At 47.8% G+C, this 130,110-nt stretch overlaps 1 protein-coding gene and 1 long non-coding RNA gene across 8 annotated transcripts; one reads left to right on the top strand and one right to left on the bottom strand.

Annotated features, from left to right (window-relative positions):
• Positions 1-44,076: 44,076 nt before the first annotated feature.
• PXYLP1 (2-phosphoxylose phosphatase 1) lies at positions 44,077-113,472 on the top strand. 7 transcript variants are annotated; one of them, XM_081235596.1, is made up of 10 exons: positions 44,077-44,150; positions 44,626-44,771; positions 45,370-45,614; positions 63,218-63,343; positions 77,870-78,041; positions 80,807-80,938; positions 96,742-96,900; positions 98,260-98,386; positions 106,228-106,367; positions 111,101-113,472. In XM_081235596.1, the coding sequence occupies exons 6-10, from the start codon at positions 80,860-80,862 to the stop codon at positions 112,036-112,038; spliced, it is 1,443 nt and encodes a 480-aa protein (XP_081091722.1). In that variant the 5' UTR covers positions 44,077-44,150; positions 44,626-44,771; positions 45,370-45,614; positions 63,218-63,343; positions 77,870-78,041; positions 80,807-80,859; the 3' UTR covers positions 112,039-113,472. The 7 variants fall into 7 exon arrangements, with proteins under 7 accessions (XP_081091722.1, XP_081091721.1, XP_081091723.1 ...); XM_081235595.1 differs by lacking the exon at positions 77,870-78,041; XM_081235597.1 differs by lacking the exons at positions 45,370-45,614; positions 63,218-63,343; positions 77,870-78,041.
• LOC308618145 lies at positions 109,029-122,316 on the bottom strand. The gene is made up of 3 exons (XR_014015970.1): positions 122,273-122,316; positions 118,752-118,834; positions 109,029-109,567 (listed from the first exon to the last, which is right to left on the bottom strand). It is a non-coding gene; the product is annotated as an uncharacterized lncRNA (long non-coding RNA).
• Positions 122,317-130,110: the final 7,794 nt, after the last annotated feature.

The following is a 130,110-nucleotide window of genomic DNA, read 5'->3' as shown; positions in this document are numbered from 1 at the left end:
GAATTGGCAAGTGGACAAAGCAGTGTTGAGACACCTCCCAGCTTACCTCTCTGAACGTTGTTTACTTCCCCTCTCACTCGCCGTCCTTCCCCACCCGGACCCCCAGTCTCTGGATGCCCAGGGCACCTCTATTCAGGGAAGCTGAGTCTGACAGATTCACCCCAGGGAATGAGTGTATCCTTTATTATTATTGTTTTAAGTAGTGTTGCATTTTAGAAGAGTGTGGTGAGGGCAGTACTTAGTCCAAAGGTGCTAATGGGGGAATTGGAGGCCTTGTGACACCCACGGGGGTGATGTCCACTGGCTGGGGAGCCTTCCTGGGGGACTGAGGGTCTCCAGGCAACCGTCCATTCAGGATGCAGCCTGGCTGCCACAAAGCTTTATTTGAGCGAATTATTTTTTCACTTGAGGAGACTTGTACGACTTTGTTTCTGTTTCACGTGTGTGTGTGTGTGTGTGTGATGTGCTGTTTATTTATCAGCTTGGGGCCATGGGGGCAGCTCTGTAACTGGAAGGGTGGATGTGAGGCATCTTGTCCACCCGCCCCAGCCTGTCCCCCGCCCCCCCGGGAACAATGCTGCCGCCGCCGCTGCCACCACCAGGCATCTCTCGCGTTTCCAACACTCTCTGCCCAGACTGATTTTTAACTGGAAATTGTCACAGCAGCGGGACACCAGAGCCCTAGACGGCACTGCCCCCTGCCACTTTAATGTGAATTCGACGAATGAAGAGCGTTTCTAATAAAGTTTGTCATTCAGTCCTTCAGTTTATTCAGTGCTCTTTGGGAAGGGACTGGGAGGGTGTCTCCTATCAACCTGGCTGCCAAACCTTCAGGAAGCAGGACTGTGCATCCCTCTCCAGGCACTTCCCGTCTCTTCTGTCTGGTTGTCCCCATGTAATCCCAGACTCTAGTCATTTTACAAAGGCCTGCCCCGGCGGAGAGAATGGGCCTGGGGCCTGGGGCCTGGAGCCATATAATGCTAGCTTCCATGGTGGAAAAACAGGCCAGATTATTGATGCCAGGGCCGTGATGTGCACAGGGTGGCTCTGTAGGGGGCAGAGGGTCAAGCAGGGTAAACCCTAAGGGCCAACAAAGTGACCCAGAGGTGGGGCTGGATGCGACTTTGGAAGTGCATGGTGTCACCAAGAAGCAGTGCAAGTTGCTGAAGGGTGAGTGTGTGAGGTCAGGAGCCAGTTCAGGCTGGGGTCTAGGTCAGGACTAGTGCAGTATCCACTCAGTAGTACAGGCCACCGACACACACTGTGCCAACCTCTGAGGACCCAGAGCTCAGGCAGATCTATCCCATCCCCAGCGGAGACGTTTATAGCACAGCCTAATAAAGTGAGAGGGAGCTCACGAAGGGGTTGGGCAGGATAGGGCCTGAAGGGAGGGCTTCCTGGAGGAAGAAGCACTCTTCACACCCGCTTTTTAAGGGAAGACAACCTTGGTGAGAACAGACCAAAAGAACCAGACATGCTGCACCTGCCCCCAGGGGGCTGTGTCCTCCACCACTCTGACCTCTGACCTGGGCTCCGCCTCAGGCAGGTTTGGGCTGTAGAAGGGAAGCTTCCCGCATAGGCGGGGGCTCAGGCTTCAGGGTCAGGAGGCCTGGGTTTGAGTCCCAGCTTTATCTATGCTATGACCTTGGATAAGTCACCTCCTCCTCCACACAGTGTAGGGGACCAGGTGGCCAGTGGATGAGGACCCTCCCTCTCCCAGCTCATAGGGTCCCAGGCTCAGCACCAGCTTTCCAGCTTGGCTGCATCTGCCTTGCTTGTGCAGTTGCCTCCCCCCAGCAGTGCCCTCCTGGTCCTCACTCCACCCTCCTCCAGGAAGCCCTCCCTAACCACCCACCAAACTCTGCCCGTTCTGAGAGCCAGCTCCACGCCTCCTGGGCTGATGGCACCTCTCCTGGCACCCAGGACCGTCACCCAGACACTTGGAATGGAGCCCCTCTCTGCCCTGTGGCCTCCTCTGCTCAGTAGGCTGTGAGCCTTGGGACAGTAGGACCTGTGCCCATTCTCCCCACACAGCCCTGGGGCCAGACACATGGACTCAGTGAAGGCCTGGCGGCTGCAGGGAATGAGAAGATGCCCCCTTTATAGCTGGGATGCCCATGAAACCTGCAAGGAAAATCCTGGGGGCAGAGAGGAATTCCTGCTGGATCCTCCGGGGCACCACATCTCTGACTCCCTGGCCGTTCCACGGGTATTGTTGGGCATTTGCATGCGCCCAGCGCCGCCTGGGGACAAGAGGGAGGTGTGGCCCTGCCCTTCTGGAGCTCATGTTCTGAGGGGGAGATGATGATGCAGAAGAAAAGCAACTGTGAGATGACGTCACAGGGAAGAGATGAGCTGGGCCGGCGGCTAAGAGCAGGAAGCGGAGGGACCCCATGACTGAGGGTGATCAAGGAAGGCCTCTGGGGAGATACGGAGTTCTGAAAAAACAAGAGGGAGCGAAACACATGAGAGGCAGTGGTGGGGGGCTCTCTCAGTAGGAGGAACTTCCGGCTGTCCCATCCTGCTCAAAGCGGGGAGTTCTGTGCCCCGATGAGCTGAGCTGAGGTCAGAAGCCCTGCGCTGCACTCTGCCCAGGCTCCCGTTCAGTTTGCCTGTGTACGTGCAACGTACGTCCAGGGTTCCTTGTGTATCAGTACCCTCACACACACACACACACACACTGATGGCCTTTCCCTGGCAGACATCCTGGACCCCTCATGACCCTCCAGGGCCAGTGCCCATCATCACCCAGCCCCAGACCCTCCCATCCCCGGCATGTTCTCTGAGGTTCCTGACAGCGGCACCAGCTGAAACAGTCCTGCTAATCACTTTTTAATGGTCTGCAGAAGAGCATATGGTGAGCTCGGTTCCCCACAGATCTGAGCCCTGCTGAGTCCCCCCGTTCACACTTTATCCCAATGTCACAATCCCACCTTCTGGATCAAAGCCATCCCTCTTCCCCTGGCTTTCTCCCCATCACGCATGCCATGCCGCTGGCTACTTTAGGGGGCTGTCTTTCACCAAGAAACAGATTTCATCACCTCACGATGTTACAGCCAAAAGGGCAGCAGGTGGCAAGTAGCACAGTTACGTGGCGACTGATCCATGCCAGGACAGCTGTGCCCGCTCCCCGGGACCTGGCTGCAACAGAAGGCACATTTGTGCCTCGGCAAACAGACAGGAGATTCTGTGGCATTGCTCTTCAGGTCCTTGACAAGGAGTGGAAATCTCCACTTTTAATCCAAAACACGAGGAGTTGGTCTGCTGTTCCCTCTAGTTCTGAGGGCCTGGGTCCCATCCCAGTCTGCAGATGTGTTTTGTTGTCCTACTTAGAGTGTGTGTGTGTGTGTGTGTGTGTGTTTTAATAAAATTGAGCTCAACTCAGAAAAGTCAAGTAATTGAACAGAAAATCCAGATTTCTGACTCCTCTTGAAAATTAGGGAGGTGTGGTAAGACCAAGCACACATTCCTTGATGGTGATGCTGGCAGAGGCTGAGCAGTGGCAGCCCCTTGAGAAGGGGCCTCTGTTCTGTGACCCACCCTTGGGTCCACCCCTCTCAAGTCACATCAGGCGTTAACTATCTGGGCGTTAACTGTTTCCCTCCTGGCGTTAACTGTCTGGGTCTGGATCAAGACTTCTGCATTTGCCTCTCTGGACTATTACCAGGACATACATCAGCTGGTAAACACACACATGCACACACACACACACACACACATGCATACCCCAACCAAAGGAGGCTTCAGGAGGGGAGTCTGCTAATTCCGGACTTGACTTTGAAATATCTCACATGCTCAGCCACTGACGTCCAAGGAGCTCCTAGACACCCAGGATCTCTGCCCAGACACCAAAGATGCCCTGTGGTTAGACGGTGACCTCGAGAACGAAGACAAGAATTCTTGGGTTCTCCTGTTAAAGAGCTGGATGATATGATTAGACAAGCCTGGCTGCACCTTAGAATCCCTTTGAGGAACTTTGTAAAACGTCCCAGGGCCCAGGTCCTTCCCCAGACCAATTAAATCAAGACCTCTGGAGGTTGGGGTCCCTGCTTGGATAGTTTTTAAAGCTCTCCAGGTCAGTCCAATGTGCAGCCAGGGTTGAGCTCCCCTAGATAAGGTGTGAATTACGCCATCTCAGTGAAGACATGGTTGATGTTAGAATGTACAGCCGTCCCTCGGTATTCACGAGGGATCGGTTCCAGGATGCCCCAGGGATATCAAAATCCTCAGATGCTCAAGTTCCTTATAGTATAAAATGGCATAGTGTGGTTGGCCCTCGGTATCCACAGGTTCCACATCCGCGGATTCAAGCAACTGCAGATCGATCTGGCTGGCTGAATCGGAGGATGTGGAGGTAGGAATACGAACGGCCAACTGTATATCATAGACTAGAGAAAGCTGCTCCAGCCCACCCAGAATTCTCAAAGAGGAGAAGATTTTGAATGGTGCTTGTCACCAATGTGATTAAGTCCAAAGGCAGGGAGTCCTTCCCAATCCTCTTCCTTCCTTTAGTGATGTTGACCTGGTTGCTCTCCAGAACCGGGGAGGAAGGACCAGCCACTTCTGCCCTGATGCTGCACAATTCATGATAGATTGATTCTAGCCCCACCCAGTCCTGTCCTGTGGGGCTGGAGGTGTGTGGAGAATTTCTCAGAGAGCATTGCCATGATCCATCAGAATAACTGTAGAATAAAAGGTATGGGACAGACTGAAGATGATACATTTGGCCCATAAAAATGATGCCCCCTCCACTTTCTTGATGGGTTTTGGGAGTAAATAAGCCAGTGACAAGCCAACTCTGGCATGGCGACCGTGTCCTTACCTGCTTTGTCTATGCAACAAATACGACTCTTTTCCTGAGGAGCCCTGGCATTGGTTGAGTGCCCAGCCCACCAGCCTGGGTGGGAGAATCAGGGTGAGTGCTGTTTCTTCCAACTGGCACAGAGGCCTCAGTTATACTGGCCCCGTGCCTGGAGATTTTTCCATCCAGCAGAGATAATATGCTAATGATTTGCTGCACAGGGTTGGCATTTGAAGGAAAAAGTTGCCATTCAGTCATCACTTTGAGTCAACAACTGGCTGTGTGCCAGGCTTTGTGCCAGCCCCAAGGGGTGTCTTGCTCATGCCGCCAGGGGCACCCCACACCCCAGCAGAGGGACTGACATGCAAACTGGTGGGTGCAAAGACCAGCGCCTGCTGACGGTGTGAGCAAGGGGCCCAGAGGAGAGAAGGCCCAGCAGAAGCAATGTGTGGAGGTGGGAAAGGGCTCAGAGCGTGGTAGGGAATGCCCAGGTGATGGAAGACGAGCTGTGTGGAGGCAGGGTGCAGTGATGCAGAATGAGGGCTTGGAAGTCACACTCAGGGATAAGGGCTTGGAAGGGGTCGGGGTTCCAGGACACGGCCAGCACAGTCAAAAGGGAGGCTGAGGAGAGTTAAAGGGCTGCATATACAGGTGTGGGCAGGGCTCGGGGAATCCAACCTTTGAGAGTGAAGCACCCTGCATCAGTGGAAGGGGAAAGTTGTTACGTCACTAGGTTCAGAGGGCTAAAAGAGGGGAACAGTAACTGGAAAAAGGGGACCTGCAGCTGTAAGAGAACTATGGCCTTAGATGGAGGGACACAGCCTGTGCCAACCACGGTCTGGCAAGGAGGGAGCCGGGGCATCAATACTCTGACCCATCTCTTGTCCTTCCTCCCATCTCCATCCATGCCTCCCCATTGGTTGAAACCCCAGGGAGCACAGCAGGCAAGGGAACCTGATTGGTGTTGTCCTTAGAAGTCCTACAGAGCAGGGCAGAGAAGGAAGAATGTGGATCTATGGGTGTCAAGAGAACAGTCCATAGACTTTATGCTAGAGATCTGTGAAATTCTTTTTTCAAACACAGTTGCAAAGATCCAAAACTTTAGTGAAATAGATAAAAGCCAATGTGTTCCAGATGTGTGTGTTGGGGGTGCTTTTGAAGCCCACCCCTCTGCCTCTCCCACTTGAACATCAGATGACAAACAGCTGAAGCATCTCCAAGGAGCCTTAGGCTACCATCAAAATGATATCCTTCTGAGTAACAAGAAGCAGCAGGTGCAGGGCCTGGACTAGATTTCTTAAATGCTGTTGCAGGAATCACAGCAGGCTTGAGGCAGGAATGATGAGGGTTAGTTTGTGTCTTTGTACAGCCTCTCTGGAGGGTCTGTGGAAGGGGACTTAGCACGCAGGTGAAAGTAGAGGTGGGGAAATCGAGGGCAAGGCTGTTGGTCCCAGGGACCCTTGGGAGTAGGGGCTGGGGAACAGAGAGCCAGTGCAGAAGGCCCACATCCTTGGGGCTTGATGACTGGGCGCCTGCAGCAGTTAGGGAGGGGTAGATGGGAGGACACTCGCCATCCATTCATTCACTCATCCATTCGTTCATTCATTCAACAGCTGTGTATCGAGGCCTGCCATGTGCCAGGCACTGTGGGTGGTGCTAAGGATACTATAGTGAAGAAAACAAACAAAACTCTCCACCCTCATGGAATTTATCTTCTAGTAGGAAAAGTACACAACCAAGTAAGCTGGTAAATATAGAGTACGCTGGATTTTGCCAAACAGGGAAAAGACGTAGGGAGCAGATGGGGAAGTTGCTACAGTGGTGGGCTTGCAAAAGTTTAACAACCATCTCTCTGGGGAAAAATTAAAAACCCTGATTTGTAGTGTTTGCTGTTTTCCATAGTGTAGATACTCCCACCACGGCTGATTTCAAGCTCCAACGTGATGGCACTAAATACAGAGTTGGGAAAAGATGATCAGTGGCCAATCCTTTGTAGTATTTCCACCATATATATACAATAAATGTAAATTACCCAAAGGACAAAGATGATAGCAATATAATTAAAAGTGATGCGTTCAGGGTATTTATTACCTTTTCAAAATATGACTTACTTAATTGCAAGTTTATATAATTTATTTTTAATAATTGTTGTAATCAATAGCCAGCTTTCAAAATTCCTGAAATTTTAACCATCAGCTGTTGCAAACCACTGTGAGCCAGCTCCAGGATGCCACCAGACTGCTGGGATTGGAATTACCCCAGTGCCATTCTGATCCACCAAGTGTGAGCACATTTTGACTGGCCTAAGATTAAAATGGTCTTTTTCCTGAAATGCCCCTTGCAGAGTGATGAGGTTAGAGTAGACAGGAGTGAGGAAACCACGCCTGGATGAAGCCCTTCCAGCAATGACCCAGAGTCTGACCCAGGCACAATCAGAAGTTTATGCCACTCCTGAGCACCCACGATGCACGTAACATTTCCAGGCACTACTCAAAATAGAAATGCAAGATCTTAAAGAAAATGCAAAGCAAATCCAGGGGTATATAAAAAGGTTCATCATGATCAAAGTCAGTTTGTTTCATGAGTTGATTTAAAAATCAAAAAGTGATGCAATTCATCATAGTGACCAAGTAAAAACATTATCATCTCAGATGTGGTAAAAGCATTTGCTAAAATGCAACACTTGTTTATGATTTTTAAAAAAAACTTTCAGAAAACTAGGAAGAGGGGAACATTCTTAATCTAGTAAAGGAAATCTACAAAACACCTGTAGCTAATATCACATTTAATGATAAATTATTGAATGCTTTCCTCTTAGCTGACAAACAAGAAAGATTGCCCACTCTCACTATTTCTATGCAACATTATATTGGAAATCTAGGCAGTTCAATAAGACAAAAACAAGAACTTACAAGGTACTAAAAATTGAAAGAGAAGAAATGAAACCAACATTATTTGCAGATGACATCATTGTATACATAGAAATGAATCTACAGAAGATTTGAGAATTAATAAAAGAATTTAGAAAGGTCACTGGATGCAAGGTCAATTTTTAAAAATTGTATGTCTACATACTAGCAACAATTAGAAAATGAAGTATAAAACAGTGCCATTTATAGTAACAAAAATAAGAAAATCTAATAAAGGATGTGCAGGACCTCTACACTGAAAATTACAAAACATTGTCAAGAGACACTGAAGAAGGTCTAAATAAATGGAGAGATATACCATGTCCATTGAAAGGGTCAATATTGTTAAGATGTCAATTCTCCCCCAAATATCTATAACAATAAAATTTTTCTGAGTTGTGTTGTGGAAATTGACAAGTTGATTCTAAATTCACTTGGAAACATAAAGGACTTAAAGGACTTAAACATAAAGGACTTAAAATAATTATAAACAATCTAAAAAAAGAAAAGCAAAGTAGGAGAACTTATTATTACCAGATACTGAGACTTACTCTAAAGATATAATAATTAAGATAGTTTGATTTGCATATGGATAAACAAATAGACGAATGAATAGACTAGACTAGACTAGACTAATAGAATAGAATAGACCACACTTAACATCGTCGATGAATTGTGTTACTGGAATTCAGTGGGAGAAAGATCGTCTTTTCAACGAGTATTGCTGTGTCAATTGTATATCCATGTGGAAAAATACAAATCTTCCCCTATCTCATGTTACAGACAAAAATTAAATGGAAAATGATTATAGACCTAAACACGAAATGTAAAACAACAACAACAAAAAAATCTTCTAGAAGAAAACATAGGAAAAAATCTTCATGTCCTTGGGGTAAGCAAGGCTTCTTTAGCAGCGCACACAATGCAGCAACCATAAAGAAAAAGCTAAATATATTGAACTTCATTAAAATTAATAACTTCTTCATCAAAAGACACATTAGAAAGTGAAAAGGCAAGGGCATAGTCTGGGGGAAGATGGTTGCCATACACATAACTGACCAGGGTGTGCATTACTATTCTTAACAGACCCAAACTGGAAACAACCCAAATATCCATCAACAGGGGAATAGATAAATACATTGGAGCAATATTCATACAATGGAATAGTACATAATAATTTTATTTTGAAGAGGAATGAACTACTGCTACACACAGTATGGATGAATCTCATGACAATGTTGACCATAACAAGCTAGACATAAGAGAATACATAACTCCATTTAGGTGAGTTCAAGAACAGACAAAACCGAGCTCTGATTGTAGAAGTCAGAAGAGTGTTACTTTGGAGGGGGCAGGGGGTGTGTTATTGATCTTGGGAATATACATGAGGAAGCTTGCTGGGGTCCTAGAAAAGTTCCACATTTGTATCCAGGTGATGGCTACATGAATACATACGTATGTAAAAACCCAGCAAGCTATGTGCTAAGGATTCATGTACTTCTTTTATGAATAACATACCTAAATGCAAAAAAAAAAGGGAAGAAGCTGTAGCCCTAATATTTCTGTTTTCAAAGTTATTTTCTTCCCACTAGAAATACTTTGGATTCAATGCAGTATTTCCCTTGGCAGCAACTAGTAGAGCTATTGCATCTGAGAAGGGAGATGGTTCCACAGCAGAAAAAAAAAAAGAGAGAAAAAGAAAAAAGAAAAGGGGGCTGAGAGATTTGAAGGTTTTGAAGAACAAAGAACCTCATTGTCTTTTGAAATCATCTCCAGGGAGCTGATGTCTCAGAAGAACTCACAGGAGCACAACATCTGTTTGGTTATTTCCCATATCAAGTAGCCTCCTGTAAAGCAAGTGTGGATGCCCTTAGAAGCCTCACTGACCACAGGGAATATGTTCTAGAATTTCACATTTCCATCTAAAAATGCACACTCCTTTCCTGGATAATGGTCACATTACACAACAGCTCCTGGGATTTTCACATAGAGTCTAATAGGATATCACTGCCTGCTAGTTACAGAAAAGGCAACTTTTTTTTTCTTTTTTTTGTAAACAGAGAAGATAAATCTTTTATTTTTTAATTTTCTTAAGAAAAATCCTGGGCTTCCCTGGTGGCGCAGTGGTTAAGAATCCGCCTGCCAATGCAGGGGACACGGGTTCGAGCCCTGGTCCGGGAAGATCCCACATGCCGCGGAGCAACTAAGCCCGTGTGCCACAGCTACAGAGCCTGTGCTCTAGAGCCCGCGAGCCACAACTACTGAGCCCGCATGCCTAGAGCCCATGCTCCGCAACAAGAGATGAGCCTCAATGAGAAGCCCGCACACTGCAACGAAGAGTAACCCCTGCTCGACGCAACTAAAGAAAGCCTGCACGCAGCAACGAAGACCCAATGCAGCCATAAATAAATAAATACATAAATAAATTTATTTTTTAAAAAAAGAAAAGAAAAATCTCTTGGCAGGTTAATCAATGTGATCAATATTCCTCCCCAACCCCTCCAAGATTTTCAGATGAAGTTGCCAGCACTCGTTCTGAATTACTAGAAATATGAAACAGAGACTGAAAATAATCCTCTTCTTGTAGGAACACAAACAAATATTTCCAGATGAAATAGCATGATGTTGGGGGCTGCAGGCACAGGGAGTGGGTGGGGACATATAGATGAAACAGGATAGGTGATGAGTTGAAAATTTTTGAAGCTGAGTAATGGGAACATAAGAGTTTATTATACTGTTCATTCTATTCATTGTTTAAAATTGTCCATAATAATAAAAAGAATGGATTCTCTGCAGGTGAACTGATTTGGAAGGATGGACATTTACATCTGATCACATGAGTTAATAATCAGGGAGATTCTGATTGTTGAAATCAACTTGCCATTTCTCATCAACATTTGAAAATGAAAATAAAATCCCCTCATTTGATCTCCAGGTCACTAATCATTTCCTATCAACAGTGTCTTCTTCACTGACTGGAGTCTAAACTTGGAGTTTAATAGCTTGTTATTTTCATTTTCTGATCACTAATGAACATATTTGATTTTTATGTGCTCTTTTTTTAAAAATCTAGGTTCTTTCATTTAGGATAATTATTTTATGAAACATCCATATCTTTATGTGCTGCCATAGTTCATTCCTTTTTACTGTTGGGTAGCATTCCATTGGATAGATACACCACTATTTGTTTATCCATTCACCACTGATGGAATTTGAGTCGCTTCTAGATTGGGGTTATTACAAATAAAGCTGCTATGAGTATTCATGTATGGACATGTGCTTTCTTTTCTCTTGGGTAAATACCTACGAGTAGAATGCTGGATCATATGGTAGGTGTATGTTTAACTTTTTAAGAAATTGCCATATTGTTTCCAAAGTTGTGTCATTTTACTTTCCCAGTATGTAAGAGTTCTAGTTCCTTCACATCCTTGCCAACATTTGATAGGATCAGCTTTTTTATAAGTTTAGGTGTGAAGTGGTATTTCACTGGGGTTTTAATTTCCAGATCCTAATGACTAATGCTGTTAAGTATATTTTCATATGCTTATTTACCACCGATATATCTTCTTTGCTAAAATATCTGTTAAATCTTTTGTCCATTTTTAAGTGGCTTGTTTGTTTTATATTATTAAATTTTGAGGGTTCTTTACATATTCTGCATCTGATATCCTTTTTCGGATGTACGCTTTATTTTCTCCCAGTGTGTAGCTTGTCTTTTCATTCTCTTAGCAGGGTCCTTTAAGAGCAGGTATCTTTAATTTCAGTGAAGTCCAAATCATTCATTTGTTCTGTTATAGACTGTGCTTTTGGTGTCTTATTAAAGAAATCTTTGCTTTACCCAAGCTCACAAAGATTTTCTCCTATGTTTTCTTCTAGAAGTTTTATAGTTTTAGGTTTTACTTTGAGATTTTGATCCACTTTGAGTTAATTTTTTTGTTTTCTGTAAGACATTGATGAAAGTCATGCTATTGCATAGAGATATCCAAATGTCCCAGCACCGTTTATTGAAAAGACTAGCATTTCTCCATCTAATTGCTTTTGCACGTTTGTAAAAACTCAGTTGTCTATATAAGTGTGGACTTGTTCTGGACTCTTTATTCTGTTCTATTGATCTATTTGTCTGTCTTGATGCCAATAATACACAGTCTTGACTACTGCAGCTTTATAATAAGTCACGAAATCAGTTAGCATTAGTCATCCAACTTTGTCCTTTATGAAATTTATTTTGGCTATTCTCAGGCTTCTGTACTTCCACATACCTCTTAGAATCAGCTTGTCAATTTCTCTCCAAAAGAAAATTTGCTTGGATTTCAATAGGGATTGCATTGAATCTATAGATCAATTTGGGAAGAATTGATATCAACAATATTGAGTCTTCCAATTTGTGAAAAACATATATTTCTCTATTTACTTAGGTCTTCTTTAATTTCTCTCAAAAGTGATTAGTAGTTTTAGTGGATAAGTCTTGCACAAATTTTGTGAGATTCACCTGTAAGTATTATTTGTTGTTGCTGTTGTACATTGTAAAAAATATTTCCTACTTTGGACCATTAGTTGCTAGTATATAGAAATACAGTTGATTTGTGTGTGTGTGTGTTCTTGTATCCTGCAATATTGCTACACTCATTTATTAGTTCCAGTGACTTTTTTGTAGATTTCATCAGATTTTTTACATAAGAGATCATGCTGCCTGCAAATAAGGATGGCTCTTCTTTATTAGCAGTCTGAATGTCTTTTATTTCTTTTCCTTGCCTTATTTTCATTGGCTAGACCCATCAGTACAATGTTGAAGGGAAGTAGTGAGAGCAGACATTCTTGTTTGGTTCCTGATCTTAAGTAGTCAGTCTTTCTCCTTTAACTAAGATGTTAGCTCTAGGTTTTTCATAAACGTGGTTCAACAATTTGAATTTCCTTTAGAAGAACTGCTATTTGCTGTGAGTTTTTATCTGGAGTGGCTGTTGGATTTTGTCAAGTGTTTTTCTCCATATTTGAGATGATTGTAGGGTTTTTCTTTTTTAGTTCATTAATATGATAAATTGTATTGATCAGCTGACACATGTTAAACCAACCCTGCTCCTGGAATAAACTCACCAGTGATGTATAATCCCTTTTTACACATTGTTGGATTTGATTAGCTAACATTTTGTTTTGAATTTTTGCATCAATTTAGTGATGGATATAGTCTGTGGTTTTCTTTTCTTGTAATGTCTTTTGTCTGGTTTTGGTGTCAGAGTAATACTGACCTCATAGAATGAGTTGGAAAGGATTCCCTCCGTTTCAATTTTCTAGAAAAGTTTGTGTAGAAATGATATTATTTCTTCCTTAAATTTTTCGTAGAATTCATCAGTGAAGTCATCTGTGCCTGGATTTTTCTACATGGATAAAAAAGCAAGACCCAACTTTATACTGCCTAAAAGAAATACTTTTTTTTAAAAATGGGAGTTCATGTCCCATCTGTTCTGTGTTCCCTTTTTATTCCTTTTCTGCCTTCTTTTGGATGAACTGAGTATTTTTTATGCTTATTTTATTGCCTTTGTTGACTTATAGCTATAGCTCTTTGTTTTGTTATGTTAGTAGTTTGCTTTAAGGTTTATACCTCTTTAACTTATCATGTTATACTTTCAAGAGATGTTTTATTCACTACTCATATTGTATAAGAACCTTACAATCTATGCTTTCATTTCACCCATCCTAGCCTTCTTGATTTTGTTGTCATATATTTTACTTATATATATATTATAACCCCCAAAAGCCATTGTGGTTTTTGTTGTTTAGACAATTATCTTTTCAGTGAGATTTAAAAAGGAAGAAAAAATCTTACAGGCTTACCCTTTTAGTTACCATTTCCAGTTTTCTTCATAAATGTACATACATATCTGCATATTTGAATTAGGATTGTAGATTTTCATACTGACCATCTGTTAGCAAATACAACTTCTATCTTCCTTCCTTTCCATTGTTTGATACTTTGCAAGCTTTGAACATCTTGACGGTTTTTCCATCTGTGGTGTGTCATATATCTCTCTGATTGTTATAAGATCATCATCATTCAACTATGCTTTGGAATGTTCCAGAAAGACAGCCCATTCTCCCCTCTGTATGAAGAAGAATGTGCCATGAGCCTGCTGGTAAAATAAGTAAATGGAGTTTAACAATTTATTGCAAATGAATTGAAATCTGAACAGAGGTTTAAGGGATCATGGATGCCAGGGAAACTTCTCTTTCCTGAGGAGAGGCCATTCCGTGATTTCTGCAGGTCAGAATAAAGTCATAAGCCTGAAGAAATTTGCAGAGATATTTGGAACCTAGTTCCTGATGAGATGGAAGTATGAACACAGGATATTTTCCCCTCAGTGCTTTGCTCATAGTAGACAACAAATATCCACTCATTTCTTTAATAGGTAGAGGAATAAAAAATTATTATTGGTCCTCACACACTTGAGTTAATGTGTTCTCCCTCCCAGATTTCATCACTTTAAGCCTTATTGGTTGTTAGGAGATTGTAGACTTTGTCCCCAAGAGAGGGATGCCGTGGACAACTGTTATTCTTTCTGGCTGTCTATCCCCTTTGAGCTGAGCTTGAGGAGACCCCACTGTATGGGTTAGGCCAGCTGGACTAGGGGAGCTCTCTTTCCCAGCTTCCCTTGCAGCACGAGACCAGCCTGAACCCCACTCTGCCAGTCAGATGCCCCATGCCAGCCTGTGATGCTGAAGCTCATGATGTGAAGAAACGGGTCCCCATGGGATCCACTCAGCAAGGGTGGTAGCAGTGTGGGTTTCAGTGCCAGCAGGACCCTGCAGTGCCTGTTCCTACTTCCCCGTGTGATCCGAGCATTATTCCTGACCTGAAGCCACTTTCTCTGGTTTTCTGGCTCATCCGGTAATTCTGAGAGCTATTTAATGTTCTCTAAACTTTGCTACATGGACCAGCAGGACAGGCATCACCTGAGAAAGCATTAGAAATGCAGACTCTCAGACCCCACCCCAGACCTACTGAATCAAAATGTGCATTTTAACAAGATCCCCAGTGGCCTGAATTCTCAACTCCTCCACGGAAGGTTTCCATGATTTGTGATTAAGAATCTGCTGATGAGGGTACACGTCACTGGTGCCCCAGTGTCTTCATCCATATATTGAGAAGGTTGGACTTGATGACTACTGAGGCTTCTTCCCACCCTGACCTTCTGGGTTCTTTGAATTTTAAAAGCCCCTCCTTAAGGGGTTCACTCCTCCAGTTTCAGCCCTGCCAATCCATTTCTACCTAAATCTCATCTTGTTACTTTCCTTTACCTATAAGATTAAGTACAGCTATTTATCACGACATGTAGACAGTGTAACAAGACACCCTGATTTGCCCTGTACAGTTGTGGTTTATCCCTGTTATTTCTATTTGCTCCCAATGTGTCTCATTTGGATCTAAGGCTAGGCAAAAAGTTCTTAGACCTGACACCAAAAGCATGATCCATAAAAGGGAAAAATGATAAATTGGATTTAAGTAAAATTTAAAACTTTTGCTCCATGAAAGACTCGGTAAGGAAGATAGAAAGACAAGCTACAGGGTGAGAGAAATATTTGCAAACCACATATTCAGCAAGACTGGTAGTATTTAGAATATATAAAGAACACTCAAACTCAAAAATTAAAAGAAAAAACCACAATGCAGTTAGAAAATGGGCAAAAGACATGAACAGACACTTTACTGATATATAAATGGCAAATAAACACATGAAAATGTGTTCAGCATCATTAGCCATTAGGAAGTACAAATTGAAACCAAAATAAAATATCACTGAGCACCTATCAGAATGGATATAATAAAAATTAGGGGGCTTCCCTGGTGGCACAGTGGTTGAGCGTCCGCCTGCCAATGCAGGGGACACAGGTTCGTGCCCCGGTCCGGGAGGATCCCACGTGCCGCGGAGCGGCTGGGCCCATGAGCCATGGCCACTGAGCCTGCACGTCCGGAGGCTGTGCTCCGCAGCGGGAGAGGCCACAACAGTGAGAGGCCTGCGTACCGCAAAAAAAAAAACAAAAAATTAAAAACTGGAAACAATCCAAATGTCCTTCAACAGGTGAGTGGTTAAACAATCTGTGTCACATCCACACCATGGAATACTACTCAGCAATAAAAAGGGATGAACTATTGATACGTGTGACCACCTGGATGAATCTCCAGAGAATGATGCTGAGTGAGAAAAACTATTCCAAAGGTTACATACTGTATGATTTCATTTATATAGCACTCTTGAAATGACAAAATTATAGAAATAGAAAAATGGTTACCAGGGGTTAAAGAGAGAGTAGGTGGGAGAGAACTGGGTGTTGCTAAAAGGCGCAGCTGCAGAGATCCTGGTGGTGAGGTTCTGTATCTTCACGGTATCAATGCCAATCTCCTGTCTGTGACATTGTGCTATAGTTTTGCAAAACATTACCATTGGGGGAAACGGGGTAAAGGGTACTCAGGACCTCTCTGTATTATTTCTTACAACTGCATGTGAATCTATAATTATCTCAAAACAAAATGTTTAATTTTTTTAAAGTGTCCCAATTTAAAGAATAATATATGGTCATTATAATTATAGGGAACCACCATGATCTGACATTTGTTTATGTCTCCAACTCCTGTCCTGAAACTTCCAACTTGCACTTCCTGCCACACAGAACTGCCTGTGTTCTCCGCCCTCCCCCACCGACTCTACTGCTTCTCACCTCCCCCTGCAGCTGAGGCCCCTGTGCTTCTGGTGGAATCATAGATGCCTTTCAGACCCTGATTTCATAAAGACACCTCCTCCATCACTCAAAGGTTAGAATGATTACCTTAGGGCTGGCCTGAGGCATGTGCGTGTCTCACACAAGCTATAAATAAATGTGGCGTCCCTTCGATAGTTTAACAACGTTTGTTCCATGTGTATTAGGTGGATGCACTCTGGGTATTTTTAATTTCCCCTCCAGTGTGCTGTGTGCTTCCACAGAAGTGGGACCACAGTACATTCTGTCAGGTGCGGACGTCTGAGTTACTGGTACCTTGTTTTCAATGTATTCACTGATATCTTTGTCGTGGATGTAGAATGATAGCTCAATGGTTTGCTACCCCACACACTCTGGCCTGCCCGTCCCTATGGCTTCGCTGGCTGTGGTGGTTTTGGGAAGGTCAGGAGAGTCCTTTCATCAGACACAGTTGCCCCAGTAACACACCTGCCTGAGTCAGGTGTGACTTCCTCCTAGCTTTCTTGAACCCGTCTCTATTTGCCACCTGTGCTGTCTCTCAAAGTGACAGGTTGCCTTTGGGGAACAGGATGTCCTGCTCTTTTTTTATATATATATATAAATTTATTTTATTTATTTATTTTTGGCTGTGTTGGGTCTTTGTTGCTGCGTTCAGGCTTTCTCTAGTTGCAGCGAGCGGGGGCTACGCTTCGTTGCGGTGCACAGGCTTCTCATTGCAGTGGCTTCTCTTGCTGTGGAGCACGGGCTCTAGGCTCGCGGGCTTCAGTAGTTGTGGCTCGCGGACTCTAGAGCACAGGCTCTGTAGTTGTGGCGCACGGGCTTAGTTGCTCCGCGGCATGTGGGATTTTGCCGGACCAGGGCTCGAACCCGTGTCCCCTGAATTGGCAGGAGGATTCTTAACTACTGCACCACCAGGGAAGTCCCCTGCTCTGTTTTAAAGTTCCCCTGAATGTCTAGATTTTGTCATAAGACCCAAGTCCTATTCTTCATCTTCTCCGCGATTCAACACACTGTGAGTCTTTAAAGATGAAGAGGCATTTTGGGCGGTCTCAGTTTCTTAAAAACCATTCTCTGCTCTGTGTTCCAGCTTCTTGACGCTATTTTCTTTTTCTTTTTTTTTTTTTGCGGTACGCAGGCCTCTCACTGTTGTGGCCTCTCCCGTTGCGGAGCACAGGCTCCAGATGCGCAGGCTCAGCGGCCATGGCTCACGGGCCCGGCCGCTCCACAGCATGTGGGATCTTCCTGGACCGGGGCACGAACCCATGTCCCCTGCATCGGCAGGCGGACTCTCAACCACTGCGCCACCAGGGAAGCCTCTTGACGCTATTTTCACTTGCTGTAGAAAAGACGCTTCTCCCTGTGTCTGTGCTGGACACACAGGATTTCAGTACAAGGCTCACCTTTCAGGCGTCTCTCCTGTCTGATTTCAAAACTTTATTCACTCCAACCACTGAAATAGGTTTGCATTTGCTCCACAACACTCAAAGGCAACAAAGCCCACGTGACAGTCGGCCCTTGGTATCCACGGATCCGAAGATTCAACCAACCACGGATAGCAAACATTCAGATTAAAAAAAAAAAATCCAGAAAGTTCCAAAAAGCAACACTTGAATTTGCCACATGCTGGCAACTATTTACATAGCATTTACATCGTATTGGGTAGTGTAAGTAATCTAGAGATGGTTTCAAGTACACAGGAGGATGTGCAGTAGGGTATATGCAAATGCTACACCATTTTATATAAGGGACTTGAGCATCCCCAGATCTTGGTATCTGCAGAGGGCCCTGGAAATAATCCCCCCACTCACCTCAGATACTGAGGGACAACTGTGATTTCTTTTCTCTTAATTCAAGTTCAATCTGGCTCTCAGCCCCGACTTAGCAGGACAGTGAGATAGATGCCCAACATAACTCATGATTGGGGATACCCTCTCTTCCCCAGGGTCACCCAAGAAGCCAGTGGGATTCGCACAGTCCTGAAAACTTGAGCAAATATCTCTGGTCTTCAGGTCATCACAACCACCACTGAGATTCTCAATGCCCATGTGGTCCATTTAAAATGGGTGGTGTCACCTCCTCCTGCCTAGCTTGGGCACAGCATTTGTTCACTGCTGGTCCCCGATGTCACACACCCTAGGGTCCCGTCCCCAGCATCTGTGCCTTCCCTCAGAGGACCTGCCATGAAAGTGAAGCGTCATCCTCACCTTGCATGCACTCACCGCCGCCAGCTTCCCCTTCACCCCCTAACGTCACACCCCGGGCTCCAGCCTCTACTTGTCCCCCTCAGAGAGAGCCGAGCTTAACCCCCTCCACGTGGCACTGTCTTCTGGGTGCCGGGTCACTGGAGGTGTTCCACTCGTCACCCCAGAACTCACCTTTCTGGGGAAGCCAACGGCATCTTCCTACAAAGCCCCTGACACTCTGCCTGAGGACTTCTCCAGCTGCAGAAGTGTGCAGGGCCCAGGGTGCAGGCCAGAAGTGCCCAGATGCCAACGCCCTGGGAGCCACTTCAACCAATGACGAATAGCACTTGGGGGATAAGTCCACCAGCCCCTGGCCCCTGGGGCGGACAAAGCAGAGCTGTGTTTCCCGCGATCTCCCAGGCGGCCAGTGAGGGACAGGGGTGGCAAGTGGTTTCCTTCCTGCTCCCGTTTCACTCCCTTACCTGTGACTCCAGGGATCGTTTCCCATATTGTCCCAAATCCTTGTCTTGGGGTCTGCTTCTGGGGACCCTGACCTAAGGCTCCTGACAGTTTCTGTTCTGGGCTCTGAAACCCCAAATCAGCAACATCTCCAGAGGTAAAGAAGTCCAGACCCGCTCTGCCTTTATCTGTTCAGAGACGCGAGAGAAGAGAGGAAAATTACCTTCTCCGCGTTTGGAGAGTCACCTGCTGCAAAAAGGATATAAGCAATGAACAACCATTACATTTTCCTGCCATAGAACAATTACTTACTGAACATCTAGTTCACGTCCAGCCTGATCCATGGCCATCCGTGGGGGGATAAAGAAAAAAAATGAGAGGGAAGGGGTATATATATGTACGTATAGTTGATTCATTTTGTTGTATAGCAGAAGCTAACACAACGTTGTAAAGCAATTATACTCTAATAAAATGTTTTTTTAATTTTAAAAAAGAAGAAAAATGAGGGGCTTCCCTGGTGGCGCAGTGGTTGAGAGTCCGCCTGCCGATGCAGGGGACATGGGTTCGTGCCCCGGTCCGGGAAGATCCCACATGCCGCAGAGTGGCTAGGCCCGTGAGCCATGGCCGCTGAGCCTGTGCGTCTGGAGCCTGTGCTCCGCAACGGGAGAGGCCACAGCAGTGAGAGGCCCACGTACCACAAAAAAAAAAAAAGAGAGAGAAGAAAAATGAGAAGGCATGGATGACCCAGACATCAGGAGAAGAACATTAACATCTGAGGGTGGGAATGAACACTTGGGGAGCACCTTGTGTGTTACACTCACCGCCCCTGGTATTTATTAGATAAATTGAGGCTCGGAGGAATGCAGTGACTTACTCAAGCTGAAGGTCACCCTGTCCCACCTTGATGTGACCAGACATTGGCCAGCAGAGTCTACTGCCCTGATATGGGGGCTCCGGGCCACAAGGAGGGGACATTGGCCAGAGCAGGTCCCACATTTGACATGACTGAGGCCAGCTTCTCTGACTTGGCTGAACGTTTTAAAATCATGGACTCCAGGCCCACCTAACCCTTCTAGATAAATGATAAAATGACCACTCGCGAAACAGGTCAACAATAGTGCAGGAAACACCTGATTCATTGCCCACCTAAGCGACCCAGGGGCTATAGGGGTCACACATAACAGAATTGGTGGACACTTCTCTGTAGCCAAGTCAGCAAGGGTCACAGCCACTGCAATTGGGGACCCAGAGTCCTCTCGGGGCCACTGTTGATGGCTGTCCACTTATTGTGGACTCCACACCCGTAACTTGTATAAGAGCCTGACGGGGCTGAAAGTCTCTGCTGAGACAAAGCGCAGGCTGTGTTTGGTCGAGCAACTTCTCAAAGACACAGTCTGTGTGGAGTGCGCCTTCCCTGGCTTTCCTCTTCTAAAGACCAAGAGTTTGCAAATACTACAATGAGAACTATGCATTAAAATTTTATACACTAATATATATTTTACTGAACTTTTTAATAACCCATGGAGAAATGGTTTTAAATAATTCAATATGGTGTTGGCCCCGAGCTGAACTATGTTACAAGTAACCATGTATAAAATATGACATTCATATTGCATACCTTCATAGAATAGATGTTTGTCTTGATGATAAGCCATTTGAATTCAAGTAGTATGGGAGTCAACGGTTGTCATGGCTGGGTCTTGTTAAGGTTTTACACAAGACGTCAACAGCAACAGCGACATAAAGCCACGTGTTCACCTCTTGCTGTTTATAAACGAACCAAGTGGAGAGTGAATAGCTTATTCATCAATAAAAGTTTTAAATGCCATTTATGAAGCAGTTGAATGACTGAGGAAATGTGTCGCCAGTGATGTATGTTCATTCTCAGAGCCAGCTTTAGGATTTTATACCAAGTCCAGCATGAGGATGGAGGGTACCCTCCCCGCCCAGCAAGAAGGCCATTGTCAGAAAAAGGTGCCCCTGACATATAGTAGGTGCTCAGTAAATTCCTATCAGATGCACCTTTAAACTGCTGCTTTAGGAAGAAGAATTTAAGAATCTGAGTGGTTTCCAAACCTGGTTACATATCAAAACCACCTGGACATTGCGTTACAAATACAGATTTCTAAGCCCCACCCAGACACAGAGTCAGAATCTCCAGATTTGCAGTCCAGGAATCCCACCTCAAGTCCAGGGTAAATTTGCCTTTCGTTAAATTTGTACAAGATTTTTAGGCAGAAGATCTTAGAGTTGGAAGCAACCCTGGAGATGACCTAATCCAACCCTTAAAATCACAGCAAGTTTGTGGGAAAGCTGGGACCCAAATCCAGTCTTCTGGCTCCCATGCCAAAGCTCTGAAATTCTTTCCAGTAAGACTGGGCCGCTAAACTGGGGCATGTGTCCACTGGTTGAATTAGTCAGAACTCTGTTGGTTACAAGTGAAAGAAACCTAATGCAAACCAGTTTAACCCAAAAATTAAGTGGCTTTAGGTATAGCTAGATCCAGAGATTTACATGACCCATTGGGACTTTGCCTCTTTCCATGTTTCAGCTCTGTTATCCTTTGGATTGATTCATTCCCAGGCAGCTTTTTCTACTAGGCAGCCCCAAAACTTCCAGGCTATCTCGCAGCAGTTTAGCCATCCTAGCAGGAATAAGCCTTCTCATCTCAGTAGTAGCAGCTGAAGTCCTAAGGCTGATGCTTATTGGTTCAACTTGGGCCACGTGTTCACCCCCGAGCAAACACTGGGCTCAGGAATGTAACCTGATTTAGGGGTCCAACCCCAGGGACAGAGGGCAGAGTGTGACTGTGGACAGAGAGTGGAGAGGGATGGTTCTCCCAAAGGGAAACTGAGCCATCAGTACCAGAAAGGGACGGAGACAGGGCAGTATAAACAACAGCTGTCTCCACTCCAAGACTGTGCTGGCAGGATGTGAAGTCACAGGGAAACGCGGGCACCTTTCTGCAGCTTCTATTTTACTCCTGGAAAGAAGTTTAACACACAACATTACGTTAAAACAAGCCCAGAAGTTGAGTGCAAAAGCCTCATGAATTTTTAAGATGAAACAGATAATTTTCAAAGAGCCCTCGAGCTTGTAGCAGGCAGTACAGGCTCACCCCAGACTCCCAGGGGCCCCAGCAGGAGCTCAGTGGATCCACCCACTGGTGGAGTCTGGGAGGCCTGAACCACAGAGTATGGCCCTGAAACGTGGCTTTGAATTATTCATTATTTGTTCTCGTGATAAATGTGATATCTCCCCACCCTGGTTATAAGTCCCTCATGGCAGGGCCTGTCCCTTATCCCTCCTTGGGGAGCAGATCTTCCTTTGGGTAAAAGAATTTCAGAGACTACTCCCACCTCTAGCCTCAGATACTTTGCCTAGACTGAGTCCCACTGGAGGGCCGAAATAGGGTGCCCTGTGCCCAAGCTGAAGAGAAGTAGAGACAGAAGGTGTAGCCCCGGCCCCATCAGGCAGGCTGTGCAATGCAGCTGTGCAGTGCGGCTCCTGGCTTCCCTTGCCCTTACTTTGACAGTTGAGCTGGAGGACATGAGTGGGAGGCCACCCACTCATCCCACCAGGCCCTGTTCCTGGAGACGGGGCTGTCAGAGATGAGTACCACAGTGTCTTTGTTCCCAAGGTGCGCCGCCGCCACCCCCGCTAAAACCAGTCTGAGCAGAAAGCTGGGCAGTTTCTTAAGCATCAGGATCACCATGGACGGTTGTTCAGGTTGAGCACTGCACAAAGGGCCCAAATGAAAGGCGAGTGGGACTGAAGTCCAGGCAGCGCTCCTTTTGCTTTACTGTAAACCCTGGCTCAGGGCTGTGTCTGCCTGGAGGAAGAGGCACAAAACCACACTGTGGGCTAGTGGCAACACTCAGGGGACGGTTTTCCCAAGACCTGAGTGAGAGCTGAGGAGAAAGCTGGGCAGCAGAGCAGTGGGGGTCTGAGGTGCTAGCCCAACACACAGTCTCCAAACCCAGCAGCAGGGAGAGGGGAGAGCAATTTCCTGCCAGTGAAAAGATCAGAAGCCTTCGTCAGAAGCCAGAAAGAGCCTGGAAGCCAAGAGACAGGAAGTCAGAGGAGGCTGGCAGTGGGGGAGGGGCTTGGGGCAATCCGTCCGGGACGGGCAGGGAAACTGCCCATTGGCTCTCAGACCCACCCCCGGCCCTCTCACGCCCTGCTCTGTGCTGCGGAGACTGCCTTCCCCAGACCCTCCTGCCCTCTAGCTGCTGGGCAGTGCCCTGCGCGAACCCCAGCCCTGGCCCTGTGCCCCTCCCTCCACCAGCCTGACTGCTTCCGAACTCAATCCTGGGGGCACCTCAAGGAGGACAGCCTTTCCTCTGGCTCATAGCAGATCCCACATCTCTCCCCTGGTCCCCGCAGTCCCCCGCGGGTCTCTGTAGTAACAGTCACGCCCCCCGCGTGGTTGGAAATTGAATATGGGCGGATCCATCAGTCCCCCCGACCCCGCCCATCCCCGGGCTCTGAACTCTCAGAGGGCAGGGTGTCATCGCCCATCTCTACATCCCCGGCATCTGGCACTGGCCTGGAAGATTGTTTATAAAGGGATTTGCATACCTTCTCACTGAATAATCAAATTCCGTCCCCTCACCACCACCCCACCCTCCAGCCAGCTGCCTACTCCAAAGAGGAGGCTAAGTGACTGGCCCAAAGTCACCCTCTTCAAAAGTGGTTCTTGAACCCAAGTCCCCTCCCACTTTGTCCCTAGCTCCTCCCCGCTCCTGGACAGCCTCCCCTGCTTTTCTTTTTTAAAATAAACACAAAGCCTCCCAGGATGGGTAACAGAGTTGCTGACCTCTGTCTTGAGACCTCAGAGTTTTTTGGAGCCAGATTGCCTGGCTTCAAATCCCAGTTCTGCTCTTTGCTGTGTGACCGTAAGCAAATGGCTTGATCTCTCCAAACTTTAGCTTCTTCATCTGGAAAATGGATTCAGCAGTCTGTACTTTGTAAAATTGTGTGAAAGTTAAATAAGACAAGACATGCAAAGTCTTAGCACACAGCCTGGATCATAGGAAGGATTTTTTTTTTTAATGTCAACTAGTAGTATTGGATAAATTGATTTGTCAGATGGTGTAATCTACTCACTGCCTCTCAGACTTTAAAGCACATGTGAATTCCTGGTGGCGCAGTGGTTGAGAGTCCGCCTGCTGATGCAGGAGACGTGGGTTCGTGCCCTGGTCCGGGAAGATCCCACATGCCACGGAGTGGCTGGGCCCATGAGTCGTGGCTGCTGAGCCTGCGTGTCCGGAGCCTGTGCTCCGCAACGGGAGAGGCCACAACAGTGAGAGGCCCACGTACCACACAAAAAAAAAAAAAAAAGAAAAGAAAAAAGTGCCCCAAGGGCACTTCCCCCCTCTCTTCTTGGAAGTGCCCTTGGGGAGGCTGGGATGTGAAGAGAAACCATACACAACACTCCAGAGCCTACTTTTAAGTTTTCTTAAAATGCACCTTCCGAAGCAGGAGGTCTGAAGTGGTGCCCCAAGACTCTGCATTTCCAATAAGCTTCCGGGGGATGCCCGTGCTGCTAGTTCAAGAACCACGCTTTGAGTAGCAAGGATCCGGGTCAGTTAGGAGCAGGACCTTGAGAGTCGGGGGTTGATGGAGAGGAGTGGTGCATTCTTATGGAATCAAGGGCCCTGTGAGAGGTGGGAGGAATCTGGGGGTCCAGGCGGGGTCTGGGGTGGGCAGAAAGCGGAGTGGTAGGAGGGACAGGAGGGTACCCTGAAGACCGGTATTCTCAGCTCTTCAGATTGGGGCAGAGGGGGAGGAGGGGAATGAGAAGGACAGGCCCCCCTTCCTGGGACCCGCCCTCCCACCTGTGCATGTGTCTGGCAGCCAACACTGCCTCCATCTGTCCTCGGGGAGGAATGCAGAATGGCCCAGGGGCTGGGGGCAGCTGATCCAGCAGGCAAGTGGCCCTGAGACCCAGTTCATCAGGCAGCAATGGCCTCCCCACCACCATTCCCTTGTCCACCATCCCAGTCAGGGGTGTGCATGGGAGCCCTGGATGGCCAAGCTCCTGCTGTCTGAGATCTGGTCTGGTTCCTTCCCTGCCACACCCCACCTGGGAGCCCCCCCTGAAGAGCCCTCAGTCCCCTTCTGACCCCATCGGCAGCCTTCCAGCCCCGGGACCCCACCTGGTCACCTCTCTCGGGCCTCCTTCAATGAGGTCCAACAGAGGAGAGAAGCGCAGTTTCTTTGGGGAGAGTCTGAATGGCAACAGATTTCTCATCAAAGCTGTCTGTCAATATATTTTAGATCTCATGAACTGCCATGGAATGGAGTATTGTCAAACTGTCCTCACCTCGTACATTTTAATCACAAAAAACCTCCATTTACTGCTTTGGAGTTTTTAGCACACGCACATGGTTGGTTCAAAAGTCAAGAAGCACAGAGGAGCTTGTAAGGAAAGGCCCCAGTCACCCTCCCGGGCTCCCAGTGGGGCCACTCTGAATTCTTCCAGCTGCTTTGCTGGTGGTTCACTCTGTCTCAAGATAATGTGATTTTAACATGCTTTTTAGAATTATTAATATTAGGTATTATCTATTAGCTTCCTGATTAATCTGAGTTCAGATACTCATATGCATTCCTTGTTTGGATGACTTTGTCAGTATAAATACTACCTTTATATTTCTACTCCTAAGCCCACCATCCTTCCCCAGTGTCTTTTGACTTTCCTTTGGTGAGATGAAGATATCAATTTCCCTCTCTATTCCTTCCTCCCTGCGCTGGTAAGCTTTACTTTATTTCTTCATGATTACTGTTCTGTTCCACAACTACAAATAAGGTTTCTGTTCTTTGTTTACAGGCTGAGTCTAAAAACTGAAAATCGGGAAGCAATGTTTACAAGATTATGATAAGGCCCATATTGATGGTGGCTCAGCCAGCTACTGTAACATACTATGAGCAAACTATCTATCTGGTAAGCCTTTTGTTTGTCCTGGAGTTTCTACTTGCCTTTCTTTTCTTTGTACTGTTTGTCTATATCATATCCTCACTTTTGTTTCCAAACTTTCCTTCATATCAGATATTCTAATGAGCAGAGAATTATGCTGAAAAGATTCAGTCACCAACAAAGCCAATTTAATTCAGTATATGGGGATCATTCATAGCAGGTAGCAACCAGAATGGACAAAGTGCTAGCCACCAAAGCCTGGGGCAGATGCAAGAAGCCCCCTGTTGTGCCAGGCATACTCCTGGGGTCTGGATCTGGATCGTGGTGAGGTCCAGCTGCTGGAAAGAGGCTGGACAGTGGAAGAAGCGTGGCTCATGTTAGCTGCTATTTAACAACCAGTTCAGAAGTACTTAAACCAGCACATCCTGGCTAAACATCAGGCCTGCCAACAAGTCATTTTCCCCAGAGTCCTCCAGCCATCAGCTCCATCTGAGCTGGCTGCTTTCTGGGCCTGATGCCCAGCAGCCATTCTGACATCCCCTGCCCTGCTGGGCTATGGGGGAATCTCCTGTGTCTCAAATCCCATGTCTCCTTTTTTGGTTGACCCCCTTGTTTTGCTAAACATAAAGCCCAGTTTTGCCCTTTGATATTCAGTTCAGGGGATGATATTAACCATATTTAACCACCAGCTAATTCAAAAATTTTAGTCACTCAATATCTTGTACAAAGTCACACAAAGATTTTGATACTTGAAGATCTCGCTTATATAAATTAACATCAGTGACACCACAGTTGAAGAATGACTGTATTTGCAATTGCTTGAAAACTAGCGAACAAGAGAGAGGGGTTCCCAGTAGTCTATCCACAGGTGGAAACTCCCATCCTCCTCTCAGGATGCTTCACCTACTAGGAGTGAGGCAGAACTACCCAGTACATCAGTGACACCATTGTCAACCTGGATATCAAATATCAGGAGAGGATTAATTATATTCTTGCTATTTAATTAAAAATTAAAATGCAAACAGAAGTTTTAAAATGGTCTTCCTGCATTCCAGTGGATCATCTTAGACAAATCTTGAGTGCCCAGCTCCTGCTTTGGGCATCACTGCTTTATTAACAAGCGTTTACTGAATGTCTTACAGTTTCCCTTCTCCAGTTTCCTGTTCTCAGGGAACTCGCTGTTTAGAAGGGAATTCAGGCTAAAGAATAGACCATTACAACAGAGTGATCAGTGATGTGATAAAGGGAACACAGATGACTGTAGGGGCACTAAAGAGGGTGTTCCTTCACCCAGAGGAAGGAACATCTAAACAGTTGTTTAGATGGATGTACAGATAAATGGGTACATTCATGGTTGGATGGTTGGATGGGTGGATGGGTGAGTGGATGAATTGATTGACAGATAGGTGGGTGGATAGATGGGTGGATGAATATGTGGGCAGATAGGTGGATGGATGCACGGATAGGTTGGTGGATGGATGAGTGACTGAATGGGTGAATTGGTGGGTGGGTCTATGAATGAATGTATGGGTGAGGTGACTTCACAGAATGCAGTGGGGATGAGAACACAGTCCTGATTTCCCTAGAACGTGAATACCTGAAGTTTGGGGCAATATCTTAGTACCTAGCACAGGCCTGATATGTGGTAAGTATTCAATAAATGTTTCTCAAGTATGTGAATCAATGAGAATTAATGAACACCAGCCAGTTCACAGAGTTCAGCCAAATCTCATCCCCCTTTTGGCCTCAGTTTCTTCTGGAATTTCTGGAATTTCTAATGCTGTTGGTGCTAGAGAAGGGAGACTGTGCTTGGGTACCTGTTTTAGAATTCACTATGTGACAGACCTCACTCAGGTAATCAGCATCTTTTACTTCACCCATGTTAGCACTCCACATCTTTGCCCTCTCTGAAGCACTTCACGTACATTACCTTATTCACCACTGGGATAGGTATTATAATTATGCCCCTTTAACTGATGAGGTGACTGAGGCTCAGAGAGGTTAAGAAACTTTGAACTTGGATCCACTGAAGTTGAAATTCTGTCTCTGCTGCGTAAACTTGGGCAAGTTACTTCACCTCTCAGAACCCCTCCAAGATGTAAAGATGAAATGAGATAAAGCATGTAAAGCGCCTGGCACACAGGAGACAATTAATGGTGGTTCTCTTTGTTGGCCAAGCCAGGAAGTTGCAGAGATGGAATTCTGTTCTTTCTACCAACCATGCTGATGCCTTTAAGTCAACAAAAAAGATTACAGTTCTGCTTAGGCTATGGTGCTTCACTTATATGTAAGGAAGATTTCAGTTAACACATTTTTAAACTTGTAATGTTTGTAATAACTAAAATAATCAATGAGCTTCTGTGGCCTTCCCCAGTCCTAAGGTAATGGGGTTCACTAGTCATTTGATAAGGGGGTTCTATAGTCTAGGGGCCGAGCCGCCCCTTGTGTGGCCCTCTGTGCCATTTCTTTCCCCCTCCTGCCCCCTAGTGGTAAATGTGGGCACCACAGGTTCGGCATGCCACCAACGTGCCATGCCGGCCAGCCAAGCTCGAGACTGCCTCCCGACGCCACCTAGCGGCTTTTGTTAACACTGCAGAGCGGTAAAGGAGTTTGTGCTGTTAACGGAAATGATTGAACAGGCTTTGCCTGGACCTCACTCCCGGGCTCCATCTCTCACTCTCTGTGAGACCTTGGGCACGTCGCTTAGCTTTCCCGAACGTTAGTTTCCGCGTCAATAAAATGGATGCTACACCTACCTCAGAGAGTTTTTGTGATGAATAAATAACTGAGGCCAAACACCTAGAAAAGGGCAGATGTGCTGTAAAATTTAGCTCTTCTAATACAATGAAAAAATTAAATATATGATTGAGTTACCACAAACTGGCTTATTGATTTTATGACAGAGTAAAGGGCCACAGGGAAGGTCAGTTTTGAGGACAGGGGAAGGAGGGAAAAGGAGATGGTTAGGAAAATCCAAGGCTTGGGGCACAGCTGGGGAGTGCAGGTGCACAGTCAAGAAGACATTCAAGACCCAGCCAGTGACCTTGATAAGTGACCTCTGCTTGTGTTGTCAGGACACAAACACGTAGAGATCACAGGACACGGCAGAATCCGAGGCATAAATGACAGCAAGTCTTCCAGGAAGGAATATGGGCCAGGGCAGTCCTGAAGGGCTCCCTGGAGGAGGGGATATTCAAGCTGGAGGGGGATCTGGGGAGTGAAGAAGGGCTCTAGGGGGTATTCCAGGCCAGGGAGGGGGAGAAGGGGGAAGCAGAGCAAAGGGTCCAGCATCTTCCTGAAGGAGACCAGCCAGAGAGAAGGCAGGAGCAGGGGGTCCGGTCAGACCACCTGGGGACCAGGAGCTTCACCTGGATCCTCTGGTTGGGGAGGAGCCCGTGAAAATGTTCAAACGGGCTGACACGGGCAGTGCTGTGCCCAGCAGCTTAACTTGGCACCTCTGTGTAGGGGGGATAGAAAGAAGAGAGACAAGATTTGGTCAAATGCACAAAGAATTCAAAGCAACAATCCCTGAGCCCGGTACTGGGGAGGAATAACAAAGGGACACAGCTGTCTCCTGGCACCTGCCCTTTTCAGCAGGCTCTGCAGGGCCTCCTGCTGAGTACACTTCTTTCATACTTGGCCGGACCCCTGTGCAGGGCAGCAGCTGCCTCATCAAGGCCAACCAAGTGGCTTTCCCTCCCTGCTGCACTGGGGAAGCGGCAGCTTCTATCACCTAGAGGCAGCGGGACCTGATGCAGGGCCAGTCCTGGGCCCGCTGAGTGTCAGGATCACCTGGGAGACCTGGTGCCCTTGAGAAAACACAGACTCCCCAGCTCCAGCCTAAGACAGCTGAAGCAGAATCGCTGGGGTTTGGCTCCAGAATCAGAATTCTTAATAGCTCTGCAGGTGGTGGAGATCCTTATCCTGGCTTAGGATAATTGGTGAGCAGGAGAAAAGGAGTGGTTTGGAGTCAGACAGACCCAGGGGCCAATCCCAGGCCCATTCCTTTCGAGCTGTGCTGCCCTGGTTGCCCTGGGCAAGTCACTTCAGCACTCGGAGTCCCAGTGTCCCACCTACAAAATAGGCATGAAAAAGTCTCCCAAAGGGTGGTGGAGGTTGTCAGCATGGTGCCAGGCTCACAGCAGGTACTTAGTGGATGGAAGATTAAACCTGGGAATGCTGGGGGCCTTGATTGCCTTTACCTACTCCACACACACAGCCTGTGAGTTGATAATAAGTCTCCCGAAGAAGAAGTGGCTGGAAGTGACTTTGGGGTGAAAGAGGGAAGTTCCCAGGAAGGGCCTGTTGCAGCCAAGATAAAATGCCAGTGTTGAGATTTGGCCTGGCTCTTCCTTTGCCTGTGACACCAGCCCAGCTGGCTGGCACTGGAAGAAATGGTGGGGCAGACGGGCTTGTCCCTGGGGCCTCATGTCCCTTCAGGGTTTCCTCCTCCCTTTTGTCTCAGGCGGGCCAGGCCTAGCTCCCAGGCACCTTCACCCATGCAAGTTTGTGCATTCGTCCCTTTTGTTTGTTTGTTTAAATACATTTAAATTATCACACTGCTGGTACATCTCATTTGCATGAAATTCTGCACCATATATGCTAATCATAGTGAAGTTACCACCCTGCCTCCCGGGGAGGGGAAAACTACTCTGGAAGATAATTTTCACTGAAATCTAACCAAACTTCCTTAAGTGGACTGTGACAGGATTATAAATGATATGAAAAATAACATTTTCACATTTGGCCATCAACTTAAGGAAATGGTTTGCCTATACAAATGTTTGTAATTTTTAATATATTCTACCCTCGTAGCTCGCAGGCACCCTCACCTCCCCGTCTCCCCTTTCGTCTCAGGCTTAGCTCCCAGGATCACTGCCTGCGTCCAGCAGTTTCCCAGCATCCCAGGACCCCGAGAGCTGTAGGTGGTCATGGAGCAGTGGTTTACGGTGGCCTGAAACAGGGCCTAGAAGCAGTGTGCATCCTGAGGTACAATGGCAAGGCAGGTATGACAGGATTTGATCACTGGGTGGGTCTAAGGAGATAGGAGGGAATTGCACGTGACACCACGGTTTCTAGTCTGGACAAAGGGTGAGCCAGGAAGGGAGCTGAGAGGGAGGGGTGGTAGGGCACACAAGACGAGGAGCAAGTTTGGGATGGGAGAAGGTCATCAACTTAATGGGCAAGAGGAAGAGAGATGTATCAGGATGCCTGCTGACTCCCAGTCTCCCCAGGTTCAACAGGGACTTAAACACTGCACAAGTGTTCTGTTCTGTGTGTTTGTTTTCCTCTCCCATAAAAGACGTCCCAGTGGGCATGCAGGGCAGGTGTTGAGGCTCTACCAAGTTATCCAGACTGCTCCCATCTTTTTTTTTTTTTCGGTACACGGGCCTCTCACTGTTGCAGCCTCTCCCATTGCGGAGCACAGGCTCCGGACGCGCAGGCTCAGCGGCCATGGCTCACGGGCCCAGCCGCTCCGCGGCATGTGGGATCTTCCCGGACCGGGGCACGAACCCGTGTCCCCTGCATCGGCAGGCGGACTCTCAACCACTGTGCCACCAGGGAAGCCCTCACCCTCTCTTTGCTGCCTGTTTCTTGAGCTGGGTTCACGTCCCTGAATAGCTCTAGTCTCTCTGACTCTGGTCAGTCCAGGAGACATCCCCTGTGGATTTCATTCATCAGATCTTAGGGACCTGGGACCTTGCTTTTGCACTTGTCATAAGAGTTTGGTTTAGGACACAATGCGTTTGTGTCCCCTTGGGACATGTGGGTCCAGCAGGAAAACAGACACGCAAGTCAAGAGCTTAGGAAATCCAGTTGGACCAGGATTCAGGTTTGGTAAAAGAAGTGGATGAGATCACTCAGGGTACATAAAGGGGAAGGCTAAGAAGTTAACCTTGGGGAACACATCAGAATTAGGGCAGAAGCAGTAGAGAGGAGCAGGACCTAGAAGAACCATGTAGTTTTTGAAAATAAGAATATACTCATCAATGCTGCCAGCATGTAGTAATTATTCAACACATTTGAATAGAGTAAGTCCCCGACACATGAATGAGTTCCATTCCAAGAGTGCATTCATAAGTCCAATTTTGATCCTAAGTGCAACAAAGTTAGCCTAGGTACCCATCTAACACAATCGGCTATATAGTACTGTACTGTAATAGGTTTATAATACTTTTCACACAAATAATACATGAAAAACAAACAAAAAAATAAAGAAAACATGTTTAATCTTACAGTACAGTACCTTGAAAAGTACAGTAGTGCAGTACAACAGCTGGCATCCAGGGCCTGGCATCGAGTGAACAGGCAAGAAGAGTTACTGACTGGAGGAGGGAGAGGAGGTGGGAGATGGTAGAGCTGAAGGATCGTCAGCCATAGGAGACGGAGGGCAAGCTGCACTTTCACTCATGCCTGACGGTGATGGCACAGGCTCTGGTTCCTCGCTGGATTCAATTCTATCTACCCTCTTGAAAAAAATGATCCAGTGATGTCTGGGTAGTAGCTCTGTTTTTTTCTTGTCATAGATGACACGGTAGGACTGGACTGCACTCTGTACAGGTGCTACAACCTTTGTGTACCATTGTACATTCAGGTCCTGTGCCTCAAAATCTAACGGTGCCTCCTCAAATAGAACTAACTGACATGATCGGACATGTGAATACACATTCGCATCTTTAAAAGTTCACAACTTGAAGGTTTGTATGTAGCGGACTTACTGTATTTGTTTCAGAGGTTTTGTGCTATTAGTATTGGTACCTAGAAAAGCTTCTTTGTGAATTAGGCACCAGAAGGACTTTGGACCGGATTCTGAGACCTCTGCTAATCCACTCTGACCACAACCATCTCAGAGAGTGATTTGAGGGAATCTCTTGGATTCTGGTCCCCAAGATTGAAGAGCAAAGTTTATCTGGACATCCTCCAGCAAGGCTGAGATGTGTGATTGCATAAATGGAGCTCAAGAGCAGTGGAGGACTTGGTGCTTGAGGAAAGGTACCCAAACTTGTGTGGAGAACAAAGATTAGACTATATGAAGACAGGGGCAGTGTTTGCCTCATCTCCAGTTTTCTATTACAATGTCTAGTTCTGTTTGGTGCTCATTAAGTATTTGTTGGACGGATGGATGGGTGAATAAATAAATGAATGGATGGGTGAATGGATGGATGAGTGGATGAACAGATGAGTGGAAGGATGGATGGATGGGTAGGTGGATGAGTGGCTGGATGGCCAAGCTAGCATGACGCACTGAGAAAACATAGAGGCCCTTTACTTAAACTCTTTAAGTTCAGGGATAATACAGATTTCTCTTTCAAACCTGAGTTTTATGTTTACTTAACAAAAATATTGTATGTGTGGAACTCAAACCTTACAAAAATAAGGTTGAGGGATTAATAATAAATGTGAGTATAAAAAACATCTAGGGACTTCCCTGGTAGCACAGTGGTTAAGAATCCACCTGCCAATGCAGGGGACACGGGTTCAAGCCCTGGTCTGGGAAGAGCCCACATGCTGCGGAGCAACTAAGCCTGTGCCCCACAACTACTGAGCCTGCGTGCTGCAACTACTGAAGCCCACGTGCCTAGAGCCCGTGCTCTGCAACAAGAGAAGCCACCACAATGAGAAGCCTGCACACCGCAACAAAGAGTAGCCCCCGCTCGCCACAACTAGAGAAAGTCCATGCACAGGAACGAAGACCCAACAGATCCAAAAATAAATAAATTAAATAAATAAAAAATTTTAAAAAGTCTAATATGTTTATACAGCCTCTAAAAGAACACAATAGAGTACAACTCAAAAAAAAAAACCACATCTGAATGGCATTTGAAACATTTTAGGTTAGCAATAATGTGTCCTATATAGTTCATTCACAGGAAACATTTTCAGAATCTTCTTTCTGGGTAATTTCAAAAAGATACCCGTCGTATATATGTGCCACATATATACAATGGAATATTACTCAGCCATAAAAACAAACAAAATTGAGTTATTTGTAGTGAGGTGGATGGACCTAGAGTCTGTCATACAGAGTGAAGTGAGTCAGAAAGAGAAAGACAAATATAGTATGCTAACACATATATATGGAATCTAAAAAAAAAAAAATGTCATGAAGAACCTAGGGGTAAGACGGGAATAAAGACGCAGACCTACTAGAGAATGGACTTGAGGATATGGGGAGGGGGAGGGGGAGGCTGTGACAAAGCAAGAGAGGCATGGACATACAGACACTACCAAACGTAAGGTAGATAGATAGTGGGAAGCAGCCGCAGAGCACAGGGAGATCAGCTCGGTGCTTTGTGACCACCTAGAGGGGTGGGATAGGGAGGGTGGGAGGGAGGGAGATGCAAGAGGGAGGAGATATGGGAACAGATGTATATGTATAACTGATTTACTTTGTTATAAAGCAGAAACTAACACACCATTGTAAAGCAATTATACTGCAGTAAAGATGTTTAAAAAAAAAGATACCCGTAAATTAGAAAAAAAAAAGTTTTCTCTACATCTACTTGCCTTGCTGCAAATACTGTCCATCTGAAAAGCACTGTTTTTCATCCGTTTCATCTCCCGTGCAAATATTCACAACCTTCTTGACATTATGATCAGGGCCCCCGAGTCATGTCTGGAGTGACTCACCATGTGTCCTGTCTCCATTCTAATGGGGCTCCTGAGTGTGGGAAAAGGACTCAAGAGTCCAACCATATAGATCAGTCTTTTGAACTAGAGGGATGCAAAGTTGGGGAGGAATTCCTGTACCTGCCCCATCTACTTCACAGGGCTTCTGGGAGAATCCCTGAAGCAAAATAGATGAGAGGCTCTTTGTCACTTCCCATGCCCTGTGTAGCTTCTGTGCGGTTCATGTTGTGGGTATTCGACAAGGATCGTCCTTCCAGAGAGACTCTTACCCTCAGGTCAGATGATGCCACTTACCTACTCGGAAGGCTCAGGGGGCGTCCTCTCACATGGCCAATATAAGCAAAGCCCTCCCCACGGCCTGCAGGGCCGTCTGTGATCTGACCCCACTAACTCTCTGAGCTCAGCTCTTACTCCCTGTACTAACTGGGATTCAACCTGCCAGTCCTGATCCCACCCAGACCTTTGGACTTGCTCTTTCCTCTTTCTGGAATGCTCTTCCTTCTGATACGCCCACTTCTTCAGTTCTCTGCTCAAATGTTCCCTCCACTCAGACAACATTACTCATTAACCCTACCTAAAATTCCATCCACTTCTTCCTCTATTCTCTTGCCTGAATTTCCTTTTCTTCATGGCAATAATTTATTAATTTACTTATTAATAATTTATTAATTTACTTTACTTAGTAATTTACAACTAGAAGGGAATGTCCATGAAGACAGCAAACTCTCTGTCTTGTCTACCAGTATGTCTGTGTCACTTAGAACATTGGTAGGGGCTTGTATCCGTTTTCTACTACTGTGCAACAACTCGTCACAAAGCTAGTGGCTTAAAACAACATGTATTTATTATCTCTGTGTTTGTGTCGGTCAAGAATCCAGGCATGGCTTAGCTGACCCTTCTGCTCCAGGATATCTCATGAGGCTGCAATCAAGGGGTTGGCCAGGGCTGGAGTCTCATTTGAAGGTATGATTGGGAAAGAATCTACTTCCAAGCTCACGTGGTTGTTGGCTGGATTCAGTTCCTTCCGGGTTGTTGGAATGAGGGGCTCAGTTCCTTTCTGGATGTTGGCCAGAGTCTGCCCTCAGTTGCTTGCCAGAGGGGGTCTCTCCATAGTGTAGTTCACTATATGGCATCTTGCTTCATCAAAGCCAGTGAGGGAGAGAGTCAGCTAACAAGACAGAAGTTACGTCTTATGTAACATAATCACAGAAGTGTCAACTCATCCCGTTTGCCCTATTCTATTGTTTAGAAGCAAGTCACAGGTCCTTCCCTCACTCAAGGTGAAGGGGTGACACAAGGGTGTGAATATCAGGAGGTGGGGATCACTGGGGGACATTTTAGGGTCTATCTGCCACATTACTTGCTCAATAAATGCCAAATATTACTAAATCCAATGTTAAAAGATGGCACTGGGCAGGAGAGCTGTAAGATTCAATATTCTTGCAATTCCTGTCTTGCACAATGTAGAACTTCTGTGAAATTTACTTGCTTATTTCCCCCAAACTTCCTTCTGATACGTTGTCATCAGCCTGGTCTGCTAGCCTGTGTGGGCTGCCCCAGGTTTTGAGGATTCACTCAAGTGAAGTGACCCACACACAACCCAGGCCCTTCAAGAATCTACAACCCGAAGATCACCATTCACAGAGCTTATTCTTTATACGCCAGGATCTCTGGAATTAATGAGTTGTATGTTACTTATTCTGTGCTGGAAGTGGTGTTCTTCTTGAATGGGCACTTTGCATTTATGAGGTCTTGCTGCTAGCCAAGTTAATAATGCAACTAATAAAAGAAAGAAAGAAAGAAAGAAACATCATTCAGTTGGGTAGATCTTATTAATATGATTCCATTTTAAAAGGGCCATTGCTTCAGAGTCTTGATGTCTGGGATGCTGTTAAAGAAAAAACATTTTTCAGAGTCACCATGACAACAGAGAGACCCCCCCCCTTCTACACCCCTTTGAATCAATTACAGATTTGTCCATGTAAGAGATTGGAACACATCCAGCTTATCGGAAATTCTTTTCTGCCTCCTTTGGCAAAAGCCCTGGCTTGTTGTCCAGAGTGAGCAGGAGCCTCAAATCATCAATATTTACCGATGAAGTCGTTGCCATTCATGAACAGGAACTTGATCAGCAGACGTTTATTGATCGCTAGGCATGTGCGAGAAACCCTGGGGGATTCAGCGCCATCACCATCTGAGAAGCTTACAGGCCTACTGCAGTGACTAGGCACAGCCACGTGAGGCATCAGGAGCCGCATGCGGCCCACCTCTGGGCTGTACAGACCCTGCTGAAGGACCTGGGACCTGCACAAAGGACCCTGGTGAAGAATCATGATGTCATGACATGCATGCTGGACGGTTCTGCCCTGCGAGGGGCATCTTGATCTGTGGGGGAGGGCTGCAGTGATGTGAGGGTTGGGGGACCTACCCTGGGCCTTGATTTTGTACAGACTCAACCACCAGATTGCTGGGTCACCCAGGCATGTCCTTCAACCTCTCTAGCCATTACTTTTATCCCTTACATAAAATGGGATCACATTTTTTCCTGCTGAACCCACAGTGATCACATTGTGATCTGTTGCTTGTTTGGCCAGATGTCTCCCCAGACACGCCTTGGAAGCTGTTCTGGCAGTGACGATTCACTGTTGTCTTTGAGGCCCCCAGCACAGTACTGGGCATGTCCTAGGCACTCAATAAATGAATGAATGGGGAGTGGGGGCTTCTTGCAACCTCTCCGTTCTTTGCCCACCCCTCCACACTGCCCTTATGTTGGCCTCTCACTCTTCCAAAGGGACTTGGGTCCATCCCCCCTTTTGTTCTCCAGAACAGCAGGGAGCACCCCAGTTGTCCCAGGCCTGCTTTCCACTCCACCCCAGATATGGTTCAACTCAGCTTCTCTGCTTTGGACCATTTTTCAACCCAGGGAGGATCCAAGGGAGTGGGGTAGGGTGTTGGAGGCAGGTAGGATGGACAGAGAGAAAGGGCAGAGGAGGGAGGGTGAGGGCTGTGTAGCTTCTTGCTCCCTGTAAGATGCATGTGAATATACTGGGTGCTCTGGGTGTTGAGGGAGCAGCTAGATCTAATAGTGCTTTAGTTTCTTGGGAAACTAACGAGTGGAAGGACTCTTTTGAGCCCTCATCAAAGTCAGGTGGAGAGGTTTTTCACTAAGCCCCAAGCAGGAGAGATGAAAGGAAAACTACATCAAAGCAAATCATCATCTAATTGCTTAAAACCAGTGATAGAGTGAAAATTATAAAAGCAAGCAGGAGGAAAAAAGACACATTACATAAAGAGGAGGAAGGAGAAGAATGACAGTAGATTCTTGTCGGAAACAATACAAATCAGAAGACAGTGGTGCATCATCTTTAAAGGACTGAAAGAAACACTGTCAACCTAGGATTCTATACCCAGAGAAAATATCTTTCAGAAACAAAGGCAAAGTCATGATATTTTTCAAACATAGAAAAGCTGGAAGAATTTATCACCATAAGACATATAGTACAAGAAATGTTAAAGAGAGTCCTTTAGGCAAAAGGAAATGATATTAGATGGATATGTGGGTCTACACAAAGAAATGGAGAGCGCTGGAAATGGTGAATATGTATGTAAGTATAAAATGACTCTTTCTTATTTTAAAAATCACCTTAAAAGATTGTTGATGTTTTAAAGCAAGAATGATAACAATGTATTATGGAGTTTGTAACAAATGTAGATGTAAAATGTATGAAAACAATATTGCAAAGAGCAGGAGGGGGAAATCCAAGTATATTTTAATAGGTTTCTGATACTGTACATCAAGTGGTAAAACAAAACCAGCATGACTGTGATAAGCTAAAAATGTATACTATAACCCTAATACAACCATTGGAAATAAAAAACCAAAGAGGTATAACAAATAAGCAGAGAAGGTAAAAAGAAATAATAAAAAATACTCAAAAAAAAGAAGCAAAAAATATAAAATGGGACAAACAGAAAACAAATAGTAAGTGATACCACTAAACCCAACCAAATTATTAAATTCATTAAATAAAAATAGTTTAAACACCTCAAATAAAAGGCAGAGATTGTCGGATTGAATAAAAAAGCAATGTACAACTTTTTGATACTTACCAAAAAACTACTTTAAATATAAAGACACAAATAGATTAAAGGGAAGAGGGAAGGAAAAGGATGTACCATAGTAACCAAAACAAAATTAGAGTGGCTATGTTAACCTCAGATAAAGTAGATTTCATATCAAAGAATATTAAAGCGATAAAGAGGCAATTCATCAAGTGTACATAAAAATCCAAAACATTTCTGCACCTAATAAAAGCTTAAAAACACATGAAGCAAAACTTAATAGGTCTGAAAGGAGAAATAAATTAGTTATAGTAATTATAGTAGATGTCAACTACTCACTCAATAATTTTTTTTAATTAATTAATTAACTTTATTTTTGGCTGCATTGGGTCTTCGTTGCTGCGTGCAGGCTTCCTCTAGTTGCAGAGAGCAGGGGCTACTCTTCGTTGCGGTGCACGGGCTTCTCATTGCGGTGGCTTCTCTTGTTGTGGAGCACAGGCTCTAGGTGCGCGGGCTTCAGTAGTTGTGGCTCGCGGGCTCTAGAGCTGAGGCTCAGTAGTTGTGGCGCACGGGCTTAGTTGCTCCACAGCATGTGGGATCTTCCTGGACCGGAGCTCGAACCCGTATCCCCTGCATTGGCAGGCAGATTGTTAACCACTTTACCACCAGGGAAGTCTCTCACTCAATAATTGACAGAAAAAAAAATTAGTGAGGATCTGGAAGAGTTGAAAAACACTACTGAATTAATTTGCATCTGTATGACACTCCACCCAATAATAGCAGAATGTACATTCTTTTCCATTACTGTGATTGATTTGGGGCAAATTAATTACCCTCTGTCTCTCCTTTTCTCTGAACATAGAATTCTACATTGGCAATGACTTCCTTTCAGCATTCTAAGGCTGTTTCCTAGCTTCCATCTTTTCTGTTTTGGGTCCAAACAGGAAGTCTGGAGTGTCAGCTTGACCTCACTTCTCTCATGGACACTGACCTCCCATTTTTTGTCTCCCAAGTGACCATGAGATCGCAGAAAGCTCCACCAGATTCCCACTCTCCTCCTGTCTCCTTTCTGCTTGGCTTCTAATTGTAAAATGAGAGGGATGGGCTCCTGGCCCATTCATCCATGCATCCAATTTTTATACGTCTGTTTTTAGCACTTTGGGCACTGTTGTAGATGAAATAGACAGCCGAAATCCTTGTTGTCCTTTTATGATTTCTAAATAAGATTTGTGTGAGTTCATCTAGTGCTTGTTTGTTTCTTTTTTCCTTAGAAACATCTTTTGGTTGGGCTCAGAGGTGAGAGGACAAAAATAAATATTTAGATCTATGAATCAGCAGATTACTCCGGTTCTTTGTGATTTTTTTTGGCTCAAGGTCAGGTTTGAAGCCATCTCTTATTTTTATTTAACGTGGTTATTTTGTGTTCTGTTCTCCCAGATTTGCCTTTCTAATTAGATTTCACCCAGATAGATGGTAAAATGAGTTTGCGCTCCCTGGCTGCTCTTAGGAGGGGCAGGGAGGGGCAGGGGTTTGTATAATAAGCCTGCTGGGGTGGGGAGAAGAGGTTGCAGCTGGTAGCAAGTACAATGAATCATGCACACATAAATAATAGAGCACAGACCACCCTGGAGCTGGGAGGCCAGGATTGCAGTTTTGAAAAGTATACGTGTGGTAGGGAGAGTGCAGGATTTTTGAAAGAACCTAAGAAATGACCCCTAACCTTTTGCAGGATATTTATCTCCCTGAGGCCCTGGGGTGGCCAGTGGTGAAATGGAAACATGTATGGATTAGTCTCCTCACTTTAAATCTTAGTTTGATGTTTACTATATTATTTGACACCAATTTATTGCAGATAATTAAATTTTTCATCTTTATGTGTACTTAGTCTTTTCCCAAGTTTTCACAATGAATGGGAACTTTTATAATCAGAGAAACAAAACCCATGGTACATGGAACTTAAGAATAATATTTGTCATCTAGATATTGTGGTGGTCACAAAAGAAATGTTTTGTACAGATGTATAACTGTCCGAAGGCAGGGTGGTGGGCAGCACAGACCTTTGGAACTTAGAACCTGGTGCTAATAAACCACTTCACCTGGGCCCCTAGGGGGCTCCCTGGCATTGTTAAGTTACCTCAGACTCTGTCAGAGACTTATTGTCTTCCCCCAGTCAACCCTTTCAGGGTGGGAGCAGTAGCCTATTGTTTCTCTAAGTCTACAGTGCAGGACAAAGGAGGCTGTACAAATATTTGTTCAGCTTTTTTTTGCTCAACGGATTGAAACTGAATTGAAGATGGCATCTGCTCCCAGCAGCTCAGGCAGGGACTGCTTGCATAATACAACAGCAAGTGCTGCCTGGCAGAATATTTATGACTTGGCTGAGTCTGGGACTATTTTTATAAGATGGGAGCATTCGACTTTCAACAAATTTTGAGTTTCCCTGGGGGGCCAAAATGCGTGTGTGGGAAGGACAAAGGCTGGGAATAGAAGGGGAGACGAAGGTTTTGAACAAATGGCACTGCGCTTTTTCCTTTCTACTCTGTTTTATGGTCATCGATGGGCATAGCTTGCTCCTGTATCCAATGAACAATGATGCTGATAGTTACTCTTTTGCAGGGACCAATGTGCCAGGAGCTGTGCTATGGGTTTGTGCTACTCAGGACTCTTGGTTGCAAGTGATAGTAAAACCAATTCCAGTTTGCTTGGGGAAAAGCAGGGATTTACTGGACAGGTACTTGAAAAATCCAGGTCCTGGTTTTAGGAGCAACAGAAAGCTGCCTGTCTCTCGACTCTGTTTTCCTCTGTGTCGGCTTTGGTATGGCATCCCCTGGTGCTGGCCAGAAGGCCACCAGCTGCTTCAGGCCCCATCTTACCTCAACAACAACAGAGGAAAGAGGTTTAATGGGGGGAATGGTTTTGAGATGCTGCCCAATATATATTTTCCCGGTGGAAATCTTTTTCTTTCCCGTAGCCCCTTCCTCCTTTAAGTTTCAGCCAAGAAGTGTTACTGCCCCAGGGGCAGGGAAGGGTGGGTACTGCTCCGAACCCAAAATCCACAGGGAGGAGGGAGAGGACACCTCCTTCAGAATGGAAGGGAGGATTAAGCCATCAGAGAATAGGGAAAGTGAGGAAAGAGATTGAGAGGGTGTGTCTAGGAAGAATATGACGTCTGGTTCCCCGAGGGGCCTGAGGCCACTTCCATACCAAGTCTTGACTTACGGAGGGGGTATGATACAAAGACAGAAATCCCAGATAGGCTGAGGAGAAAGTTGTAAACAGAGAGGGCCTGTGCCCCACTTCTTGTTTGGAACAAAACACCCCATGCCAACACAGGAGGGTTGCAGTTAGGTGAAGCGTATTGTGGTATATTTTGTGGGGAAATGGTTACCAATGCTGTCCCGTGTCACCTTCAGTCCCACTGTGACAGAGAAGGGATCCAGGAGCAGGCACTGGTCCCCTGTGGGGGGTGAGAAGGTAGCAGAGAGGGAGGGGTCACAGTGGCTGGGAGAACAGGATGGACAGGTGACCCAGTCGTGCCAAGCAGAGTCGGGACACAGGTTTGCGGAAATGGTGGGCAAACAGAAGCCGTTTTTCTGCTGGACTTGTTGCTGCCAGGTTGTGAGTCTGGATCTGCTGGGGTCTTGCATGGAGCCTGAGAGTATAGCTCACATGGAAGGAAGCAAAGCTGGGAGATGGAGAGTCCTTCAAGGCTTTGGTTTCCAGGGCATGAAGCAGACAGTGCCCTGAGCTTTTAATTGACGTAAGTCCATCAGTTCCTTTTTGTTTAAGCGAGTGTGAGTTGGGTCACCTGTCATTTAGAGCAGGCAGTGCCCTAACCCGTGTAGGGAAGAGGCAGGCAGCACCTGGGAAGGGTAGAGCCTGGAATCAGTGAGACTCAGTCAGCAGGACCGTGGAGGGAAGGAGGAGAGGTGCTGGGTGGGGGTGGGGTGGACTGAGAAACAGGTGGGAGAGTCTGGGGCGATGCTAAGGTGGACAGTGAAAGGATTTTGTGCTGGGAGGTGCGGTTCACGACTGGGAAGGGGTTGTGTCAGTGGTCAGGGCAGGAAGGAGCTGAGCACAGTGTGGCATCCCAGAAATGGGGTGAGAAAAGCAGGTTATCAGGATTTAGAAGCAAAGCCTCCCTGGACATTGAGCCTTCAGCTGAGGAAGGCAAACCAGGGGGCTGCGTAAATGGTGAGACCATAGAGCAGATGCAATTGGGAGCTGGCAAGAGATAGAATTTGGTGCTGGGAGTGCTGAACTAAGATGGAAAGTTCTAAGCAGAAACCCAGAGAGTAGGTAGAAATATGGGTAAAGTATCTCCGTGTCGAGTGTGGATTTGGGAGCCATCAATACAGGAGTGAAAGCAGAGGCCAAGTGAGAAACTCCTCCAGAAAGTGCGCCCGCGAGGTCAATAGTAAATATACTTAGGAGCCTATTTTCCGCAAGACCAGTTGCTCTAGAGCACGGAGGGGTCACTGCAGATCTTGAACTGACACCAAAGTCCTCTCTGACAGTCGCAGTTGGTCAGATCATCTCGCGCAGAGCAATCAGGTAGGAATCACCACCAGCTGGGACCCAGCATTTGAAAGAAATGACCCCCAATACGGTATCATATCAAGTTCAACTGCACGTCTCTCCGGTGTCTTAACAGGGAGTTACAGAAATCAGTCAAGTGCTCTGTGGCTCTCCAGTAGCTCCGAGAACACTGAGAACCACGGAACGGGGAAGGGGTGGGGAGAGACGCTGCCCAGACCGCGACCTCGCCACGGCGCCTGCAGGCCACCCAGAGACAGCTGCGTGAAGCTCTAGAGTTGACACACAGGGCCGGATGTGGTGGGAGCCGGAAAGGAAACGTGGAGTAGCCGGGTGGGGGGGGGGAGGGGGCAAGATGGCGAGAATCGTGACAGTTTGGATCAGTCACCGGCAATGGTGGACCCCAAACACGCGCGTCCAGCTCAGCACCGGCCCCCGGGTGGCGCCGGGTCAGGCACACGGTCCACAGGCACCCACACTAGGGCTCCGGGCCGTGTCTGTGTACCCGGCCTAGGCGTGCGTCCACGCATCCCTGATCCCGAGTCCCGCGTTGTTACGCGCGCAGAGGCCGTGCGCTCAGGTGGCCGCCGTCCCCGCGCACTGAGGGTGCCCGTGCCCGTGACTTTCGCACGCTGGGATCTCTGAAGACTGGCCCGTCTCTGGGGCCTGTGTTTGACCTCCTCCAATCAGTGTCCTCTCCGCAGCCCCTTCTGCTCCCTTCCGGCAGCCGGGGCCGCACCGCATCGCCGCCTCCGGGGCGGAGCTCGAGGGCGGCGAAGCCACTAGGGGGCGCTGCGGGCCGTCGCGCTGCCCCGAAGTCGCTGCGCGCCGCCCTCGCCTCCCCCTGCGCCGGGCGGAGCGGGCGGCGAGCGCCGAGCCGGGCGCGCTGCGGCGGAGCTGGGGCCGGGCCGGGACCATGGGCGGTGAGCGCGGCGCGGGCCGCGGTCGGGGTGGTTGCCTTTGAGGCTGAGCGGAGCCTCCCGCGGAGGCTCGAGGCGGGCGGGTGTCCCGGGGTGCCGGTCTCGGAGACCAAAGGGGTCCTCTGGACGCGCCAAGGCCGGGACGGTCGACCGGGCAGTGACTCCGGTGGGAGAGGGGTGGGGGGTCGGGGCCGCGCTTGCGAGCTCCGGGTCTGAACCCCGTTACTGAGCTCCCTCCTCTATCCCCGCCCCTTCCCCAAACCCCAGCCCGCGAACTCGCTTCCACTCCCCAAGCCATCCCCCGACGCCCACGCGCCCGGATCCCAGTCCCCGCCTTCTCATCTACCGCCCCCTCTCCTAGCCCCAGCGCCCCCTAACCCGGCCTAGGATTCCGCCGCCCTTTCCCCAGGCCTTTGCCCCGCAGCCTCCGGTGGGTGCCTCCCTTCACCCGCGCTGCGTCTTGCTTCTCCACCTCCAGCCCCGCACCTCGCCTGCCTCCATCCGCGGTCCCGCCCCTCCTGCCCGCTCCTGCCCGGCCCCCGCACTCCTGCCGCCTGATTCCTGCCGGAACTGGAGCTCGCAGGGTCCCCCTTCCCCGGCAGTGGCGAGCCAGCTGGTCTCCAGGTAAGGAGGCTGCGGTGACGGTAAGTTCTTTGCCGTCTTCCTCGGGGGTGGGGCCGGCTCCTGCCGGCAGCTACCTGCGCCCGGCGCCCCCGGGAGTCCTGGGGTCCAGCGGAGGGGGCCGTTGCGTGCGCAGATTCACATTCCGGGATGCGCAGGTTCACATTCCGGGATGCTCAGGTTAGGACTGCGTGGTTTACACCCCCCGGCGTTGTTTTTGCTCGTGAAATTGCTTAGGTCGCAGTCTTTTAAAGAAGCCGGCTTTGTTACACACACGAAATTGGTTGTGCTTCGAGCTGGTGGCCTTCTTGGCGGCCGCAGCGGTCTTTCAAGGTGTAAGTGTGGGTGGTTAGGATTAGCAGTGCCCGAGGATGTGGAGCCATATTTTCCCGCTTCGGCGGGGCGTTGTGTGGGGAGGGAGGACATCCCCGCCTGGGTGGCCAGTGCCTTCGTGGGAACACAAGGATGCTTTAAGCATTCGAAAAGTATAATCAGGAGAGATATGGAATCAGATCGCGTGCGAATGGACAGGTGTGGGGTGGACGGCCAAGGGAGCCTCAAGAAGGCTCCACAACTTGGGGACATCTGTTGCTGTTTGCAGAAGGCCCGCGGGTGAACCCGAGTGTGGAGCAGGCAGTGCCCAGCCAGCCTCACAGATGTGACGTGACTGCGGCCGGAGCTTGGCAACAACTCCTCCTCCGAGGTGCCCCGTCTGGACATCTGTGCGAAGAGGGTCTAAAGCAGGTGGTTTGAAAAGCCTCGTGTTCCCTGGAGAGAGGAGGAGATGCAGGGTGACAGCCGGAAAGCCAGTGCATGAACCTGCCACATCCCTTCTCCTCGCTTTCAGTAAGTCTTGGATTAAGTTAATTGCCTATTTTAGAGAAAGGGCTCGTAGGAGTTATGTCTCTTCTACAGATTAGCTCCTGGCCAGCCCACCCTCACTGATGATGCTTGGGAGGCTACTTTTGGGCACCAGGGCCTAGATGGGCCACCTGACCTTTGGAGCACTGCATTTGGAGCATTTGCGGAACTGCGATATCTGCAACTCTTTCTTTTTAGTGATTGGCTCGAAGAGTAATCAGCTCGATATTCGTTCACTGTTGAGTAGTGAATTAGTAATTAGCCCAAGGTCACACTGGGGCTGGGTAGGCTCCCTCTGAGTGCCTACACACTCCTGTGGGTATCCCCTCAACCCTCGCCAGGTTGCTGTGTGATGAGCTGTTGAATGTCAGATGCCCCACTGCCCAGGATCACCTTCAGAGGTGGGGTGGAACCATCTTTGTGGCCCCAGAACCCAGCCTGGCACCCTTTAAGTGACAGGTACTCAGTGTTGGTCTAGTAAAGAAGTGGGTATCTTTCCTGAATCCAGGCTGAGTCCATTACCCATGGTTTTCCATTGTGCTGCACTGTTTCCAAAACATTATCCTTCGATTTATCAGATTTTAAAGAAATATCTTATCTCAACAGAGACATTCATTTCTGTGTGTATTTGGGGCAGAGAGCGCAATTTATGGGTCAGGCTTCGACAGCTGGGTCTCTAACCTCAGGGGGCACTCCAGAATTTCCATGAAGCAAAGCAGTTGTCCTCATGCCACAGCTGGGATGAGGGGGTGAGGGGCACTGTGGGCAGCTAAGGCTTCCTGCTGAGGGGTGCATCCCCCACAGCTTAGCCTCTAGGGCCCTGATCTGTGGCCACAGCCCGCTTCAGCATCCCTCATCCCCGCGCATAGTGGGGGAAGCCACTTGCGGAGCCCTGCTGGCTGCTTCAGACCAGAGCATCTTCACTCCAGTGGATGCTGCCCACACCAGGGAGAGCTGGGAGCGCCTCTTCTTGGACTTTTCGGGCAATCTGATTTGCTGTGCTATTGCGGGGGAGGGAGGCTGGTGTTTGGGGAAGGTGTTTCTGTCTGTGGGAGGTGGCCGTGACCCACTGGCAGGTAGATCAAAGTCTAGCTCTTTGGCCTCTGTCAAAGGCCAGCTCTGGAGAGAACGGCCAGAGGCTAAAGGGGTGGGAGCAACCTGTGACCTCTTTTTTCAGGAGTATGGAAAGGGCTGGAATTCAGAATGTCACTTTGATGTGGGAACCTGCACTGCCCACAGGTTCACAGCTGTCATGGGCTTATCTTCCTCGCCTGGACTGTCTGTGTCTCCAGGTCTGGCTCATACCCAGGATAACTGCAGCTGGTGAAAATCTGTTCTCTAGAAGACATTTAATTAATGCCTGCAGTTTGTGAGTGAGAGAGAAAGGGGGGGGGAGGGAGAGAGGAAGAGAGAGAGAGAACTTGCTCTATGGAGGGGGTAGGAAAAAGGGTAGCAGAATAGCCAAAGGTCCTGCAAACTCACAGAGGTAGACTTCAGCCTTGGGACGAGGCTCTGGGTTGGTGGATGAGGACGTGGGCCCACATTCAGGTGGAGGGGTTGCCATTCGGAGGAAAGTCACTGTGATAGGAAAAACGGCCCACAGTTACCTGGAATAAGGTGTGCTGGGCCCACTGTTCTGCTTCCTAGCAAGCCTTGAAAGCCAGGTGAGGGCTGGACACAGTGACGTGGGAGAGCACTGAGCCATTTGAAGGTTTGGATGAGGGTTGTGCCCCTATGGAAAAGGTGGCTTGAGTGATGCCATTGGTCTGAGGTCTGGCCTGGGGGAGGCAGCTCACACCTGAGATGCTGAGGGGAGCGTTCAGGCGGGTGGCCAAAAGATCTGGCGGCTGGGAGGGTCTGTTCCCCTGCACTTAGGGGGTGGAGAAGAGGCAACAGCTGCCTTCTGGTAGGATGGTGGGCCTGTTGGCAGAAGCAGCCTCCCGCAGACTCTTCTTGAGCCTGCTGGGCAGCCTTGCGGATGGAGTAGGGCCTGCTAAGGCCCCTCAACCTGGAGATCCTGCAAGGCAGCCATGAGGCGGCACCCGTGAACCGGGAATGACCTGTAGGTCTGCTCTGAGTCCAAAAGGCAGGAGGGCCAGGGTGGCCTAACTGAGCCGCAGACTCCAGGATAGTAAGTAGCCTTCATCCCTAGAACCAGGAGGGTGCTCTGAATCTTCTCGGGCCTTGGTTAGGGAGGCCACTGGCTTTGGAAAAGAAACAGGGCTATCAGTAATGAAGACAGGAGACACTGCAGGAGCATGGAGGATGTTAATGATTAAAAAGGCATTGAGGGCTTCCCTGGTGGCACAGTAGTTAAGAATCCTCCTGCCAATGCAGGGGACACGAGTTCGAGCCCTGTTCCGGGAAGATCCCACATGCTGCGGAGCAACTAATCCCGTGCGCCACAGCTACTGAGCCTGTGCTCTAGAGCCTGCGAGCCACAACTACTGAGCCCGTGCGCCACAACTACTGAGACTGCGCTCTAGAGCCCATGAGCCACAACTACTGAGCCCTCGTGCCACAACTACTGAAGCCCACCTGCTCTAGAGCCCGTGCTCCACAAGAGAAGCCACCGCAATGAGAAGCCCACACACTGCAATGAAGAGTAGCCCCTGCTCACCGCAACTAGAGAAAGCCCGAAAGCCCGCGCGCAGCAGCGAAGACCCGACACAGCCAAAAGTAAATAAGTAAATAAATAAAATTGATTAAGAAAAAAAAAGCATTGAGAAAGGACTTGGAGGAGCCTAGTTATGTGGTTCCTGCAGCCAGGAGGCAGCCTTCACCCATATCCTCTCCTCCGCAAGGGGTATCTGGGATTCATCCCTGCGTTCTGGTCCCTCCCTCCCTCCCCCCTCCTCCCTCAACGCCATCCTCCTGCGCTGCACACATTGATCGAGCCACCTCTGTGCTGGTACTAGGGTGGAGAGGTTGGGCAACTCAAATATCTAGTGGTAGCAACTTAGGAACTTGCAAATTCTGCGTGTATTTGCGTAGTCACTTCCCCAACGTATGTGTTCATGTTTCTGTATTATGAGGCATCCTTTTGTCATCTGCTTACCAGTCTCTCTGTCTCTGTGTATAACCGACTTCCTTAGAGAGCGCCACAGTCAACAGCATAGAAACCAGAGCTTTAAAGAACAGACTAAGATGAAAATTCTTGCACCGGGTTCTGACACCGCCTGCCCTCTCGTCTCCCCTCCACTCGTGTTTGTGGTCAGACTCATCATTTACACCCAATTTACAAATAGTTGGAATAGTCTTTGAACTACCCCTCAATTACATGGAGACATGTGTCTTGCCAGCTAACAGAAACCACAGCTTACTTTCCTAGACCCACCTCATTCTTGGATCTAACACCAAACTTCAGGCCTTCAGAGATAGAGCAGTATCATTTTGAGCTTTTTAATTATAAAGCTCAAATGAAGCTCTGTTTGCTAATTGTGTCGGCTGCTAATATAGGAGAATTTGAAGTTAGAATAAGACATGTACTGCCTTGTTAACTCTTTATGCTTCTAAAATGAAAGGAGCAGTTGGATTAAGGTAGAGAATGTAGAAATGTCTGGAAACTCAGAAGTGATAACAGAGGGACACAAGTCTTACAGAAATAAATTAAGCTTTAAACATTGTTACTGAAATGTGGAGAGATATAAATAGGACTACGGTAGAAGTATACGCAAGTACAGAATTTTGACAAGTATAGATTGATAGGTAATAGAAATTCTGGTCTGTCATTTTATTGAAATATATTAATTATTATGATCATATATTATGCTTATGTAGTAGCTTACCATTTAAATAGGCAACTATCTCCATGATCTTGTTCAATCCTTCTAGCAAGTCTGGGATCTTCTTAGAGATGGGGACATTGGACCACAGAGTATTTATAAGAGTTCCCCTAGAATTCAGATCTCTTGATTGGAGAAATACTACGTACATAGATTTCCTGCAACAGCTGCTTGATAACTCAATGTGGTTACATAGTTATTGGAAAATTACAGAACATCTATACAATGTTCTGTAAGTCAAACAAACAAAAACAGTGTATGCTTAGCGCCATCAGAAACTGTCTGGAAGGATTTTTCAGGGTTCGTGGATGTCAGAGGTTCTCTCTTTTTATTTTAATTTTTTTTTAATCAAAGTATAGTTGATTTACAATGTTGTGTAGAGGTTCTCTTTTGATGACTTCCGAATACAAAAGTTCCTGTGATTGTGTCCTCAGCACAGTGCAGTGGTTCAGCGTGTAGGCTCTGAAGCCAGATTGGCTTTAAATCCTGGATTTATCATTATTAAACTTGTACCCTTGGACAAGTTACTTAACCTCTCTATGCCTTGGTTTCTTCTCTTTTGTGAAATGGAGGTGATGATAATAATACCTACTTCATGGTATTGTTGTGAAGCTGAAATGAGATAGTGCATGCCAAGGACTTAGAACACATAGTGCATGCTTAAATGGTAGCTGTTTTTTGTTTGTTTGTTTTTGTTTTTTTTTTCACTATTCATTCATTCCTTAACATATTCATCCAAAAAACATTTTTGGTACCAACCGACTGCACTGAGATGGTGGGTATAGGATGACGGGTAAGATACACATAGCCTCTCTCCTCATTGGAACGGAGAATATCACACTTAAGTTCACAGTGACGGACAGGAATAATAGCGCAGGCATTTCCCCGGCACTCACCTGGCTCCAGGCAACCTTTTATGGCCATGAGAGGCTAGGGTGTAGCCTATGAAGGGTGCACCGTGACTGGGGGTGGTGGCAGGGGGCCAGTGGATGATCTTCAGCTGGTACACAGCGGTGACGTGGCCTTGCCAGCTGTTGAAGACAGGCACTCATTTGACTGGTCTGTGTCTGACACATGCTGGTTGTTCACGTTTTAACTATCACTCTTGGCCTCAGGTTGTTAGTGGGAAGCGTGATAAGAGACTGTAAACCCAGTGTTTACTCACCTGGTTTGCCAGCGCTATTCTTGGTCCTGGTCGACAGCACCAGATGCCCTGACCACTGTTCTGGGCTGGCTCTCTAGCAGCCCCAGAAGCCCACGATTCTGTCAGAGACCCAGTTCTCTGAGTGAGGAATGGCACAGCTGCTCCTGAGGGCGGGTAGGGGACTAACCTGAGACAGAGGCCAGACTACTGCTCACACACAAAATTCAACCGAGGAAATGTGAAGATCTAATGGGCTTTATTCAATGAGTCGTGAATTGGACAGCATCCCCTCTAGTTAATAGAAGCCCCCTCTGAGGGGCTGCACAAAATAGAAGGTTTTTATAAAGAGGGGCAAGGAGGTTATTAGTAAAAGAAAGTCAAGGGTTGCTTCAGGCCAGGTCACCTTCTGGGTGAGGGGCAAGGGTCTATCATGTCGTTTACCTCTACTTCCTTTGGGGGATGCGGGGGGATAGAGGGGACCCATGTGACAGATTATTTCATTGGTGCTGGCCAGAAAATTCCAGACTGCCCAATTAAGATTACATTTCTGGGGAAGGCTGAAGCTGCAATTAGGTTAGGTCATAAAACTAGGTTTGGTATCATGGGTTTTAACACAGTGATGCCATTTTGGGCCTGTGGTTTTCTCTTTAACACTATCATGTGTCCTGTGTCTGCCATAGCTGGAATCTTCTTCATCGGAAGGTCTCTGGGAAACTGTTGATAGGCTTGGGTTTAATAACAGGTCCTGGAAAGGGAGGTCCTTCCACCTCAGACCTCACCCTTCCTTGCTCCATGTGTCCTACAAAGAAACTCCAGTGCGGCAGCCTGCCCAGCTAAGCCCTTGCCATCCTGCGGTGGCCCCCAGCGGCGGGCTGAGGACTAGAGAAACCTGTGATGGCTGCCTTAGAACTTGAGCGCTTCTCTGCCTTGCGTGATTAGCACACCCGCTGCTCTACACTGGAGTTCTTTGTACTCAGAAGTCAGCCGTCAGACTGGAAACCTGATAATCAGTTCTCTTATTGGAGAGCCTGCTTATTTTATTCATTTTTAAACTTCTGGAATCTGAAGTCAATGAGGCTTTGTCTTTTTTTCTTAAAACACTTTCCCCATTCTTGGAAAGTAAAGAAATGGCAAATAATGCCATTCATTAAAAAAAAAAAAAATTTGTGTGTAGGCAGCATTGAGTTAAAAGGAGGAAAACCTTTTCTCTAGTTTCCAGTTTGTTCCCTAGCTGCTCTAACTTCTCTGGTTTGCTTGCCTCTTGAGTTCCCAGATGGGGTTGACTTCTGTCACCAGTTTGTCTCCATCACAGTTCTTAATGGAAGCACAGACCTGAGAATCGGAGCTTGGACATTTATGGTTGAAGGTCATGGCTTAGACGTTTGATTTTTTTGGCTCTGTCTTCAAGGTGAAAAATTACTCTGTCTTTGAGAAAGAGAGTATATTTTAGGAGATCCTGATATCAACAGGCAGGAGGATCTAAGCCAGCCTGCCTCATCCTCGGTTCGCATAATTTCCAGCATTTCTAAGTTAGTGGCGTATGAGTTTTTATGTTCTCCTCTTGTGCATCTTGCTCTAACGACTGCTGATTATCTTGAAACAGTTGCATTAATTAACTGTGTTTAGAGACTCAACATGCAGTAAGTAGTTGCAGTTGCCTGGCTCCGCTGAGCATAGCACGTTCTTGCTACTTGCTTTTTTAGCTTGAGGGGTGTTTGCTGTGTGTGCCCAGGGCCAGAAAGGGAGTGGGGAACTCCTTGCCTCAGTGCGCACCCACTGCCCAGTGCTCCCCCTGCCCCCACCCCCAGGACACTGTGTCACTGCAGCATCCGTTCCCACTGCATGCAGATTGTCTGCTCAGAGGCCTTCTCCCCAGCTTGACTGGGAGCTTCTGGAGGGCAGGGGCTACACCCAGCTCACCCCTGAATCTTCATCCTTAGCCCAAGAACTGGCATGAAATAGGCCTCAATAAAGGTTGGGTGAATGAATGAATGAATGGTTGCAAAGCAGTTTGGATTGTGTTTGGCTGCAAAGTAACAGAAAACCCTACCTTAGTGGCTTAAGTAGATAATGGTTTATTTTCCTCATGTAACAAGATGTTTGAAGGTAGGTGGTTGCTGGCATTGGTTTCAACAGCTGATGTCTGTCTGGACTGACACTCTGTTATTTTCTTGGCCTTTTCTTCATGATGGCAAAATGGCTGCTGCAGGAAGGAGACACCAGCCACATTGGTACCTTTTATTAGGAAAGCAGACATCTTCCCCAAAACATCCAGCAGACCTCTTCTGACATGCCGTGGCCAGAACTGTGTCACACGGTCACTCCCTGTTAAAATGCCCATGTGAGTGTTTAGCAGGGCACATTGCTGCTTAGAAGAGTTAGGGAAACAAACAAACCGAATACAGTTGACCCTTCAACAACACATGGGTTTGGGGCACTGACCTCCCCCAACCCCCAAATAAAAAATCTGCAGGTAACTTTATAGTTGGTCCTCCATATCCACAGTTCCGCATCTGCGAGTTCAGCCAGCCTCAGATCATGTAGTACTGTATTTACTATTGAAAAAGATTTGCCTATAAGTGGACCCATGTTGTTCAAGGGTCAGCGGTACATTTAATGACTCAAATATGATGGACATTTACTTTTTGCTCACACAAAGTCCAAAATGGCTGTTCCTGATTAGGGAGGTAGGGACTCTTTTCCAAAAGGTCATTCAGGGACCCAGGCTCTTACGGCTGCCATGCTCCTTTGCATCCATCAGTGGAAGAGGAAGGAACATGGAGGATGGAAGATGGGAAGATTTTATGGGCCAGACTTGAAGATGGAGAATTACTTCCACTGACATTCCATTGGCCAGGGCTCAGTCAGATGACCACACCTCCTGCAAGGGAGGCTGGGAAATGTGGTCCAGCCCTGTGCCTAGGAGGAAGAAGAGATGGGTCTCATGGTGAGCCGGCCATCTCTGCCACACTTTCCCTCCCCCGCCCTGCACCAAATCAAGATTCTGTTGGCAAGGAAGGAATGAATATTGAGGGGCAACTGGAGGTGTCTGTCTTGGAAAGAAATGCTGTGCTAAGAAAGCTCCAGCCAAAAATAGTCTCTATTCCCAGATCATCTGTCTTAAATCCTGGCCTCTGTTCCCGTCTTTGGGACCCGGACTAACAGGACAATGGAAAGTCCTCATCATCCCTCTGTCTTGACTCAGGCCATGTTCTTAACAGCTTTGAGGGAGTGAGTCCTAGTGGATTCCCTTCAGCGGTTGGAGGTGACCCCAGAAGACATGGCCTTCAGCCTCCTCAAGACCAGAGGAGCCTCTGAGAACTCGAGCCCGTGAGAACCGCTTGCTCATGAGCCTTCCGAGTGCCCCCACTCACCCGGCCTCCCAACGTTTCTCCTCCTCTCCATCCCCCACCCAGCCCCCCTCCAGAGAGGAGGAGAGGCCACAGCAGAGTGACCTCAGCTTCCCACTTAAACCCACTGAGAAGTATTTTCCTACCACTTCCTGCTATCTTTTCTCGGATACCTTGTTGGTCAATGGTTCATTGATCTATTGGGTTTCAGTGCTTTGTTCTCGTTCAGTTTGCTGTAGGTTTCAGTGACAGGTGCTTCCCCATCCACAGCATCCTTCTTGGTGTCCTTTCTTCCCTCGTCCCTTCCTTCTTCCCACACACATCTAATGAGTACCTGCTGCTTTCTCAGCTCCGCATCCACCGAGCCCTGGGGGGAGGTAGGCAAGGAAGCTGACACAAGCCTGTGGCGTTGTGTATTGTGGGAGGACTGTGGTTGCCCAGTGTGGGGGGACCTCACCCAGCCTTGGGTTCAGAGAAGGCTTCTGGGGAGAGGTGGGATTTGAGCTGAGTTTAAGGATGAGCGAGAGTTAACAAAGGTCAAGAAGGCATCTGGGCCGAGAGAGTGAAATGGCACAGACACTGAGTTAGCGGAAGGGGCTCTTGGGGTTGGGGGGAACCGTGAGGAGTGCAGTGCGCTGGAGTTGACGCACTGTGACGTGCGTCGTTCACTCATTACGCACTCCTGTGCTCCAGGCCCTGGGGTTAGAGCAGTGGACAAGGCAGATAAAGTCCCAGCCCCAAGGGAGCTCGAGGTCTGGGCTGTAATGGGGGATAAAGCTGCAGAGGAGGATGGGCTTGGCTGCTGTCCTAGACTCTGCTCGGAAGGGTTTGCTGTTGGAGTCCGAGTAGGATGTGGGCCCCGTTGCTTGTGCCATTGCCTCTCGTGCCCTGTCCCTCTGTCTCCAACTCCCGTCTGGTCCTTTGCATTACGCAGGCTATAAAAATAGACGCTGGCATCAGAACATCAGCATGTAGTTGGTGAGGAAAGCTGGAAACTTTCAAGATATGCGCCAGCTAGATTTTTGGTGGAGCTCATTCTTGGAGCCCCAAAGATAACGTCCTAAAGTTGGCTTACAATTTTTTTTTTTCTCCTTTCAACTCATACCAAAACTTCTGGCCACTTGGCTCAGAATGAATATGTACCGGTTGTGCCGATTCCCCACCTATGAGCTCATTGAAATGAACGTTTAATGCTGAAATCCACCAAGTGAGGACTGGCCTTGCCCTGGGCCGGCCTGATCGGAGGGGCTGAGGCATCTCCACAGGGCAGTCCATCCAGGGTTCATGTCCAGGTGAGGACTGTGGTCAGCACTGCCTGAGAAGGGACCAGCTCTCACCAGCCTGAAAAGTTTTGCTCATCTCCCCAAGGAAATGAGGGGTGAGCCAGGGTTTGGAAGAGCCATCAGCTGCCTTTTCTGCGAAGAATGGGCTCAAGCGTGGTTTCTTTCATTCTCCCTTCCCAGCCCTGTTTATTAAGGTGGAATTGTCAGTGCTGGGGGCGGGGTGCAGAGTGCAGAGAGAGGAAGCTTCCTGCTAGTCTGAGCTCAGGGCTGAGTGAAGGGTACTTTGTTTCCAGATAGAGGGATCTCAATCTGCAGGCCAGTCCTATGGTGCTTATTGGGTACCTTTTTGGAGCCAAGTGCTGTAGGGAATGTGCATAATAATAAAATGAGGAGAAGGAGGATCATTACAGCCTGTCATGTTGTGATTTATAATAAGAAATATATATTTGTTCTTTGTCACTGTTTCTGGCACAGAGCTCCTACAACTCTTGATATTTCCTAGAGGAGACCAGAAAGGTGTCTTTTATTATGTTCATGAGGTGACTTTTGGAAAGCCCCCAGGGAACCTAAGGATGGGGGCTGGTTGCCAGGAGAACCAACCTTGTGATTAGAGGATTGGTACTTTCAGTCCCACCCCTGACCTCTGGGCAGGGGTGGGGGGCTGGAAGTTGAATCAGTTGCCATTGGTCAATGATTTAATCAGTTATGCCTATGTAATGATGATCTTGGTTCTTGTCTTCTTTGAAAAAAAAAATTTGGAAAGCGATGGAGATTGTAAAGCAGCTAAAGTGTTTATTAGAAGCAGAGTACATGTGTGAAGGACACACGGGTGGACTCAGAGGGAGAGTTGCCCTTTTCGGGTGACTTAAATGGCTTATATGGGGCCTTTTTCCAGGTTTCCCCAGGCCAGTCATCCTGCTAGTTGTCCATATCTGATCTGATTCAGGGCCCTGCCCAATGTGTGCGCGCATCTTTTAGCCAAGATGGATTCCAGTGTGAGGGTTTCTGGGAGGCTGGCAGGACATATTATGGGCTGGCACCTCCTCCCTTCCCTGACCCTTGGGCAACCTTTCTGTGCACATGTAGTTTGGGAGGTCTCCTTGACCCCAGGAATGAGAAATACGTGGCTTCCTTTTTCACCCAAGCAGGGATCAGCTCCTGCAGAGAATTATCTTTATCTTGAAGTATCTGTCCTCAAGAGACAAATTCCAGCTGCTCAGCTGGGGCCCATCTATCTCCTCCCTCAATGATGCCTCCATAAAAACCCAAAGGACACAGATTGGAGAGCCTCCAGGTTGGTGAACGCATGGAGATGTAGGGAGAGTGGGAGAGAGTGGGAAAGCTATAACACCTTTCCCACATACCTTGCCATGTGCATCTCTTCCATCTGGCTGCCCCTGAGTCAGATCCTTTTTTTTTGTGTGTGGTACGTGGGCCTCTCACTGTTGTGGCCTCTCCCGTTGCGGAGCACAGGCTCCGGACGCGCAGGCTCAGCGGCATGGCTCACGGGCCCAGCCGCTCTGCGGCATGTGGGATCTTCCTGGACCGGGGCACAAACCCGTGTCCCCTGCATTGGCAGGCGGACTCTCAACCACTGTGCCACCAGGGAAGCCCCTGAGTCAGATCCTTTTGTAATACACCAGTAATCTAGTAAGTAAATTGTTTCTCTGAGTTCTGTGAGCCTCTCTAGCAAATTAATTGAACCCAAAGGGAGGTGGGTCATTGGAACCTTCAATCTATAGCCAGTTAGAAGCACAGGTGACAACCTGGATTTGCAGTTGGCATCTGAAGTGGTAAGGGGACAGTCTTGTGGGATTAAGCCCATAACTTGTGAGATCCGAGGCTTTTTCCAGGTAGATGGTGTCAGAGTTGAGTTTCTCGACTGAAAAAAATGCATAACCTAAAATTTGAGAATTATGTTTTATTTGGCAGACAAAGCTGAGGACTTAAGCCCAGGACACAGCATCTTAGATGCTCTGAGAGACTGCTTCTACAGAGGTAAGGGAGGAGCCAGGATATATAGGAAGTTTTGCTACAAAGATCATGCAGTCAGAACATCAAAAGATTACTGTTAATTAAAGAAAACCAGGTATCTCAAGTTAAAGAATTTAGCGCTTTTCTACGTATGGGAAGATGCAAAAGTCAGGGCTTATTGAAATCATTCCTTTGATACGCACCTCAGCTATCAAGGGCTAGTATCTTGTGCTTTCTCATTCTGAGTCTCCTCAGGGTGCACCTTGGGGGGTGGGGTGAACAACCAGCTGGTGTTGGAGAAATGCTTGGTGCTGTGGGGAAGAAAACCCCACACACATTGGAATTCGATGAAGAATCATTAATACCCTAAGTGCTTTCCAGGAAATATCTAATCCCTTCCACAAACCCAGGAATGGGGAATTTTACATTCCCCTAGAATGTAAGCTCCACGCGGGTAGGAGTTTGGACTGATTTGGTCACTACTCATCCCCAGTTTCTATGACTGTACTTGGCATATAGCAGATGCTCAGTACCTATTTGTTGGATAAATAATTGAGTCACCATTTACAGGTGAGGAATCTGCAGCTCAGAGAGGTAAGGCAACTTGCCTGAGGTGCCACAGCCTGGATCTCAATCCCAGGGGAGGTATCATGAGCTGCGGCTTGGGGTTCCCAGCCCTGTTGCCCTTGGAATACGGATGACTTCTAGGATAGCGCTGACCGAGTGCAGCACAACCGTGACAAAACCTTGAGTTGAGTGGCCCAGGAGGTGTTCTGTCTTCTTTCTGACAGTGCGTTGTAACTCGAGGGTAGGGTGAATATGCAGGAGTGTACCCATCAGCAGATGGATGCGTTCGGGAACCTCCCGTGGCTCCCTTCTCCTACGGGAACCTAGTCTGGTCCCAACCGTTCTCCACCTGTTCACGGATGAGTCGCTTCCTAAAGCCTGTCGTCAGTCGACAGCTCAGGGAGGACTTGGCTGCCCCGCCGCCGGCTCTGTACCGCCGCCCACAGCCTTCACCCTCCTGCAAACGCCTGCTCACATCAGGCGCGCCCGCTGATGTCCTCCTTGCCCTTTGAGTTTTAACAGTTTCTGCCGCTTCCCCGAAGCCCTCTCTGGCCATTCTAGCACGAGCCACCGTCATCCCCCTGCAGCCCCAGTCTGTTTGTACAGTGCATTTCCTAATGGTGTTCCCAGAACCCCGAAGTCTGCAGTGTGATGGGGCTTCCGCTCAGTGGGGCATGAGGCCCCTCCTAGCATACTCTGCCTTTATCTTTCTAACACATCAAGTTCCATGTTGCACTGTGTTTTCAAAGGGGGTACTCTTTCAGAACCACTGGTCTCTTTATAATTTATCCTGTACCCACCTGGTGACTTCTTGCTTAACTACATGGTAAATAAATTTTACAGCTTGCTTTCTTTTCTGATTTTAAAAGTAAGACATGTCTACTTAAGAAAATTTGGAAAATGCAGAAAATTACTGAGGAGAAAAGAAATCTTCTAAGATCCCACCACCTGCTTAAAGAAATGTAAGCCAGTCCTCTGTCTTGAGATTTGTTTTAATTAATTAATTTATTTATTTATTTATTTTGGCTGCATCAGGTCTTAGTTGCGGGATGTGGGATCTTTTATTGGGGCGCGGGCTCTTCGTTGTGGTGCGCCAGCTTCTCTCTAGTTGTGACATGTGGGTTTTCTCTCTCTAGTTGTGGCACACGGGCTCCAGAGCATGTGGGCTCTGTACTTTGTGGCACGCGGGCTCTCTCATTGAGGAGCGTGAGCTCAGTAGTTGTGGCGCACGGGCTTGGTGGCCCCGTGGCATGTGGAATCTTAGTTCCCCGACCAGAGATCAAACCCGCATCCCCTGCAATGGAAGGTGAATTCTTTACCACTGGACCACCAGGGAAATCCCAAGATTTGTTTGTTTTAAAGAAAATTAAGATGACTTGTAATCCCAGCTCTAAGCACTCGTAACATTAAGGGCCTTTTTTTCCTCTTTCCATTGTTTTTTTTTTTTAATTGTTACTTGTGTTATTTTTTTTAAATAGTAATAGGTTCAAAGTTCTGAAGAGGAAACAATAAAAAGTCCCACTCCCGCCGCTGTTTCAAACCACTCAGTCCAGTTTGGTAACATATCTTCTTTATAACATAACTGAGTTCAAACATAATTGTATTAGAGCTTGCTTTTTTCATTTAGCAGTATAACATTTTCTGCTATCATTACTAATCTTATAAAATTTGTACACAACATGTTGTAAAAAGAAAGCATTAAATATGTAAGTAGATACTGAAAAGTACACACTAGAGGTTAAAAGTCCACCCCTGTTAATTTAGGGGGCTGTCTCCTTCCAGACCTTTTTCTAGAAGTTTACATGTTGTCTTAAAATTTCCATGTGTCTGTTGAGATATGCAAACGTACATCTTACCTACATGAGATGCTCCTGTATCTGTTAGGCTGCTGCCAGCACCGGCTCGTCTATCTTTCTCTGGGCAGTGTCTCCTGGAGGTTTGTCCACCTCCACACATAAATCTCCCTCTTCCTTTTAAGGCTGAATCATGTTGCATTGTATGGACAAACTAATTTTCCAGCCATTTCTGTACACGTGAACATTTCGGTTGTTTTCAGATTTTTGTAGTTATTCCTATTGCTGCTTTGTACACACGAGTGAGCAATTTTGGGAACTGGATACCCAGAATACGAATTCTTAGGGCAAAGGGCATGTGTGTTTATTGTTTTAATAAGACCACTGGCTCTCTACAGATTCCATTCCAGTTAACCCTCTCACCAACAGTATGTGAAAGAACTCTTCCCTTTCGAGACTAGCATTCACTGGAGATGAACAATCTTTTATTTTATTTTATTATTATTTTTTTTTTTTTGCGGTACGCGGGCCTCTCACTGTTGTGGCCTCTCCCGTTGCAGAGCACAGGCTCCGGACGCGCAGGCTCAGCGGCCATGGCTCACGGGCCCAGCCGCTCAGAGGCATGTGGGATCCTCCCAGACTGGGGCACGAACCCGTGTCCCCTACATCGGCAGGCGGACTCTCAACCACTGCGCCACGAGGGAAGCCCAACAATCTTTTATTTTTTTGCCTATCCGAAGGGTGAGAAATGCCATGTCATTTTTAAAAATTATTATTTATTTATTTTTGGCTGTGTTGGGTCTTTGTTGCTGTGCAAGGGCTTTTCTCTAGTTGCGGCAAGCAGGGGCCGCTCTTCATCGCGGTGCGCAGGCCTCTCACTATCGTGGCCTCTCTTGTTACGGAGCACAGGCTCCGGACGCGCAGCCTCAGCGGCCATGGCTCACGGGCCCAGCTCCGCGGCATGTGGGATCTTCCCAGACCAGGGCTCGAACCCGTGTCCCCTGCATCGGCAGGCGGATTCTCAACCGCTGCGCCACCAGGGAAGCCTGCCATGTCATTTTAAAGTTTGTATATCTTTCCATCCTAGTTTTCCAAGCATATACGTATATGTTAGCGTCATGCAGTACATGGTTCTGTGTGCTTTTTTTCTTTTTCACATTAAGTCACATTAAAATTTTCATATTTTCTTCTCCCAGTCATTGCATTGTTCTCAAAAGCTCAGCTGTTCGGGGGTGGTGTCTTAACTGAACTGTTGCAGATCACCTGCAGTTTATTTCTGTCCTCGATCTCCAAAGACCCTGGGAATGACAAGGAAGAGAAAAGAAACCCTCTGTAGAGAATTGACACAGGGTCTGTCCAGTAAATTGGAGCCAAATTGAAATCTGAATTCGATGTTTGCTCAGGGGCTCACCCTGTAGGCATTTGGCAAGGAGGTGCCTAAAGAATCACCATGAGCTCTTGTTTCATATAGGTATCGAATACCATGTGTTCAGTGGTAAGAAGCCTCACCGGTTTCATATGTTCCATTATAAAAAGCGCCCAGCTTTGTTTGTTGTTACAGAGCGTTTACCATCCATGAAAATATCCAGGAGGCAGTGTAGTGTAATGGGAATAGCGTTGAACTGGTGAGGCAGGGAGCTGGTTCCAGATTCCAGCTCTTCCCCTGACTGCTGTGTAGACCTGGAGAAGACACTCAACCTCTCGGGTCTCCCGGGATCTGTGTGCTGAGGATGACCAGGGTGTGAGTAGATTTGGAAAGCCTGGTGGCGGATAGGCTAGTAGTTAGAGGCCAATTCTAGCTCAATATTAATGAGAATTCTAAGAATTCGCAGCTTCTAATAATGGGATTGGCTGTTGTGGTATCATAAAAAACTCAATAGTTGGTCTTTATCCCAGGTTCCTGGCACACAGCTCCTAAAACCCTTGGAATCTCGAGTGCCAAGAGTGTCTTTCTATGCTAATGAGATGACAGGTTGTGGTAGGGAGGCTACATAGCTTCAGGCTGAGGGCCTGTGTCTAAAAGACCAAGAAATGACTAAAGGGTTGTAATGATCAGCCCCACCCTGCCGCCGCCCCGGTCGGGGAGAGAAGGGAGCTGGAGGTTGAATTCAGTCATCAGGGGCCAGTGGTTTAATCACTCTTGCCTACATGAAGCCTCGATAGAAAACTCAAAACAGCGGGGTTCAGAGAACTTCCAGGTTGACAAACAGAAACATGCGGGGAGGGTGGCAAGCCTGGAGAGAGTGTGGAGGTTCTGTGCCCTTGCCCCATACCTTGCCCTTTGCAGTTCTTCTATTTGGCTGCTCCTGAGTTGTATCCTCCATAATAAATCTATAGTAAGTAACAGAGTTACTTATTCTGTTTCCAGATTTGTGAGCTGTCCTAACAAATGATCACACCTGAAGTAGGGGGTTGTAGGAACCCCCCTGGCTTTGTAGCCAAAGCAGGACAGAAGCGGGCAGCCTGGGGACCGAGACTTGTGACTGGCGTCTGAAGTGGGGCCGTCTTTGGGACTGAGCCCTTAAACCTGTGGAGTCTGAAGCTAACTCTGGGTGGTCAGTGTCAGAAGCGAATTGAATTGTGGGACACCCGGAGCTGGTGTCCGGAGACCGGAAAATTGGTTGGTGTGAGAAAAAAGCCCCACACATTTGGTGTCGCAACTATTGTGAGTAAAAACAGCTGAGCTGAATATCGTCCTTCTCCAGAAATGTTCTGACGTGCCGTCAGCCGGCTCTGGGCCAGGCTTTGTCCAGTGCTGGAGACACACTTGGGAACAGACAGACCCCGTCCCTGCTGTTGGGTGGCTTACGGTCAATCACAGGTGACAGCGGGCCAGCCAGGAATTTCAACATGCTTGGTTGTGTGATGACAGTGCTGAGAAGTGTCATGAAGGAGAAGCACAGGGTGGCTTGACAGTGTCAGACAGGATGCTGATCTAGATAGGGGAGTTCAAGGGCAGCTGCCCTGAGACAGTGATCCAGGGGCTGATTGGGAGTCAGCAAGGTAGGAAAGAGGGAGGGACAGGAGAGGCAGCGTGCCGGCCGGAGGAAGGCCGGGAGGATAGATGGCTGGTGGCTGGAGTGAGCCTGTTCTCTGTTCATTCATTCATTCATTCATCCGACAAATATTGACTGAGGACCTGCTGTGGGCCAGGCATCGTTCCTAGCACTGGGGATACAAGAGCAGGGAGCAAGACTGAAGTTCCTAGCCTCATGCCGCTCACTGTTGCTGCAAAACAAATCATCCTGAAACTGAAGGCTTAAAACAACCATCCTTTTACTCTCATTCTCATGGTTTGGAGGTGAACCAGGCCCAGCCAGTGATTCTCACCCAGATCTCTCACACAGTCATTCAGGCAATGGCTGGTCTGGAATCATCTGAACGTTCCCTCACTCACGCGTCTGCTGTTAGGCGTCCCCACCCCCGGGTGCCCTCTCATGTGGTCTCTCGTGCGTCGTGGCCTCAGAGCTCTGAAGCAAGTAATCCAGGAGAGAGCGAGCTAGGTAGAATCTGCATAGACTTTTCTGACCTGGTGTTGGAGCTCACACAGCATCATTTCTACGCCTTTCTACTCCTCAAGGCAGTCCAACGCCTGTTCCCAAGACCTAGAACCTCCTCCTGGTGCGAGATGTGACAGAGAATTTGTGGACGTGCATTAAAACCACCACGCTCTCATGCTCTTCTCTCCCCAGCATTTCAGCCTTGGCTTCAGACTCACCTACCTGCCGTGGCTCACTCACCAGAGTCTTCCCGAAGGAAGGCAGCCTAATGGCCCTGGGGGTTCCACCTCCCTCCTCTGCCTGAGCAGCTTCAGAAAGGTACAGTTTTCTCCACCTCAGGTTCTTTCCTGTGAGGGGTTGTGCCCCTGGTGGACTAACACCCCAGGCATCTGCCCAGCTGCCCCACCTCCTAATGGGTTGTCAGAGGACAGGCATGGGCACAGGTCCCAAGTCTCCAAGGAGCAAGGCTCTTCTGTGGGGCTGAGAGATGGCCAGGATGGCTGGAGGGCTCTCGTGTATGGCCTTGAGGTGAGGCTGGGCCTGCAGGCCACGGGCAGGGTTTGGTCATCATCCCAAGAGCATTATGGGAAACCACTAAAGCGCCAGAGTTCTAGTGACCACCTGCTGGGAAAATGATAGAAGACTGTCCTTCTGGGGACAACAAGATTTTGGTTGAACATGGTTTTAAATGAATCTGTTAGAATGGTTTATTTTTCTCACAAAGGAAGATGTCAGGTATGTTCCTAACTTGCGAAAAAGAAACAGATCTCCATCCTGATTCGATCAGTCATAACGAGACTAGTGATATGGCAGTCTGCGGTTAGTTATTACAAGGTTGGTGGGCAAAGCCAATCTTCCATAACCAACAGTTCACAGCACTGTTACTGAACACGATCCACAGCAAACATTCCCACCACCGTGATGTCCTGTAATACACACAATAGTGCCCAACTCATAACGCCACAGATTTTGGAAGATGACTATTAAGGCTCTAAATATTACAGGATAGCTCTTTGCCCTGTTTAGTAGACGTACTTAGAAAGTCAATTTAGAAACTCAATTTTATGGTGAGAATACAGAATAGGTATTTGCTCATCTAGCCTGAGTTTGTGGAAACTGGTGAGTAAACAGGGATCGTGACAATCCCCGTACTTGGCATTCTCAAAAGCTCTTGCATTGACAGCTTCTTTCTGCATGTTTCTCATTAAGAATTGCTTAATTTTTTTTTTAGAACCCCTAGTAAAGTACCAGTAAGTATGACTCACTTTGGAAAACTTGGAAGGACCTGCCATCCACTGAGTGAGGTGGCTGTCTTTGTTCCGAGGTCTCTCCCTCTCTCAGCTCCAAGTTAGGGTTCAAGGTAAACATCATATTCCAGATCACAGAATGATTTAAAGATGTAAATAGTCAGAACTCTCCAGAAAATGTTGCCTGATAATAAGCTTAGGGGGTTAGCCCTAATCTGTACATTTAAAAATTCCTAGAAAATGCTTGCTCCAAAGCAAAAAAAAAAAAAAAATTTATTGGTGTATTTTCCAGTGGGTAGCAGAAAGGAATTAACCGTTACTGAGTTACTGTGACTCAGGTGTTTCATGAATATTTTGCTTAATCTTTATCAAAAGCCTATGTGTATGGGAGTTCCCTGGTGGCACAGTGGATAAGACTCCAAACTCCCAATGCAGGGGGCCTGGGTTCGATCCCTGGTCAGGGAACTAGGTCCCACATGCGTGCTGCAACTAAGAGTTCGCATGCCACAAGTAAGGAGCCAGCATGTCGCAACTAAGACCCGGCAACTGAGACCAAATAAATAAATACATATATTTTTTAAAAACCTATGTATATGGACAAGTAACTGTTAGGATTAGTGTTAAGCTGCTATAACAAATAAACCCCTAAATTTCTGTGGCTTAACACAATAGATGATTTTTCCCTTACAAAAATGGTCCAGTTTGGTTCCAAGACAATGGTATCAAGGCTGCTGGTGTGGGAAAGTGGTGGGAGCTCTGCTGCACTCAGATTTGGGGTCCCAAGCTTGTGGAAGCTCTGCTTCTGTAGCATGTAACTTTCAAGTTTGCCTTTTTCTCTTTTCTTTTGGTTATTTTATTTTATTATTTTTTAACACTGTACATTCATATTTACTCAACATCAATTTATATCCTATCTTCTTTTTTCCTCCAGTTTTATTGATATAATTGACATACAATATTGTGTTAGTTTAAGGTGTACAACATAATGGTTTGATACGTGTGTATATTGCTAAATAATCACCACAGTAAGTCTAGTTAATATCCATCACCTCACAGAGTTACAAAAATTTTTTTTCTTGCGATGAAAACTCTGAAGATCTACTCTCTTAGAAACTTTCAAATATACAGTAGAGTATTGTTAGCCATAGTCACCATGCTGTACATAACATCCCAAGAACTTATTTATCTTACAGCTGGAAGTTTGTACCTTTTTACCACCTTCACCCATTTCGCCTAATGCCCACCCTCCACCTCTGGCAACCACCAATCTGTTCTCTGTTTCTGTGAGTTCAGTTTTTTGTTTTTTTTTAAGATTTCACATATAAGTGAGATCATACCATATTTGTCTTTTTCTGTCTGACTTATTTCACTAAGCTTAATGCCCCCGAGATCCATGCATGTTGTCACAAATGGTAGAATTTCCTTCTTTTTCATGGCTGAATAACATCCCATTGGTATGTGTGTGTGTATATATGTAAAGAACCTCAGTGTCCATCAACAGATGAATGGACAAAGAAAATGTAATAGATGTATATAGATGTAGATAATAGATACATACCTTGGTTATTATAAGTAATGCCGCAGTGAACATGGGATGCAGATATCTCTTTGAGGTAGTGATTTTGTTTCCTTCAAACATACACCCAGAAGTGGAATTACTGGATCATATAGTAGTTCTATTTTTAATTTTTTGCTGATCCTCCATGCTATTTTCTATAGTGGCTGCACCAATTTACATTCCCACCAGTAGTGCATATGGGTTCCCTTTTCTCCACACCCTCGCCAACACTTGTCATCTCTTGTCTTTTTGATAATAGCCATTCTAATAGGTATGAGGTGATATCTCATTATGGTTTTGATTTTCATTTCCCTGATGATTGGTAGTATTGAACATCTTTTCAGGTACCTGTATGTCTTCTTTGGAAAAATGTCTATTCAGTTCCTCTCCCTTTTTTTAATCTTTTATTTATTTATTTATTTTTTTTGCAGCTGAGTTGTATGAGTTCTTTATATATAGTTTAGATATTAATCCCTTATTTGATATGTGATTTGCAAATATTTTATCTCATCACATAGGTTGCCTTTTCATTTTGTTGATGATTTCCTTTGCTGTACAGAAGCTTTTTAGTTTGATGTAGTCCCACTTGTTTATTTTTGCTTTTGTTACCTTTGCTTATGGTGTCCATAGGAGCCAAAGGAGTTTACCCTTTATGTTTTCTTCTGGGAGTTTTATGGTTTCAGGTCTTATGTTCAAGTCTGATCCATTTTGAGTCAATTTTTGTGTATGGTATGAGATAGGGATTCAGTTTCATTCTTTTGCATGTGGCTTACAGTTTTCCAGTACCATTTATCGAAGAGGCTATCCTTTACCCGTTGTATATTCTTGGCTCCTTTGTTGTAAATTAATTAATCCTATATGCGTGGGTTTATTTCTGGGCTCTCTGTTCTATTAATCTATGTATCTTTTTATGCCAGTAGTATACTGTTTTGATTACTATAGTTTTATAATACAGCTTGAAATCAGGAAGTGTGATGCCTCCAGCTTTGTTCTTTCTCAAGATTGCTTTGGCTAATTGGGGTCTTTTGTGGTTCCTTACAAATTTTAGGGTTGTTTTTCTATTACTGTGAAAAATGCCAGTGGAATTTTGATAGAATGTGTAGATTGCTTTGATTAGGATGGACATTTTAAGTTCTTCTAATCCATGAACGTGGAATATCTTTCCACTTATTTTCCCTTCCGTTTCTTTCATCAATGTCTTATAGTTTTCAGTGTACAGATCTTTCACCTCCTTAGCTAAATTTATTTCTGGTATTTTATTCTTTTTGATGCAATTGTAAATGGGATGATTATTTTCCTAATTTCTTTTTCTGATAGTTCATTTTTAGTGTATAGAAAGGCAACTGATTTTTGCATATTGATTTTGTAGCCTGTAACTTTACTGAAATTGTTTATTAGTTCCAAGTTTTTTGGTGGAGTCTTTAGGGTTTTTTGTATATATTATTACATCATCTGCAAATAGAAACAGTTTTACTTCTTCCATTCTGATTTAGACGCCTTTTAATTCTTTTTCTTGCCTAATTGCTCTGGCTAGGATTTCTAGTACTGTGTCGAATAAAAGTGGCGAGAATGGACATCCTCGTCTTGTTTCTGATCTTAGAGGAAAAGCTTTTAGGTTTTCACCATTATATATATGAGTACCATTGACCTTGAGGCTCGTGTTTCATTACAACTTTTAGCTGAATCAGTCTAAATGGAGCTTATTACAGTGTTATTCCCTACTTTATGGGAAGGGAGCTGGGGCTAAATAACAGTTCGGATTCCTTCCAAGATAAATGTCTGTGATTCTATGTGACCGTGTTCTTAGCTCTGTTTTTGCTCTACCTGTCTCTTTATACATGCAAAGAAACCAAAAAAAAAAACAAAACAAAACAGTTTTGAGAGTTTCTCAAAACATCTGAATCAGAGAATCCTTGGATCTCAGCACATGGATGCTCCTACAGGTCACCCATGCCAGCCCCTCCACAGCACCTCCAGCAGGTAACTGCCCATTTGACCACCTCCTTGGGCAGGAGGGCTCATTCTGTATTGACACTGATGCTGCCAGCCTCCCACTGACTCACACAGCAGTTTTCTGAAAGTTTTTTTAGAGGCATGGAGTTCCTGCCCACCAGCACTGGCAGTGATGTTGACACACAGGGGACCTGGGGCCCCATGCCTCATCATGACCGAGTCACGGGATGGGCCAGCAGTGAGCACAGGTTTTGTCAAAGCTCTGTAGGTGAGTGTGCTTCCAGCCTGAAAAAGGCCTCCCTGGGAGAAAAGCCTTGATCTGTTGCATGGATGAGCGCTCCATTCATGTATCCACCCAGAGCAAAATTCTATTTCCACGTAGTACTGTTAACAGAGAAAAAAATGCAGCTTTCAGAAAGCATAAGTGGCCTTGGCAACCTGCACTTTCAGGCGTGCCTGGTTCACTTTGGACAGCTGAGATTCTCAGGACAGTGTGAGCTTTTTTGTTTTTTTTTTCCTTTAAAATTTTGACTTCATCACTGAAATCTTCCATTGTACATCACTTATAGTTCCAGTTTTATAGCCCTGCCTATTTAATCCTTTTGTGCTTTCCTTGACATTTTAAGAAACTTTTAATTGACACAGTTTGCTTGCAAAATAAAAAGAATCAGCTGTATTTTTTTAAGTGGCTTTGTGGTGAGTAAGGCATGCCAACTGCGTGTTCTCCCATTTTTGTTGAAATACTTACCGTTGCTCTTGACATTCTAAAATAAGAATGCCAGTTTCAGATGTGATGCTTCTAAAACTTAAGAAAGAGCAAAGCAGCCAAGTTGGCTGGCACCCAGACTTCTCCCCAAATGTCAGGAAAAAAATCACTGAAGAGTACATAAAAGTGAAAATCCTGGCTTGCTGAATTATTTATTTTAGTCTCTTCTGGTCCTGAGAAACGATCAGTAGCCCTGACAAGTTTATCCTTTGTCGAGCTGGAAAAAACCTCAAAGGGAAGAGTGGTGGGCATGTGTAGCTCACAAATGCAGGGCAAAAAAAAAACTTTACTATTTCAGGGATTTTAAAATACTAAGTCTGCAGATTATCTGCCTCAAAATCCTTTTTGGAAAGAAACGATAGTTAAATACTTCATGCTGCATATTTCAGCACATGTGAAATATGGGAAAAAAAGTCGTGTCAGTAGAACATGTAGTCAGTAGTCTGAGGGATGCTGCTCTGCTGGTTGTACCCAAGCAAACTGATGCTCATTAAACATATAATTATAACGACATGTGCTTTGATTGCTGGATCTGAAAAGGGCTGGTACTGTCATCAGATGACTGGGTTTGAGAATAATTTTTTAGAGTAATTGTGTGTGTTGTCAAATCTTCTCCAGCTGTGGGTTGTTACAGGCATCCCCTCCCTCCCTCAGTCCTAACAGAACTCCCATTCTGTTCACCATTTCCCTCCCTGCATGGGCCTCCGCCAGGAGGTGAATCCTGATTGGTTTCACCCAGTCTCGGCAGTCCATTTCTGGTGCTGGTGATCAGTCTGGGGCATGGGCCTGTGACACAGTTCTGGCTGTTGGACGTTTGGGGAAGTCCGCTGGAGGGTTTCTGGGAGAGGCATCCTGGCGTCCAGTAGAAATGTGCAGGATCATCCCTTCTGCGTCTGCATATTGCCAAGGGGGATGCCTGGAAAGTGGTCACCATCTGTGATCCTTGAGTGGAGCCATCCTAGGGACATGACAAACACGGAGGACGGCAGAGAGCCCAGAGGTGGGAAGATCCTGACTTCCTGATGATGCCTTTGAGTTGCTGAATTAAGCAACCCTGCTGCAGCAGTTCCTAGCACTGTGACTCATGTGAGAATGTCGATGGGTCCCTTTGCGTTAGCAGCGTTTTCTATTACCTGCAGCCAAGCCATCTTCATAGATACATGAATTGTTTGAGATAAAACAAAACATGTAACTCAAAAAGAACAAAGGGGGGCTTCCCTGGTGGCGCAGTGGTTGAGAGTCCGCCTGCCGATGCAGGGGACGCGGATTCGTGCCCTGGTCTGGGAGGATCCCACGTGCCGCAGAGCGGCTGGGCCCGTCAGCCGTGGCCGCTGAGCCTGCGCTCCACAGCGGGAGAGGCCACAACAGTGAGAGGCCCGCGTACCGCAAAAAAAAAAAAAAAAAAAGAACAAAGGTTACCCCAGCCATGTCTCATTTATATCACGTCTAAGAGTGATGTTCAGCCTGGTCAGTGATGAACCTAATGCAGTTAATCAGGAGTCTGTGTGCTAATTCATCACAGCCCACAGAGGGAGCCCGCATGGAGAGGACCCATGTTCTTTAGAGCTAGTGGCGAGTTCTAGTTAGGGGATTGCTCTGGCTGCTTTAACAGAAATGACAATGACTTTTTTTTTCTTTTTAAATTTAATTTTTATTTTATATTGGAGTATAGTTGATTTACAATGTTGTGTTTGTCTTGGGTGTGCAGCAGCCTGGTTCAGTTATACATATGCATGTATCCATTCTTTTTCACATTCTTTTCCCATATAGGTTCTTACAGAAATAACAATGACTTTAAAAGATTGTGAGATTGATTTTTCTCTCCCAAAACAGTTTGAGCTGGTAGGCAGTTAAGGAGATGGATGACCCATGGGGTCCTCCAGGGTTCTTCTCTGTCATCTACAAGGATGTTGTCTCCATGGGCATCGAGAAAGCTGGCTCACCGCCATGCCAGGGTTAGGGGTGGGGGGAAGGAGGAGGGGCAGAGTCGGGTAGTGGACGCAGCCTCCTTTTGACCCAGCATTGCACATATTACCTCCAGTCACAACTCATTGACCAGAACCTGGTCACATGATGACAGCTAATCGCAAGGGAGCCTGGGAAATAGCTATCTCTAGCTGGGTGGCCACGTGTCCAGCTAAAACCTAGAGGATTCTGCTAGTCAGAAGGCGAGAATAGACACTGGGCGACAGTTAGGAGTGTCTGCCACATACGTGCCCTCTACGGTGAAGAGGAAGGACGTGACCGAGGCAGAGTGCTGGCAGCCACTCTCTGGTTGTGAAGCAGGGCTGTGTGCCAGGAGGGCCAGGCTCCCTGCGCAGCCTGGAGCCTCGCGCTGGTCGTGACCTGCCCTTGGCCTGTCTTCCGTTCAAACAGGGGACTTGAACCAGGTGGTGTTCAAAACCTCTTCAAACTGACTCGGTCTGTTTGCCGCAGTGCAGGCATTTATCTCTAGGGTGGGCACAGAGACAAGGCGGGAGCAGGGTGAGGACCCCACGTGTGGGTGGTGGGTATTAAAGCCATAAGAGAAGTCACTGCTGACACTGAGAGCTTAGTAGGATCCCGGAACTGGGCTGTGTCCCTTACAAGGATTAACCCCATGAGCCTTACACACCCTATGAGCTGGATTGTTCCCATTTCGTAGATGGGGCAGCTGTGGCTCAGGAAGTGTTAGAGAAGGGCCCTAGACCTGGCCAGCTGACCCCGGAGCCCACATACTTAACTCCACGTCGCGGGAAGCAGGACTGGGGCCTGCAGAGGGATTTGTAGGGTGTGGCCAGGTCATAGTGAGCCCGGAAAGCAGGGCCAGAGAGCGCCGGGCCTGATGCTGCCCTTATCCAGGGCCAGCTTCGGGCGTGATCTGCAGCGTTGATTGCTCCCCGCCCCCCACCCCGACTGGTGACCCTGTAGCCAAGGAGGTGGGTGTTGCCACTCCGTGTCACATCTGGGCGTGACGCTGTCTTGGGTTACATCACCCCTCCTCCCCAGCCCAAGGTAGAAGACAGGCTGTCCTTCAGGAGGAGAGTAATGTGGGTGAGAGAGGCGTCCGGGAGGGCTGGCGCAGAATGTTCCAGGGGAGGCACATTGCGTGGCTCTCAAGCATCCTTTAAAGTGTCACCCCTGCTGAGAGGGGCAGGGAGGCCTCAGGGCCTGCTCCTGTCCTGTATTCCCAGCAGAGGCTGGTGCTGGGAAGAGATAGAGAATCCCAGCCCTAGAAAATGAGGGTCAGTCCACGAAGTAGGCCTGTGCCTCAAGCTGGCACTGCTTGGTGCCCTGGCTCCTGAGATCAGACCCCTCCCCTTGCTCCAACCTGGAGGTCAGTGGCTTTGGGCCCTGAGGGGACTCCAGGAAGGGAGTGGGCATCAGTGGGTGAGCAGTCCAGCCCCTTGGTGGTGGGATTCCTTGGGGTCCATTGATAGGCTGGCCCAGGTGGGGGGAGTGGGGCCCTTGTAGCCACCTGCCTGTCGGCGCCGGGCCACAGGCAAGCTCCCCGTGGAGGAGCAGACCCAGGTGAGGGGAGGGCTCCCTGGCCCAGCCCTGGTGGGGCCTCTGGGCTGCCGGCTGTCCCCGGGTGCAGCAGACTCACTGGCTCCTCTCACACACAGAGATGCAAACCCTCAGAGTCGGGACAGTCTTACTTAGTGCTGTTTCTTTGGTTCGTTCCTAAAACGCACATGTTTTCCTAAAATGCAGTTGTGAACCCGTCAGCTCCAATCTGCTGTTGAAGATTGAGCTCAGCTCGGGCCCAGCTTTCTCCACAGGAAGCAGTACCACCCGCTCTGGGCCTAGGTGGGTCCCCTCCCCTCCCCCGCTCTGCTTCCCCATCAGGGTACTGGGTTCACAGGCCAAATGTTCTGTTTACTCATTGCTCCACTGACCAGACTGTGAGCTTCCTTTTTTTTTTTTTTTAACACTTAAAAAAAATTTTTTTTTAACCTCAAACATACACAGAAGCACAGAGGATCATATGATGTGCCCTGAGGGTTCATCACCCAGCTTCAGCAATTGTCAGCAGTTTGCCAATCTCGTTTCACTAATTCCTCCTTGACCTTCCCCCGCCGCTCCCCCATCCAGAATATTTTAAAGCAATTCCTAGATCTCATATCCTTTCTCTCATAAGTACATTTCAGCTGTGAGCTTCAAGATGGCAGAAACTGTGTCCTGTATCCTGTGTCCTCAGCACTTTGGATGGTGCTCGACACATACTGGCTTTGGGGAAATATGTTGTTTTGAATCAACTGATTGACTGGATGAGTGAATCGGTTTCGGCCTTTAGAACCCAGCCTGCAGGTTAGCTGGAATTTGAGTAACTGGAATGTGAATGACTGCTGGGAGCTCACAGCCCCCTTGGTGCTTTCCAGGAGGTTCTGGAATCTATCAGGCTCTCACTCATCAGACTTTAAGATTGGTTTATTCTTAGCCAAGCGTCTTTGATTTTGCAATTAAACTTCACTTTGAGGTGACCTTGGAGAGGGAGGATTACGAAGATGTAGCTTTTACCTTTGCTTGGTTCATATTTAGTTCACAATTATAGACTTGAGGGTTTTTTGTTACTTATAATGCTGTATTTACTTAGGCCAAAATGATTAAGACCGAAAAAATATATACCAAAGTATAGAATACATCTAAAGCATTTTCTTTAATACCGTCTTTCTATTCCTGGTAATGGTATTTTAACTACACATATGAGATAATTGAATGCATATTTTTCTTTCAAACGGTCATGGTCACGTTTAAAACCCCCAATTCTGTACACTTTGAAGGGGACTCTGAGACCGGAGTCACCAGACGTGGCATTTCCAGCTTTTACAAGGTGAAAATCAGGCCAGGGCTTGGGCTTTGGAAATCTCTGGTGGTAGAATGGTAGCTTGTAAAAATGCCTTTGATATATTCCTTTTTCCTCTTAATTCAGAAATGGTATTTACCATAATACAATAATGGGAACTGCCTATTTACTAGTGCTTTTTTTTCAAAATTACATTCTAAAATATTTTCTTTCACTATTCAAATCTGTTGTAAAGTTGAATTAAGTTAACTGAGTTTTCTGTTAGCTTATTTGTTTGTTTTCTTTCTGGCTGCTTCATCAGGGATTCAGAGTAATAATTGTGTTTCTGGATTTAAGATATTTTTACCATGTGGGTTTAGTGGTGGGGACTAAGGCTGGGCCCAGTAGACATTTGATGATTGGTAACTGTTAATATGTTCAGCCTGCAACATGAAACAGTGGTTTCCACTGAAGTATTTACAGGGGTTGGATTTGGTCATGGTGTCATATTGAGTCAAGAGCATCTTCCACGGAAGGTGATGGGACTTGAGAGACGTTTGACGGTTAGGAGAGGTGGGAGCTGTACTGAAGTAGGTCGCAGTCCTGCAGCATCTCACCCTGCTGATGTGGCGGTGACTCTTCCTGTGGACTTTGCTTTCTGGGCTGTGAGCAGGCTGTGGGGTTTCTGCTGTGGGCCTGGTCCCGGCTGTCTCTTGGCATGACCTGGACAAGTTCTATGGTTTATCTGGAGGAGCTGCAGTAGATCCCAGGGGTGTGCGTGCTCTGAACTCCTGTGGAGGAAATATGCAGGAATATGACTGGAAGAAGACCCAAGGGATGCTTGATGTCTTGAGTGGCTGAGAGCCTCCTCGCTAGGGATGGAAAAGGAGAAAGGGTCTCTGGAGGACGGGGCTGGAGCTTGGGCCAGAGAGACGGAGAGAGCCTGTTGGCTGGTAATCCTGTCTTCTTAGGATGGGGCCCAACAGAAGCTGAGACAGACTGGAAAACCTGTGGCAGGGCGGGACACCACAGCTGAGTCAGCCCCAAGGAAGGCCGGCATGGTAGGGCAGGCCAGGAACGGGCTGCAGATGTGGCCGCCCGCCCTGACGGACGGGGCTGGGCTCGTGAATAAGGCAGTGGCCCGTGGCCAGGGTTTGGAATGGGAGCCACAGCATGGGGCAGAACAGCAGCCCCGGGAAAGGGTGACTCTTTGTGCTTAGCTGGTGGGCAGAGGTCTGTGTGACTCCTCCAGAGCTGGGGGGTCACACACAGCACATTCCAACTCTGCGCCAGGTGCCCTGCGTATTATGATATTTACTCCTGCTCTTTATTTTATTTTTTTAATAAATTTATTTGTTTGTTTGTTTGCTTATTTTTGGCTGCATTGGGTCTTCATTGCTGCACGCGGGCTTTCTCTAGTTTCAGTGGGTGGGAGCTACTCTTTGTTGCGGTGCATGGGCTTCTCATTGCGGTGGCTTCTCTCGTTGCAGAGCACGGGCTCTAGGCGCACGGGCTTCAGGAGTTGTGGCTCACGGGCTCAGTAGTTGTGGCTCGTGGGCTCTAGAGCGCAGGCTCAGTAGTTGTGGCGCATGGGCTTAGTTGTTCCGTGGCATGTGGGATCTTCCCAGACCGGGGCTCAAACCCGTGTCTCCTGCATTGGCAGATGGATTCTCAACCACTGCCCACCAGGGAAGCCCTACTCCTGCTCTTTTACGCTCTTATCCCTAATCTAATTTAAAGATCGGGGTCCTGAAACTCAGTAAAGTGAAGTTGTCAGGAGGACACAGAAGAAAATAGCGGCAGAGCAGGGAATTGACACAGATATGCCGGCCTCTGAAGCCTCATGTTTTCCACTCTATCAGGGCTCCCCGGATCTCTTCCACTGAAGAAGTGAAGAAACACCCCAGGGCGGAGCCATGCACCGGGTTCTCATATTGGGGTCCTAGCTCCAGCTGCAAATGCAAACTTCAAAGCCTTGTAATTATATCGTTATTCTTTAGCCATTTTAAAAAAAAAAGAACAGAGTGTGACCTTCCTTTCCAAGTATTCTAGGAAAATTAGCTCCAGGAGAAGGCATGTATGTGTTTATCCCAGGTTCGGTGTTAATGTGCTGCCCCCTTCCCCCTCCCCCCGGCCCCTAGGCTTTGTGCCACCAGGCTGGTCCTAGCACAGTGGCAGTAATGAGATTCTGACCATTATTTGCCATTTGCAGTCTGCCAAGGGAGAGTCAGAAGGTAGGGGCACAGAAACCCAGAACATATCAAGGGGAAATGGTGCGTGTCCCTTGATGGAGGCCTGTGTCATCAAATGAAAAACCACAGATAACGTGGAGACGTCAGTAGCCCCAAAACTAAAAGCAGTACGGCAGTCATATGATCCCAGCCATCTGGTTAACCCAGCATATCCTCGGTATTTTAAATCTGGAACTAAATATAGCTCCTTTCCCCAAAAGCCCTCAGCATGTTGAAGAATGTAGATGAGATGGAGCTTTTGTTTGTGGTGCCTGCAAAAAAAAAGATGAGGATATAGGGATCTAGACCCTGGCTTAGAATTTCCTGGTAAAAACCCAAGGTGTTTTCTCTTTATTGGATCAGTTAGCTTTTGCTTTACAGGTCTCAAGCTCCCCAAGCTTAGTGGCTTACAACAGCAACCTTTACATATTTGCTGTGATCTGGGGCGTGGCCGTGCAGTTCTTTTAATCTGGGCTGACTCTCCCGATCTGCATCTACGGGTGGTAAGCCTGGGCTGGATGGTCTCGGATGGCCTTGCTCACATGTGTGGTGATTGGCAGGCTGGTGGTCTGAAGATAGCCGCAGCCGGGACTGCTTGCCTTGGCCCCCTGTGGTCTCTCATCGTCCAACAGCTCACCTGGGCGTCTTCACACGGTGGTCTTGGTGTTCTAAAAGCAGCCAAGGAAGACAAGCCCTAATGCATAAGTACTCTTCATGCCTCTGTTTGCAGCTCATTTGCTATCGTCCCATTGGCCAAAGCATATACCTCGTCCAAGCTTAGAGTCGGTTTGGGAGGCATCTACACAAGGCCGTGGATACAGAAAGGCATAAACAGACTGGGGGCCACCACCGCAACAAATCAACCCTGTCTATAAGCCTGAGATTTAACTTAGCAAAAGCCGTTGTTTCCACCTGATGCCCACCTGAAGATGACTCTGAACCAGGCTGTGACTCACCCTCGTGTAAAGAGGCAGTTCTAGTGGCCTCATCTGTCAGTAAGTGTGGTGGAAAATCTCCCGAGAGCCTGGAGGCAGGACGTGCTTAAAGGTCAGACCCAGCCCAGCACCAGAAGAAAGTTCTCACCACCCACACCGAAATGCAGGGCAACCAGGAGGCAAGTCTGGTTCCCGAGGTGCTAAAGCAAGAGCCACCACCAAGCTCAGAAATCAGTGGTGGGTGGTTTCCCCCGGGCAGCAAGGCTGCATCCCAGGCCCACAGTGAGAGGCTGAAGATGGCATCTGAGCCAGAGCGACAGAGGGACGGGTGGGGATGAGAACAGGTGACCATTTTAGCACTCACATAGCTGGAGGAACCAGCAAACACGTTAAGAAACTCTTCCTCTTTCCCAGGAGGAGGGAGGAAGCAGCAGAGGGAACTGATAGAAGATGAGTAGGTAACGAAGCCATTTTTATTACCGTTTTCTTTTTATTTATTTATTTATTTATTTTATTTATTTATTTTTGGCTGCGTTGGGTCTTTGTTGCTGTGCACGAGCTTTCTCTGGTTGTGGCGAGTGGGGGCTACTCTTCGTTGTGGTGCACAGGCTTCTCATTGCGGTGGCTTCTCTTTTTGCAGAGCACAGGCTCTAGGCGCGTGGGCTTCAGTAGTTGTGGCTCGCAGGCTCTACAGCGCAGGCTCAGTAGTTGTGGCACATGGGCTTAGTTGCTCCGTGGCATGTGGGATCTCCCCAGACCAGGGCTCGAACCCATGTCTCCTGCATTGGCAGGCGGATTCTTAACCACTGCACCACCAGGGAAGCCCACCATTTTCTTTTAATATTTATTTATTTTATTTATTTATTTTCCTTATGTTTTTTGGCTGCGTTGGGTCTTAGTTGTGGCACACGGGATCTTTGTTGAGGCAAGAGGGATCTTTTCGTTACGGTGCACGGTCTGCTCAGGTTTCTGTCTAGCTGTGGCGTGTGGGTTTTCCTCTCTCTAGTCATGGCCACGGGCTCCAGAGCGCGTGGGCTCTGTAGTTGGTGGCACGCGGGCTCTCTCGTTGAGGTGTGTGAATTCAGTAGTTGCGGCACGCAGGCTTAGTTGCCCTGCGGTATGTGAGATCTTAGTTCCCCAACCAGTGCTCGAACCTGCATCCCCTGCATTGCAAGGAGGATTCTCTACCACTGGACCACCAGGGAAGTTCCTGACAACCATCTTCTTTTGAGTGTCTACCATACGCTGGAGATTGTACTTAGCTTCACAACATCCCCGGGTAATTAGTCCCAATTTACAGATGAGGAAACTGAGTCTCAGAGAGATTAAGTAACTTGGCCCATGGTCGCCGAGCTCGAGGTTCTGACCCAGCTCTCTCTGCCTCCATAGTGCCGTGTGCCCTTTCTCTGCACATGCTGCTGATGTGGTCCCACAGAGAAGCATCTTCAGGGAGCAAGAAAAGCAGAACCCTCCTAACAGAACTCTGAAAGGCCCCAAAGGCCATCTGCTGGGCAGGAACACTTGAAGATGTTCGTGTAAAGGAAATGGAGCCCTTCCAAAGGTGGAATTAGCCTCAAAAGAAGGTGGTAGCATAACAGAAGGGACAGGAGGGCATGAAGGAAAGCCCCAGGATGTTTATTTTGGGGGGAACAGGGACACCCAAAAGGAGACATTGCTCCGAACCTTCTCCACATTCTGTGATCTAATCTCCATCCACACACCCCACTCACCTTCCCCGAATTAAAAGGATCCCCTTATAAGAGGGTCATTGTAAAGTAGAATAAATCCAATCGGGAACGACTGGGTTAGTGAGAGGGTTCTGAAATCCACAGGCTGGTGAGCCAGAAGCAGCCAGCCGTCCTCAGGTAGCCAAGCAGCTGGCACGTGCCGAGAGTTAACTTGTTCTGCGTAGATACACGGGTTGCAACTAGAATCAGTATGTGGACATGTGGGGATGACGCCGTAAGGCACAAGAAAGAGCTTTAGAGGCACAGATCTCATTTCATATCGTGTCATCACCACTTCATAACCTTGTGCCTTTGAGCCTCGATTTTCTGCTTGCATGTTAGAAATTACCAAGCCTGTCCTCGGGGCATGTCACGGGAATCCTAAGGGAATGGATGGTTTTGAGAAGTTAGAAGTTCCTGGTTCCCGGAGGAGTGGAGCACGGGTTGGAAGCCGCCCAGGGGAGGCTGCTCCGAGGGGACGCTGACATTCCACCCGGGTGGGGTATATTTTGGAAATACTGGCCAGTGTTTGTAGCTGAATGTCGGTGCCTTCCATGCTCATCCCTGGGGAGCTTGGCCAGGCAGCAGAACCTGTCCAGGGTGAGGGGTAGAGAGACTGTGACTTGGATTTGACTTAGGTTGTTTTCCTTTGGGCGGGGAGGGGGACGGTTGCTGTTGAATCATCAGATGAGCATTGCCGAGGACACCCCCAAGGTCGAGGATATGAGAGAGTAGACTATGACGCCTCCCAGACACCCCAGGCAAGGAACTCGCCAGCCTGGATCGGCAGCCCAGAGCCACCCAGGCTTGATGCTTTATATCTGGGATTGGGGTTTGTCCACATGAAGGCTTCACCCTCTTTGTTGCCTCAAGGGGGAACAGCTACAGGGCCACAGTCAGATGGGCCCACATCCTGTCTCTCATTGTGACCTCAGCCACCTTGGGGGTTCAGTGCAGAAGTCCTGGCCTTGGCCTCTCACCAAGTGTAGATTCTGGTGAGCTGCTTTCAGGGTCTGTGGGTGTCCTTGCAAACACCCCCAGGGGGAGGCCGTGGGGAGTTTGAGTTTGGGAAACAAAACATTTATTTGGGGTCCTAAATATATTAAATCCTGGGTGGGATCAACCAGGGTTGTGTGTTGTTTTAGCCAGAAATGCCAGAGAGCTTGTGAGGCTGGTGAGTCCCCACCAGGGCAGGGAGGTGAGTGTCCCCAGGAGGATAGATCACCTTGGGACATGAAGTACTGGCCCCTGGATAGGAGTGGTGACTAAAGCGACAGAAGCAGTGCTCATCTGAAGGTATAAATTGGGATCCATTTGTTAACAGAGCTGCCGGACGCTGGACGTACAGGCTCAACTGTGAGGTGCAAGTGTATTTCCGTCAGTCTTTTAGCCACTGTTCTCTTGTGATAGAAAGTCTGACAGGTCTTTTAAAGGAGTGGTTTCTCAAACTCCCTTGTAGGGCCCCGGGTGTGGAGGTGGGTGAGTTGGGGGAGAGCAGCTGGGAAGCAAGAGACCCCAGGGCTCTGGCTCCTGCGTGTTCCCTGCACGTGTGCTTTTTTTTTTTTTTTTAAACAGCTTTGTTGAGGTATAATTCACATACCAAACAACTCACCTGAAGGGTATAATTCAATAGCTTTTAATATATTCATAGAGTTGTGCAGCCCTCACCGCATTAGCAGGTGAGCTTTTATCTGATTGCTTTTCTATTGTATTTGAAGGAGAAAAAGATTCTGCCACTAAAATCAGGTTTGAAATAACTGTTGTAATCTTGCTGTGGTTAAGAACCTTTTGTGAAGAGGCTGTGTTTTTCAAGTTCTATTTTAAACCCCAGTGAGAATCAGGAAATAAATTTGGTATCTAAGACTGATGGGGTAAAACCCATAGCAACCATTCACTTTTTTCACAGGAGGGACATTTAGAGCCTCATTCAGCATTTTTTTAAAGTCCTTTTGCACAGTTCTAACATGGTCAGAGAAAATTAGAATGGTGAGTGGAGCTGCAGGAAGACCCATGGGTGCAGCTGAAATAGGCCCAGTGGTCCAGGATCAGGGGAGGTCTCTAATTAGCAGATGTTCCTACTTGGTGTAGGAACAGATCCTCGACACAGCCCAGCTGTCCCTAAAGGCATTAAAGTGGGGCATGAGGCAGTGATTGACATTCAGGGCAATGATCGAAGTTAAAGAAGCAGGGTCATCGTAGCGAAATGTTCATCAGAAACGGGTGAAGATTTAGAAGTCGGGGGTCAGAATGGGATGAGCATTTGCTGGTTCTTGTAAAGGCTTCATGTGTCTGGCACACTGTAAGTGCTCAATAAACATCCTGTCTGTTTTTCTTTGGAAAGGCCATGCTGTAAAATCTCCTTCTCTCTTGAGGTCAGATAAACGAAGCATTCACAGACCGTTCCCACTTGTTAGTTTGAAGGGCACCTTCTCAGCTGGGCTAGTTTGGGGGCGAAGACATCAGCAACAGCGCAGGAATGTTCTCCGAAGGGGATTCACGCTTCCCTGCTGGAGGATGGGGCTAATTAGATGATTTCCAGCTGACAAAACTTGGTTTTCCACCTTGGAACACATGTTTCTTGCCTCTCCTCTCTTCACAGGATGTGTTCCTGATCCGAGGTGAAACCATGAAGAGAAGATAAAACAAATAATAATGCTTTTCCGCAATCGCTTCGTGCTGCTGCTGGCCCTGGCTGCGCTGCTGGCCTTTGTGAGCCTCAGCCTTCAGTTCTGTGAGTGTGGCTGGGCTGGCGGGTCCTGGCCGGGGGAGTGCTTCTCTCTGAAATAGAAGGCCCCGTGGGGAGGAAGCACATCAGTCCCAAAGCCTTTGTTCTTTCAGTGAACAGTGAGGTTTCAAACAACCCAGTCTTTTTTATTGTTGGCCCTAGCGGTGGGTGGCTGTGATTCTGTGCCTGTGAGGAACAAGAGCAATCACTAAGCCTCGTGACTCGTTTTTGGCTTCTCCCTGGATTCCTAAACTGCCTGGTTATTCCTGGATCTTTAGTTCAGGTTCCCAAGGCGAAGACGGTGAGTGGTCAGCTCGTGTCCTCATGCCAGGTCACACAGCAGAGGTGCCTGGCCCACCAGTTGGTTCTTTGGGGGTTGGGTGTCCGTTATTAGGGAGGGTAGGGGGATTAGGTCCCAGTACCAAATGCAGCCCCTGGGCAGCAGGGACCGTGCATGGGAAACCCCACATGGCGAGCACAGGTGAGGAAGCCAGTCCATGGGCCTCACCGCCTGCACTCTGCTCTTCACTGGGAGCCTGTGCTCAGGCTGGGCCCCAAGTCTATGTGCCCCACTGCTCCCTGAGGGTGGTTGTCCTCAAATAACAGATCCGGTCTGGTACCTTGCTGGTTGTAACCCTTCAGTGGTGGGCCTCTGGGAGGCCCCTTGCCTTCCTGGGGCCCCTCTCTCACCTTGAACTTTACGCCATAGGCTTGTCGAGTGGCTTGCCATTCTCTCCACATCCAGGTTGTGCTCTGTGCCCAGATCCTGCCGGCCCCTCTGCCTGGACTGTCCTCCTCACCTCCCTTCCGTCTTCTCCTCCACATGGTTCACTCAGCCCTTTCTTTTTCAGGATCGTTCCGTGACTCCCTAACTGGGTCTGGGCTTCTTGGCCCTACTTCCGGGGTTCCCCGAACCTGCTCCCCTCTTAACACTAGCCATGCGGCATCATACTTTTCAGTTCTTGTGTCTTTTCCATCTACAAGACTCTTTGAGAGCAGGACCCACATCTGTTTCCCTCTTTATCACGGGAACCAGCACTGCCAACCACACAGGAGGTGTCTCAGGAATGTTTACGTGAATGCATGAGTCTATACCTGCTCTGGAAAGCAGGCTGACCCTAATTGCCTGTCCTTCTGGTGCTGTGTACTTGAAGCCGAGAAAATATCTGGGCAATGCCGGCAATTGTGCTTTTGCTGCCACCTACCTGCCCTCCACTTCCCACCTCACCCCACTGGGTGGGAGACAAGGGCTTGGCCCCCGTCACTGCCTGGGACATCTCTGTGAGGAGGTGGCGTTACTGTCACTGTCTGCCTGATGGAAGGAAGGCAGGTGGCTGCGAGGGCGGGATGTTCTGAGTGTGCTGGGGGACGTGGGAAAGACTTGGCATTCGGAGTAAGTGGTTTGAAGGGAAGAGGCTTTGAGCACGTTTCTCCGCTTCACCTCCAATCTGTGACATATTCCATGCACACCTCTAGTGCATATGACAGGCACTTCTAACAGTAAAGAGAATGAAAAAGACTCACTTTGTCCTTCCAGAATAGGGAAAGAGGTCAAGAGAAGATACTTGTGTAAAGTTTAAAGATTCTCCAGATGGTTAATAAACTGTTTAAAAAAAAAAAAAAGAATCTTTTCCAGAAAGTGTGTTAGGACTGTCATTCATTTAATTGTTTATAACTTTTCATTAAAAACTTTCCATCCTGTCACTGGAGAGGTAGGATGTTACAATCAATCAACCTTGATTGTTATTCTGAGACCCTGACAGGTTCTGAGACGTGAATGTGGGTTACTTGTGTTTGCTGCGTTTCTCTTGCATGAGGTGGTTTCCGCATCGCTCAATTGGCCTGTGTGTTTCGCTTATATAACTCCTCTGAAAGTACCTTCTGTTTTAGGAGAGCCGCTTTTCAGCCGTACTGTTTTTCGGGAAAATTTTGCAGGGTAAATTGGCCTGCCCGGGTCTGAGGTCTTTATTCTTGAATACTCTGGAGTTCGGGAAGACATTAGGATATGAACGTTCTTTCTGCTCTTGTGCTTCTAGGTAAACTGTAACTTTGGAATTTAACTATTTCCGTGTGAAAATTGAGTTACATTGCTTTATTTTTTAGTTGCTTTACTGGTTGCTAATTATTATGGTGTAAGAAACTGGACTAATTCGTAATACAAAGGTGTCTGCTGAAGTAACCCTTATATTTTCATCCTTACCCTAAAATGTATGGACTTGTTTCTTTGCCGTTTCTTTTGACTTATTTTTGAATACTGGATTAGCACATAGAATTGTTTTAGGTGATCTATTAGAGGCAATCAAATAGAACTTGGTTTTCTCATGTTTTAAATGAACAATATTGTTTTATTTGTTTTCTGAAATGATTGTATATTTTATTTGGTCTTGTTGGTAGTTTTCTTTTTCTGATGTTTTGAATATGAGAAAGTTATGACCCAGGTTACAATGAAAGAAATCAGGTTGTTTAAAAAAGCATTTCTTCCTCTCAGTACAGAAAGTATGTATGTGAACCCACATTTATTTATTAAGTGCTTATGTGTGTTGGATATTTTTCTACACTGTCGGGGTAGAGGTGGTAGGGAAAGGATACAAAAAAGATTAAAATACAGTTCTTAGTTTCTCAAACTACGTTTATTTTAAATGGTAGTAGTGACTCCCTGTATGCTAGTAGACATTAATGAAAATCATTCATTTTGTGTTTTCAAGTCCTTGATGTTTTTGACTTTGGAAATAGAAGGATTCTGAAATTCCCAATATTCAAATGGAAGAAGGGAACAAGTAAGGTATATATATCATTAGTTATTCTAGTTAAAATGTGTACAAGTGGAAAAGTAACTTCTCAAATTGAGGGACTCCTTCCGTGCGACAGGGAAAGACCACTGGCTTATGGAAACCTGTGGATGATTCGTTATTTTGCTGCTTTTTCTGCTCGTTGGTAATCGTCCATTTTCCTGCTTCGACCCATCCTTTCCTTCATGCTTATCCTGTGCTCAGTTCACCACGTTTCAACCACCATTCCCAAAATGGCGGCGTGGCAGGAGCTCAGCTCGCAGACCCTGGAACCACAGCCTTGGGTTTGAATGCCGCTCTGCCACTGAGCAGCTGTGTGCCCGCGGCAGGTGTGGCCTCCTGGAGCCTCTATTCCTTCTTCTGTACAATGGAGTTCATTGTTGCTACTTTGAAACATTGGCGTGAGAACGGAGATTTTGTGGGAAAACCCTTGGCTCGGGGAAGCACAGTCAATGTAAACAGTAGAGTCCTGTCATGATGTATCATCCCCAGAATCCAGGGCTCTGGGTGTTCCAAAGGCTGCTTCAGCCACTTGTGGAGAGAGCCTTTGAAACAGTATATGATGCATTTCTTTCTTTTTGATCAGAGTTCATTGGCCCTGATAGGAGTCAGTCTACACTGGGCACCTGTATCTTGGGCAGGGCCCTGGTTGACCAGAGCAGGTTTCTAAGGGAGATGTCCAAGGTGGACTGGAAATGCAGATCCCCAGGTAGAAGAGGGGAGGGTTAACCTGCCAAAGTGAAAGCCAGAGTGAAGGCTGTCTTCCGTATCTGAAGAGCCCTGTCTCTATCCAGTATCTGCAAGAGGAGTGAGATCAGCTCTGTGTGGCCTGGTGGCCAGGGAGACACGTTTTAGTTAAGCATCAAGTGAAGCTTCCTCAATGTCATCGTCAGGTGGAGGTGGAGCGGGCTGTGTGCACATCCTGGAGTATCGCTCTGCGAAGAATAGGAGAGTAGACAGGTCACTGGACCGGATCCCATTTAAAACCTCTTCAGACTCTGAGGTTTTGGGAATTTTATCTTTCCTTGTTGATCCAGTGCCATGAGTTTGCATAGCTTTGTCCTTCAGCAAACATTCCACTGTGTGCTGGGCCAGGGCTGGGCGTTTCATCTCCTAGGAGCCACAGGAGCTCTCTGTCTGGTGGAGGAGAATCCCGAGCAGATACTTGGAACACAGTGTACAATATGCTAGGACAGGAGAGAGGCAGCCCCACGAGGAAGTGGGAAAGAATGTGGACTCCAGAGCCAGACTGCCTGGGTCGAGTCCCCGTCCTGCCACTTACCAGCTATGTGAGGTCAGGCACATTACCTATCCTCTCCGTGCCTCGGTTTCCTCATCTGTAAAATGGGGATAATGAGAGTTCCTATTTCATTGGGTTGGTAAAGGATATTTATAACACACCTAGAACAGTTCCTGGCACATAATAATCACCCTATGCATGTTTGTTAAATAAAGTGAATGAGAGATGACTCGTGACAGGGTGACATGGGCGGAGGAAGGACAAGACGCCAGTCCAGCGTAGGAGGTCAGGGAAGACTCATTCCCAGAGGAGGTCACATCCGAGCTTCAGCCTTGAGGGATGAGTTGGAGTTGCCCAAAGAGGAAGCTGGGATGGGCATTCCTGGCAGATGGAGGTGGGTGTGCAAAGGCAGGGCAGGAGAGAGCAGGACCAGGTTAGTCACCAGTGTGTAGCTGTGAAGGTGGACAAAGGCCCAGGCCACCTCCATCACCATGTTACATCCTGAAATTGTGGGGAGCCACTGAAGCAGGGAAGACAGCAGCATATCATCAGATTTGTCTGGGAAAGACCACAGTCTGGTACAGTGTTTGCCAAAGAGTGGTCTCCTGAGCACCCTGATCAGAGTAGCCCCAGGCGTCTGTTAAAATGCATGTTCCAAAACCAAAAAATGAGCACATTTGTGCCCCTCCCCATAGAATCAGGATTGTGGGAGTAGAACTCCCTGGGGGTTCTACTATACACAATATTTGGGTGTTACCCATTCAGAGGCTGGTGGGAGGCTGATACTGAGAGACAACTCGGGACCACTTTCCTCCTCCAGTTAAAGGCTGGGAGGGGCTCCGATGAAGGTGTTGGCCCCGGAAGGAAGGAGCAAAGCTGAGAGCATCAGGTGGTTCTGTGAACTTTCAGCTAAACGATCGGCCGGTGCAGCAGGACCGGGGTGAAGAAAGAGAAGGGAAGGCCCTGCCGCGCCGTGTAGGGCTCAGGTGGTTCAGTGGGTGCTGCCTTCATCCACGCATCCACGCAGCCGCTCACACAGACGGCCCCTCCACCTGGCTTAAGTGTGCTGAAGGCCGAAGGAAGTACCCAGTGCACATTCTGGGAGGTCGACCACGTGGAGCTGTTGGCTGTGGAGGAGGAGGCCCGGGGAGAGCATTCTGAGCAAGCGGAGAAGCAGGACAAGCCCAGGCAGCTGGGTGGGAGCGGGGCAGTGCCTCCGCCTGCTTTGCTGCTCTTCGAGGTCGGCTGTCGGCATTTGCAGCTCCAGCTCTTCGTGGGCCACCCCCCCGAAGGTCCGTGGCGTATGGTGGCGGGGATTTTGCTGAGACACAAATGCACATAATCATAGCTGTGAGTGGGCACCTTGGGCTGGTCCTGCGTCCCGCCCTGCAAAGCTGCGGAGCTTTGTCATTCTCTCTTCTCTGTCCTGTGTACATTTTATGGAGGAAAGCATGTGTCCGGGTGAGGTGTGTAAATTTGGGGATTCATGAAGATCTTAATATGTTTTGGTGGCAAAGGTTTGGGGATGCAACCCTTAGGATGCCAAGGCTCTAATGTACTGTGTAGTTAAAAAAACACAATAAGGTTCCTGCTGGGTTTTTATTTTGGTGAGTCGAAGTCCAAAAATGAGAAATTTAAAATGAGGGCTTACATTTTAACCTAAGGGTTCATAGGTTCTAAATAAATTCTTTATTTAGTATTTTTTAATTAATCTTGATCCTTTTCTTGGAGATTTATTTTCTTTGATTTCTGAGAGTTTCAACATTGCTTTTTCTTTGACTGTTTCATGCCCAGCTACCACATAGAGTTAAATATCTTTGGCTAGGAAAAATTCTGTAGGTAAATGACAAAATTAAGTCTGACAAATCAGCTTTTATCATAACGTCTGAAGCTCATGTCATAGTTATTATCGGAGGAGGTGAGGGTATCATGTACCGCGCAGGCCCTTCCACGAACTAAAAATGGGACACAGTTCTGTCCACGGGTTCTTTCTAGTTTTCTTCCAGGGTGGGGACATTGTTTCTGTGTCTGTCTCTCTCTCTCTTTTTCTTTCTCCCCCCACCCCGCTTTCCCCTCTCTCCCTCACCCTCCCTCTCTCCCTCCCTCCTTCCTTGTTTCTGATCTCAGAGAATTTCTCCTAAGGATAGACAGAGGACACAGATGTATGCTCAAAGGTGTTCATTGCATCACCGCTTATAATAGGAAAAGGGGGTAGGCAGCCAAAGTGTCCAACACCGCATTTACATAGACCTGTCGATATTGACTTGGAAGGTTGTCCATAATATATCTACTAAAAGGACGTGTGTGTGTGTGTGTGTGTGTGTGTGTGTGTGTGTGTGTGTGTGTGTGTGTGTGTGTGTGTGTGTGTGTGTGTGTGTGTGTGTGTGTGTGTGTGTGTGTGTGTGTGTGTGTGTGTGTGTGTGTGTGTGTGTGTGTGTGTGTGTGTGTGTGTGTGTGTGTGTGTGTGTGTGTGTGTGTGTGTGTGTTTTCAGCAATATTGATAAGAAGGGGAGTCTCCCATTTTAGAGGAGAGGAAACTATCCAGGCTAGGAAGTGTTAGTAAAATGAGTCGGTGAATTCAGGAGGACATGTGCCAATTGCCAAGACTGTATGAGGAGAGAGACAAAGTAGGAAAGGAAGCTGCAGGGTGTTGACGTCGGAGTACCCCCTGAGTAGAGCTGGGCCAGGGGTGCAGTGGGAGTCTGCCCAGGTAGAGTTTGCACTGATCAGCTTGGGCCCCACTCCTGTTGTCTTGGCAACAGGGCTCCAAGCTGATGACATTAAACAGAAAGGAACTTGAAGTGAGGTAAGTGGCCATCACAGGCAGAGCCCTGGGATCTTGGTAGCGTCCCACCGGGGGGAAGGGGTTGGAGGGGGAGGTTTTTGAGACTGATCAGCCATGAGGTCTTGGGGGACAGAATCTGAACCCCAGATAAGAAGGTGAAGTCAGGAGTGCGCACACAGAGAGAGCTCTGGAACAGTCTCACCATCCTTCCTGCCAGTGTGGCCCTGGCACACGACGCCTCACTGGGGCCCAGCAGAGCCAGGCCACCCGGAGTGGGAGGGACAGGGAGTTCGCCACAAGGCAGGGCCCTCTCTGAATTAACTGTTTTGGGCACCTCTTGCCCTCCCTGTCTCCCTCCCTCTTTTTTCTGTATCATCTGAGGGCCTGGACCCCACTGGCCAGGGGTTTTGCCTCCTGGGGAACCTGGAACCCCACTCTGCTTCTCCCCAGTCTCAGGTATCTAGCAGAGAGTGAGATGGCCAGTCTTCACAGCGTCCAGATACCTGAGGCCCCCTTGCCCCCTGCAGTGCGTGGTCTCTCACTGAGGTGGCCTCCCCAAGGCTCTCCCACCCACCTGACTGCTCTTCCTTTTGACCCTTTTCATAGAAGCAAATGACCAGCCTTGACCCACCTTTCTGAGCAGTTGGTTTGGTGGCCTCAGTGGGGTGCAGACCTTTGAGACAGAAAACTTTTTGCTCTTGGGGAAGGGGGAACAATGTCCTTGGGCCATAGTGACCCTGTCACCGTTCCCACCGGAGCAGGGACAGGAGCACAGTTTCACCTCTGGCAGGACATCCAGCCACACACACACTGCAGCATTCACTGTGGGTTCTCTGGGTGGGAAGAATATGTGTGACTCACTTCTTTTTATACCTTAGTATCGATGGCTATTTTAGGAGGAACACGTGTTTATATGAATTGTAAAGATCCCTTTTCATTTTGTAAAAAGAAAAAAAATCTGTTCTCGAGGGTTTTGAAATAGGAAACCTATTTCCAGGTACACTGAGTTCTTAGCCTGAGTTCATGGACATCTGCATTGTCTCACATGGTTTCAGGGGTGCTGTGAACCCCCAGAAATCAAATTTAAAAGTAAGTGTATGCAGTCTTTTGTCAAGGGTGAGGATCAGTAGCTCTTATCAGATTCTCAAAGGTAAGATAGAGGGGATCCAGGCCCTGAGATGGTTAAGGATGTCTGAGGTTCTTTTCATAGCTCTTTTTGGGGACCTGTCTTGAACGTCTCTCTGATTTCTAGTCTCTGTCATGATTTGGAGTCCTTGGTGCTCGCAGCATCTAACCCAAGGGACCCGGTTAGGTCAAGGCCAGTTACCAGTGGTCCCATAGGAGTGTGAGGTTTCCTGGCTCCTCCAAGAGTCCGCAGCTGGGCTCAGGCTCAGGTCGCAGTGGGTCTCCTGCCCCTGCACTCTGGCCGTCCTGTGGACTTGGATCTCAGTTGTCAGAAGGGGGTCAGGCAGGGAGGAGATAAGAGCTTGCTGACAGCCTAGGACAGGAACTGAGTCCTCAGCCGCATGAGGCCCAGCCTGTTGTGGGCTCTGGTGGTGTAGTTCTGGTTTTTATTTGAGACTTACACACATTTTTATATTCAGTGCAGGCTGGAGACAGAAAGGGCATTAAAGACGCCTTAGTGGATTGAGGAACACAAAGGGAATTGTGGGAATTACCTGTCAGAGCAAATCATTCTTCTTTGGCAGGCCAGTGAAGGAGAGAATTCAAGAGCCTTTTGGACTATCGGGAGGAAGAAATCGGAGACATCAGGTGACAGGACTAGGGGTGTTTAACTTATGAGAAGTCACCATCTTGAAGAAGCAGAATTATTTAAGGGAGTCGTGGCCCCAGGGCTGACTGAGGACAGACTTGAGTGGTACAAGGAAGAGGTGACTCTAGTCCCCTAAGGAGGTGACCAGCCGGGGCTGAGGTCCCAACAGGCGTGAGGCAGGCTGTGGAGCTAGGAAGCTGAAAAGCAGGTGCTGGGGCCACACGTCGGCCCCACCAGGTTCTTTGCCGGCGCAGTCAGTGGTGAGACCTCCGGGGTAGCTGAGCGCACAGCCATGGAGACAGAGGTCAGCCAACACTTGCCCACCTGCCCTGGGACACCTGTGGATCCCTGACACCTGTCTGCAACCTGCCAGGGTGTCTGTGTAATCAGAGGAAGAGCTGACAACTAAACAACAGCAGGATAACTAAACAGCTAAGGCAGGGATGGCAGGAGGTACGGGTTCCGAGGTCACCTGACTCCCCATAAAACTGACTCTTCCACATGGGGAAGTTCTCTCTCCTGGAAAGGGCCTTTTTTGGCACAGTGGGCTAGTTGCCAGGTCCCATCCCTGGGGCCGTCAGGATAGCAAGGGGAGGGTCCTGGAGGAGGAGCATGACCGCGCCCACCACAGCACAGGATTGGCATGGGAGAGGAGGCACCCACAGAAGGGAAGGAGGGGCGGTGCTCTGACCCAGGCGTGGGCCCACGGCGCTCCATCAAAATCTCCTTCCTGTAAAGGCCTGTATACAGCGGGTTCTTCAGGCTAGAGCTGCTGGGAGAAGGCCAGGAAGCAGGTGGATTCTTGTCCTCTGCCCTGGGCCAGAGCCCCCCTATGGAGTGAAGAGCTGGAGGCCGTGGGCACCGGCTTAGTGCCCTGGAGGAGAGGCACTGGCCTGTCTTCGTGCAAGTCAGAGTGACTCCCAGGGAATGCGCTGGCTGCACACATTTGGCTGTAACGTGACCCGCTGGCTGTGTGCATCACTGGGCATCTGGAAGTAACTAAGGGGGCCTGAGGCCGGAGACCAGACAGGAAGGAGCCCTCTGCCTAGCGGCCTGTGCTAAGTCCTGATCTGACCCTGACCCTGGACTCTTTGTTTCTCTCCTTTCCTCTCTTCCGTGGGGCCATCAATAGAATAAATAAAAATTGAAAGAAGCAGATCATCATTGGATGAAACATCTCTCTTCAGACGTGTTCATAGCATTGGCTGCTGAGCAGAGACTTGCTGATAGGCCGTATTGCACCTGAGGCTCTTCTCGAGCACTCTGGTGGTACTTCCCAGTATCTCCTTTATATCCGAGTCGTTCCTGTGTTCTTGCACCTGTACCCCCAAACCAATGACCAGGGTGTGCAGGGGCACCATGACAGGGCATTTCCCTCTAAGGACCATACGCCCTTCTGCTCCCGTCTTCTTATTTAATATCTTAACACCCTCCCCAACTGGATTGTAAGCTCCAGCAGAGGGGCAGAGACCTTAGTCTTTATTCTCTGAAGAATTCCCAGCAGGTGCTCCATAAATGTTGGATGGCTGGATGGGAGATGCATAAATACCCGGCCTGGCAGGTCAACAGGCCTGGCTTACAGGCTGTGGAACCCCAGGCCAGTCCCTTGACCTGCCTCTGCCTGAGGTCCATTGCCTGGCTGATGGTTGCTCTTCCTAGGATGAGGTCCAAGGCTGGAAAAAGCAGTGTGGGCCAGTTGGCTCGAATTCTAGTCACAGCTACAGGGATGTCTGCTAATGAGGCACATGGATCCATCCTCTGTACATTGGGGAGGGTGCGGGTGAGACGGAGAGGGCCTACGTGAAACAGCACCTGATTGTTTTACTCTATGGTTCTAAGAAGTTTGCTAGTTGCTTTTACGAGTGAGGGGGCCCAGGGAACTGCTTTAGAGGTCATGTTCCCTGCCATTATTTGACATTGAGACCTCGTTGGAATCTTATATTTATTTATTTATTTATTTATTTATTTATTTTGCGGTATGCGGGCCTCTCACTGTTGTGGCCTCTCCTGTTGCGGAGCACAGGCTCCAGATGCGCAGGCCCAGCGGCCATGGCTCACGGGCCCAGCCGCCCCGCGGCATGTGGGATCCCCCCGGACCGGGGCACGAACCCGCGTCCCCTGCTTCGGCAGGCGGACTCTCAACCACTGCGCCACCAGGAAGACCCCTCGTTGGCATCTTTTTATACAAGTAGGCTTATGGATGTGAGGACAGGATGAAAATGACTGTAGGTGAGGTGAGCAGGTAAAGCAGACATAAATGGGAGAGACTCGTATCCGTGGGGTGGCTTATGAAGTGCCCTCTTCTGCTGGGAAATCACACCACAAAGGAATTGCATGCCCATTGGTGCTGAGTTCATTATCAATTAAAGGTGTCTCCTACTCCGTAGTTCATGTTGGCCACAGTGATGCTGTGGTCCCAGGGCACTCATCTAGGTTCATGGGGGTTGTACACCTACATGATGGAACTTGTTGTCCTTCCGTCTCTTTGCCCGCTGTTCCTTCTGACGCTCCCACAGTCCTCTTTTCTTCCGAGCTCCTGTCATCGGGGTGGGATCAGCAGAGTTCCTCATTGTCCTGAGGGCATCGGAGGAGCTGGGGAGGCCTGCCAGGAGAAGCAGCATCCTGCAGCGCCAGGCCCCAGGTGTGGAATCTGCTCCCCAGCCCCCGAGTCTGCCCCGCAGCCCGCTTTGAGATGAACAGGGCAAGCCCAGGACTCCTAATGGGCAAGTCAGGCAGCAGCCGGGGCAGAGGTGCCTCCAGCCCGGGTCTGCTCCTTTGCAGCCGACCTTTCCCCGGATCCCTGCGCGTCAGCCCTGGTGGGACCGACTGGCCCGGGCTTCAGAGGGATCTAGATCCAGCCTCTGCTGCCTCTTGTCTGCTGTGCTTGTCCTCCCGCGTGCTCCTCTCTTCTTCCCCGTGTTGCCAGCTTCATTTCTGCCTTTCAGTCCCAGCTGGGGTGTCTTCTCGAGGAAACCTGCTTGGACGATCCCCACCCCCCGGGCTGGTCAGGTGACTGCTTTGCCTTAGTGTTCCCACATGAGGATTCAAGAAGGTGTTTCACCAGAAGCATGGAGCACAGTACCTGGCTCAGGGCAGACCTTTAATTCAACAAGTATTTATGGAGGGCCTTCCCTGTGCTGGTTGCTGGGGGAATATAAACTTGAAAGAGACATAGTTCTGGCCCTCTGGACATTTGGATTGGTGAGTTGATAAACTGTGGACACCTCTGCTTACATGTACTGTAGTGTGAGCTAGGAGGGCAGCAAGAACCAGGTGGGCTCATAGAAGGGGGATGTCCAAACTACTTGGGGATTCGGGGTGGGCTTCCTGGAGGAGGTGACCCCTGGGATGAGTTATGGAGTTGGCCAGATCTGGGAAACAGAGGTTGGGGTGAGGTTAGAGGCATAAGCAAGAGGAGGGAAACATCCTGAAAAGCACCCTGTGGGAATGGGGGCAGCTCTGAGCAGTTCAGGACAATGAGAACCAAGGTAGGGGAGGGGACGCAGGGAGGCGTCTCACCCCGTGGCCTCTATGCGTCAGAACTTCCCCTGATTGTCTGGTATCTGGAGGACCCTTCAGTGGACCCCACATGGACTGATGCTGTGTCCTGGTGACTCAGGAAGGTGTGAAACAAGTGGAAGGTAATCTCAACAGCTAGTGGGCGAGGTTGACAAGCCCAGATGCCAGAGGAAGCAGCAGATAAAAACTTTCTGGATGGAAGGTTTCTTTACCTGTGGCTTTCAAACCATTGCTTCCTTGAGTTGTGGGTGGTTCCTATCTTACTCTGTTGGGCTGCTAAATAAAAATACCGTAAACTGGCTGGCTTATAAACAACAGAAGTTTATTTCTCACAGTTCTCGAGACTGGGAAGTCTAAGATCAAAGCACTGGCAGATTTGGTGTCTAGTGAGAGCCCACTTCCTAGAAGGCATCTTTCTGCTATAACCTCACATGGCAGAAATGGGGGTGGGGGAGATCTCTGGGGTCTCTTTTATAAGGGCACTAATCCCATTCGTGAGGGCTCCACCCTCATGACCTAATCACCTCCCAAAGGCCTCACCCCCAAAAACCATCACCTTGGCAGTTAGGGTTCAACATGTGAATCTGGGGGGACATAAACATTCAGCTTATAGCAGCTCCCAGGCGGCAGCCCCAACAAGCCTAACCCCGTGTGCTCTCAGAGAAGCCAGCAAACTGTGGGGACTCTGGGATGTGCAGGGACCCATGCCCCTCTGTCCCTGTGTCACTCATATTATCATGTCTCCTTAGCTTCGCTTTTCCCTGGCCCAGACTCAAAGGGAGTGTGCCCACAGGCATGGCCAAGGGGCCAGAACCTGGTACCACTTTATAACAGAGCAGAGTAAAGGATTGAGGGGTGCCGCACAGCTGGAAGGGCTGGGTCGTTGACATACTGCCTTAGGACATATACTTTTCATCATTCTCTTGATCTGGCACAAATCCTCCCATGGTAAGTGACCTCTGGACACCGGAGCTATGTATTAGCAGTTCTGGGGCTTTCTAGCTGTTAGGAAGAAAGTGGCTCTAGGACCAATCAAAGGGCTAATTTGAGTTGGTGAAGGGCCAACTCGAGCTCTGTGGTTGTTGTTTTATCATAAGTAATGAACGAAAATATGCTTATTGAAAAAAAGCATATCTAGACATTATTTCTACCTATAGAATATATGTAACATATGCTTATTGTTAATCCATATCTACATATGTACGTGCGTGGATTTGTAAAACAATATAGACAGTTAGAGAAAAACAAGTGAAAATAGTTCTTCACACCCCATTCTACCCATTTCCCAAAGGCATTGTGATGGATGTCCTTGTAGACATTTTTCTGTTCATTTACATACTAAGAGTGCCTGTATATTCATACGTTTATGGTTAATTTTTTCTTTCCACAAAAAGGCTTATATAAATATCCAGTGACTTGGTTTATTTACTTCATTTATCTTTGATTCTTTTTCATTCTTTTTAACTGTGGCAGAATATTCCACTGTGGATGTAACATTCTGTTCTGCTGATGAAAGATATTTAGGTCATTTCCCTTTTTTGTTGTTGTAAACAGCGCTGCAGTGAATCTCTTTGGCCATACGTCTTGGTGATGGGAATTGACATCTTTGTCGAATCGATTCCAAGAGGTAGAATAATGGGGTCATGGATAAAGCACATGTAACCTTTTAGTGGCAACTGCCAAATACTCCTTCCGAAAAGTCCTTCCAGTTTCCTCTCTCACTTGCAGTATATGGAAATGTAGGTTGCACACCCTTGCCAGTATTGATATTATTGTTAAAATATGAATTTTTAGGGCTTCCCTGGTGGCGCAGTGGTTGAGAGTCTGCCTGCCGATGCAGGGGACACGGGTTCGTGCCCCGGTCCGGGAAGATCCCACATGCCGCAGAGTGGCTGGGCCCGTGAGCCATGGCCGCTGAGCCTGCGCGTCCGGAGCCTGTGCTCTGCAACTGGAGAGGCCACAACAGGGAGAGGCCCGTGTATCGGAAAAAAAAAAAAAAAAAAAAGTGAATTTTTAGTCTGGTGAGGTGGGGGTGAATCATATCCTACTGTTTTATTTTGTATTTCTTTAAGTATGTATAATGTTGAATGTTTTTTCGTGTGTTTATTGCCACTGGTATTTATTTTTCTTTAATTAGCCCGCTTATATCCTTTATTGATTTTTCAATTGTAGGAGATCTGTGCACTTTGGATATTAATAATTTGTAATATATGTTGCAAATATTTTCCTCTCAGTGGATTGCTTATCTTTTACTTTTGTTTATAACACCTGTTTGCCAAAGGGAAGTTTTAAATATTTACAGAAGAATTTGTAGGAGTAGCTAGGGAATTTAAGTGGATTTAGACTGGTGATTGGGCCCTGTTTTAGCTGTTGTTCAAATATATGCATATATATTATATGATGATTAATAAGCCTTTTAGTAGTTAAATGATTCATGGGCACACCTATTTCTGTGTATTTCCTCAGTTGGTGATGCTAAAAATCCAACCATTATTTTGTAGGGAGTTCCAAATTGGGAACTCTTAGAAAGACTGGGGACCACTGACCCAGAAGATGGACTTACATCTGCTTATAAATAATTGATAAAGTGTATGAACCAGGACTCATTTCACTGAAAGTAACAGAAACCCAACTCAAACTAGCTGAAATAAGACGACTTTCTCGACTTACAGAACTGGAACATCTAATGGACACTTTGACCACATCTGGACCCAGGGGCTCAAAGGGTGGATGTCCTCAGGTCTTCCTTCCTCTTTCTGATAACTCTCTTCATTTGTTGGTCTGGCTTATCTCTACTTAGCCTCCTTTTCTTCCACTGCAGAGGCGGCCCATGAGCGACAGATGGCTGGGGCAGCCCCAGGTGTCCGTTCTTAGAGATCAGCGTCCAGGAGAAAAGGAGCCCCTTTCCCCGGGTCTGTAGTGTACGTCTCTCAAGGAGGCAGGATGATGTGATTGACAGTTCAGCCGAACCACATGCGGGGGAAAGAATGGTTCACCAACAGAAAAAGCAGTGGACGGACAGACAGAACAGACTGCAGGGCCCACCCATGATATCCAGCAGACAGTGGGGGAGAACCTGGTCTGGAGGCAGATGGGCGAGCTTGGGATGGCTTTCCATCCACCACGTACACCTTGGGCGGCTGCCTCAGCCTCCCCTTGGATCCCTGGCTCTCTGCTCTGTAAAATGGTCCCTTGAGGATTAATGAGCGGATGCCTGTGCTTGGGCTCCAGGGCCCACAAAGTGCAAAGCAGGTGATATTAAATGAGATACGTCAGACACCTGTCTAGCACTTTGTAGGCACTCAGTAGGTGATGGTTTTCCTCCTTAGTATTTACCAGAATTCAGAGGGTGTTGAGAACGAAGTAATCGGGTTGCATGAAGTTAGTGTGTAAGTCCTTCCTCTACCACCATGAGTGAGGCCCCCTCTCTCTGGGGGGCCCACCTGGTGTTGCATAGATAATTATTGATAAGGAAAGGATAGTGGCATTGAGAGAAAGAGGCGGGGCTTGGAGGGGACTCAAGAAACAGTTGAAGCTGACCTTTTGCTACGTTGAAGTCCAGCCTAATCTGAGGGAGTGGATAGTTACGGTGAAAATCCAGCCGCCCTCTGGGCCCGTCTAGCTGGCCTGTGCACCCTATCCCCTACCCCCGCCCCCCGCCCAGGACCGTGTGTGTCGTGACCTGCTTTGCTTTCTCTGCAGTCCACCTGATCCCAGTGTCAGCAGCTAAGAATGGAGTGACTAGCAAGAATCGAAAGAGGATCATGCCTGACCCGGTGACGGAGCCCCCCGTCATGGACCCCGTTTACGAAGCCCTTTTGTACTGCAACATTCCACGTGTGGCCGAGCGCAGCATGGAAGGTAGGCCTGGCTGCGCTGCCCAGCGTGGTACCATCTTCAACCAGCATCTAAGGAGCTAGACGGCTAGGGCCCAAATCTTGCATTTGCCACCAAGCTGTGTCCTTGAATGAGTTTCCAGGTCTTCATTTCCTTGTCTGTAAGATGGGCATAACTTGCAGTCCCTACTCACAGGGCTGCTGGGAGGATTAAGTGACCTCTTTGAGCAGCACGAGGCTCATGATTAGCCCTCCACAGATGTTTGCCATCATCCTGATTATCCGTGAGACAGAAGTGGGATGGAAAGGTGGCCTTGGCTGGCCCTAGGGTGTCATCCTCAGCTAACTCCTTTCCCGGGCGGGCTCTCTCTGGGCTTAGGACCTCCACAGCATGCCCTGCTGGTGTCTTGAAGTGAAAGTGTAGGAAAATATGATTTCTATGTTGAGTTTTGCTTTTGTGAAAGTGTATCAGAGAATGATGTTGAATATTTATCTGTTTGTGCCCTGCTGTGTTTTACGAGAGGGAGATTTAAAGCAGAAGTCATTGTTTCCAGTACTTCTGTGGGCATCCCCTAGTCTGTGGATGTGCGTGAGGCTACGTGAATAGTCTTTTTTTTGCTTTACAATGATGTGTTCGTTTCTGCTTTATAACAAAGTGAATCAGCTATATGTATACATATATCCCCATATCCCCTCCCTCTTGCATCTCCCTCCCACCCTCCCTATCCCACCCCTCTAGGTGGTCACAAAGCACCGAGATGATCTCCCTGTGCTATGCGGCTGCTTCCCACTAGCTATCTATTTTACGTTTGGTAGTGTCTATATGTCCATGCCACTCTCTCACTTTGTCACAGCTTACCCTTCCCCCTCCCTGTGTCCTCAAGTCCATTCTCTACGTCTGCATCTTTATTCCTGTCCTGCCCCTACGTTCTTCATGACCATTTTTTTTTTTAGCTTCCATATATATGTGTTAGCATACGGTATTTGTTTTTCTCTTTCTGACATACTTCACTCTGTATGACAGACTGCAGGTCCATCCACCTCACTACAAATAGCTCAATTTCGTTCCTTTTTATGGCTGAGTAGTACTCCATTGTATATATATATGTGCCACATCTTCTTTATCCATTACGTGAATAGTCTTGCCCACGTTTCACTGGAGGTCAGGTGACCCCCGCCACACCCTAGAGCCTCCCCGTGACTTCCAGGGGGCTGGGGTGTAACCAGCCCTCTCACGTTCCTCTGCCCTGCCCTGTGAGGCTAGTCAGAGGCCTCCCACCCAGCACAGCACCCTTCCACCATGGTCACCCCTCCCCTCCTCTGCGAGGTCAAAGGGATGGACATCTCCTGGGTGATAACCAGACAGTGTGCTTCTCTCTCGCAGGTCACGCTCCGCATCATTTTAAGCTGGTCTCAGTGCATGTGTTCATTCGACATGGGGACAGGTACCCACTGTATGTCATTCCCAAAACGAAGCGCCCAGAAATTGACTGCAGTCTGGTGGCTAACAGGTAAATTGCAGTTTCCCTAAAAGTCATTTTCAAGAATCTGTTGCCTCTGTTGAAATTAAAAGGCTGACTGGAGAATTACAGAATCGGGGAGTGGCCTACACTTGTCCAGTGAGTACTGTTTGCCAGGATTCTGATCGTCAGAGCAATCCTGCAGGTGAATCCCATTTCACAGTTGAGAGGACAGAGGCCCAGAGAGGTGAGAACACCTGTCTGAGGCCACACAGCAGATAAACTGAGATTTCAGCCCAGGCCACCCTTCTATCTGCAGTCTCCCACCCTGCTATTCTTCAGTTTGAGAAACAACTGGGATGGGGTGCAGTGAGCACTGGGTTAGGAGTCCTCGGACCCTGGCATGGCTGTTCCATTGAGGGGAGCAGGTAAGTCCCTTAGGCTCTCTGAGCCTCAGCCTTCTGTCTCTAAAATGGGGATGACGCTGCTGACCGGACAGGGCTGGGGTGAGGAGTAAGTGGGATGAGGAGGAGGATGCACATTACCGGTTGCAAAGCCACAACCGGAAGACATTTACTTCTTCAACCTTTTCATTCTTCACAGGGGTAGAGACAGCCTGCCCTTGGTTGAGAGCCCTTACGATGAAAAATACTTGAAAAGAGAGTAGAAACTGTGCATGTGGACATGGCATGGCTCTAAAATGAGAGGCACAGTTAGCAATAAAGTGATGGGCCAGGCCTCAGCAAATGTGTCAGGGGACGCATAACCTCCCAAGCAGAGTTTACTGAATGAGGAGAGGAGGCGGGGGAAGTGCTCGATGGGGATGACGTTCTTTTGATGGAATGCCTTGGGTGCCAGCCTGCCCCGGGCAGCGCCAGCCTGGTGGCATCATGGATTGCCTCCCTGCAGCCAGGGCTCTCCCTTCACAGTGGACTGCAGTGTGGACCCGGGAATTCCAGGTTAACCCTTTGCATCTCAGCCTTCTTACTGTCTCATATCAAGGGGAAGATGAAGTGAACCATTTTATGTAAAAACATCACAAAATACCATGTGACTCTAGGCTTTCATTTCCTGCTGGAGGCCACGACCCTCGCAGCCTGGGGATTTACGTCTTCTTTTCTGTGTTCAGCAAGTACGGAGGCATGTCCATGTGTCCCGTGGGCTGGGAAACACCCTGGATGGAGTCCAGCCCGTGTCAGAGCACCGGGCAGTCCCCGGCTTTCTTCCTCGTCTCTAGCCCGTCTCTAGCCCTCTGTGCTGGCCTTTCCGCTGGGACCCTCGGCCCCTGCCAGCCACTGCGTGCCAGCCCCTCACCCTTCAGGCCTTTGCACCCGCCGTTTGGCTTGCAGGCCCCCTTCCAAAGCTCCTTCAAGGCCCCCTGAGATGGTACGCCTTCTAGGAGACCTCTCCCAGTGCGTCAGCGGGGATTCTCTGCTTGTATCAGGCACCGCCACCGCCTCACTCAACCTGAAAAAGGGGGATGTAGGGAAGAATCTCAGAACAAAATACTTAACGACCTTAGGACTGGCTTAGGACTAGGCAGGGGTGGAGGCCACTTGCTGTGCTGGGTATTAACCCTTTAGTTTCTGGGCTGGAGCATCCAGGGTGGCGGGAGGACACAGGGAGGGCAGCTGGGGGGGGGTGGCTTTGCTCCTTTGGGCGCAGCAGAGTGTCAGTGTGCTAACAGCTTGCACAGTCCTGCCGTTGTACAGGACTTTGAACAGCCCAGGGACAGGCGGGCCACTAGGCCACTGAGCTGGCCGGACCCAGAGCAGAACGGCCTCAAGGGCTTTGTGGGAGGCACCATGCTTCAGCCGGCAGCTCGCAGCTTCTGCTCCCCTTTCTCTGGCTGGGCTTCAGGTTCCCAGGCGTGAGAATGGGTCTGCCCCCAGGCCAGTCTGCTGTTGCTGAAGAGGTCCCTGAGCACCGTGAGGCCTCTGAGGGCCACCTGGCTGTTCCCAGGGAAGGGCCCAGTGGGCAGGGCCGCCGGGCGGCGTGCAGGCCTCCAGTGGACGTGCTGGTGCTCTATGACTTGTCCTCCCAGCATCGTTGTCTGTGCTCTGCCTGCACCACCGGCCCCTCAGGGCACTGAGTCTTATTCCTTCCATATCACTGGTGCCCAGCCCGAGCCTGGCATGTAGTAGTTGTTGGACTGGGTTGGTTGCAGAATGAATTCAGGAGCCCAGTGAGAATCACAGGTCATCATTGCCTATCATGTATCTATCATAGGAGATTTGAGTCTTGACCATGAAATCCTCTGAGGCCATTGTCACCGGTTTGATGTAGGGCAAATCCCTTCACCTCTCTGAGCCTCAGTATTCTGTCTGAGAGCATGCGGATAGTAATCCGGTAAGTCCCCTGCATACAAACAAGTGCCATTCTGAGAACGCGTTTGTAAGTCCAGTTTGTTCGTAAGTCCAACAGAGTTAGCCAAGGTACCCAAGTTTTACAGATGACACCAGACACGTGAACTAACTTACGTGATCGGACATGCGAACGTACGTTCGCATCTTTGAAAGCTTTGAAGGTTCGTATGTAGGGGACTTATCGTACCTCCCTGAAACATCCTCGTGAAGTCTACTAAGGTGATGGAGTAAAGTGCTGAGCCTGGTCCCCACTGAGAGCTTGAGAAATGGTGTTTCATTTACCAGAGCAGCCTGGAATCTCCCAGGCCCGGCCTTTTTTCCTCCCTGAGTGGTCGTGGTCACAGGGCCAGGTCGGGTCCCAGGGTCCCTCATTCTGCCACAGCCGTGACGGGGCCACTTCTGGAGCTCCCAGCTGAGAGGTGCAGTTCCTGGGGACCAGCTGCCCCAGCTGCTTCTGCCTCATTTCCCCTGGCCTTGGTCTTTTGGTCTAGTTCTATTTCATACAAATACAGTCTGTATTTTTAGGAGCTACTTTCAGTCCTTTATAGAAAGTGGGTGGAGTATGCATGTTTAATTAATTAATGGCATTTAATGAATTCCATCTTTTATAACAATAAAAGTTGACTTATCATTATAAACGCACATTTAGTGTAAGAGTGAGCAGGACCCCCAGCTAAGGGGACCCACTCTGGGCCTCTGAACCCCCTGGGACTGTGGGATCTGGGTCACCAGCTGTGCCTGCTGCCTTCCCAGGTGCCAGTTCGGCTTCACGAATTATTAATTTTTATGGCCTCCTCAAAGGCGGAGCGTCCTGAATTGTGCCCATTACTCCCGTCTGGTGAAGGACACTGGGCTGGCGGTGGGCGCGCAGCGAGCTGAATCAGCAGGAGCCGGACACCCCAGTGTTTCCCTTCCTGAGGACACCTTCCACGACTCTCAGAGTCTTTGTAGTGGAAGCTGCCTCTTCGTGAGTAGTTGTGGGGCTCAGGAACATTGTCTGGCTGGGAGGTAGAGGTCGACTTGAGAGTTTAGCGTGTAGATGGCCGCCGAAGCTGTGGACTTGAACGGTATCACATACAGAGCCTGTGGAGTGAGGTAAGGGCCAAAACCAGAGCCCTGTAAGAGCACCAGCCGATTACAGCACAGAGAGAAAGGAGGGTCCCAGGAGGAGATGGAGAAGTTGCAACAGGAAGGAGGCAGGAGAGTGATGTTATGAGAGCTGAGGAAGCAGAGTTTCAGGAAGGGGGAGGGGGTGGGTAATCACATCAAACAGAGCAAAAAGGTCCAGAAAGCTAAAGACTGAGAAAAGGATACTAAGTTTATCTTTCTAGAATTTCACGTTATTACTAATATAAAATAATAAATTCTTTAATTAGCATAACTTGTAAAAATCCGTGCTATGAACTTACTGTGGTTTCTAGCCATATAAGCTTTTTTGAATTGTGTTTCCTGGTAACAGTGTCACTGGTCTTACACCTCTTCTCTGCTTGTCTTAATGATCTGTACAGAACTCAGTAATTGCTCAGATTATGGCTAAAACACAATAAGTTTTCTTATAGGTGTGTAGATGAGCCTTGGGGTTCCATGTATGTTTTGTGGCATAAATAGGTGTGAAAAATGCATATAAAAATGTAAACAAGACCTCTGAAGTGAATGGTTTGAAGGCTTAAGATGGTAGCACTGCTGGTTCTTTGCATTTTCAATATGAAAATAGATTTCCAATGAGAATACAGTAACGTGGGTTTTTCCTGAAGAAAAATCCATCATCACAGATATAATCATTTCTGTGTTGGTCAGGGTAAGGCTAGGCTGCATGCTGTTATAATAAAGAGAACCAAGGAGGAATTCCCTGGTGGTCCAGTGGCTAGGACTCAGCATTTTCACTGCTGTGGGCCTGGATTCAATCCCTGGTCCGTGAACCATAAGCCGCGTGGTGCGCCCAAAAAATAAAAAAGAGAACCAAGAATGCATTGCCTTAGATAATAGAAGTTTATCTCTTGCATGAAGGTCTGAGATGAGTGTTCCAGGTTGTATAACTTGGCTTTACCTGGTCATTCAGGGCCCCAGGTTCCTTCCAGGTTGTTGCTCCCAGCGTGCCCTAGGCATGTCTACGTGACTGAACCTGGGTTGCTGCAGTGCCTGAATAGTGGCCAGAAGGAAGGAAGAGAGTGTGAAGGGGGCACGCCTGTGATCTGAAAACCTAAACACAGATTGGCATACATCCTTCCATTCCACTGGAGAATACTTAGTCACGTGGCTCTACCTGACCACTAGGACTTCAGAAATGGGCTCTAACCAAGTTCCCAAGAAGAGGAGAATAGATTTTAGTATATAGCTGTTAAAGAAAAAACAGAGCCAGAGAACAGATAAAGTAGTAAAAGCAGATCTTATTCAGGAGTTAATGCAGAGGGGTAGAACTGGACTCAGTTCCAAATACAGCACGGACAAGTGGGGTTTTATAGCCAAGGAGCAGGGTGTGGGTCAGTGGATGGGGAATTACTATGAGGAGACATCAGGGGTCAGGGGGTTCTGGCTAAACTCACTCCACAGGATTCTTGCTGAAGGCAGACCAGGGTGATCAGATGCCGCCGGGGGTGAGGAATTTGATCATGTATCAAGGGTGATCAGATATCAAAAGTGGGAGATTCTGGCTAAACAGACTTAGCAGGATTCTTGCTGAAAATGGGCAATGCAGAGACAGATATAAATCCAAAGAACATGAAAGTCCAGAGGTGAAGGCTTGGTTGGGAAGAGGGTTCAGAGGAGATGAGAATTTGGTCAAAGAGAGTCTGTTACAAGTAACAGTCTCACTCACAACAGCCTTTATTTTTAATATTTCCATCAAAATCTGGATACTTTCATAAACACTATGGGAACTTGCCGTATTCATTGCTACAGATTAAGAAGGCTTGGACTTCTCCTGAAGCATCGAAGGTTGGGGCACTTCCCGGTTGAAATCATTTCCGTGTGCTTCTGAGGTATTTACCATGTGCTGGGTACCCTCTCCGCTGCAGGAATGGAGCAGTAGATGCAGTTGGCAGGACTAATCTCGGGTGGCTTTGGCTGTGGCAGCTTGAAGTGGGAATCTCAGTTGCCTGACCAGGGATCGAACCCCGGCCACAGTACTGCCCTGGCTCTTGTCTGCTTGGAAGAAAGAATTCAGCAAAGAGACAAAAAGTAGTGAGGCAAGTAAAGTGTTTATTAGGAGAGAAGATACATGTAAAGAAAGCATGGGCGGGCTCAGAGAGAGAGAAAGAGAGAGCCGTGGGCTTTTGGGGTAGGTTAAATCACTTATATGGAGGCAGTTCTGGGTTTCCAGTCATCTTGCTTTGTCTGGCTTTGAGTCCATATCTCGTCTGGCTCAGGGCCCTACCCTGGGTGCACGTGCATCTTTCAGCCAAGATGGACTCGGGCGCTAGGTTCCCTGAGAAGTTGACAGAACACATTATGGTCTAGCACCCCCTCCCCTGAGGAGCCTTTCTGCACATGCATAGCTTGGGGGTCTCCTTGATCTCCAGAATGAGAAATATGTGGTCTCTTTATCTTTTATCTCGGCAGGACTCAGCTCCTTGTGGCTCCCGCCATTATCTTTATCTTGGAGTATCTGTCCACAGGCGACAGATGTCAGCTGCTCAGCCTGGGGCCCGTCTATCTCCTGCCTCAGGATCTGGTCATTCAGATCCAGGACAGGCCCAGGGACTCCGGTTACCTGGTCCTCTTCCTGATTAAAAGTCTTTTGTTATTCTCTTCCATAAGTGAAGTTTTTCTTCCACGAATCGTCATCTTTCCATATCGAAAACAAGTTTCCATGAATACAGTTAGATATTAATGCATCATTAAGGAGTCAGATTCCCTGAAAACTCTCAGTAGTGAAATTTCATTTCTAAAACTGGTAGCAAAGCTTTTCTTAGATCCTCAAACATCACCAACCTGAAATAACGGCCTGGAGCGGAACATTTGACCCCTGTTGATGGATAGCCTTTGTTTATGTGGATTTGTTTTGGCAGCCTCATTATCAGTCTGGACATTTTATTTCACAGTTTGCAAATATTTATGTGTTTTAGCCTCAGGGAAAATAACACATTCTCTGTTTTTATGGAAAGCTGTAATGCCCTATAGCAATCCAGGGTGATTTATTAGACTATATACTCTATGTCAGGATTAGCATTCTCTAATTTTAAAACATATTTCTGGAATGGATTTTTTTTTTTAGCTTTATATTTTTGAAAGATAAACCCATTTGGGCAGCCATTGTAAAAGCATTGCCAAAGTTAGTTAGGCTTTCAGACAGCGGGGGTCTGCCATTAGACAATTTATCTTTGCTTCTTTTCGTGCTGATTTAGTTGGGAACTACTCTCTCTGTCCACCTCTGTTCAGCTGGAAATGTATAAACGTTCATAGGCCATTTCATTATTTAAAGAAAAGGTGTGTATACTCATAGGTCATCTCATTATTCAGAGAAAATGTGTATATATTCATGGGTCATTTCATTATTCAGGGAAATTGTGTATTAGTGACTAGAACAATAAATCTTGATTTGCCATGTGTACTTCATGGCAGAAATAGAAATAATGTCAGATCTCATAAATAACCTGGTGTGTTTTTTTTCACTGTTCATCCCCACCCCACGTGCAATGAGATACCATATGAGCAAAATGCAAAGTGAGCTGTAGAGATCTGGGTTATCTTAATCAGTTAATTTTCTTCACAGGAGTTTTTCCAGAGGTCACATAAGTTAAGGATTCAGGGCTACCCCCGTGAAGGTCGGGATGCATTTTCTAGGAAGAAGAGGCAGCATGTGGAAAGTCTGGGAAGCCTGAAAGGACAGGTGTGCAGGGCCCACAGAAGGCAGATGCTGTGCGTGGCCAGAGCCCAGCATTAGGGTGCACTGGGCCTCAACGTGAGGTGGGGCCAGAGTAGACTGACGGCTGTGCGTGGCTTCTTGGGAAGGTGGCCCCGTGGAAGAGCAGTGGCAGTTGGGGTTGCCTTCTACGTCGACCGCACTGGCTGTGGAGGAGGCAAGATGCAACAGCAGGCGGGCCAAGGAGGGGCCCATGCCATCCAGACAAAAGCTGACTGAGGCAGACCCTGCTCAGGGATGCAGGGATACAGGAGAGAGGGGCAGAGAAGCCCAGGAGGGCACCTGTGCAGGGCGCAGGGGAGGGAGAAATCGAGGAGGACACGCAGCCTTGGCTTGGCTGCCTCGGGTCGGGGGGTTGGTGGCCTCCTGGAGGGGGAGACAGGAGTGGGGCGGCCTGGGCAACCGGGTGGATGAGGTCCACGCTGACTCCCACGGTGCTGAGGATGATGGGTATTTCGGTGGAGGGCGGGGTCTCGGGCTGGCCTTATGGAGTGGGGATTTTATGTGTAGGTGGTAGCGGGCATGTAATCGTGAAACTGGAATGTGCTGTTATTGTGGGTGAGAAAGGGCTTGGCTCACTTGGGATCCTGCTTGCTGAGGCTGAAATCGTCACGGACGGTTCTGGAGCACGCTAACCACTAACTCTCTCTGTGTTGCCTCTTTAGGAAACCGTATCACCCTAAACTGGAGGCTTTCGTGAGTCACATGTCCAAAGGATCCGGAGCCTCTTTCGAAAGCCCCTTGCACTCCCTGCCTCTTTACCCCAGTCACCAGCTGTGTGAGATGGGAGAGCTCACGCAGACAGGTATGTGGGGCTGCCCCTCCCCTGTCAGTCTCCCACCCGCTCCTGTATTTGGCGGACGCGTGTATCGGGGCCTCCTGGGAAAGACGCTGTGGGCGCAGGGGTGAGTAGGGCCAGCACCTCAAGCAGCTGTGTGCCCACCAAGGTATCTGATTCAACATGTGATTTCTAAATATTAAAAATAACCTTTTTTCTTATTACAAAAACCATATATGTTCATGGAAGAGAAAGCAGGAAAGACAATTAAGCAAAAGGAAGAAAATGTAAAGCACTCATAATCCTACCAAAGAAATTAATAATCTTTCTTCATGTGTTTATATCTGCATGCACTCATGGGCGTGTACACACACACACACACACACACACACACTCTCTCTCTCTCTCTCTCATTCTCACAGGTGGTATCTTCCTAAACACTGTTTGTTTGGGGTTTTTTTGTTTTTTTTTTTTGCGGTACGCGGGCCTTTCACTGTCGTGGTCTCTCCCGTTGCGGAGCACAGGCTCTGGACGCACAGGCCCAGCGGCCATGGCTCACGGGCCCAGCCGCTCCGCGGCATGTGGGATCTTCCTGGACTGGGGCATGAACCCGTGTCCCCTGCGTCGGCAGGCAGACTCTCAACCACTGCGCCACCAGGGAAGCCCTAAACACTGTTTTGTAACCTACTTTTTCACCTAACAGTATATTGAGATCATCTTTCCCTATCAATAAATGTTCATCAACAACATCATTTCTGACAGCTGCATATTATTCCACTATGAATGGGCCATGATTTATGTAACCGGTCCCATGATCTTAGCTACTCGGACAAAACAGCTGAAAGGTTTTAATGCACCAGATCTCAGGGAGACATGCATATGGCCGAGCCCCACTGAGCATGGAGTTTGTCTGGCCTGTGTGTCCCTCACAGAAGCCCCTCTCTCCCTCTGCAGCCCTGTCCATACTGTTGTACAACCAGTTCACTGTCAGCCTAGGTTGGTGATTTAACAGTGGGGTCACCTTTGTCGCTATGAGAAGGAACTGGTGGTCCCCTAAGAGGTTCCAGCTTCCTGCTTCCTCAGTCAGGGACCTTAAAGGACTTTTGCATGCTCACCAGCCTTTCTGGAGGAATCAAGGCGACTGATCGGCCACGTTCTGTTTCTTGATCCACCAGAACCTTAGGACCTCAGCTTTGATGGAAGGAAGGTCTCTGTCCTGTACTTGGCCCTGTTGGTTTCGCCATGTTTTGAAAGCCATTATTATTGAGGATACTGAGTGACAGAGTGGGGCGAGCTTAAGTCTCTGGAGGACTAGCCTTGAATAAGGAGTTCTGTCAAAAGCTTTTGCTAATTAGTTCACGTGCACAAGCTCTGCATTAGTTTAAAACAAGAGTTCTCCTCCTACCAGATCCAGCACCCCCTTTTATTAACGAGTGTTTTGTGGTGCTCCCTGAACTATCCTGAAGTGAAATTTGAATATAACTTTTCTATATACATAATTTTAAAAAACAGTCATGTCAGGCACTCTAATTGTAATATGAAGTAGAAACAACAGGAAACTAATTTATTATATAATTCTGTGTATCTCAATATAAATGCCTGAGCGCACCTTTGTTAGAAAATAGGATGAAATAATCAGTTGCTTGGGCTTCAGTGTAGACTGGTGTGTGTGACAGCTACAAATGCAGACTGATCAAGGGATGCGTGTTGGTGACTCTACTACTCCGTGTCAGGACATGATTTTTTTTGACAAGTTGTGATCAGAACAAAAGACAGGTGTCCCTTAATTTATATTGCATTTCTGGAAAATTCAGTGGATGTTAATGTTGTGCAAAAATGGTTTTGTGTTTATAGACACAAAAAACCAGATTTGAGATTGAAGTATTTAAACAGGGTTTTCACACGAGGGAATGTCTTATACATTCAAAAGTTACGTGGAACAGAAAACAGTTCCTCGTGAAGACTATCTGGCCCTTGGACCCCACCCACTAGGGATCAGGAACGCACTTCCCCGTATTACTGTGACAACCCAAGCCCTCCCTGAGGGCAGAACCATGCTTGCCTAGAACCACTGACTGCAAGTAATAGAAACCAACTCAAGCGGAAAAAGGACATTTATTATAAAGATTCAGGGTGACTCACAGACTCTTAAGGGCAAGAATATGACCAGACCTCCAGAGACTGGTACCAGCAATAAAGAAGCTGTCTGTCCCTACCTCTATGGTTTTGCTGTGTGTCTGTCAACAGAGACAGTCCTAGCCACGTGCAGAGACGAATTTACATGTTCAATCAAGTTCCTGAGGGAATCTAACGGGGTCCTTGAGGGTCAGCGTCCGTCAGCTGGCTAGGAAGTCAGGGTAATTGCATCGGGCAGCTATTCATTCTAACCTTTCCTCTCCGTTGACCTATGATCATCATCGTTTTCTAAATTAGTATTACCCTAGAAATCATTTTTGCGGTCGTTTGCTCCTGTTCCCTCATTCTCTTTTTAGTGGTCACTTTTATCTTCTATTTGAAATTTCACATCACTGTTAGAATCATCATTTGTACGTGGCACACTCTGGGCGCCCCACAGGAGCTGTGTAAGATGCGACTGATCATGAGTGCCTACTCTGTCCCAGATGCTTTGGCGGCTGCCGCATGTAGGGGAGGGGGGGGTGGCTGGATGACTGAGATGCTGTCCCAAAGGAACCTGCAGCTGCAGTGGTACAGCGCATGGAGACCCCTGAGGGTGTTGCTGCGAGTGGCAGGCTCTTACAGAATAAACACGGGTTTTGGAGTAGACAGACCTGTGAAACGGGGCTCGTGACATCTTCCCGACAGCGCCGGTAGCAAGCTGCAGTAGACAGCATGTGTAAAGCGCCTAGCGCGGTGCCAGCATATGCTAGGCTCAATGTATGCAGCTGTTGCCTTAGCGGTCCAGCAGCCTGTGCAAACAGGAGGGAACGATTCATTGGACCTCTGGGGAGTGGGGGAGGGGGAGGGAGACAGAGAAGGTAATATTGGAGCCAGGATGAGGATTTCACTGGGAAGAGAAAGGGAAGGGCGTGAAGAGTCATGAAGATGCAGCCTATGTTTGGAGGGAAGGAGAAGCCCTGAATGGGTAGCGTTTCTGCAGGAACATGTCGGGAGGAGGTGATGTGAGCACAAGGTTGGGCCGGGGCAGGGGCTGGAGTTCTGCTCGGCCACGTCTTAACTGTGAATGGCTTGGGCCTCAGTTTCCTCATCTGTAAAATAAGGAAAAGGGGGATAATGATAATATGCCTTCTTTGCTGGGTTTTTGTGAGGATTAAAGGAGAAAGGTTGGCACACAGTAAGCGCGCCAACCTTGATGTACATAGCCTCAGAATACAGGGTGGGCCCAGAGGGGAACGGGGGCAGACACAGATTCTGGATGTTTGTCACTCATGGTTGGTCCCTTTATGCGGGTCATTTGGAAATGCGAAGACCTGCCCCAGCCCAGATCTCTCCGGGAATTCTGCTGTCAACACCCTTCATTCAAAGTAGGACCTAGGATCCTTCCTTTTTTTTTCCTGAGCTATTCCCCTTCCTGGGCCAACACCGTTCCCTCTGTCTCACGCATTTCAGCCTGCAGTTGCCTCATCTTTGTGGTGGGGCTTTTCAAACCATTCGGGCATCTGAATAAGTGGCATTACTGGTCAGTAGGGCCTGCCTGCGGTTGACACTCTCAGAGAATGCAGATCTTGCACTGAAATTCCATCGCAACATCCTGCTGGCTGCAGGGTGAGCTTGCTTTTATCTTGGACTACCTTCTCCTGCTTGAAGATAAGGCTTTTGCAGTTTTTTCCTTTTTTTGTTTTCAAGATACTATACTGTGGTATAGTTCCTGTGTGTAGTTCAAAACTATAACAACTAAAGGGTAAACTTAAAATTCACGCTCCTACCCATGTTCCACCTCCCCCCCATTTCTGTGCCCCCATCATCCCCAGGTAACCATTGTGCATCCTTGCAAAATTTTTCTATGCAAAACACAGGCAGCTGCCAATACACGTTCTTATCCCCTCATTTTTATTTAAAAGCAGCATAATAAACATACTGTTCTGTAGTTTGCTTTTTTTTTTCCCCAAATATTCTGTGTATCTGGGAGATCATTCCAGATCCATACACAGACAGTATCCTTCCTGATGAGCAGGTAAAGCCCTAGCAGGATTGGGCAGAATGCACCCAGAAGGTGAGCAGAGAGCCTTCAGCTGGGAGAGTAGGGAGGCCGGTGTGAAGGAGGGAACGTCCCCAAAGTGAGGGGACCAGGCAGCCAACCAGGTGACTTGTTCTCCTTACCTGACAGATTTCCATGAACTCCCCGGGCACACTGAGGAATGATGTGTCCCAGGGCGGGAGGGAGAAAGCTCTCCTTAGGCCCCTGCCAATTACCTCCTAGACGTCCACCAGTGCAATGGTTCCTACCCTCTGAGCCCCGCCAGTCACAACCCTCCTCCAGGGGAGGGACCAGTCAGAAGGGAGGGATCAAGGCAGATAAATGGTCCTCGTGCTTCCCAGAAAGGCATGGGTCCAGAGGACCGGGCCCCACTCTGCTCGTCCCTTTGTGGATAAGCCTGAGCGGCTCCCTTTGCACGCAGACGTGAGCCCGTTCTCGGGGCTTCCACGCACTGGGGGCCGGGCTCGAGGATGCAATCGTTCGCTGTCTAAAGCATTCCAGAGTGGGACGGGCCTTGACTCCCTGTGCTGTTCCCTTTGCTAAGCTGGTAGTCAGGCAAGCGTGTGGCACTCTTGTGTTTCAGGGATCGTGCAGCATCTGCAGAATGGCCAGCTGCTGAGGGACATCTATCTGAAGAAACACAAACTCCTGCCCAGTGACTGGTCCACGAAGCAGCTGCACTTAGAGACCACTGGCAAAAGCCGGACGCTGCAGAGTGGGCTGGCTCTGCTTTATGGCTTTCTCCCGGATTTTGACTGGAAGAAGATTTATTTCCGGCACCAGCCCAGCGCTCTGTTCTGCTCTGGGAACTGCTACTGCCCGCTGAGGAACCAGTACCTGGAAAAGGAGCAGCGTCGGCAGTACCTGTTGCGTTTGAAGAACACGCGGCTGCAGAGGACCTACGAGGAGATGGCCAGGATCGTGGACACGCCCACCGAGCGGCTCCGGGCCGCCAGCCCCATGGACGCCATGCTTTGCCTCTTCTGCCACAACGTCAGCTTCCCCTGCACCAGGAAGGGCTGTGTGAGCATGGAGCACTTCAAGGTGATCCAGAGGCATCAGATAGAGGACGAGAGGGAGAGGCAGGAGAAGAGACTGTACCTGGGGTACGCGCTCCTGGGCGCCCACCCCGTCCTGAACCGGACCGTGGGCCGCATGCGGCGCGCGGCCGAGGGCCGGAAGGAAGAGCTCTTCGCGCTCTCCTCTGCTCACGACGTCACTCTGGCCCCGATGCTCAGTGCCTTGGGCCTTACAGAAGCCAGGTTCCCGAGGTTCGCGGCCAGGTTGATCTTTGAGCTCTGGCAAGACAGAGAGAAGCCCGGCGAGCACTCCGTCCGGGTTCTCTACGACGGTGTCGATGTCACGTTCCACACCTCCTTCTGCCAGGATCACCACAAGCGGTCTCCCAAGCCCATGTGCCCCCTCGAAAACTTCGTCCGCTTTGTCCAAAGGGACATGTTCGTGGCCCTGGGTAGTGGTAGCACTAATTATTACGATGCGTGTCACAGGGAAGGATCCTAAAAGGTGCGTGGTGCGGCGCCAACAGAATCTCTGCCAATACAGAGGGATGGGAAAGGTCCGCTTCTAGTTCTTGGTTGCTAAGGGTACAAGGTGATTTTTAAAGGCCGGAAATCATGCTTGGGGGGCACATAGATTTAGGGTTGAACAGTGAATATGTTGCTGTAATTGGGTACTTGAGTTACTTGGTACATAATGGCCAGTTCACAGAGAAAGGAAGGTACTTTATCACAGCCAGACTTTGCTTAGGATGCCAGAATAATGCTTCGGTATCCAAAGCTGCCAATCCACATATGTGTTTTTGATCTGCCTTGGTACTGTATGATGGAACCAGCAAACCTCAGCCAAAAGTTTCTTAATCTGGGACAATCTTACCTTGTCCTTGTTCAGTGAACGATTTCCTGAAGTGATTTATCTAAAATAGGGGTAGGCAAACTTTTTCTGTAAAGGGCCAAACAGTAAATATTGTAGACATCGCGGACCAAGAGGCCACATATAGCGTCTGTCACAGCTACTCGATCCTGCTCTTGTAACTTGAAAGCAGTGACACACAGCGTGTGAATGAATAAGCATGGCTGTGTTCACAGGCCGCACAGAACAGGCAGTGGGCCAGGTGTGGCCCGAGGGCTGTAGTTTGCTGATCCCTGTTCTAAAAGCTAGGCTCTACTACAATTGCACTTTGAGCACTTTGCGAGAGAACCAGTTGAATACCCAGAATTATTCAGTGGTGCCTCCAGTAACTTCTGCTAGAAACACAGAATCTGGTCTGTATCCGACATTATAACAAAACTTGAGGGGAAATAAACATTGAATCAAAATGAATCATAGAAAAATTATTAGAATAATACTTGCTGTTCATGATGATTATGGTATAATATCTGAGTATGTCTTAAATATTTGTCTGCTGTAGTCTATTTGCTGTACATGCTGAAATTTTTGTATTCCATTTAGTATTTTTATAGTCTAGGAAAATATTTTCTAAGACCGGTTTTAGATGTGCTCTGATTCCTATGAAATATTCAATTTACTGTATCTGCCTGGGGGTTAGAAGGGAGCCAGAAGCTGAATTCAGGCACTTTCTTCCAATAAAACTAATTATGGCTCATTGCCTTCGACAAGCAGTAGAATTGGATCGATTTTTAAACCATTTTCGTGTTTCAGATGGTAAATTCGAATTGAGTTTTAAATAAGTTTTTGGAAGAACTTTGTTACTAGATAGTTAAATAATCTTTATAAGGTATTTTATATATTAGAAGCAATTATAATTAAATCTGTGATTTCTGACTAAAATGGTGCTAGTTCTGTGCGAAGAAATATAAAGTGAGATTCCCCGATGTCGCTGGTATTCCAGCCTTTTCTCTTTGTTTTTTGTCCAGTGTTGCATTTGAATACGTCCGTTTCTATTAATAAATTTTTGAAGATTACTCGTACACACAACTCATGATTTGTACCTGTAAGTCACTCTATTTCCTTTCAAGTGAGTTCATATGTTTTTTTTAATTTATCTTTTTTTTTAATAAATAAAAACATTTTAAATTAGAAAGCTCTACAGCAGGGGTCCCCAACCCCCAGGCCACAGACCGCAGCCTGTTAGGAACTGGCCGCACAGCAAGAGGTGAGCTGCGGGAAGGCGAGTGAAGCTTCACCTGCCGCCCCCCCCGTCGCTCCCTATTACCGCCTGAACCATTCCCCATCCCCCCACACTGTCCGTGGAAAAACTGTCTTCCACGAAACCAGTCCCTGGTGCTAAAAAGGTTGGGGACCGCTGCTCTACGGTACACGTGGGTAAGGGAGGGCCAGGCCCCAGCCTAGTGTGGCCAGCCACAGGCCAAGCTGGGCCCTCAGGGGTGACGGGAAAGGACAGCCGTCCTGCACTGGGTGGGCCACACAGGGGCTGCAGCTTCCTTCTCTGACAGCAGCACCAGGGCTCGGTGGCCGAGAGGATGTGTCACAGCTGGTGGCCTGGGACTGGGTGAAAATTTATCCCCAGAGCTTCTTTTATTGCTGAAAATGGTGTGTTATCTCTCGAGTATTTAAAGCCTAAGCAGGTTTTTGTTGTTGTTGTTCCCACTCACAGTCTATCTGAATCAGAACTGCTAAACACAGCTTGAAGATTTTAAAAATAAAGGTGAATCAGAAGATGTTTTAAAAATCAGTTCGCAACATCTGTGGGTAAAGGTGGATATTTTGCATAAGAGCCACCATTAAAAGTGTAGATAGAGGTTTTGCCTCCCAAGACATTGGGTATGCATGGCATTAAAGTATCCTCCTTAGTATCGACTTCTGAGACATTTCGTTTCCATAAACAAACACTGAGCACCCAGCTGAGGTTTCCTTTAATAATATGTCTTTTAGATATATTTCTCATTAAGTTGCTCCCCATAACGGTATATCTTGGAGAGTTCCACATTGAGAGAGGGTGGTGGGGTGGGGGAGAGAGAGAGAAAGGGAGAAGGAGAGAGAGAGATGGTGGGGGGGGGAGGGAGAGAAAGAGGGAGGGGAAGGGGGAGAGAGGGAGGGAGAGGAGAGAGAGGGAGAGGGAGGGAGAAAGAGGAGGGGGGAGAGAGAAAGGAGAGAAGGAAGGAAGGAAGGAAGAAAGGGAAAGAAATAGAGGAAAAGAAAGAAAAAAAGAAAGAGAAAAGAAAGGAAGGAGAAAGAAAGGCAGTCAGCTCTGGGCAGCTCTTTTATAGCTATAGGCATAATTCATGATTTCATGATATAGATGAGACTTTTTTTTTTTTTTGTGGTACGTGGGCCTCTCACTGTTGTGGCCTCTCCCGTTGCGGAGCACAGGCTCCGGACGCGCAGGCTCAGCGGCCATGGCTCACGGGCCCAGCCGCTCCGCGGCATGTGGGATCTTCGCGGACTGGGGCACGAACCCGTGTCCCCTGCATCGGCAGGCGGACTCCCAACCACTGCGCCACCAGAGAAGCCCTAGATGAGGCATATTTTTTAATTTTCATTAAAAATAAATGAAATTAAAATGTAACACCAAGGTACTAAAATAGGACTACAGGCTTTTGAGGTACACAGAACAAAGTAGAGAGACCAGCAATTGTATGTGTTGATTAATATGAGTAGAGTACATGTTCTTTCTCTAAATTCACTTAGAAATAGAAATGAAGAACTTAACCCAATATTGCTGTTAAGCCTATTTGAGGGTCTTTGTAGCTATAGCAGAATTAGATGTTTGTAAGATTTGAGTGATTCCTTTTTCTAGAACTCATAGAGACTGACGCGGGATAGGCAGGGATGCTTCCGTTTCTCTGAATCTTTACAAAGCCTTCTGGACAGATGGAGCAGTCTAAGCGTGTTTAAACACAACATAAGTAGAAAGCAGAAGACAGCTGGGGTTCACGTTGCGGGTCATGTTGATCGGGGCTCGCTCAGAGCTCTGGCCCGGGCACCAGTTAGCTCCCATTGTGCAAGGCCCCTGAACTGAGCTCTGGGTCGTGCCCTGGATAGGGCCTGCCCAGTGGCCAGCTCAGGCTTGAGAGGAACCAGCTGACTTCATCAGAGTGTCCAGTCAGGCCTTCCGGGCCTGTGAAACCCGACTGCCAGCTGAGAGTGGCCTTGATGAGGAGAAGGTATCCCCGGGACAGCTCCTCCCAGGGCTGCAGAGCCCCTCACGGAGGGGTGGCCTGAGGCCTGGCTTCTGGAGAACTCAGTAGTAAAGGCAATATTTTTGGGGTCCTGCTTCCCTCGCGGGGGAGGCACCCCGTAAGCATCTCTCTATCAATCTAACCCTCCGAGGGGGGTCCTATTACTCCTAATTCAATGAAGAAACACTCTCATCAGGGTGAAGTCACTTTTCAAAGGAAGAGTCAAAGTGCAGAGTCTAACCCAAGTTTACATGACATCAGTGAAACTTACAGCACATGGACTGTGACACAGCGTGTCAGAGGCTTTCCTACACTCATTTAATCCTCCCGATAACCCTACAATATACCATATTTGCTGGCGAGTATCAGTGAGTACTAAAATATAGTGGGATTACAACAGCTATAAATTTAAATCTAAATGGTTAGGAGAATATTCCAACTCTGCCCCTGACCAAAAACTGGTTACAGTTTTTGTTAAGAAAAAACTACTTACATGAATAATTTTCACAAACGCATTTTTGCAGTGATGTTATATTATACTCAGCCACTAGGGGGCAGCATCGAATATAATTGTTAGCCTTCGGGACCCAGTCTTCCATTTGTAAAGGAGGTAGGTATTTTGGGAAGTGTTTTAATAGGATGGCCAGCTGTCCTGGTTTGCCTGGAAACTGAGGAGTTTCCCAGGATGCGGGAGTTTCAGTGCTAAAAGTGGGCAAGTTCCGGGCAAACGGGGACACGTTGGTTACCCTAGTGTTACATGAGACATGCACTAGGTGGTATTGTCATTTCCACTTTATAGAAAAAGGGAAGTGTGATGGAGTGAATTCTCTGAAGTTTCACACAGCTAGCTAGTATGCAGCAGAGCTGAGGCTCAAAGCTGTCATCTGTTAACCCAAAGGCCCATGTTCTTAAGCAGAATATGATTACGCATCTGTGAACCATCCAGGACCGTTTGGTCACATCCAACAGAAAACCGTCTACAGTGATTAAGCAAATAAAGCCTTCCAATTTCTCCAGTGGCTCCACCATGTCATCAGGAACCCAGGCTGCTATCTACATCTTGCCCGAATGGGGTCCCATAAGCCACTGCCACTGCAGAGAAGTCTAGGAAAGGGAGTATTTTTATTGGGCACATTGCTGTCTCAAGCAGATCAGGCCGCCTTAATAAGGAAGAAGGGGAAAGTGGATACTGGTTAGAGAACCAGCAGTGACTGTCACATTCTCCAAAGCCACCCCTTAGAACTGAAGTGTGGTGGATGCTCCCCTACCCAGATTCCCCACTTCAGGACTTCTTTCCCCAGTGGTTGGGAGTGTGCAGGCTGGCAGTGCCTCTTTCCCAGGCAGCCACATCCACTGACTGGGCAGGGCAGGGCAGGGATTGAAAGACCTGGGGACAACCCTGAAGGGCCATCCCAGCTTTGGTGCTCCCCGCGGGGTCTGTTGAGGCCTTGTGACTGCATTGCAGCCCATGTCTTCTGCCGCATCCTGCTTCCTTCCCCTCCTCCACAGTGTCGACCCCAAGAACACTCCCCAGTAAACTTCCTACATCTACATCTGTCTCAGAGTCTGCTTCCTGGGAACTGGGCTGCAGTGGAAGGCAAGCAAATCCTAGGGACTAAGGCCTCTGCTAGTCTGGGCAGTAAAGCTGGAGTCATTTATTTGAAGGAGACAATGTAGCTATTGATCACAAATTTCTTCTATCACTGCCTGTGAGAGGCTTACCACTTCATTGCGGAAGCTAAGTAAGCACACGTGGAGTGACAGGAGACCCAGGGCTGTTACAGTAAAACGCACCGTTTATTGAACACATATTAGGGGCTGGACACCGGGCCAAGCACTCAACGTACAGAGTCTCTGTCTCAGAGTATGAGTAGGCATCTATGACCTCCGTTTTACAGGAGAGGAACAGAGGCTCAGAGGCAGATGCCTGCCTCGGATGGCGAGGTCACTAGTGAGTAGCAGACCCAGGACTGGGCTGGACTACAGAGCTCTCCCAGCTTCCTTAGCTCACCCCTTCCTCTACCCTCACACAAGTGAATAAGTAAAACTGGGGACTTGGGGTGTAGGCAAGAGTTTACCCAACCCCAGGGGATGATCGCTGTTCCAGATGTTCATGTTTCTAGCAGTTTCTAATGCAGCATTTCAAAGAAATTAGGATCATCTTATAATGGTTATCTTACCCTGGGTTCCTTTGAAAAGCAGAGTCTGAGAAAAAAAAAAACCTTAAGTGTAGGTATTCAATAGGAAAGGTGGTCCCCAGGAGCAAAGGTGAAGGACAGAGAGGGGGAAAAGGGAGGAGAAAGCCAGCGCGAGGATGCACACTGAGCTGACCATGGTGATAGGCCATCCAGCCGAGGGACCTCCCGGAAGCCTTGTGAGATGCACCTCCTCACTGGTCACCTGGGGCAAGGGGGGGGGGGTACATTTATCCCTCAGCTCTGTCCACAGCTGTGTCTCCCTCGCTTCTGGGTGGAACATGCAGGAGTTGGGTCCACCTGAGCATCTGAGAAGCCCTCGGGCAGGAAGCAAGAGAAGGAGATGCTGCAGATCAAAGCCTGCAGGGCCTGGTGGTCACACTGTGGCTGGGAAAAGACACGAGGCCGAGAGGATTGGAACTGGAGCAGGTGATGCACAGGGTGAGGACAAGCCAGCGTTCGCTGAGCGCTTTAACGTGCCAGGCGCTGTGCTGTGTTTCATAAGCATTACCTTGTTGCATCCTCACAGCAACAGCCTCCTGTGGCTTAGAAATCATTGTTCTCATCTCTCGTTTGTGAGAGGAGGAAAGAAACAAAGAAAAGGTCATTTGCCAAAGCCTCACAGGCAGGAAGTGACAGAAACGGGAGTCAAACCAGCCTGAGCCCTGAGCCCTCGCTCAGGATCACGGTACCATTATATTAACCATTCCTCCCGGAGCCCCACGTGAAGTATGTGTGAGTGCTTACTAATATGCACTGAATACCTACTCAGTATTTCTGCCATATATGGATTGTACCTTTGTGTCAGTGCAAATCAAATCATGCCACTCCTGGTTAAAAACCCTCCACTGCCTTCTAGAGAAAATCCAAGCTCCCTAAGGTGACTCACCAGGCCCTTTACGGTCTGGCTCCCACTTACCACTTCAGCTTTATTACTTGCAATAGTACATGACTGAAGGGCTTGTCCACAGAGGGTAGTTGTGATGTGGTTTTTTTGCACACCTGGGAGAGAGAAAAAGGGTCTTTGTATCACCACGTGGGATGTCAGGTTTTCAGAGTCTCTGAAAGGCCCAGTCCTGTCCAGAGCCACCCCCAGCAACTCTCCCTCAGGACCTGGCAACTCCCAGTCCTTCACCGTCCTCCCCTTCCCCGCCTGTGTCCCCTTCCCCACATCCCAGAAAAGGAAAGCACTTTGGAACCACACAGACTGAGTTCAAACCCAGTTCTGTGTCACTTCCCAGCTATGAGGGCTCAGGCAAGGTATCTAGTCTCTCTAGGCCTCAGGTGCCTCACCTGTAAACCAGGATGGCACCTCCCACGAGAGCGCAGGTACAGCCCCGCGCACGTGGGTCACCTCCACGATGGAGCCTCCGTTACTGCCCCCACTTACGCTTCCTTTTAACTGTGCAGAGTCACCGAAACCAGCTAGAACCAGAATATTGTCCTGCCCATTTTTTAATTTATTTATTTTTATTTTTATTTTTTTGCGGTACGCGGGCCTCTCACTGCTGGGGCCCCTCCCGTTGCGGAGCGCAGGCTCAGCGGCCATGGCTCACGGGCCCAGCCACTCCGCGGCACGTGGGATCCTCCCAGACCGGGGCACGAACCCGTGTCCCCTGCATGGGCAGGCGGACTCTCAACCACTGCGCCACTAGGGAAACCCCCTGCCCATTTTTTAAAGCCAGGAAGCCCACCTGGAGGCACAGCATCACGCTCTAGGCATAACTGGGAGATACAACTCCCTGAGCTCATGCACTTCTCTTTGGGGGAGGAAAGAACTTGAATCTTCTGAGTCCTGCCTTTGTGACAGTGTCGTATCTGGCACCTTATAAAAACGTCTCCATTATTTCTCAAGGGAAAGGAAGCTCACTGCTCGTCCTTTCCTCATGTTTCTGTCATCATCTATGTCTAGCCTCCAGCTTCCTGCCTTAGTTAGAGTGGCTGTCCGCTGCAGCAGCAGCAGCTGAGCACAGCATTCAGCAAAGGAATGGCAGTCTGGAGGCTTTAGGCCATTGGCTGGCCCCTCCATGGCCCCCTCGAGGCACTGAAGGAGAAGCAGCCCGGGAAGTGACGCGCACCTCGACAGAAGACAGATCCTGCCCTGGGTGGCTCCGCTGTAGGAAGCTGCACCCCTCCCTGCTCCTGGGGCCCACCAGTGAGGCACTCCTTCTCCATCCTGCTTCCTCCCCAGTGCTCAGGAACGGCAAGTTTTCCTGGTGGGCAGCTGGCTGCTTCCTCCCAGCATGGAGCCAAGTGTGTCTTGGCTAGGCACTCCCCACATGAGAAGTCCTTTCAGGAGCCTTTCTTCAGAAGCTGGCCAGAGACGGGGTGGGGGCGGTGGGGGGCTTCCACAAATGGTCAGGGGCACCCTGTGCCCGTGAAGGGGCGCCACACCGCCCTCTAGTGGCAACTCCGTCTGGCCCTGTTCTGCAGTTTTCCCTCTTTCCCAGCAAACTGAAGCTCCCTCTGGTGGCCTAGGAGTCAACTCTTCTCTCCACCTGTGTCCGCTGTCTTCAAGATGTAAGTAGAGACACACTGTCTCCATATGGTCTCACCCCAACTGCCCTTTTGTCTAACTGATGAACCAGCTGTTTAGCAGTCTCATAACTGGCTCCCTGATGGACAGACCATTAAATTGACCTTCTCACTGATGGATCCTGATGGACTACTGTCCATCTGAAAAATTAATCCTGACTGGCTGGTTGGCTGATTAAGTTTCTAAATCACAAATCATTTGACTGACCTACAGTCTAACTGACCTACTAAGCCTAAATAATTCAACACCACCTGATAAGCTTTTTTTTTTTTTTTTTTTTAGGCCACACAGCTTGTGGGATCTTAGTTCCCGGGCCAGGGACCAAACTCGGGACCCCTGCAGTGGAAACACAGAGTCCTAACCACTGGACCGCCAGAGAATTCCCTACACCTGATAAGCTTGAACTGCCTGCCTGGCTGACTCACCCACTAACCAGCAGAGAACTGGCAGGACGGACAGCCTGGCTCTAACCAGGGCCAGCACTTGGTTGGGAGGAAAGGCTGCCCCTTCCCCATACCTTGATTCCTCTTCGGGCTTGGGGGCCTACTCTTCTCCCCTCCAGAGCCACCTGAAGACTGCAGAGGGGGCAACCAGGAAGCTGACCTTCTGATCTACCTCTAGTGAGGTTCTTAACCAGGGCTCCACAGACGGGTTTCAATTCTGTTTTCCAAACAGCGTGGCTATAAAGATGTGTGCTATCTCGGAAGAGGGTTCACAGCTTTCACAGGATTCTCAAAAGAATCCAGCATACACAAATATCTTCAGAACTACTGCTCGGGGAAGATCCTCAGCAAACACATTCAGATAGGCAAAGCCCTTACCTAAATTCAAGCCCCATTTCTCTCTCACGTCGGGCCAGGGTGGCAAGAAGGTAACTAGGAAGACTGGGAGAGTCATAGTGGACATGGATGTAGTAGGGTGGAAGAATAAAGGCTGAGCTGTGTGTGAATTTTCCAGAGAGAGGCCCAAGGATATCAATGTGTGTCCTTTTGGTTTGTAGGCTACCCTTAGCCCAAGATGCTGGGCACCCTCCGCTCTGGGCAGAGACTCTGAGCTGAGACAAAGGATACATTTACTAGCGCCTTTGTCTGGGGTGGGGAGTATGTGGGAGCGTGTGATTACGAGCTATGTGGCTGTGTGTATTTACACACCAGGGTGCTCACAAGGGTGGGCCTAACAGAGCCGTGTTGCTATGTGCGTGAATATCCTTTGGGTCAGTGTACATCTGAATAGTCTTGTGACTATCTACACATGTGTGCTCACTTGTGGACCCCCTCAAGTCTTTGGGGCAGGTTGAAACAGATTCTGAGTAAGAATTTCACTAAGTGAGAATATCCACAGACAGGCCAGCAGCCCACACCAGAAAGCTGGGAATTCTCTACTCCTCCCCCTCCTTGAACCCCCCTCATCCCCTCAGTCCACTGTCACCATCGGCTCCCATCACCTCTCCCTGGACTACTATTCGGTCTTCAATGCCCTCCCCTCGCCACCCCTCCGAACCGCAGCCACAGTGACCTTAAAAAATGAAGTTAGGATGGCAGTGCGCCCCACCCGAAACCGACAACAGATTTGCACTGTCAGGGGATAACGCCCATCTCCTCCGTGTGACTCGAGGGTCCCTGCATGGCCGTAGCCCTGCTCACTGAGAGCTCTGCGCTCTCAGGCCCCGGGCTTTAGATGCGTCGCCCCTGGGCCTGGTCCTATGCCACACCCCGAGCTTTGGCCCTTAGGCGCTGCTCCTAACCCTCACATCGCGGAGATTATCACTTGCTGCTGCAACTGCCCAGTTACAATTGGCAACTGTAACTGACAGAGAACCCAAGTCTGTCTGTCACGTCCCACCTCGGGACCCCTACCCACAGGACAAAGCCTAAGCCGCCGTAGGTCAGAAGCCCACCACGCACAAGCGGACACCTCTCTCTCCCGCGCCGCGGAGCCCTGGAAGCCGGGACGTGCAGATGGAAATGCGCGTGCGCATAAGGACCAGCAGGAACTACGACCCCCAGAATCCTCCTGACCAACACTCCATTTCCCACAAAGCCTCGCGGGGCCCACCCCGGAACTGCGCACTTTTCCTGGAAGCGGAAGTTAGGGTGAGTCCGGCCTTGGAGTTGGTTTCGGAGGGAGTAGAACGGTGCGAGGTTTTGAGTATTGTCTACCTCCAGGGGTCGTTCGTGAGTCAGAGAAACGGGGACTTCAGAAGGAAAGGACCTGGCGAGATTCCTCAGTGCATTGTTCCGTTCCCTCTGGCGCGCACGGTCAGGCCCGCTGCAGCCTTGCGCTCTGCCCGCTGCGGCTTTGTCGCCCTCCCGCCGCTGCGTGCTCTCTTCCCACCTCTGGGCGTCTCTGGGGATAGAGGCCGATGGCTAGATGGTCTCAGGTACCCCTTATTCCCAATCCTGCATTGCCTGCCTTCCACTGGGAAGAAGTGAAGACCTTGGCCGTAAGGGCATAACCCACAGGGCTCCCCCTGTGGGTCCCACAGCTCTTTTGCTTCTTCCAGCAGTAGCTGCAGGAGTCGAAGCTGTGGGCAGTGGGGACAGGTGTGGACAGTAGCGGGGGGGGGCGGGGGTGGAAATTTGTGGTTCCTGACCTGCTGTCCCGGTTCCCAAGAGGATAACTTTCCTGTGGCCCCAGTCTTATGGCTATATAGGGTCCGTCCAGCACATGTCCTTAATTGCTTGGATTCTGGAGAAAAGTCAGCCTCCTTCTTCAGACCCTCCAGTCCCAGCCTCATCCCTCAGACCCCAGCAACTCCTGTCTGGGCCCCACTGCCTATTTAACCTTTTCACATTTTCGAGAGTGTGACTGGAGCTAGACTATCTGCTGCCAGGATGGCACACTCACGTGGCTGTTGGCAGAAGCCTCAGTTTGTCACCATGTGGACCTTTCCATAGGGCTTTGAGTATCCTCGAAACATGGCAGCTAGCTTCCCCCAGAACAAGTGATCCAGGAGAGAGGGAGCAAGACAGAGGCATTGATGTCTTTTTTTTTTTTTTTTTTTTTTTTTTGTGTGGTACGCAGGCGTCTCACTGCTGTGGCCTCTCCCGTTGCGGAGCACAGGCTCCAGACGCGCGGGCTCAGCGGCCATGGCTCACGGGCCCAGCCGCTCCGCGGCATGTGGGATCTTCCCGGACTGGGGCACGAACCCATGTCCCCTGCATCGGCAGGCGGACTCTCAACCACTGCGCCACCAGGGAAGCCCGGCATTGATGTCCTTTATGATCTACCCTTGTAAGTCACACTCTGTAATTTCTACCACATTCTATTCATTAGGAGTGAGTCATGTGTAAAGCCCATACTCAAGAAGAGGGAAATTAATCTCCACCTCCTAAAGGGAGGAGGACCAAAGAATACATGGACATATTTTAATAGCACTACATTTAGTGAACCGATATTTTCCAAATGCCCAATGCATGATGTTACAAAACCATGATGCATGGGTAAAAAAAATCTATTTCAATTGCAAGATAGCCCAACTGGTTTTTAACGTAACAGAGTATGAAAAGTTCATTGATGTAGTGTTAGATTCCACATTGCTACTAAGCTTTAAGAAGCTATCATTTGTTGAGTTTTGGTATAGTGTCAAATAAGAATATCCAAAATTATCTGAAAAGGTTATTAAAATACGACCTTCATTTCCAACTACTTATCTCTGTGAGGCCAAATTTTCTTCATATACTTCACCCAAAACAATATTAGAACAGACTGGAATGCAGAAGCAAGTGTGAGAATCCAGCTGTCTTCTATTAGGCGAGACAGATTTGCAAAAATGTAAAACAGTGCAGCCCTTCTCAGTAATTAATTTTTGTTTTTTTCTTAAAAAGTGAGTGTGTGTGTGTGTGTGTGTGTGTTTGCATTAACAAGTACTGGATTTATTATTGTAATTTTTAAATGAATTAAATATTTTAAAATCTTCAATTTCTAATATGGTCACTACTGATAGATATAATCCGTATAAACAGGGGACTTCCCTGGTGGTCCAGTGGTTAAGACTTGTCTTCCAATGCAGAGGGTGCGGGTTTGATCCCTGGTCAGGGAGCTAAGATCCCACATGCCTTGCAGCCAAGAAACAAAACATAAAACAGAAGCAGTATTGTAACAAATTCAATAAAGACTTTAAAAATGGTCCACATCAAAAAAATCTTTTTAAAAAATCCTTATAAACCAAAGCCTTTTGGCATCCTCAATAATTTTTAGAGTGTAAAGGGGCTCTGAGACCAAAAAGTTTGAAAACCACTGTCTAAGCAATCACGATGGTCCTGTCACCCTTGAAATGACATGTTTAAGTATGGGCATGCGGTGCAGTTCTGGCCGATGACATATGAAGTGAGGTGTAGGCACTGTGTTCAGTTCAGGGTATTAAATGGAAACATACATAGGGTCTTCAAAGGGATTGGTAATATTCTGTTTCTTATGCTAGATGATTGATATGTGATATTTATTCACCTTCTTTATCTCTTACATATTAACTTATTTTGTATGTGAAATATTTTATAACAAAAAAATTAAAAGAACACATGTAAGAGAAGATTCCTCTTCCTCTATGTAAGCATCGTGTCTGTTTTGCAGCATATTCATCTGGTATATTGGGCCCAGGTGTGCACTGTTGGGCTCTGAAGAATTTTGTGTGTGTTTCATGGCTCTTTGAGCCTGTATCAACAACATATTTGTGATATTTGACTTGTAACCTGAGAGTCCCCAGACCTCTCGCCACATACACAGTCTCACCACATTCACAAGGCTGTCAGTTCAAGTTGTACAAAGTCCCTCATAAAGAGACCTTCCCTGCTCTGGTTTAGTCCCTTCTCCCCTAAGGTCAAGCAGGATACCAAGGTCTGTCATGCATCACATCTTTGCCAAGTTCTCTCACCTAAGGCCCTTACAAGAGTAGATATCAACTGGGCTTGCCAGCTCACCAGTTCTGCAAACTACCACACACTGAATCCACTTTAGACCCCTTTTAGAATTTGTATGAGCACCTTCTAAATGGAACCCACAACAGATACAAAGGCAGGCTCACTACACCGTTGTTGAGTGAGTGGACCCTCTCCCAGTGTGGTCACCCATGTGGTTCCAGCAACCCGCAGTCACACTGAAGGACCTAGAGCTATGAAACCATGGTTTCTGGGTTTCTCCTACCCCTCCTCTTAATGTAACTTTCTCAGAAATTCATGAATCAAGTAGTAAATTAGAGAATTAAACAATCCAGTTAGGTTTGAGTGAATACCTGAAAGAAATCTGGGCTTGGCTATCATGGGTGAAGGGGGAATGCCTATTGGCCAAGTACAAAACATGTCTGCTACAATTGTCTACATATATATGTATATTTTAAATCTTTCCACAATAAAGTGCATTGCTGTGTGACTAAAAGAGAAAATGAGTAAAGGTAATGAATATGAAGGGGAAATAGACAAAACAAAGAAATGCGGACACATTTTGAGGTATTGAGACAGATACGCTTAGAGGAAGCAGACCCATTTGCTGAAACCCAATTTACTGATCAACGCACCATATTTACTTGCTGCTTTTGCCTGTTTATACAATTTACAGCAATTCATACTGGATGGAATTTTTAAAACGACCTTTGAACATTTCCAAGGTTTTGGACTACTGGCCAAAATCTAAGTAGGCCAGTATTCCATTATATCTGCATAACAGCACTTTAAGGGCTCTTCAGTCTGTCACAGCCAGGTTAGAAGAGAAGAGGTGTCTAGGAGAAGATATTCAGGAGACATATAAAAGATAAAAGCCATAGCCCACATATGTAAATCAATAAGAAAAAGGCAACCTAGTTAAGAAATGGACAAAGAATATAAACAAGCAATTCACAGATTCAGAAATACAGTTGACTGAAATACATTTGACAAGGTTTTCAACATTAGTAGTACAAGAAAATACAAGATAAATGCAAGGTAAAACAGCAGGAATATGCTTAGTTTTACAACATATTATCAGTTAAAAACAGTAATAGGGTTGGTGAAGGTGTTTCTGACATCAAGAGTTTTCATAGAGTTCAGTGTTGATGTGAGTGTAAATTGGTACAGAATTTTTGGTAGGCAATTTGGCTGTAATCAAGGCAGTATGGTACTGGCACAAAAACAGAAATACAGATCAGTGGAACAGGATAGAAAGCCCAGAGATAAACGCACGCAGCTATGGTCAATTAATATACATCAAAGGAGGCAAGACTATACGGTGGAGGAAGGACAATCTCTTCAATAAATGGTGCTGGGAAAACTGGACAGCTGCATGTAAAAAAATGAAATTAGAACATTCTTTAACACCATACACAAACTCAAAATTGATTAAAGACCCTAATGTAAGACTGGATACTATAAAACTCTTAGAGGAAAACATAGGCAGAACACTCTGATATAAATTGTAGCAATAACTTTTTTGAGCCCTCTCGTAGAGTAATGGAAATAAAAACAAAAATAAACAAGTTGGACCTGATTAAACTCAAAATCTTTTGCACAGCAAAGGAAACCATAAACAAAATGAAAAGACAACCCACAGAATGGGAGAAAATATTTTCAAATGATGCGACCGACAAGGGATTAGTCTCCAAAATTTACAAACAGCTCATGCGGCTCAATATCAAAAAACCACAAACAACCCAATCCAAAAATGGGCAGAAGACCTAAATAGACATTTCTCCAAAGAAGACATGCAGGTGGCGAAGAGGCGCATGAAAAGATGTTCAACATCGCTCATGATTAGAGACATGCAAATCAAAACTACAGTGGGATATTACCTCACACCAGTCAGAATGGCCATCATCAAAAAATCTATAAACAATAAAGGCTGGAGAGGGTGTGGAGAAAAGGGAACCCTCTTGCACTGTTGGTGGGAATGTAAATTGGTAGAGCCACTGTGGAGAACAGTATGGAGGTTCCTTAAAAAACTAAAAATAGAGCTACCATATGATGCAGCAATCCCATTCCTGGGCATATATCTGGAAAAAAACATGGTTCAAAAGGATACATGCACCCCAGTGTTTGTGGCAGCACTGTTTACAATAGCAGAGACATGGAAGAAATCTAAATGTCCATTGACTGATGAATGGATAAAGAAGATGTAGCACATATATACAATGGAATATTACTCAGCCATTAAAGAGAATTAAATAATACTATTTGCAGCAACATGGATGGACCTGGAGATTATCATACTAAGTGAAGTAAGTCAGACAGAGAAAGACAAGTATCATATGATATCGCTTATATGTGGAATCTAAAAAAGAAAATGATACAAATGAACTTATGAAACAGAAAGAGACTCAGACTTAGAGAACGAACTTATGGTTACTAGGGGAGAGGATGGGGGAGAGGGATAGTTAGGGAGTTCGGCATTGACATGTACACACTGCTATGTTTAAACTAGATAGCCAGGGACTTCCCTGGTGGCACAGTGGCTAAGAATCTGCCTGCCAAGGCACGGGACACGGGTTCGAGCCCTGGTCTGGGAAGATCCCACATGCCGCGGAGCAACTAAGCCCGTGAGCCACAACTACTGAGCCTGTGCTCTAGAGCCTGTGAGTCACAACTACTGAGGCCCCCGTGCCTAGAGCCCGTGCTCCGCGACAAGAGAAGCCACCGCAGTGAGAAGCCCGCGCACCACAACGAAGAGTAGCCCCCGCTCACCACAGCTAGAGAAAGCCGGCGTGCAGCAACGAAAACCCAACGCAGCCAAAAATAAATAAATAAATAAATAAATTTAAAATAGATAGCCAACAGGGACCTACTGTATAGCACAGGGAGCTCTGTTCAACATTCTGTAATAACCTAAATGGGAAAAGAATTTGAAAAAGAAGAGATACATGTTTACGTATAACTGAATCACTTTTCTGTACACCTGAAACTAACACAACATTGTTAATCAACTATGCTCCAGTATAAAATAAAAATTAAAAAAAAAAAAACCTTAAGAAAATCACCATTAAAACACCTGTGTTTCCTTTGAGGTAGTAGGCGGAGCTAGGACAGAGTGGGCGAGCCTAAGGAATGACATAGTGGGAGGGGCTAAAGGACTGGAGTGTAGGGGAGGGATCTGTGGGACTGGGAGTGATTTGGCCAGACTGGGATTGATGGGTGAGGGGGAAAGAGTCGAAGGTTTGGAGGAACCAAAAGGTGCTTGAAAGGACTGGGGGAAGTGGGAGGACTGAGACGGATTAGAAACAACTGAAGAAACTTTAGTTTCTTCAGGGGAACGGCTGGAACCAGCAGGGACTAAGAAGGTAAAATGGAAACAACTGGTTTTCAGTGAATTGACCCAGAGTCACTGGCAAACAGGACCTGTTAACACTGAGCAAGGCTCCTGTGGAAGAAGGAGGTTTGACGCAAACAGGAAACACTAATTTTCAGAATTCTACCAACTGTGCCTTGCAGAGTTCTTTTACTTCCTCTTGTCTTGGCTCTGTTATTACGTTGTAGTTTGCCTCTAAATCAGCTGAGATCTTTGAAGAGTCCTTTGTCTGACCGTCAAAAGGTGTGACTCTTTCCCATGTGATCCTAGGTACAACATAGACATTTCAGCTGCCTCTAGCAGAAACTTGCTCTGTCACTCTTAAAACTTGGGAAGTCGCTTCAGATCCTGGGAGGGCATGAAGAAGGCTCTCTCTGCAATAGAGTGTAGGTGTGCATAAGGACGCGCAGATCTCTTTCTCTTCTCTCCTGGTTTGAATCATGCATTCTTTTAACAAGTAGAGGGCCCTATGGTCACTGGCTTTCTCTGTGGTTCATGCTATTTTCCACACAGTGAATCACAGGGCAACCAAACAGCAAGAATCTTCAGGGGGTGTAGGTGTGGGGTTATGGGCTGAATCATATCCTCCCAAATTTCATACATTAAAACCCTAGCACCTGTTACTTCATAATGTGACTATATTTGGAGATGGGGCCTTTGAAAAGGTGATTAAGTTAAATGAGCCTGTTACAGTGGGTCCTAATCCAATCTGACTGGTTTTATTATATAAGAAGAGTGAATTTGGACACAAAAGACACACCAGGGATGTGCACACGCAGAGCAAAGGACACAGCAAGAAGCTACCCACCTGGAGGCCTGAGTATAGATGGTCCTGAGCCTAAAGATGTGGATAGTGATATGGCCTTGCGAGGCTGAGAGAATGAAAAAAGGGGGAGACAACCTCAGACTAGGGAAAGGATGAGGGAGTAGGTGACAGCTTGTTCCGCTAGAAGGTTCTTTGAACCCTGGTATTCCAAAGAAACTAGCCAAACTCAGCAGACTCAAGGTTTGGGGTTTTTTTTTTTCTTTTTTATTGAAGTAAAGTTGAATTACAATGTTGTGTTAATTACTGATGTACAGCAAAGTGACACAGTTATACATATATACACATTCTTTTTCATATTCTTTTCCATTACGTTTATCACAGGATATGCAATATAGTTTCCTGTGCTATACAGTAGGACCTTGTTGCTTATCCATTCTATATATGCCAGTTTGCGTCTGCTAATCCCAAACTCCCACTGCTACCCTCTCCCACCCACCTCCCCCTTGGCAGCCACCAGTCTATCCTCTATGTTCCTGATTTTGTTTTTGTTTCATAGATAGGTTCACATGTGTCATATTTTAGATTCCACATATAAGTGATATCATATAGTATTTTTCTTTCTGACTTACTTCACTTAGTATGATAATCTCTAGTTGCATCCATTTGCTGCACGTGGTATTATTTTGTTCTTTTTTGTGGCTGAGTAGTATTCCATTGTATATATGTACC

Source organism: Mesoplodon bidens (assembly GCF_964165515.1).
Source record: "Mesoplodon bidens genome assembly, chromosome: 5".
Taxonomy (NCBI): Eukaryota; Metazoa; Chordata; class Mammalia; order Artiodactyla; family Ziphiidae; genus Mesoplodon; species Mesoplodon bidens.
Note: the sequence above shows the minus strand (reverse complement) of the source record. Positions and strands in the feature narration are given on the sequence as shown.

Coding starts and splice junctions, on each gene's coding strand:
- PXYLP1 (XM_081235597.1), top strand. CDS start 80,860: ATGCTTTTCCGCAATCGCTTCGTGCTGCTGCTGGCCCTGGCTGCGCTG. Junction 96,901..98,259: donor GGCCGAGCGCAGCATGGAAG/GTAGGCCTGGCT, acceptor TCTCTCTCGCAG/GTCACGCTCCGCATCATTTT. Junction 98,387..106,227: donor TGCAGTCTGGTGGCTAACAG/GTAAATTGCAGT, acceptor TTGCCTCTTTAG/GAAACCGTATCACCCTAAAC.